This window comes from Neodiprion lecontei, chromosome 1, assembly GCF_021901455.1.
Source record: "Neodiprion lecontei isolate iyNeoLeco1 chromosome 1, iyNeoLeco1.1, whole genome shotgun sequence".
NCBI classification, from domain to species: Eukaryota; Metazoa; Arthropoda; class Insecta; order Hymenoptera; family Diprionidae; genus Neodiprion; species Neodiprion lecontei.
Genome location: NC_060260.1, coordinates 21,473,157 through 21,617,335, shown reverse-complemented (window position 1 = coordinate 21,617,335; position 144,179 = coordinate 21,473,157). Strand labels below are relative to the sequence as shown.

The 144,179-nt window shown below is 41.1% G+C and overlaps 4 protein-coding genes across 8 annotated transcripts in view; 2 read left to right on the top strand and 2 right to left on the bottom strand.

The window, feature by feature from the left end:
* Positions 1-1,135, bottom strand: part of LOC124296609 — a 5,854-nt gene extending 4,719 nt beyond the window's left edge. The window contains exon 1 of the mRNA XM_046746650.1: positions 1-1,135. This exon is cut by the window's left edge and continues 1,025 nt beyond it. Coding sequence (XP_046602606.1) covers positions 1-1,135 — 1,135 coding nt within the window.
* A 38,144-nt stretch (positions 1,136-39,279) lies between these two features.
* Positions 39,280-105,352, top strand: LOC107227447 (pheromone-binding protein-related protein 6). Of its 5 annotated transcripts, none has more exons than XM_046738689.1 (7): positions 39,280-39,388; positions 40,340-40,427; positions 47,117-47,212; positions 66,173-66,225; positions 74,526-74,682; positions 74,773-74,837; positions 104,520-105,352. In XM_046738689.1, exons 2-7 carry the CDS (start codon positions 40,367-40,369, stop codon positions 104,535-104,537), a joined length of 450 nt encoding a protein of 149 aa, XP_046594645.1. In that variant the 5' UTR covers positions 39,280-39,388; positions 40,340-40,366; the 3' UTR covers positions 104,538-105,352. The 5 variants fall into 5 exon arrangements, with proteins under 5 accessions (XP_046594645.1, XP_046594631.1, XP_046594628.1 ...); XM_046738675.1 differs by having other exon boundaries at positions 39,334-39,668; positions 74,526-74,670; XM_046738672.1 differs by having other exon boundaries at positions 39,334-39,668.
* An 8,647-nt stretch (positions 105,353-113,999) lies between these two features.
* LOC124296608 (secreted RxLR effector protein 161-like) lies at positions 114,000-114,317 on the bottom strand. The gene has a single exon (XM_046746649.1). The coding sequence runs from the start codon at positions 114,315-114,317 to the stop codon at positions 114,000-114,002; it is 318 nt and encodes a 105-aa protein (XP_046602605.1).
* Positions 114,318-139,567: 25,250 nt separating this feature from the next.
* Positions 139,568-141,331, top strand: LOC124296607 (cell wall protein DAN4-like). The gene has a single exon (XM_046746648.1). It carries the CDS (start codon positions 139,568-139,570, stop codon positions 141,329-141,331), a length of 1,764 nt encoding a protein of 587 aa, XP_046602604.1.
* Positions 141,332-144,179: the final 2,848 nt, after the last annotated feature.

The following is a 144,179-nucleotide window of genomic DNA, read 5'->3' as shown; positions in this document are numbered from 1 at the left end:
TTGAAATAAGAACACATAAATCCTCGATCAAGACCAATGCTTCATTGTACATCTCTGGTGTATAATCTATGTTTTGGCATTGATTTGTTTGTCTAATTCGGTGCAAGATGTCTTCTGTCATACAATTTTTATATTTTTCCCACAAAGTTTGTGCTTGCGAGGGATAACATGTCGTCAAAATAATTGCAAACAACTGACGAATGTTATTCGGTGTTGATGTCAACGCAGCATCAGCAAGCGTTAAGTCCCAATGGTTATCGTCTTCTAGCAATTGCAGTTCACGACATGCATCCTGGTATGTATTAAATACTCGACCATTAACTGTTCGTAAAAATTCAAAAGACGTTGGTCCGGGAACATTCACCAATAACAAACGTAAATAGAAGCACTCACGTTGCTTTGGATGTACCGTGTAAAGTCTCCCCAATGTCTTAGCTTTGAATATGCCTGTAATGGAAGGATGTGGTTTTCCTTGTTTCCGTGGCTCCCATTTTTTACTGGATTTGTTCCATGTGAAATAACGTGGAACATCACCATACACCAATGTCTTCGCGAATTGGCCAAAAACATCAGGTTTTTGACACAATGTAAAAAATTCAGTTAGAGTCGTTTTCGGAGCTTCGAACGCTCTTTGGAGAACATTTTCTTCAGTGAAGTATACACGTTGACCGTTTTCAAGATGTATTGCCAGATGTTGGACAGCAGGATCTCTTTCGTGGATGGGAAAGCTGAGAATATGCCAAATAGCTTCATTGCTGCTAATGTATCTGCCCATTTGGTATCGTGCTATTTCGTCATTTTTATTTATGTTTTGTACTTCAAATATGGCCAAATCACTGCCTTTGTTTACATATTTACAAATATACTTGATTGATTTAACAGAACTGCAAAGCTCAACATTGATATGAGCTTTGTAAGTTTTTGAAAGTAGTGGTGAGTATGGTACCACCCACTGATTATCAAACTCAACTTGATTTGGAAAGTTCGGCAGTCGCATTGTAAATGTATGGCCACCATTCTCAGTACTTCTGCGGCGATACATTGGATAACCATCAATATCCGTGATCGTGTCATTCGTATGCGGCTTTGGGAATTTTTTTTTACATTTTCCATTTTCCATGCACGGCGACGTCATGTTGAAAGCACCGCATGGCCCATGGATCATGTGTTATGTGACAATATCAAATAATTCTTGATCAATTAATGGGTCTGGAATTTCGGCTGAAATTATTTGATCGATTTCTTCAGGACGGATTCTATCTTTAAGCCAAACCAAAATGTGGGCATGAGGCAAACCTCGCTTTTGCCACTCTATCGTATACAGCCAACAACGTGTGATACCAAAAATTGAATATTTAACAATAAAATCAATTAAGGATTTCAATTTTTGTTTAAACACACGTGCAGTTAAATCATGACGATGAATGGCTTGTTGTCCTGGCAATAGTAAAGTTTGTATCTCTTCCCAATTCGGATTACATGTGAATGTAATAAATAAATCCGGTCGGCCGTAATGACGTACGTAAGTCATCGCATCTTGTATGTATTCCTGCATGTTCAGTGGACTGCCGATGTAGCTTGAAGGTAAAATGAAAGCATTACCGATGTCATTGGGATTTAAATTTCCATCGATGTTTCCAGCAACAGCATCTCGTAAGTGAATATATTCTTCCGATCGTAGTTTTGTCTGGTTGAATCGAAGGAATCGCAAGCGTTCGCTTTCGACCTTAGCATACATATCAACAATGTATTGATGGAACAGCTGACGATATCGAAGGATATAATTGTCTTGATGTTGTCTAACCATTATTCGGTGTGCGTAGTAGTTCATTGAGCTAACTTTATTATTTCTGTAATCACCTAAAAAAATAAAAAATAAAATGCAATACGAAATTAAAATCTATACATACAGTAAGAAAGTAAATAGATAATTGTCAAATTTACCGGTATTTGGATCATACTGTTTGATATTAAGGTGATATTCATCTTGTCCTTGCCAAAATATCAATGGATATTGTAGTGCGTCATATGAACGGTGTAGATCCGAAATCGTACTGACAGTGTTGTCTCGCCGTGTAATTTTTATAGATCTTTTGTCGACTGGATCACCAACCATGATAACAGCAACCTCATCAACAGTTGGAGCGTTGAATCTACCAGCATGTTCACCTAATGGTACTTTATCGGCTTTTATGACGATTTGATAATTGTCATTTTGCAGTCGTGGCGAAACTCTTTTGATCAATTGAATTAGTTGATTGTGATCTTCGAAAAAATTTTCCAATAATATCACAATTGCTCTTTCCTCTGCTTGTTCAATAAAATTATACAGGCACCGAGTCGTCACGCGCTCTTCACAATCGCCCATAAAATAAATTTGAAGAAATTTCGGATTGTTATCAGGCATTGGCATCAGTGATCCGATTTTATGGTACACCTGGCCTTGAATTTTGAATGTAGTTTCAAAATTACGTCCATCGGATGCACGATCGCAAATTTTAGTTGCCCCAAATGACGTCATTTGGAAGCAAGAATTAAATTTGCGTATCTTACGCAAAAATAATTTGGAATCATCTGAATTGCCAGTAAGAAGGGATAATAAAGGCTCCGGCGGAACGGGTAGAGGTGACAGCACAACTTTTCCTGATGCGCAGCACATGCCGGCTGCTTCATTCCGAAATTTCAATGCCTGACAATATTGACATACTTTATCCATTCCACCGATAGCAATTTTTGAATGCGCTGAGTAGTTAATATCTGGTGCATATTCAAAGGCAAGCCGAACGAATGATGCACGTGTTAATGAGCGGCTGATCCGTTGCCTTTGTCGATCTAGTACACGTACTGTAGCTATGTTTCGTTCTCGTGCCGCTCTTTTTCTCGTAATATTCTGTTGCAGACGTTCGTCACGCTGTTCTTGAGATTCTTGTGCACGACTTTCTGCAGTCCTGATTCTTTGAGCTGCATTTCTTGTTTCGATTTGTTCTAGTAATTGCTGAGCTCTTTCAACACATTTGCGTCGTGACCCTTTGCTGCTCGCGTTGTTGAGGTTAGATTTTTTCGGTGGCATTTGACTGAAAATAATAATTTAATCGTTTAAATATTAGAAAGAGGAACTGAAAAACATGTTATCATAGCACATTGAAATAATAAGTGCAAACGTAATTTTCAATGGAGGTTAAATAAAAATAATATAAAAATTTTTGTACAATTATTGAAAAAGTGTGGGAAGTTTTGTGCCATTTTGTCATTGATATATTAATTAACTTTTATAAAACTATGTGGTATTACTTACATGTATAAATTGAAATTATTGTTCCTGTGCTCCTACTGTGGCTATGTCTCGTTCTCCTGCTGCTCTTGTTCTTATGATATTCTCTTGAAGACGTTCGTTACACTGTTCTTGAGATTGTTGTGCATGACCTTCTGCTGTCCTGATTCTTTGAGTTGGATTTCTTGAGTCGATTTGTTCTGCCAACTGATGGGCTCTTTTAATACGTTTGCGTCGTGCCTCTAACACGTGGTAATTATGCTGTTAAAATGTAGCTTAAATGACACGTTCGTAGATTTACCATAGCAGCGCCATCTATTGATTACTTACTCAACCCAGTCGAAAGGTATCGACATCTGTTAGAATCATTTGGAGTTAACAGATAATTGTGACTGTCGAATAATAACAGACAAATAATTAGCAAAAAATTAAAATTGCGACTATAATTTGAGATTTAAACTATCCTATCTCTCAAGTTGGATCGAACTGCACATGGTGTGCGTATTGTATTACAATCGGTTAAGTGGTTTAGGAGTCCATTGAGGACAAACATCGTGACACGAGATTTATATATATTAAGATAAGATAATAAATGAAGAATACTTCCTATGCATAACCAATATATGTTGTTTCTTGAATATAATCTGTTTAATGTGATTCAGTACACCAGTTTCTTCATAAAAGAAATTTTTCACTCCAAAAAATTTAGAGCGTGATCTGTCAAATTGACAAAATTATTTCTCTGAACTTCTGGGATTGATAAAAGGTTTTTAAATTAACATATTTCTTCCAAATGTGTGCCTGTGATTTGCATAAAGTTTTCTATGAATTTATTTTTGCATCCCGTTCTGGGAAAAGTGGTCGGGATAAAGTGTGCATTTGCATCGCATAATATAGATTTTTTAATTTTTAATTTTTAATATATATTTTTATACTATAATACATAGAACTAAAAAAATACAAGAAAAATAGTTTAAAACATTTCTCTTTTCTTAGGAACTCACATTGGAATAAATTTTCATGAAACTTATAAATTAAATTGAAATTTTTCGAATTATTCATCAAAAACTGTTAAAATTAGTATGCATTGAAGTTTGACGATGAATATCTTTTAAACGCTTAACTTAATCGATAAATCATAGGACACCATTTTTGTAGAGCAGTTAATTTCCTACAAAACTATGAGTTGTGCAATTCATCAAAATTTTTTGTAAGCGAGTTGAAAAATTCATAAGCAAAACAGAAATTTCTCTTAAAATAATCAAACTTTAAGCTTTGATATCTTTTAAACGGTAAGGTTTACGAAAAAATTGTAGGAGACCTTTTTTGTAGAGCGTTCGATTTCCTACAAGAATATAAGGAGAGATATTCTTTAACGAACAGTTGTCAAAGAGATATGAATTTTTGTTTCTAATACTCAGGAAAAAATGCAAAATTGTGAAGCGGAGGACCTTGGTATCAAAATTAAGAGCTCATATTTGGAGAGAATTCTTTGGAGGTATCTAGCAACCGATTTTCAGAGTATAAAGTAAAAAAAAAAATGCTCATTTTTTTTGGCCCACCCTAATATACACGCCCATGAGGTAAGCGATAAAGAGTCATTTCACGTCAGACTTTCACGCGCACTAAACGCTCAGATTTTCAAATTTCATGAAAATTCGTAAATACATTAGTTTTATTGAAATCAAATTTCTATTTTATTTTTAGAATGTTAGCATCAACATTTTCTAAGTTACTCGGGCTCGAAAAATTGAGAAAAAAATAAAATGACAGAACTGTGTGGCACGTTGGTCTTCGAACGCTTGTATCTCTGAACCTATTTATTCCACAGGATTTGAACTAGATTTATTTTGAAGATCATGAATGTTCGTGTTCGAATTGGCCGCGTGGCAGCAGTTGCTGCGCGGAAGCGAGGTCTGCCGGAGGCGCGCGCCACGCTCTTGGCGTACGTTCACTTGGTTAGTGGGGGTATAGCGTGAGTTAGTTAGGATCGAGCGCTCGAATACGGGGGATGTGTTGTGAAGCTTTTCCTTCTACCAGTGTGTTTCGAGTACATCATCCTTTTCCGCGTTCGTTCGTGTGCGTCGATTTTCTTCTGTTCCGTGTAGTTTTAAGGTTCGCACGTGTCTAGGTTTGGTTTGTGAGTACGCGGTCTATCCTCCGGTGATCTGAGGTGTCCGTTCCCGGGGCGAACGTCGACGTGGCGACAAATCTGTTGCCCGAGCATTTCAGTGTTGGATGCTCGAGACGTCGGGACCGCTGTTTGCACGGCTGTGGGCCATCTCGGATGCTCCCCGTTACCCCGCTTCCACGTGACCGTCGGAAGTTGCGGCGTTTTGTTTATTTGTATACTTATTTGGTGAGCTAACTTAATATTATTTAATTATTATTCAATTTAGTTGATAAAGAACGTGCCAGCGAATTTCTTGCCCTGTATCCTGTTCATTTGATTTTTGTTTAATAAATATTTGATTTGCTTCGGCTTTTCCCTCTGTCTCGTGAGGGTTTTTATGCCGAAGCAAGCACCCTTTTTGTCTCTCGCGAAATTGTGGTTGTATTCATTCACCCTCTCACTCACTCATCCCATCCGATCAGCGTTAGAAGAGAACTCTTGATAAGCGATTAAACAACGACATTTACCTTCAAGACATGTAATGTAAATTTTAGTTCCCTGATGATAAAATGTGGTTATTTATCGCTAGGTATAAATAATTGAGTGGGATTTTCAGCATGATTCATACGAAGTGAAATTATTTTGAAAAATACCACCTGGTTTCGAGATTAATATCGAGCAAATCCTAAAAGTGTCATAATAGTTTAATTTTATTCGTAACAGCATAATTTTTACGTATCATTAAGAAGCAATAGAAACAAAAAAATAATATTTACCACGCCGTTATATTTAAGTAAAATTGATGAAAAGTTTTCAGTTCATAGAACAAGTATTACAGCGAATCAAGATCTAGAAGACATTGGTTTATTTTCAACTAATATAGCATCACTCAAAAATGAAGTGCAAAAGCGAATAGCGTAGAGTAGGGCCCCCTGTGTACGGGGCACCCTGTGTTCCACCGCCCATATCTTGTTTGCCTCTCGTGGCAGAATTTTGTACTATTAACTTATCATTCGTTGTCTAAAATCTGTCAAGTCAATCCTATTTTCATACAGTGAAAGGTTGACATCATGTAGAAAATCAACAAAATAGATTCAGGCCTTCCGAAAGTTGGCTTTTGTGCCTTGTATAATATGTCTTTTTATCCATTGCCGTGGAATTTTTGTGAAAATCTCCTCAAATATCATTAGCCATACATAAAGGTAATTGCGAGTACGAATAACATAACCTAAAAATGGTTCTTCTGTCAAATAATACCTAAAAACATTATCAACGAGCAGTGGGGTACATTGTGACAAAATCTTATGGAGCTCGTTGTGCCAATCCTGTGATGTAGTGTATAAATATGATTTTATTTCTCAGGTATTTGAGTTGATTGACACAAACCTAAATCTCAACAGACATGGTCTGAAATAGGAAGAAGAAATATGACCGAAAAGTCATCGACGCTGCTACGATGGAGGCTGGTGTTCGAAAAATTATCGAAAACGACTGGAGTGTCCGTTCCGCTGCAGCAGCATTGGGAATCAACAGAATGACTCTACAGTGATACGTCACTAAATACAAGAAACTCCCAACAGATGCACCCCAGGGCATGAAGTGCGCTCCAAATTTCCGGACCAGAATTGTTTTCTCAGAAGCTATCGAGCTAGAGTTGAGAAACTATTTGCTCACCTCATCAAATATGCATCATGGTTTGACTCGTAGACAAGTCATGGCCTTGGCATATTAATTAGCTATTAATTTAAATTTTCCAGAGTAATGGTATCGCAAAAAATCAGCGGGTGTAGATTGGTTTATCAATTTCAGGAAAAGATATCCAGATCTGTCACTCAGAAAATCAGAAGGGACCAGTCTAGCTCGGTCAGATAGTTTCAGTAGAAGTACAGTTAACCTGTTCTATGATAATTTAGAAGCAGCGTACAAGCAGCTGAGAAATGATCTGTCACCTGCTTTCATTTACAACCTAGACGAAACTGCATTAATAACAGTTCACAATCCACCGAATGTAATTGCACAGAAGGGTAAGAAACAGGTTAGTCAAATGACATCCAGTGAACGGGGAAATCTTGTCACAGCATGTTGTTTTATTGCTACGAATGGAAATTCAATCCGTTCATTTTTAATATTTCCAAAGAAAAATTTCAAATCGCATATGCTTCATGGTACTCCGCCAGGTTCTGAAGGAGCTGCGAATCAAAGTGGTCGGATGAACGGTGAAGTATTTATCGATGCTTGAAACATTTTCAAAAACATGCTCGAGCATCCGTAGACCACAAAGTCCTGCTGATTCTTGATAACCGTGATTCTCACATCACGATAAGTAGTTTGAGTTTTTGTAAGAACAATGGAATTATCCTGTTGTACCTACCGCCACATACTTCGAACAAGCTTCGACTCCTAAATCGTACGGTTTACATTCCAGTTATAGCAGATGCTAAGTTATCAGTTATTACCTATGAATCTATTGAAAATCCACAAGATTCACTGGAAGTTAAACTTGAAGCGAGAATTACGTCAAAGATTGAATGTAAGAGAACAACTATTTTGCCGCAAGATATTAAACCATTTCCGAAGGCCAAACCTCGGAAAGGAATCAAGAGAAAACGAAAGAGTAGCGTGATACTAACTGATACCCCTGTGAAAGATACCCTATGTAATGAAAAGAAAGCTGAAAAGATTAAAAAAGAATTGATATAAGAAAAGAAGCTGCAGAATAAGCCAAGCCAAGAGAGAATGTGCAAAAAACTCAAGTCAGATGATAATTTTCTCAAAGAAATTCCCGCTAAAAATTCAAAAGCCCAAGGAGTGAAGAAGAAATCTTTACTGAGCAAAGGCCAGGAGGCAAAAATTGTTAAAAAAAAGAGGCCGCATAAAAAAACAACGGGGTGCTGAAGATAAGGCACCACTTTTTTAATGTGATTAACAAACACTTGAGCCTGTCTGTTATTCTGTACCTGAGTACGTTTCAGACTGAAGTAATGAAAAATATTCATCATAGTAATAAGTTTGAAGTTGCAATAAGAATGAAAACAACCTTTACCTGAATAAGTTTAAGGTCAAATTGCAAATGAATGTGTACTTATCAGCATTAAGTTTGCGTACGAAATGACTATTTGTAACAAGCTAATAATTTTAAGTTCAAGAATAATAATATTAAGTGATAATAATATGTTGACGTTTGATTTACCACATGCAAGTCTCGGTTACCGTACTCCAAAATACTGTAATTGTTCACTATTTCGCGTATAATATGTAAGATGCTTAGAGTTGTGCAATGTGTGTTAAGTCTTAATGGAAAATATAATAGGTATAGTTGTACTAAGTGAACAAAAAAATGTCTGTAGAACTGCTACGCATTCAGTTCGTACACTGAACAAGATTCTACTTTTATATTATTTCAAGTGAAATATACCGTATGTCCATGAGGAAAGTGCGCACCTTATGTGCGTGCTTTAAGTCGTTCGAATTTTATTGCCTGACAGTTGCCGCCTGATTGAGCAACCAACGCGATATAAATCGCAACTGTCAGAAAATAGTCAGATCACACAGGTAGCGGTGACTTTTTGCGGACTGCCATTTCTATTCCCCACCATTTTGCGTACCTTACGTCTACTCCTCTTTACCTCAGATTCACTCCTATTCGAACGTTCGATACGATCAATTCTATTTCAACACTCAACAACCTTACGTATAACTTTTTTTACCGATATTGTTAACTTCACATACCGTTTAAACTATGCTTCAAATTCTTCAAATAATGTAGTTGTTGAGGGAGTGTTCTCATACTCGAATCTCCCGCGCCTGCGTGCGCAGGTCTCTGGGAGTGTACGCCATGTTTGGCAGACTGTGTGGAGAGTGAGAGGGCGTGAGAGTCACCGCGGCGAAAGCCGAGTTCAGTCGAGTACTTCCGGATGACGTGTAAGCAACGTGATATAATAAAGTATTCAAAGAGTTTTTAATTACATCTGTAGTCATCGGGTCTTTCATTACCCTCGAGAGATTTCCCAAACCTGACCTGCAAAAATAAAAATTAACAAAAGGTTATGGGCCCAGGCGTTTATCAGTAGGAGGAAACCTCGAGGTGTAATTTGGTGTCGAAGTGTCTCGTGCGTTCGACCGCGTGTTGGGAAAATCTCGTGTGTCGAGGTTCGGAAATCGGTTGGACACGCGAAAAAAAAGTTTTTTTAAACCGGGTACCGGGGTTTTTTCTTGTGAATACGAGTAATGTCGTTTTGGAAAAATGCCGGACGAGATATCGACGAGACACGTGGAGAAACTAAATGGGTCAAATTATCTCACGTGGAAGTTTGAGATGCATGCCCTGTTCAGAGCGTCGAGAGTGCATAAAGTAGTGGATGGTACGAGTGTTCGGGCAACTGATGCCACTGATGCCGTCAGGGAAGCGTGGGAAGAAAATGACGCGAAGGCGCGAGTAATCATTTCGACGACGCTTGAGAGGCCGCAGCTGGCATCTTTGCTCACGTGCAAGGCTGCCAAGGAAATATGGGATACCCTGTCGCAACAGTACGAGCAGAAGACCACGACGAGCCTAGTAACCCTGTTGGAGAAGTTTCATAATTATCGTATGGAAACTGGAGACACAGTGGTGCAACATGTGGCCAAGGCGAAAACCATGGCGATGCAGCTCAAGGACATCGGACAGGAAGTGACCAAGCCGATAATAATGACGAAGATTCTCGCAGGTTTGCTACCGAAGTACGGGTCGTTTAAAATGATGTGGCAAAACATGAATTTAGTACAGGAGAACCTGGAAAAATTCACTGATCGGCTCATTCAGGAGGAAGAGAGAGTCGCGAAAGAAAGTGATGCGGTCGAGGTGCTCGCGGCTGTGAAAAATGTGGCCGGGAAAGGCAAGGCGCAAAAATCTTCCGGGAAACCACGGGGGAAAAAGGATTTGAAGGACATACAGTGTTATAAGTGTCGTGAAAAAGGACACTACGCGCGTGACTGTCCTGAAAAAGACAAAAAAAACCAAAGTGGAAGAGGTGGGAACGCAAACGGAAGTGGTGCGCAAGGCTTTGTGCTGCTGGCTGCGTGCGACGAGTCGTCGCAGATTATACGGGAAGAGCGAGTCGGTATCTCAGCAGAGCAGGCGAAGCGCCTATTAGAGGTCGATAAAAGCGACGCCTGGCTTACCGACAGCGGGGATTCTCGGCACATCTCCATCCGGCGCGACTGGTTTGAGGATCTCCGCACGGACATTGGTGGCACTGTAGTGCTCGGGAACGACGGTGAGTGCGCGGTCAAGCGAGAGGGGAGCATCAGAGTCGAAGCCTTCGTCGACGGTCGGTGGAACAGCGGTCGCATCGAAGGCGTGCTGTACGTGCCACAAATAAAGAAGAATCTTCTTTCGGTCGGAGCCTGTACCGAAAAAGGGTTCAAGGTGAAGTTCGACAAGACTCTAGTGACAGTGTCGTGCGGCGAAACGGTAACCATGCTCGGGTGAAGCAAGACAACGCGATCTATCGAATGTTTATCCGTGCGGTGCGACCGAGAAAAACCTCGGAAGTGAACGTGACAGCTGTCGATCTTAGAGTTTGGCACGAACGTTTGGGACATGTTGGTGGTCGTGCACTGCTTGACCTGGTGCGAGGTGACCTCGTGGACGGGGTGAAGCTGAAGAACGGTGGACAATTTTTTTGTGAACCGTGTCAGCTGGGCAAGTCGCACCGGAAGCCGTTTCGGGATGGTCCGAGCACGCGAGTGACAGAACCGGGAGAGTTTGTACACACATACGTGTGTGGACCGGTGCAGGTGCAGTCCCAAGGAGGGGCGAGGTTCTATGTGACATTCATAGATGATGCTTCGAGTTTCTGTGTTGTGTACTTTATCAAGCACAAAGACGAGGTGCTCGAAAAGTTCAAGGAGTACGATCGGCTCGTCGAAACTAAGTTCGGACGGAGGCTGCAGACGGTGCGATCGGACAACGGCGGCGAGTATAAAAATCGGAAAATGGCTGAATATCTCTCCGCTCGAGCGATTTCCATGGAAAATACCGCACCGTACACTCCTGAACAGAACGGTAAGGCCGAGAGAGCGAATAGAACGATTTTCGAGAGCGCTCGCACGATGCTTCGAGCGAAGGATCGCCCCAAAACTCTGTGGGCGGAGGCTGTGAACACAGCGGTGTACGTCCTCAACCGGACCACGCACTCGAGCCGAAAAGGGGTCAGGACGGCATACGAGCTCTGGTCAGGCAAGAAGCCTGATTTGAGGCACGTAAGGATTTTCGGGTCTACAGCGTATGTTCACGTGCCGAAGCAGCTGAGAAGAAAACTCGACGACAAGTCATCGAAGCTGATTCTCGTCGGGTACCAGGATGAGTCAGCAAATCATCGGCTGTATGACCCAGTTAGGAAGACCATGTCAGTCTCAAGGGACGTCGTGTTTGACGAGAAGTCGAGCGATGGCTGCACGGGCGACGGCGCACCGGAAGAGGAACAGCTGGTCCTGCCTGGGGTCAATCGAGAGGCCGAAATTATCGAGATCGAGGACGGGTCGGACGGTGCGGTCGAATTGGAAGCTGGCGTTCTACCTAGCGGAGAAGAAGGTCGTCGAGAAGAGGCTGTGGAGCAAGAGGCAGCTGGAGCTCGTAGGCTCAGAAACCGAGATCAGTTGCGTCCGCCGAGGAGGTACCAACTCGAGGTTGATTTCGTGGAGTATGGGACACCTGAAACCTACCAGGAAGCGGTGAGTGGAGCGGATAGCTCAAAATGGGTCGAGGCAATCGAAAATGAGTTGCGGGCTCATCAGAGCAACGAGACGTGGTCAGTGGTCGAAAAGAAGCCAGGTGCGAAGCTCGTAGACTCGAAGTGGGTGTTCAAGTTACACCGAGGTGCGTCAGAAAACGAGCATCGTTTCAAAGCACGGCTAGTGGTAAGGGGATTTCTACAACACAGGGTGTCGACTACAACGAGACTTTCGCACCTGTTGTCCGGTACGATTCGCTTCGAGCGTTCTTGGCAAGAACGACGCAACAGGATTACGAACTGGTCCAATTCGATGTTTGTACTGCGTTCTTGTATGGAGAACTAGAAGAGGAGATACTCATGAAGATTCCAGAGGGCTTAGTCGTCGAGAGGACAGCAAGTGCGCGTGACGGTGTCGTGTGCAAGTTGAACAAGTCGCTTTACGGCTTAAAACAAATACCGAGGTGCTGGAATAAGAAATTCAGCAGTTTTCTAACGAAATTCAGTTTCTCGCAGAGTGACGCGGACCAGTGCATTTTCTCAGGGCGTGTCGATGGTGTAGATGTATATCTGGCGCTGTTTGTGGACGATGGCCTCGTGGCCTCGGAGTCGGTGAAAGTGCTGGAAACAATGTTAGAACATTTAAAGAGCGTGTTCGAAATAACCCTCGGAAACGCGTCGAGGTTCGTGGGACTGCAAATCGAGTGAAATCGGGAGAGAAAAGAGATGTTTGTTCATCAAACCGAGTATGTCAAAAAAATTCTCGGAAAATTCGGAATGACTGACGCGAAGTCAGTGTGTGTGCCGGCCGATCCATACACAGTGTTGTTTCCGGTAGAATGCGAGGAAGAGTGTGAGAGTGTGCCCTATCCTGAGGCTATTGGCTCGCTCATGTTCCTAGCGGTGGTGTCCTGTCCGGACATCGCATTCGCAGTAAACTCTGTGTCAAAGTTCCTAAATAAACATAGTCAGGCTCACTGGAGAGCCGTGAAGCGTATATTTGCTCATCTTGTAGGAGCCAAGAGTCTCGGTATTCGGTACAGCAGTAGTGGAAGCGAGCCGGGTCTAGTCGGGTTCTGTGACGCCGACTACGCGGGCGATGTCGTAACACGGCGATCTACAACAGGGTACGTGTTTAGTTTTGCAAACGGGCTGATAACGTGGTCCAGTCAGCGCCAGAAAATCGTAACGCTTAGCACCACGGAGTCGGAGTACGTGGCGGCTACAGCAGCGACGAGAGAGGCTGTCTGGCTACAAAAGTTGCTTAGTGATATTCGGACAAAATGTGATAAAACCACGGTAATTTGGGAGGACCATCAAAGTGCGATAAGACTGGCAAGGAATCCCGAGTTCCACAAGCGCACCAAACATATAGATATTGAGTATCACTATGTACGGGAAAAAGTAGCTAGTCGCGAAGTAGAAGTCAAGTATGTGCCAACAGAATACCAAAGAGCAGACATATTCACAAAAGCGTTACCTAAAGTTAGGTTCAGTAAACTCTGTGATATTCTAGGGCTAGTATGTTTCATCGAGTACTCAAACGGTGAGTGTGTTGAGTGAGTGTTCTCGTACTCGAATCTCCCGCGCCTGCGTGCGCAGGTCTCTGGGAGTGTACGCCATGTTTGGCAGACTGTGTGGAGAGTGAGAGGGCGTGAGAGTCACCGCGGCGGAAGCCGAGTTTAGTCGAGTACTTCCGGATGACGTGTAAACAACGTGATATAATAAAGTATTCAAAGAGTTTTCAATTACATCTGTAGTCATCGGGTCTTTTATTACCCTCGAAAGATTTCCCAAACCTGACCTGCAAAAATAAAATTTAACAAAAGTAGTTAATACCTCAAACAGCCAAACGGTTATTCAACCCTTATCCCAACTTCTGGTTGTCACCGGACGTTAAAGCGAAGTCGAACCAATTTATTTCTTACCGCTCGGCAATAAACGACGTCCGGACGTAACAACTGTGTAGTATTTTTTAGATAATCTTTAGGTACTGTAAAAAAATCCGATTTGTGATCTAAATATTGCTTTTTTGAGTCATATATGAAAATGTCCATAAAATAAACTGGAGCGAATTTCGAAAAACTATGCTTACTGCTACGTTCATTGACATCAAATCTTACTAATTGGCAGACCACTCAAATATCGATCAACAAAACCACTATTGATTAGTGTTATTAATTATAATCCATATTATATACTTCATTTGTTTTATTAATGCTTAAAATTTATATCTTTTGTGCTACATAATAATAATTTTTTTGTAATTATGTAATGGGTATAAACCCGTTCTTGATCAAATAAAATGATAGAGAAACAATAGGGTGTATGTGGAAAACGCGCTGGAAACCTAGAATTAGCATAGCGTCCCTTAGCGGCAGCAGCACAGCATCGGATTGCTGACTGCGTGATTGTGTGTGAGTGTCGCATTGCAAGAGTATACCCTTCGTGTTTTGTTGCCATTTTGTGCAAACTCTATGGTGTCAGATCTTGTCGGAGGCCATATAACAGTCCTATCTTCACCGACGGAATAATCTCATAATTATTCTTCGTTTATTGTTTATTCAAGTAAGCAAATGAATGTCTTGGGCTTGAATTTTGGTAGTGCATTGCGTTGCATTGTAAAATTCGGAAAAGTGGTTGATATTCTAAAAATGAACAGATTAAATCAGATAATTATTCGATTTTTTACTACGTGTTTTTGTTCGCAAAAGCGGGAGCGGGAAACTAGGTGAATGATCGACACTAATCCTCGTTAAAATAGATTGCTTTGTTGGCCAAGGTTCTCGCGCGTTTATCGCTGATACATAAGCAGCTATACCGATTTTAGGTATATCTGCTGTCAGCTCTCGGGAAAGACTGGCGCTCCTCTCGCCTCGGATTGTTTTACCCCGCATCGCTTGGATCTCCAGAATCGTGACGCTTCCAACCTTTATTCTGCCTAGGTATTTACGCTCGCCGTTGGACATGTGACATGATTTCGGGCGCAACAGTTACAATAAAACTCTCCAATAGCGGACACCTTCAGGGACGAAAATATTGTCCGTTACTGAGAATTGTCGCTCGGGAAAATACTTCTTTTGCTTACTCAAATGTACCGTGTATTACATTTGATTAACTCATGCATACAAATTTATGAAATAAGTAATCATTTCAGCAGGGTATGTAACACATTTAAACAAATCTAAAACACTGGATGAACTTAATAGTTACTGAAAACATTTAATGTAACTAACCCGAAAAAAAATCAAAAATTTCCAATGAAACAAATATAATGAAAACATTTAATTTACGGCAACCTGCAAAGCAACATTTTTTTATTATGTATTTTGGATCCAGGTAATAGAACGAAAAACGAAAGGAACTTTTTCTCTCTTTGTAATAAACAAGGTACTTTGAATAAACGCCATAGTATGTTCCGTTGCCTATCATTAAGGTACACAAATACCGGTAAGGCAGATCTAAGGAGTTATCGACAGGTGACTCGGTAGGTAGCATGTTTAAGGGGGTGCCCTGGTCGACTTCGACACTGACTTATATATCCCCAAATGTCAAAGTCCATGTACCTCAAACACGGAAAAAAGCTTAACATCCCCATTCCATACACATGTCTTAAGTCGTAATAAAAATACTCCAACTTATTTTCATCTAACGCTAAAATAAAGAAATTGTATGAATTCTACGAATTTACTATTGTGATTTCGTTAAATTTCCGGTATTTAATTATTTCTGCATCAAATTAAAATGTGTTCGAATATTTTTGTTCAAAATTGCGTATAGAATGTGGTTGTCAAAACCTTTTCCGCATTCGAGATACGTGGACTTCGATATTTGGAGATATATATATGTAAACACAGAAACTCACCAGGGTACCCCCATAAAGTCCTCGTGAGTGAGATGTACACAACTTGGCAACGTGGGCAGATAGATCCAGCTTACTTGGGAGGACTTTAAATGCACTACCTACCTATGAAATGGGTACAAGCTCACACACACGATCGTGCATGGTTCCAAGCAGCAATGCAAAAGTAGCTATGAGTCTGCGCTCAAGAAAGCTCAAAACGCTGTTAAAACAGCGGGTGGTAAATGTAAAATTCGAATACCGCGCGTTCTAACACTATATTCAAAACTTGGTGGTTTTCTACCATTTCTGATTCCTATTTTCGCCGAGCTTAGTGTTACAGGCACGTTAGCTGGCGGCACGTGTTGTGAGCGCAAAGGTTGTGAGCGATGTGAGAGTTGCTCAAGGAGAACTGAGAGAAAAAAAACGGCACAGCAAAATTATAAAAGCTATCGCGTTGGACAAAGGACTTCATTTGAAACCATATATAACAGGTCTTGGACTACACTTCCAAATAACTAAATGCGAAGCTACCACATCCACCGTTGACCGATTCGCATGTGTTAAAACACGTAAAAATCTTGAAGATTCCGTATTTCCACGGTGTTTTCATATACGAAAAAATGCCGATAAACGATCCATAAAAAAACGAGTCAGCTATAGCCAACCTTGGTGACAAAGAGTATCCAAGAACACACTGCGTTGCTTACAAGAAACGTGACAACAATGTCATTTACTTTGACAGTTTCGGCAACCTTAAACCACGCTCGAACCTCATAAAATACCTCGGCGTCGGTAGCGTTAAATACAATCATGAAAGGTACCAGGATTATGGAGTATTTGAATTCGGGCACTTGCATCTGAAATTTCTGAGCGATGAGCTGTATAAACATTACACATGATTTAACAATGCCAGTCTATCACTCGCAGTCATGGTTGATTCATTAACACTAACGATTTCAGGAACCTCTTCAATTTTCGAGGCGCAATATTTCCCACCGATTGAACTGGTTCGTGATGAAAGTTATACTCTTCGCTTGGTAGAATTGTTAACCTTTAATTCGATTCCCAACGTTCATGTCGGCTACAATAATATTTACGTGGCTGATGAAGTCTTCACCATACTTATCGGTAGCTTTGAGATCGAGGATATAGAGAAGTATCTTCAAAAAGTGCTACAAAACACAAATATTAGACTCAGCATCATGCCCAACAATAATACATTACGCAGCGAAATCACATTATAAACTTTGAAAAGAACGATTCTGTTGCTCAACTTTCGGAATTCAAACCACGTTTATGAGTTCAATGTAGCATTACAACGGGCGCCTACGTTAATGGGCATAAAGTGCACACTATTCACGAGTTTCTCCCAACCGTCTCACCAGGATATAAAATTGTGGAAGTGCCATCGTAGTTCATTTATCTTCCGATTACCGTCAGGATCATAGATCACGTTCGGCTTCGGTTAGTGGACCAAGACGGATACGTAGTTAATTTTCGTGGAGAAGCTATAACTGACAGACTACACATCAAATCCCAATAAAATATAGGTATTGTATATAACAGACAGTCAAACAGTAGGTATATCAGTAGGCGACGTGTCCCGATCCAGTCAGTCATCGATTGATTCTTGCACCGTTAACACCTTGGAACGTGGAGTTCCTGACAGCTCTGGGTCTGAAACTAACACCTTTTGGAAAAAAAATCCGATAAATACGACTCTGATTTTGCTGTTCTATTGTCTGCTGCGTACCATGAATGAAGAAATCTTAAACATTCAAATACCAGTCATCCTTAAGGAATCCATTGCGCATTGCAAGATTCACGCGTGCAAATCTTGCGCCTCGGCAACTTTCAACAGCGATTACATTCGTATCACCGAATATCAAGATCTATGTATATTACCCAGCAAAAGTTTGGTCGATATCGATGGATGACTCTTGAAAGCTGATGATACTGTGATTATGAACACACAACTCGTGAACAACGCTATCTGTCATTCATTCTAAGAAATTTTCTAAGAAATTAATGCTGTTGAGATTGAGAGGAAGGAAAATGTTGGCATGAAAATTCAATATCACGGAGGTGAAGCTATTTCCAAACTGACAATCTTACCCGTACGATAACCTGAACCTCAACATGAGTCGTCGTAATCTGTACGCACTCTTTTATGAGATGTATGCAAACTTCCAAGCTACCCACTATAACAAGACCCTGAGCCATTGCTGAGAAAAAGTGATTTTCTTTAGAATGCCTACTTCTTCGTTATTGAGTGTTTGAATCAGAACGAATCTCAAAAGTACGGTCCCGTCGACATCTGCGTCGAATTCGAAGCCAAAGCTAACTTGCCCGTGGAAACATCGGCGTACTGCTTGATTGTTTAAGATCGTATTGTCAAATACAACCCGTTCACAAATTTTTTATCAACAGTTCTCATCGCTTCTTTGATTCACGTTATTGGGAAGTACTCTTGATTTGAAAGAAGAACAGTTTCAAATCAACGCTGAAGTTTTCACTTCTGACTTTTATAATATCCTTACTAAATGCATTTGAAAATTTCGACCTTGGTGAGAGAAGAATATTACGCAGTTGATATTGCGTGAGATCTAACAAAAAGTTCTCAGAACTACTCATGGGCTCAAGAATGTCGCGTGGTTGATATCACGATGGTGAGAAAAAAAATGTAAGATAATTGATATTACACCGGTATCTGGGTAGACGAAAACAATTCCTGGAACTATTAATTGTGGAATGTCACGTAGTTGATATCACACCAGACTTTGGTCTCGTAAAGCAGTTCTTGGTATTATGATTCGTGGGGAAAAAATATCAGGTGATTCACATCACGATGATGGGAAAAGAATGCGAGACGGTTGATATCAAGACCAGCATCCGGGTGGGTTAAAATAAATTCTCAGAACTATTAATTGTGAAATATAGCGTGGGTGATATTACATCAGAAGCTGTCCAAGATTAACCAAAACATTCCTGAGATTGGCAGATTTATCACACGGGGAACAAAAGTGTTTGTGTCTCCCCTATACCTTGACCGTGGGTGTAGGGGATTATAGCGGGATCGTTGACAAAGCAGCTTGATTTGGACCTTTGATCGATAAAAATTTCAGTAGATTATTGGTACAACTGTGCAATTCAGACCTTCGGTTGATAACATTTCTGGTAATGTAGTATGGTTTTAACCATCGGTAGATCAAATTGTTAGTGAGGCAATATGATTCTGCCCTTCAGGTCGGTACAGCAGGAGTTGATCGCGGTGAAGTTATCGCGAAAAACGGTTTGAGTTTTGGTAAAATGTCGATAAGTATCGGTAATAGGAATCTCTGTCCAGAACCGGCCTTGTATTACTACTATGAATAGCCCACCTGCGAGGAACGTAGAATTGTAGATTGCAGAGATTATGGAAACGCTTGAATAATTTCATACATATCAACTTTATTATTGAGTATTAGTTAATCTTTAATTTTTTTCACATATTTTGTAAACTTCCGCAGAAGAAATGTACTTCAAAAATGTAATTAATGAATTTTTCATTGACTTTTCCCATATTTTAAATGTTGAAATTTTTTCACTTTCTTAGTCACAAATGAATATGGCTTTTCGAGAGAACATAGAAAGAGCATCATTTTTCCCTGATAGTCTAATATATTTTCCTCAAAATTGCGTTTCAAATTTGACAGTTGGTTAATTATAATAGAAAGGTTGAATTCTTGAGTGAAAAATTAGGATTTCGCTACTTTTTAGCATCTTTTGGCACTCAAATGAATTTTCACTACTTGAATTTGACTGAAACTGACTTTGCTATGCACCATTCATTTCCTCGTTAAAAAATGAAACGACCGATCTAGTTTCGAGTCTCATCATTAACTCATTATTAATTACTATTTCACAATAAAAAAATACAATATCTACGGCAAAAGATTTTCATCATATTTGATGATACTTCCGCTAAGGGGTTACATCCAGCTGGTGGTCGTAAACAGAGGAGTTTTCGTTAATTTTTTCTGAGAAAACGTAAGCATATTTTCAAGTATTACTTTTCACATCGAAGAGTATGGTTTCAAGTATCTTTCATAATATTTTTTATAGAAAAATATTCATAAATGTGGTAGACACAATGGTTTGTACAGTTCGCTGTTTGAAAAACGTCCGTCGCGGTCACCACTGTTACTCGCGAACCAATCATTTGAAATGAAAAAAGCTTGGGATTGATAATAATTGTTACAGTGGGTTGGCGAATGAAAGAATAACTTTAATTAAAGGCAGGGGTTAACGTCGCACTCAGTGCGGCGCGTGCTCATGAGAGAACCTTTGTTTGGTACTTGCTCTACGAAGCATACACAACGAGTAACGACTGTTAAGGTTATATTCTAAAGTGGTAAATGCAGTGGTTTGAGAATAGTGAATTTATTGAGTAGCTTTATTGGTAAACTTGGTACAAAAAGGCAATGTTGCGCATTCGGCACTGTTGAGCAGACTGACTTACGGTTAGCTCATCTCCACTTATTTACGCACTGCAGCGCCCCTGTTGCATCAGACTGCACGCTTGTAGCGGAGCGTGGTTAATACTCACTATACTTATGTCAAAGTTTTAATGTGATTTTACAAAATCCACAACAACGACTAAGCGAGTCCTTGGAGCGGCCGTTTACACACATCCTCACATTCATACATACATACATAGTTAATCGATATTGAATACTACACTTAATAAAAATCAATCAAATTTAGTTTTTGTATGAAATTATCTAATGCTTGATCGGAGGATTCAATGAAATATTGATTTTTGAAAAATAATCGCAGTCGAAAGTGGTCATGGAAATTTCGGTAAAAAAATGCTCCAGTTTCGTTGATACAAAAATAAACATTGCATGAAAAAAATATTTTCCTCGATCAAGCTCTGCCTTTTAATATGTAAAAAATGCTTGTAGAACTTTAAGTTGATCGGTGCAGTGACTTTTGAGATATCGTGGTCACTGGTCTTGAAAAAGTGATTTTGAGAAAAATCCGTTTGAAGTTTTCACGCGGTAGTATAAACGCGGTCGGGTTTATACGTAGATGAAATGCAATTTGACAAACATCCATGATAAATCATCGATGCCAGGCCCATATAATAAGACTTATGTAGAGCTAGAGCTTCCAGAATTCCAATTTACTGCTGTTTGCGAAGCATTCTTCCTTGTCACGTGTTTAATTCAGCACAATGCTTGGCCTCATTTTCTTCCCTTACGTACGCGTAAGAGTTTCGTATGCAGTATACCCCAATCGCGTGCAGTATCTCGAATAGGTAAACAGATCATGCAATGAAAAGATAGGCACTACACGGGCAGCTAGTTATAAGTTTCGTTGTTGTTTTACGTGAAATCACCTCTGCATCTTTCCAGTAAGCTATCACTACTAACTTCTTATTGTTAGTAAATTGTTTTGATTGCTTCTAGACGGAGAGCTGGTAACATTTTTTAGTAATAATTCATTCAAGGTCTATTTCTTGTGAGTATGTCAAATTTATATATTGGGGATGTTCTACCTCTTTCGCATACCGCTATCGGGGATAATTCTTACGAATGCCACTAATACATGTTTCCCTCAACATATTCACAAAAAATAGACCTCGAATAATCACTGAAAAATGTCAACAGCTCTCGGACTATTCCTGGAAATTGGAAGGTAGATCTTTATATTCACGGTTATACGAAGAGCCGAAGGCGAGCCCGGTAAAACGCAAGTCCTGCTCGACCTCTTTACGGCGCGAGCCGCGTATTCTATTTTTCGTTCCATTTGCCTGCAAATTCGGCATTACGCGTCTGTTTTCAGACCGGATAAGGTTTCTGAGCTGGCACTTAAAAACAAACCTTATCCGGTCTGAAAACAGACGCGTAATGCCGCATTTGCGGGCGAATGGAACGAAAAATATTTTACTACCTCAAATATGTAAGGCTTAGGGCGGTGAAAACAGTTATTTAAAAGCAATCAATCTCTATGATATTCTTCCCAATAATTTAAGGACGTTGCCTACTCCCGGTGGAACTGCTGCTTGCAGACGTTCACGCGATGCAAGTTTTCTCCGTCATTTATAAAGATATCGAACTTCTATTAGAAGCATTTTGAAGGAAAAGGAGCAATCTGTGTCGTGTATTTTTCCGAATTTCAATTTTTTTTTTCAGAGTCATTAAAAACAGCACTAAAAGTGAGCAAAGTTCCCGTTGCAATAAAACAAGAACGAATTTTTTTTTCACAATTCTACGAAATACACGACACAGATAGATCCTTCACCTTTGATTTAGGACTAAGAGCAATAAAATCGAACTCAAGAGTTGCGAGAAAACTTGCACGAGCTTGCTTGCTAGCGCCATCTCTGGCTTAAGCCGCCTGTCGTACGAACTAACGGCCGTAGCAGCAGTCTGCATTTAACACGTGCATACCCGTAATTCAAACCGCGAGCTGTGAGCGTTATTCGGTGTGTTCTTCGGGAATAAATATTAGTAAAGTATCTAAAACTCCGTGATAAGTGTTCATCAGTCATTTGCTATGACTAAGATAAGGAAAGTGTTACGAAAAAGCAAGAAAAAGGGCCAGGGTTGGACAAATTTGGCGGCTTATCAGTGGGAGAGGTTGAAGTAAATAGAATGGCATCAAGTTTGCTTAAATAGACTTGATTTTTTTCATTTTCAGACGGACTAACTACCATGCACGTTTTATTAATTCAGAACACCGTATTTTACTAACAATCTCTTCGAATTATTATTTACCGTCCCTTTCTCAATGTGTGTTTTGTCAACCTATTCTTCCGAAAATCATTTTTGTTCGCTATTTGATAGCTAGTAGTTCGACCGAACCGCGTGGAAGGTGTGGGTCGCTGAAGTCAAAGATGAGTTTGTTTTTATTTTTGTTTTTATTTTTACATCTTATTTATTTATTTACATATGTACAGTTAAAGTAAAGGTTGCTAAGTGATAATAGGGAAGGTTTTTGTCCTTTTGAATTGCGGTGGAGGCTGCAGCGAGGATGTCGGCCGTCGAGGGGGGTCGGTCTCAGTCCTTGGTGGTGGCGTGTACCGGCTCTCTGGAGAGCTTGGTGGTGTCGGGGGACGGCGGTTCTCAGTCGTCTTTACAGGAGACTCCCACTCACTGTCGGTCGTCTGGGTGGCAGTCGACACAAACGAGCGTTGCGGCTCGGGAAATGGGGAGACTGGAGCCGGGATGCGTCTGTGGTAGCTTGGTGAAGTCAGTCGAGCTCTCCGGACATCCCACAAGGAAAGTAACACGGCTGGAGGTCTGGTGAGAGGCCGTGACGGGATCTCCATAGGATGCAGTACCCAAGGAACTGGCGGGTTTGAAGCTGCTGTGTTTGTCAGTGGGCTGGCCGCAGCCAGTGTTGTATGTATGTTGAATGGTTAGTACAACACGTACAGTATGAGCCTTAGAGGGCGCACACACTGACTTAGGTGAATGGCTTCAGCCCTTGTAGCGTATTGACGCATCAACATTATCCTATCATTTATTATTAATAAACCTTACTTTTATTTACATAGTCTTGTTCATTTATTTATAAAGAACCTAAACATAACATGGCGCTGCGGCTAAAGTGAAAAAGTAGCATAAATTAGTGAATTAAAGAAGAAGAAAAGACTAAATAAAAGTACAGAGTGAATTGGTGAACGTCAACGTATAACAAAGAAACAAAGAAAAATGGCGCCTCCCGAACAGCCTCAACTGACAGTGACGGTGAATCAAGTAGAAGAAGGTATTACGGGCTTAAGACCCCCGGATAACCTACAAAACTTAACGGCAGAAGAATTTAAAAGATGGGAGAAAAGATTCGAGAGATACAGAAAAGCGTCAGGTGCACACAAGAAAAGTGAAGATGTGCAAGTGAATTTATTGCTACATTGCATGGGTGAAGCGTGTCAAGACATATTTGAAACACTTGTATTTACGAACGAAGCAGACAAAGATAAATATGATGAAGTGTTAAAAAAGTTCAGAGAATATTTTATACCAACGAAAAATGAAAGTGTCTGTGCACACATGTTTTTTACAAGAGATCCACAACCAGGTGAAACGTTTGACTCATACGTCACGGATCTGAAAAAATTAAGTTTAGATTGTGATTTTGGTAACATGAAAGATAGAATGATTAAAGATAGAATAGTAGCTGGGATACATGAAAAAAAATTAAAAGACAGACTATTGAGAGAAAGTGGATTAACGCTTCAAAAAACAATGCAAATATGTAAAGCGGCAGAATTAGCAAACGAACAAGTGAAGAAATTGAATCATAAAACGGAGATAGCTGCAATACAGACGGAGAGAACACAAGGCACGCGCGGGAGAGGAGCCGGGAGAGGAGCACACGGATCACGTGATCAACATCGAGAAGCTTCGAGAGGACAAGGACAGAGGCAGTCAACGAACAGATCGACGCAAGAAGAACAAAAGAAGACGTGTCAAAGGTGTGGATATCAACATCAGAGAAACAACTGCCCGGCGTATAACAAGATATGTAACGCGTGCAAGAAAAAAGGTCATTTCGGTAAGTTACGTAAAAATGTTAAAAAGGTACAAACGATAGCCAATGAGTATGATGATGTAACTAGTAATATAGGAGAATTACTTATACAAGTGATTAATGTTAACACTGTAGGAATCGTAAATAATGGTTGGTATGAGCAAGTGCATTTTGTTGAAAATGATAAAAGTATTAGGTGTAAACTTGACTCAGGCGCACAAAGTAATGTAATATCAATGCAAACATGTAAACAAATTGGAATTGATAATGTAGAAAAAAGTAACGTGCAGTTAATTAATTATGATGGCAAAGAAATTGATACAGTTGGCTTTATTCATAAAAAATGTAAGATTAATGGTAAAATAAGCTCTTTAAGATTTGAAGTAACTAAAGAAAATAATGCTTCTGTATTAGGTTTACCAAGTATTGATAAGCTAGGATTATTGAAAAGAGCAAAAAGTAAAGTTGAAAGCATTGAGGACAAAGAAAACTTACCTATAGTTAAAAAATTTAAAAATTTATTTGATGGTAAAGTTGGAAAAATTAAAGGTTATAAATACCAAATAAAATTAAAGAAAGATGCTGTAGGAAAAATTGAACCTTGTCGACATGTACCATTTAAATTAAAACCTAAGTTAAAAGAAAATTTAGATAAAATGGAAAATGAGAAAATAATAAGTAAAATTGATAAGCCAACAGAGTTTGTTAATTCTCTAGTAGTAACGACAAGATCAAATGCTGAAATAAGAACATGTTTAGATCCTCAACATTTAAATAAACAAATACAGAGAGAACACCTACAAATACCTACTGTAGAAGAGATAAACGCTAATAAACCTAAAGCTAAAATATTTACTACATTAGATGCGTATAAAGGTTTTTGGATGATAGAGCTCGAAGAAAAATCACGTGAATTAACCACGTTTAACACACCGTTTGGCAGATATATGTATAATAGATTACCGTTTGGATTATGTTCGGCTCCGGAAGTATTTTATAAAGTATTTTCTGAAATATTTAAAGGTATAGATGGTGTTGATATATATGGTGATGATATTATAATAAGAGCAGAAACAGAGGAAGAACATGATAAAATTTTAGAAAAAGTATGTGAGAGAGCTCAAGAACGCGGTGTTAAATTTAACTTAAGAAAATGTCAATTTAAGCAAAAGCAAGTTAAATATTTAGGACATACGAGTATATTATCTGAAGAAGGTGTTAGAGTAGACACTGAGAAAGTAAGAGCTATTGTTGAAATGAAAGACCCTTGTGATAAAAAAGAGTTAATGAGATTTTTAGGTATGATTAATTATGTTTCAAAATTTATACCTAATGTATCAGAAATAACAGCAAGCCTTAGAATGTTAACAAAAAAAGAAATACCGTTTGTATGGGGTAAAACACAACAAATTGCTTTTGAAACCTTAAAGAAAAAACTTTGTGAACCACCAGTTTTAGCATATTTTGATGTAAATGAGCCAATAACACTAAGTGTAGATGCTTCAAAACAAGGCTTAGGCGCAGTACTTTTACAAAAGAATAAACCAGTAGCGTACGGTTCACGAGCACTCACAGAAACCGAGCAGAACTATAGTCAAATAGAGAAAGAAGCTCTAGCAATATGGCATGGCTGTATAAAATTTCATCAATATTTGTGTGCTCAACAATTTACAGTAGAAACGGATCATAAACCGTTAGTATCTATTATTAATAAACCGCTAAACAAATGTCCAGCGCGTTTACAACGTATTATGTTAAGTCTACAGCCATATGATTTTAAATTAGTTTATAAGGCTGGTAAAGAGTTGTTAGTGGCTGATCACTTGAGTAGGTCATATTTAGATGAAAGTGAAGAATCAAGTCAAATTGATATAGAAGCTCACGTAGCTATGATAAATAGTAGTTATAATATAACAGATATGAAGTTAACAGAAATAAAAGAGAAAACAAAGAGTGATTTTGAGTTAATTGAAGTAATTAAATACATAAAAGAAGGTTGGCCAAATAACAAAAATGAAGTAAGCGAAAAAGCAAAATCGTTTTTCACATATAGAGATGAATTAAGTGTGTATAATGGAATTGTTTATAAGGCTAACAAAATTGTAATTCCATCAAAAATGCAGAGTGAAATGTTAGAAAAAATACATTATGCACACTTAGGTATAGAGAAATGTAAAATGCTAGCGAGAAAAACATTATTTTGGCCAATGATGTCTAAACAAATAGAAGACTTAATACAAAATTGCGACGTATGTAAGAGATATCAAAATAATAATGCAAAAGAGCCAATGATAAACAAAACTGTACCAAAGCTTCCATGGCAATCAGTGACTGTTGATATTTTTTATTTAGATGACAAACGATATTTACTAGTGGTTGATATGTACAGTAAGTTTGTAGAAATTGAGATGTTAAAAGATATGTATGCGGAAACGACAATTAATATGTTAAAAGTAATATTCGCACGTCATGGAATACCTGAAGAAATGTATTTGGACTCAGGTACTCAATTTACAGCACTGAAATGTAAAGAATTATGTAAGAGTTGGGGTATTAACCATAAAGTAACTAGTCCACAACACCATCAGGCTAATGGGCTAGCAGAAAGACATATTCAAACTGTAAAAAGAATATTAAAAAAAGTCAAAGAAGACGGTAGAGATCCTTGTATAGCGTTAATGCAAATGAGAAATACTCCAATAAATAATGAAGGCCAAACACCTGCGGAACTATTGTATAACAGAAAAGTAAGTAATTTTATACCAGAAGGAGAAAAAAGAAAAATAATTGACAAAGTTAATGAAAAAAGACATAAAGAATTAATTGCGAAACAAGCTAAACAAAAATTGTATTATGACAAAGGTTCTAAAAGTTTAAATCAATTAAAAGAGGGTGAAATTGTTAAAATAAGAGATGAAAACAAAAAGACACCTAACGAAAGTGCGATAGTTTTAGGACCTTCAGATGGAGAAAGATCATACATGATTAAAAAAGAGAATGGAGAAATGATGAGAAGGAATCGAAGAATGCTTATTCATGGCGGTAAATTCAATGAAGATAATAATAACTATGATAGTATAGAAGTAAATAGTGAAAACGGGTGTAATGAGCATTCTTTGAATCTGTCTCAACAAAATAATAATAGTTTAAGCGTGCAAGAGAGTTCATTGATCAATAATCAAAACCAAAGTAATGATAAATTAAGCCAAACTAGATCAGGACGCACGGTAAAAAGACCAGCGTACTTAAACGATTACCAAACATAATAATTATCAATCTTGTCTATTTTAAAAGAGGAAGAATGTTGTATGTATGTTGAATGGTTAGTACAACACGTACAGTATGAGCCTTAGAGGGCGCACACACTGACTTAGGAGAATGGCTTCAGCCCTTGTAGCGTATTGACGCATCAACATTATCCTATCATTTATTATTAATAAACCTTACTTTTATTTACATAGTCTTGTTCATTTATTTAGAAAGAACCTAAACATAACAGCCAGATAAACAGGATCCGTCATGCAATCTGTCTGCTGTCCGGTCTGTCTTATAACGTGTCGTCGTAGCGTCAGTCAAACGTCGTAGCGTCAGTCAAACGTCGGCGTAGCGTTGAGGCGTAAGTACGGCGCGGCGTGGCGTTGAAGCGTCAGCGTCGGTAGGGTTTGTCAGGAAGAGGTGAACCCGAAGTGTCCTGCCGATCGGTCTGATCGGTCGTGTCTTATTGCAGCCTCGGTTGGTCTTTGGCAGCGGGAGACCACGTTGGTTGATTACGCAACGCGCTCGGCTGCGTGGGTGGCGTGAGCGGCGCGCGTGACGTCACACTCTCTTCTGGATCGCGTGATTGGAAAGTGTGAAAGCCTGGTTGCCTCGCGTGGGTTGGAAGGCGCGCGACCAACGAGTTGCGTTCACAATGTTGTTGTGAACAATTTTCCATCTTTCGTCCACTCACGATTACAAACTTACCGATGACTTTTACCGCGCACTGATCTACCTAACTGACTATTTGATTGTGATATTTGACATCTACTTTCCAAGGTCAATGCAGAATACACCAATGAATTGAAAACATGACGGGCTATCGAAGACATTGTTGCAGCGTAACGTTCTGCCTTTTGCCAGCAATAGTAGACTCCAGACGTGCTCGACAACTTCCGATTCGCGACCCTCCTCAAATAATTGAAGCTAGAAATTCTGCGGTCAAATCAAAACACTCAACGACTAATTACCACCCGTAAGAAAAAGAAAACGACCACCGACAGTACTAACGAGTAACTATACAGACGTTTTTACATATGTCTTTATTTTTCCTTTCATTTATAACTATTTCACAATAATGTCACACACAGAAAACTATTCTTAATTCAAGAATATTCTATTTCTCGGATCAAGAGTATGCTAGTTTTTTAATAAAAATATCACATATTCCGGAATGAAGAATACTCAGCTCAGCATAACATGTATACGTGCCAACCTCTCTTTGGATAAACGTATCCTAATCTCATCAACCACGCGAAACTCATGCGGGCTTCCAGGTATATTCCTCGCACGGAGTGCAGAGTGGGGGGCCGTAGCACGCGAGGGGCATAGACTTAAGTCCCGCCCACTCTTTCCCTTGGCCGCCTAGCTTGAGTCGCGCGGGAAGCCAAAGTTCCCGCGCGAGCTCGGTAGGCAACGTCCTTAAAAACACTATCTAGGGTTAAATCTGAGAAAACTAAATTGAAAAAATGTTTTTTATCGAACAGTTGTTCACAAATCTCTAGTCTCGTATTGTATAAGAAATCTATATGGTTATCATTTCAAAATTTTATATATTTCTGTTATTAAATCGTATATGAGGGATTCTCCGTCAACTCGGCCACTTTTTTTGGACCATCTCAGATCTGCCCCATAATTGGTTATATCAAAGTACTACTAAAAGGTACTCTATGTGAAATTTTTCAGATTTTTCAATTCATTATTTGAGAAATTGCCGTTTTTTTTTTCAAATGAATATATCTCGGAAACTTGAAGTAACTGAAAAAAATGACTCCACATAAAAGTTCTAGTTTTTTGTTAGCTTTCAAGAAGAATTTTTGAAAAAAAAATTTACGTTCCGGTAACGCTGATTTTTTACCAAGAAAAGGAAGAAATTTTTTTTTTTATTCAAAAAGGACCCTTTTTTTGCTGCAAAAATTATAGAGTCTTCTAATATGTGTGACAATATCGCCAAAAAATCGCCAGAGTGCCACGGATCAAGGTTCTAGGGTTTTTCAAATTTATATCTTCAACAATGAAAAGGCCTCGTGATTAATGTTAATATTGATAATGCATATCCGCATTTCAATTATTAGACGGTCATTGACTGTCTTACGGGCTTCGCATCAGAAGCGTAAGATTCCAAAATGTAAACACACTTACAGACATTCTTACAGTTGTGCTCGAAGAGGAAGAACACTTTATATTCACAAGTCTACTCTTATCGTTCGCGAGTCAGCAGATTCTTCTGTAACTCGCGGCTAGCTTGCCTCCTACATCCCGCAAAACCGGGCAGATCCATCCCAGCGCTCAAGCAAGACACCTATCTCTCTAAACCAAGACCATACCTTTTTCCCTTGACCGACTCTGTTGCATTGACCACTAATAAACAATCATATACTTTAAATCGTTTACCTTCCCTTAATACCAATCCCTTTCTATTCCATTCATTTCCTGCATTGGGAGTAGTAGCACGCGAGTGCATAGTCGACGTGAACGGACCCTACAATAGCCAAATAACACCTTGGCTGGGCGTGAAGTAAGCTCCGATTACCGCTCATCGGAGCCTACGCAATCTACCCCGTAACAATATATTCATTTGAAAAAAACGGCAATTACTCAAATAATGAATTAAAAAATCTGAAAAAATTCACATAGAGTACCTTTTAGTAGTACTTTGATAAAACCAATTATGGGGCAGATTTGAGATGGTCGAAAAAAAAGTGGCCGAGTTGACGGAGAATCCCTCGTATTAGCTTTCTTAGGAATGTTTAAGATCAATAAAATTGAAGCAAGCTATGTTTTCTTAGCATATAATTTAGTTATAGCATCCCAATCCTACGTACAGGTATTTTTATATCTTTGCACGGTTTACTGGTATGTACTTTCTTTTGTAGTGTACTATATAAACAATGGGAATTAATAAATAACTAAATACCTCTGAAAAATATCGAATTTCACAGAAAAAATGCCGGCCCTCAAAAGAATAAGTCAAATGAGGAAGATTTCCGCTCGGCACTCCTGAAGTATGGGAGCTTGGAAAATAAGGGACACCCTGATATACAAAGATACTTGTATGCAAGGGAGTTTCCAAGGGGCGTGGGGAGGTAGGTTTTCTCCTCAAAGGTATGGTATAATCTTGTAATGCTGATACTCATTGTGAATAATAACTTAGAAATTGATGTTTCCCAAATGATAAAATTAGAAAATTCTCATTCGATACGATATAATTTGAACCGAAATAATTTCACTTAAGTTACATATTCAACGGTCCATATCACCTATGGAGACAATATGATCCATGACATAATTAATATCTAAGGCAAAACATTATTTGTACAACAAATGTAATAGTTCTCAAATTGAGAATTGATTTGTTGTGTTATACCGTATTGTTCAAAGTATAAGCCGACCCCACATATAAGACGAATCCCAATTCTGAGACAGTATTTCAGGGTATTTTTCTTAATTACCCGCACATAAGACGGGTAGACACGTAGCAGACGTGGACAATTTTGGCGGGTGCTGTCAACGATAAAAAACCTTGGCTTATATTCAGAAGAATACGGTTTACCGAATAATTGCAGGCAAGTACTCAAATTTCCTTGCAGAATGAAACCATCGTTGCGTCCATAAACTGAGATTTGACAACAACAAGAAATGCATTTCTAGTACGTATTTGTAGTAGGTATGTATCTTAAAACTAAATAACCTGTTAATCTTGTATCTAGACCGCGCCCAGGTATCTTTACATCAGTCTGGTAGCCGATATTGCATCCGACTGATGGTGAGTAGTCAGCTGTGTGGAAATTCATCAATCATTTGATATAATATCAATAGTATATAATATTATAAAATGATATAACGTAATGAATGTGAAATGAGAAGGACTTGAAAATAGTGGTGAAGTATGGCAAAACAAATGTTATAAAAATTCATTTTTCATAAAATTTTGTATTTATCTGTTTACCACACGTCCACTGTTGTATTTTGTGATCTTCCATAACGAGATTGATTCAAAATAACTGTAGACTTGAAATCCCCAAAACTTTAAGTGATAATTTAACTGTCAAAATGGAACGAATCCGTACATTTCAGTCTAGCGCTGACTAAAAAAATTTAAACATATTATTTCAAACTGATCTTAATATAATCGTAGCGAATTTATTCATAAAAATAAATGGGTAAATAAGTATAGAAAATGACGCGAAACCAAGAAGAATTCGTAGGTTACGATACTGACATTATCTTGTTTCCATGTCATTTTCGTTGAATTATTAACCTGAATCAAACAAAAAACATTCCCACCAATCATCTGCGCACTAGTTTTTCGGAGTGTGTTTCAAAGCATAAGGTAAGCAAATCTATGCAATGAATTATCCAGTTCTAAGGGGATATTCATCGTAGATAATCCCTTGGTCACCTAATGATATTTTGAGGCACCATCAGAGTGTATTTAGTGCTCTTTAATCCATGAACATGACCATCACTTCTAGACGTTAGGATTCAGCCTCAGCTCCACAGTCTTCTTACAATTTTTTGAGCTGCAAGTCTCGATTAAGACTCGATGACCCAAATTTCAGAGTTTCTTCCTTTTTTTTGAAGTTATTGTACAGGGTAGAGTTTTTCAATTTTTCTTTTATTAATTTTTTTGCATTTCTTTGCCAATATAAAAAATTTTTTCTAAGTAAGTTGTTTGTGTAAAAAAGACTCTGATTTTCGAGAAACTATTTTTTTTTTTTTGTTTATGCTTGTGAAACGCTCTCGAAATTGAGCTTGAAGTCGAAGAATCTGTTTTTTTGCCATTGCCCAATTCTGGAAATTTTTAAAAATATTTCGTTAAAAAAGTTGATAAAATTTTACGTAAGTTAAGTCATTTTCGAGATGGGTTGTCCATAAACACACGAGAAATTAATTAAAAATCAATACTTTGAAGAAAATTTTTGTTTCACTTTATGCATTCAATAATTATTTTTTTTCCTTCTTTTTCCTTTCTACTTTCTTTTCCGCTCGAGAACTGAAAAAAGGACACAAATTAAAGGAAATTTCAAACGTATGTCATATGTTTTATGTTATAAATGTAAAAAGTATGAGAATTAGAATAAAAAACTTTAGTTACTGAAGATAATAGGGGAGTAGACACTTTTCTGATTGGGATTAAACCTGCATTTAGTCCTTTTGAATGTTCTTGATTAAGAGACCCGATCATCTGTCCAAGGTCAGTTTCAGTTTTAAAGATTAGCTAGAAAATCCGCGCTACAAATGAGAACCAATGCTCAATTTCTCACACCAAATGATTTATTTCAATGAGCGAAGAAATCGTTGCGGAATATTCACTTCGAATTCGTTGAAAACATTGAATATTTAGAATTAAAAATAAAACTATCTTCAATAACTACAGTTTTTTAAACTAATTCTTATAATTTTTACATTATAACATAAAACATATGAAATAAGTTTGAAATTTCATTCAATTTCCGTTCTTTTTGTCATTTCTCGAGCGAAAAAGAGAGTGAATAGGGAAAAAGAAGGAAAAACAAAATTATTGAAAGCATAAAATGATTCGAAAATTTTCTTCCATTCTTTTTCAAGAATTCATTTCCCGTGTGTTTATGGAGAAGCTATCTCGAAAATGATGCATATTATGTAAAATATTTTCACCTTTTCGAAAAAATTTTTCTTTAATTTTTCAAAATTTGAGCAAAGTAAGAAAACAGTTTTTTCGACTGTCACGTTCTGGAAAGAACGTCGCGAGAAATTTTTAATTTACTGCGTATTTGTCGGCTCAAGCTAGATTCACAAACCTTGTGATGTCCAGGTCCACGAACTTCGACGATCTGCTCGTATAGATTTCTCGTTCAGCTTACCATGATCTAAAATTGTGTTGTGAGTCGTACCATCCATTACTATGCGTGATTGAAATAATTATTCGTACACAACACTTTAATTTAAATACACATTTATTAACAATCAGATGTTCTTGTAATCGATTTGGAAATTTGGTTTCGCAATGACGTTGTTCACTCATTTCGTTACACTAAAGTTCCGAGGTTCTGAATATAAGCGTTAAGTGATTAAGAATGATCTATACGGTTCAAAGCTTGCATTAGTTCTGTATTCTTTGATGTTCAATGTAGTTCTGATTATAATTCTCTGTTGCATCAGTTTGGTTTGAAAGGTGGGAGTCTTGGAAAGACTTGTGATTGCACTTTAGCTACGTCAGTGCAAGACGATTGGTATTGAAGAGGCCAATCGGTTCAGTACTGACAAGATAGTTAGTTGCAGAAATGCATTTTTGAGTTCCGAGTGATATTTTGTGAACTGCTTCTCTTTTCTTTTCTCACGTTCCCTGCGTTCGGTCAGTGAGGTTTATGAACCTGAGTTCTGTGAACATGGATTGTAGACCGCATGGTCTATACCTATAATATGGAAAGTCATAGTGTTGAGTGGGCTTGACGACAGGCGGCGCCACGTCTCACGGTGGAAGCGGGCGGGTGACGGTGAGAGACGCACTCGTGTCTGGCGGTGTCTGGCGCATAGCACAAGCACGTTGTACAAGCCAATTAATAACCCTTTCCTCACGTACCACTTCGATATCACAAGACATAGTATGTACCTTATTTGTTTGTTTTGTTTTCTTATCACGTGACACTTGCCAACTCAAAATTCACCGTCTGCCGGCTGCAATGGGTTTTTTTTATCGATAATTATCAGGAACCGTAGTTTTCTTTTCCTTTTCTTTTTTAGCTTTTCCTAGCGCAAATATTGCATGAAAATAGTGCTGTGATCAATCATTATACTCTTAATTTTTTCGAGCATCGTGGAAAGTACCTCGCCCACGCACATTATTGTCCCCAAAATCACGAATAGAGGAAAATAATAACAAGTACTCGAGTACATTAATTTTTTCCCAAATTTTGTAAATAACGGTGAAATTCCCAAATTCCACAATAAAAATGCAAAGCCCTACTGAAATTCGAATAAATTCGAGGAATTCAATTCTTCTTCAAATTGAAATCCGTGATCGATTTTTTAGCTGTAAGGTGTTTGACTTGACATGGAAGGACTCATATACCTATAAGTACGGAAAACGATTGTTTTGATCTCGAAAGTTCAAATTATTTGAAGAAGTTAGACATTTGTTTTTTATAATAATAAATATTTTCTCCAAATTTCATTTGCAATTATTTGAACCTTCAGCACCGAACAAATCCTTTCCCGTAAATTGGATCACATCACGAAAACCTATACATATCTTTCAATATTTGCAGAACAGTAATTTAAAAAAGAACCTTATACCTCGGTACATACCGTCATAATGCAAGTTCATTTTTTATTTTTTTTATACTCCATCATCGACACATTTTAGAAATTTTTGGGTTATTGTACAATTATCAAACGAATACAACTACATTTTTCAGAATATCAAATTGGTAGTCGATGGCAAAATATTCAACCAATGAAATTCTTGGCCAAATGATTATATATAAAAACAAATGATGTCATATCAGGTTAAAAGATATTTCATACCCTTTCCGATGCCTCCTTGTTTGTTTAATTATATTCTCTATTTTTGAAGATGTAGCCACCAGAAGGACAGTGCGTGCGCCTTATACGAAATCTGAAATTACATTCTAGAATTGAAAATATGGATACTAATTTTTTTCTCAAACAAATATCTCTTATTTTCGTTCGTAGAACACATGAATATAAATTTCGGGCAAATCAAAAATAGTAATGTATCAAGACTGTTTGGTTAGACATGAAATGACTCATTCAGAGAATATAAACTGTACAAAAACTGGCAGAGAATGCTAAAAATGACGTTCCTTTCTGAATTCGGACTACCACCACAAGTCGAAAGATATTTTTTTTCATATTATTAGATTTTATTTCCAAATTTTATATGCATCGATCAAGCCATTTTTTGTTTCTCTTAATGCGGATATATTGAATTGGATGTAGCAAAAGCTGTGAAAGTTTTATGGATTATCTCTGCCCAGTACTTGAGTTTTCGCTTAAATCTTATCCAAATTGAAGACGAGGGTGGAAAAAGACTGCAAGTACCTTTATTTTTACGAAAAAACATTTCTTTAAGAAAACATTAGCCTTTGCTCATACTTGATTTCTCAACAAATTTTTTTTATTTTAAATGGCACTTACAGCCTTTTGTTATTCGTCTTTGTAGGGTTTTTATTTAATACAATGTACCTTACAATCACACTTTGATCGAGCCAAAAACTGAATTTTGCAGTGGTAGGGTGATTAGCGAGATGATTGATGCCGATAATTATGGTTAACGATAACAAGAAATTAATAGATGCTTTATTGAAACAGAGAACAAACGAGGTACCGAATTTACACGATTGATTGATGAGGGTACAGAAGGCAAAAGAATGAAGCTAGCTACTTGATGCGTATGTTACGAGAGCGCAACGAAGACTGGGGTAAAGAAATAGTGCAGGCTCGCCCCCGAGTCGAGGCCAAGGGTCGCGTCGCGCCAAAAATGCCACATGTAGGGAAATTTCCGGCGCGGTCAAACCCTTAGCCCTCGGCTAGCGAGGCGAGGCCTGGACACTCGAAGGCTAGTTGGAAATGGAAATATTTTAACGGTTTTTTCGCCAGTGGCGGGTGTCCGCCACAGTCTTTTCAATTAATAGAGCGGTTTTCCAGAATTCAGGATCACATTTTCCGTATGCGCGTGCAAGTTGAAAAATACTAGAAAACGGTTATGAAAATGATGAAACGTGTTACCAAGTTGAAAGATTACACCACCTTGAGATTTCGATAAAACGATTGTTTTGGTTAGATTTATTATTTATACTTTTAGGAATATTTGAAGCCCTTAAACACGTGAAAATTCCAATTATTCCAATTGTATAATATATGATAATATTATATATCAATTATTCCAATTCCAAATGAGCGCGGTACAGAGTAAGGCTCGCATCTCAGGTAGCCTTGCGTTTTGCTCGAAATTACTTTTTTCAAACTAGTGAACAAAATATCTCGAGATCTACTCGATTTTGATGAAATTTATACTACGTATTCTTGATGATATTATTTAGGATGTAGTACAAGATTTTTGATTGGATGCGGCATTTATTTTTCAATAATTTTTAAATCTCGAAATTTTGGTAATAATCAAACCTTTTTTCCAACACCTGTCATTTCTACAAAAAATTTATTTAAATTTTCTTCCCATACTCTTACAGTTACCTTACCCCGTTGCACCCTTCCTCTCGTATATTTACTCTCAGGTCATCTTTCGTTCGGCTAACATTTAAATTCACTTCTCTCCCCTTTTTCTTCCTTCACATCTTCTCATTCTACTCTCCATATCTTTTAAAATAAGTCAATTATGTACTCAAACACCCAACTCCTCAATATACTTCTTTTCATTTTCCTTTATCCTTCGCACGTCCGCGTTGTTGGTGGGTTGCGAACGCAAAATATGCCGTAATAACATCATGGCTAGGTGAGAATGCGGTCATCGAAAGCCGCTCGTCGTGATCACAATCATCCACCTCGTAACAGATACGCTACACTTCAGCAATTATCTTTTTTTACGGGAAATTTTTTTTACTATTTTTCGATGATGCTTGACAGATGAAAAAATTCCACCATAGACAAAGATTTTCAAAAGAGGCTTCTACTATATGACTTATATCTCCGCTATTTGTCCATTTTTAGAGTTTCGTACCGCAAAAGGAAAAAAACGGAACCCTTATAAGATCACTTCGTTGTCTATCTGTCTATATGTCTGTCTTTCCGTCTGTCAAGACCCATTTTCTCAGAAACGGATAGAGGTATCAAGTTGAAATTGATATCAAATATTAAGACCTTCAATTCCTTGAAGATATAAGAAATTGAGACTTCTAAGTCATCGCAATCAAAAGATATGGTCATTTATGTCAAATATTTTGTTACTTGCAACCACACTCATCAAAACCTATAGAGTACTTCCCGTTAACGTAGAATCGTGAAAGGGTATAGCCAGATAACCATATAAAACCTGCCACCAGCGATTTTTAAAAATCCATACGGCTGACCTAACTTCGACCTTTCTGCGGTAAATTGCGTAAGTAGACAATATCAAAATTCATGAAGTTTTGGCAAAAAGGTAACTATTGGAGTATTATTCCATTCTTCTCAAAAAAAAAATTATTTTAGATAAAAACTGCGCAGACCATAAAAGATAAGTCTTCTCATGGGACAAAGTTTTTCTGAATAACACTTTTCTCTAAGATCAACGCTTATCAAAATAAAATTTAAAAAACTCTTTAAAATTCAGTTTTCGTGAATTTTGAGCTTGAAAATCAAAATTGCGGGTATTTTTACTGTCATATTCATGATTAGCGAGTCAAAATACATGAGTATACGAAATTACAAATTAACAAGTAAGTAGAAAATAATATTCGAAGAAAATATGAAAAAAAAATCCATCTTTTCTTTTTACTATGTTACACCAAATGGATGAAATTTTACCATCTAAAAAAAAGTAAGAAAAGAGTTTTCTGTGAAAAACTTGTGAGTGATACTCAAAAGGAACATATTTAAATAAAACGACTAAAACTTTTTTCACTAAAAAAAAAGAGATTTTTAGACACTTACAAAGAATTACGTTTCATCGTCTTTTATCGGTTATTCTTGCCAAAAAATGTGTTAAAAAATATTCAGTAGAATAGTTACAATAAAATAAATACTGAAAAATGCATTTTTTTTTGTTTTTTATTATGTTGTAAAGCTTTGGCTCTAAAAGCTGAAGTTTTCAGGATATTTTTTTATTCCATTAGAAACCGATCAGCCATATGGATTTTTATGACTGTACACTTTGGACAGAAGTAAGGTCTCACAACACAAGTAACGGAGAAAGCCCGAAAATAGTTCATTTATAATTATATCACATAAAAACATAGATAAATTTGTACAGAACACTCAGGGCGTGAGTTCTACTCGCACTTGTCCGCTTTTTTTTTATTGATTTTTTTTAATGATTTATTCATGAAACTATAATGTATTAGTGAAAAATATAAATTATTTAATGTATCAAATAGGCGTCGGAAAAAACAACTTATTTTAATACTTATTTTTCCGAGTGCCAAACTGGTATTATCCGTTAAAGAAACTTTTTTAATATATAAAAACTGCAAAACATCTGTCAAGTAATCTAAGATAATCACCTCGACCTCTCCTTACTGTAGTCACTCAAAACATTGAAAATAACGTCATCTTTCATCTTCCTTTAAGCTGTTGATCTTTTGTCCCAAAAGTTTTTTCTATAAAACCTATTTTGTCCGAGGAATTTGGGCATTCGACTTCAGATCTTATTCAAACGATTACTCCAACACTTTATTTTACAATGATTAAATATCATTCATATATGATCGAATCAGTTGGCGCTGATTATTCTCCATCCGAATTCATTGTTAGATTCGCTAGACATTTTCATTCAGATTTTTAGGGAAGCCAACAACACCAGAAGGAAAAAGATTCTAACCTGTATACTGTGACAAAATTTATTTCTTACCTACTCTTGTTCTGTCATTCCTGCATCTGCTCGCGATGTCTCGGCTTTGCCCGGGAGGCTAGGTCAGGGGGTTAGGTGTTGGCTGAGCCCATGCGTTCAACTGGATCGACGTTAGTCGCACCCTGCGCGACTGAGAGTACGGACCAATCGACCGCCCAAAGTTAGTGAGCTACATACATACGACACAAATTGTGTATCATAACAAGTTGAGACAGAAATATTTTCTTAGTAACTACTCGTTATTAGTAGTTGAAGACGAGGACGATTGTGACATCTATAATTTGTCATTCTACGGTGACCCTCGAGTTTTTAAAACTGTTTGAATTCTTTACATATAAATTCAATTTTGCTGACGTCATACAAATTACAAGATGAAGCATTTAACGATGGAAATGGTGACGGTGATTTTGCTTTCGGCAACGATTGCAGTTGATGCGGGGGTAAGCTCTTAAAGTCTTATACGATCCTTTTATTTGACATGTTAAAGACAATAGTATCCATTGTACGAAGGGGTAAATGGACCTTATATAATCCAAAGATGAGGGATGATTTTATCCGGTGTGTAAAGGCACTGAATGCGTTGCGCAGTTTTGAATTCTCTGTCATCATTTACTATAAGTTTCTAACATTTTTATTGTAGTTAGAATAGTTGCTACTTAGAATTTACTTTTTGCGAACAATTTCACAAAAAAAAATCACATCATATACAAACCAAGCGAATTTCAAGAATATGGAATTCTTAATATTTTTTTTGTATTACTTCTCTTTAAATTCATTTATGTTTGAATTCACGGTACAATTTATCCAACTGTATATTCAATTGGATAAATTATTTGTATTAAACAATCATGCGTATAAAATATTGATTATTTGTAGTAAAAACATTAAATAAAAACCCAGAGGGTTAAGTCTAATTTGTATCTAGATAGGTTGAATAGTAAAAATGTTTTATACCGTATTACATTGTGTTCTATCGCTAAATTTGCAATTCTTTTGATCCCGTAATTGTCATGCAAGCTAAATGCAAAAGTAAATCTGCGTCTGTGTCGAGGGAGGCACGCATACAGAGGCTAACGGAGGTTAATAAACATTATTAATCAATACTTTGCAGACGCGGCCGAGCTTTGTCTCTGATGACATGATAGCGAAGGCGTCTAGTGTCGTGAACGCTTGTCAAACACAGACAGGAGTGACTACCAGTACGTAATTTATCAATACTTGTATACTCAATTTGTTATAGATCGAGTAAGAACCTATATAGAATGTTACAGTGTGATCATTTAATATCACAATATACTTGCGTATTATGTTATTTCCTAAAAAGAATATGCAGATGAGTGATATAATATTTTAGTTGGATAGTTTTGATCAAATTTTACTAATGTTAAAAAGGTGCCGTAGTCGATTTTGACGTTAACGTATATATCTCCAAATGTCTATTGTCCACGTATCGCAAACGTGAAAATGGTTTGACATTCTGAATAAAAACGTTCCAACACATTTTCATTTGACGCCAAAATAAAAAAATGGCATTTTTTCTAGGAATATAATATTGCGATTTATTAGATCTATAGTGATAAGTATATACGGCAACGTCACAACTGACCAGAGCAATACATTAACTTAAATCACATCATATACTGGTAACATAAATACTGACATCAATTTTTTCGAAATATTTATTGAAATCACACTTTACGTAGTTATGCATAAAAAGCGTATTTGTTACTCTACAGCGAATGAATGTGGTAGTTTTGCTAGTTTATAATAATTTTTTCATTTTTTCCCCTCTTCATTAAATATTTGTAATACTTTTCTCATCTTCAGGTGTTGTATTTGAATATTTGATGAAGCTAAGATTGGGAAAAAAAAATATTATCCTGTAACATGTAAGTGTGTAAATGCTGTATTATGGCTTACTGAACTTCAGGAAATGGTGAAATTTCGGAGTAATTAGTTTTGGTAAAATGGATCGCATACAATAACGTGACGAATTTCATATGCATATTGTCTGGTGATGCAGGTCATTCTAAGCCGCATGCTATAATTGCCTTCGTTTTTGCACCTAGGGTCCGATTTGACAATTATTCACGTCACAGGTATTAATAATAATTACAGCTAAAGCACATTATCTACTACTAAGCAAGCGAAGTACGCCCTACTCATGTCAATTCACTATGTCAAACGTAAACGGCCAACTCTTTAGTTTCTGTATAGGGTATTCAAGCGACATAGTAGCATCGCGCGCCAAGTATTACACTTATGGGGCATTCCGGCTAATTTCAACCAGTTGAAGGAACTTATGCCATCATTTTTTTTTTCAATTTATTATGTCACAGCATTAGCAAAAAAAGGTTCTCCCGTGAATTTTAATTCTTTATTCGAAAAACTGCACAAATGTGATTTTATAAACAGTATCATTTACCTAAATCTTTAATTTTTCAAATATTCGTCACTAATGGATGTGAAATTCAAATGTCATGAACTTATTACAATAAAAATATCTATATTCGTTAGTAGTTTGCGGAGGAATGAGATGAAAAGCAATTTTCTCGCCTAATCAATCTTTCTAACTGTTCTCAATCAAAACTTTCTCAGGAATACCGTAACTGATTCGGATCCCATTTTGATACAAGATTCTGAATTAGAAAACAAAATTTTCCAGACCAAGACAAATTTACCTAGAGCTTTGGTTTTAGAACTATCAATTTTTTAAATTATCAATCAATCGGCACTTTTTTTAAAATTACAATTGCATGTTAACAAAGCGCCACCAATCTTATACACATAGGGGTTTAATAATTCATTGTCAATCATGGATAGTTTATCACAATTTATTCTTAATTACTAAGTTTTGGGAGTGAAAAAAAAAATTCAAAAACCATAGGTTAAGCGTTTTCATCCAAGTATTTAAGAGTGATGTAGTATATTTGTTAGTTAAGCGGCCTACATATGAGGTATTCCAGCTGAAACCGACCGACCTTCGGCCGTATCTGTTCATATTCAGTTCTTAATATGTTTCAAAATTCTATTAGCCCACAAGAAGTCTCCGATTTTTGTTTGTTTTTTTTAGTGTTTTTATCATTTTTTCTTTAAATAACCTTTAGTTTAAAAAGTGATATTTTCTAGGACGTAGCGCAAAATTGTAAGGTCTGAAAATAAAAATTGGCAGAATAACATGTACATATTTACCTAACTAGTATACCTTAAAATTTATCTGAGATGTAAACATAACCTCTGAATATGCACTGTGACGTGTACTTTTCCCGCACCTCGGCCACTCAGAGACGATGACCAAGAACTTACCGCGTGCACAATAATTTGGCGTCCACGATGTAACCTGGATCCATAAAACAATACAGCAAAATTTTGTTGGGCGCCTGGCGTGATAAACACACCTCGAAATCGTCAACGCGCTATGCGAAAATATGCTCGGTAGCTCAGTACCGCGGAGAGGGGAGGGGTAATTTTTGGGTAGAGAGAGAGAACGCGAGATATGCAACACCAACACGTTATTTTACCAAGCTGTGATAGAATCAAAATAATATATTTCCAGCCAACGATAATACAAAAGAAAAATAAAAAAATAATATTTCACCCGTCACTCTTCGCGATTCAAAATGCAAAACAATAGAAATAATAATTCACAATTCGCTCTTCGCAGTTCAAAATCAAATACTTAGATTTAACAAAAAAAAAAATAATAAAACAGAAAGAGAATAAAAAAATGACTAAGTCTATACGGCGTCTAATGCCTACGTGCGCTAGCCGCTGCCTTAACAATAAATAATAACTCAAAATCCGAAAACAGAATTTGACCCGACGCGCTAACCGCGACCGTCCTCTACTATTTACAGCGCTAATCACCGCTTAACAATAAACCACTAGACCAAAAAAAGTCGGTCCAAAATCATACTCGATGCGCTATCCGCTATCGTCCTCTACAAAATAAAGCGTTAATTGCCAGGCTTCTATGCTCATCCACAAGAGCAATAATCACAGCCAATCCTGATTCGATACGCTAATCGCATCTCTAGCTGTTCTTTTTAATTACGCCGGTACCCACGGTAATCGTATGGCTATTATCGAAACGCATCCGAACTCAATTCGTACTCGCAATTCCCGAAAAGTTCACAAACCGCCCCGCTAATCCGAGCGTCCACGCACGATGATACGCGACCTACACGAGAGGTGACACTTTTACCTAAGCTGACTCAACTTGAACCCATGCAGCGGAGTTTGGTTGCACTCAATTTGTAACAAAAGCGACTCTCCGCGTTATCGCTAGAACGGCCATCAACAAGGAGATCGGCAAACAAATTTCGAATGCTACTCTAACTCAACGAGAAACTGGCCAACCGTTGACCGGTGCGCCGATCTAAATTGCACTCGAAATGCGTTCGCAAGGAATTAATAGCGCTTACCGCTTCGCAGCCACACCAAGAAGTCGCCTACCCCGGTCTCGGCCATGACACACACAATTAATTAACTTTTTCTTTCTTGGCAAATTTTGACTACCGCGAACTGTCGCCAGGACTCAAATATCGAGCTCCGCTATAATCGGAGCCGCAATTCGAACATGCCTCGAACATAGGCGCTATCCGTCGTGAAAAACTCTCCTGCTCTCATTGGTGTTTTCTTTCCGGAATTCTTATAGCCTAACTTATCGCTATAGTTGGATCCCGCTATGGAGGGGTGCTGATTGGCTGTCCAGTCTCCGATATCCCGTAGTTTGAAAGTGGCGTGGTGACGACTTCGTGAGGTTGCGTGACGTCAGCGTGGTGAGGGGAGGCTACGGCTCGCCGGCCACCAACGGGAATCTCGTCCGCCTTGGGTTCCCTCGCGGCAGAGCTCTGCGTTGACGCTCTCTCCGTAGCCTCGTGAGAGGCCCTCCGTTCGTCGCGATCCGTCGCGACTGTGATCCGATAATGCTTTTCGAATTTGCCGCCGATCTCCTGTGTACGATGTCGCATTTACTCGAAACAAAAAAAAATAAACAAAAATCCTGAAAACGTCGTATTCGCTAGACCGAAAATGGTCCCCTCTCAGAGCCTCGGATGCGTGACCTTTGTCCTGGCGCTCTTTTTCGAAATGATTAGCGGTCTGATCCGCGGGATCCCTAATTTCGAGTTCCATCTAGGGTTCAGGGAGCGGTTTGAAACACGCATCCGAAATGTCACGTTACAGCACATCTTGCTCACCTTGTACCTTGTACCTCGGGAGTGTTACTATTTCCATTTACAATAAGCTGACTTTTTTATCTTTCAATTATGCTGCGTCGTCTTGTCCGAATAGATCAATAGGTAGTAACGCCAGTTGCTCAATCCATCATAGATTTTCAAATATTTTGAAAACGAGTTTATTATAATTATAATTAGTTTCTAAATAAATTATACTTGACAGTAGTATCTGATTTGATGACAGTTTTGTAGGTAATGTATGCATGTATGATTACCCCAGAATTACGTCAAGTTTATTTCTAAAAACAAAACGCGCGTATTTTAGTGGCCTAATACGCACGCGCCGTATTTACTTTGTATGGTAAATTTTTCCAGATACCTTGTACCTTTACCTTGGATACTTAGGTAGTCACAATAAGTGATAAGAATATTCCTTATGATCGACAAAGTGTAAACACTAATGCAAATTGCCGAATAGTGATTTCGATCATTTAACCTGAACACGTAACAAATTGATGACATATTTTAGCGACTAATGCAAACCGGGCTAGTACCACACGTTACAATGCATTCTAGTTTATATTTTCGTATGTATAAAAGACTTGAGAATGAATTTATACTGCTATTATAAACAGCAATATCGGCTCTTGAAAGTACCTTCTTACAATTAGATTGAAGCCCTGCGATTGTTCGTACTCAAGTGTTTGAATCTCGAAGTCGGAGAGAATGCGACATCAATTATATAAATAATTCGATTTACCTCATTTTTTCCTGAAATTTAGCCAAAATCTTTATGCCGGGTCGTTTCTTCTTCTTCAAAGACAGGTTCCTTCTGTTCTTAGCCATCGCGGGAATAAATACTGACTCGAAATAATAAAAAACACGGTAGAAAAACACAAGCAAAAATAAAAGCGCGGAACACTATCCACGTGCCGAGCGACGAGGATTCGAACGAGGGGAATCGTAGCGGGGGGTTTTAGTCTACTCTCCTTGCCTGTAATTCGCATGGTCGCCGGCTAACGCGGTCGTGGCGCTAGCAGGCGCCCGCCTTTTGCGCGAAAAATTTGCTCTTTTATGCTTCGTGATTTTCCTTCTCATTTCCTCATTTTTGAAGATAGTTAGGTTCTTAGGGAGTCATTTTGAAGATAAAGAATAGATCTGTGCCGCCTATTTCGCCGAATTTCGAAAAAATATTCACTGTCCGCTGTGTCTCACTTGAAAAATAACGTACTTTCAAATACGTTTTTCGCAAATCTGAAAGCGAAATCAAAAATTTGGCAGAACAGGCGACACAGATCTATTCTTTATCTTCAAAATGACCCCCTAAGAACCTAATTATCTTCAAAAATGAAGAAATGAGAAGGAAAATCGTGAGTCTCTGTTCGCGCGCAACTTCGAGGCATAGGCAACGCCCTTAAGAAAGATGAACAACGATGAAATCATGTTTCAAGCACTCAGAAATTGACCCATGTTTTTGACTAAAAAATCATATAATTAGAAGTACCGAAGTTTTCAAGAATGTTTTAGAACGACCAAGTGGATAGGATATATGTATAAGAGTTCTGGATTTGGTTCTAACTTCCGCCATCAGATGGCGCAACTCCAGGCATTACCGACAGTCGATAAGTTACCCCGCGAAAGTAAACCTTACTTACGGTAGTATTGCCGACAGAAGCGTCATCGTAAATGGCGCCACCTGCATTTTTGCTCGATTTTACCGTCTGGCAATTTGATAATGAGATTTTTGTGCTGGCAAATAAGCAAACATTTTTCAATTTTGCCGTCAGATGAGCAGACATTTCGAATTTTGGCCGTTAGATGGCGGACATTTTACTGACGGAAGTCTTATCAATAAGAGCATTACCATAAATGGTGCCGAAAGTCGCTGTTTTATCGATAAGGTCAGTTGTGCATTCAATATCAACCGCAAGATGGTGTTACCTCCAGTTTTAACGACAGCTGGTGTTACTGGTAGAAGTGTTGCCGCAGGTTTCGTCACATGTGGCGCCCCCCACTATCGATCAATCGATGTTCTGTCGGTCGACTCTGCTTTGTTTCCAATGTCTACCGCAAGATGGCTACTTTTTATTAGGTGGAGGTGGTCGTGGGTAGAACAGACCGTTTCAAAATAACAGTAGGATGCTTTGAATAGATGTTTTTATTTATCAACAATTTCATTCCGTTTTCATCTTATACGCAATAATAATAATAGATAATCTTATTTTTCATTGAACAAATAACCTCATATATATTTTCTATATTCGCGCAATAATAATTGAACATCTCATTCCAAAATTGACTCAAACTAATTTCTTTGCCGTGCCCCTAATAGGACCGTACTCGACAATACGAGCGTGCAAGATCATGCTACAGGCTGCAGTGTTTGCAAGAAATTTCACGCTCGCTTCAAATTCTAATCGAATATCCACCGATCCGGTTTTCAACGAATCATTCTGTTTCAAGCAGTCGATAACGATAAGAGGACCTTTGTTTATTAATTCACGCTTCGATAGCAAAAGTTCAGCGTCTTTGTTGCAGTAGACCATTCGAAACCAGACATACATATTATAGAGAATGGCGTACTGATTATTGGATATATCAAGATTCAAATTTCCATAGGGGTAAGACTGTGAGCAAAAGTTTTACATCTCTGATTCGGCAATGATCAAATTCGCTAGCATTTTCCTGTGGCTCGTTTCTCCTTGCAGTTTGGAATCCCAGAACGATATATCTCGGCTTCTCCAGCTGTGTCGATGTGTTGACTGCCCATACATGCCGCATCATTGACGGGAGCATCGGATACAGTAAGTTTCTCAAGAACGAACACTCATGGATATGGCCGAATCCTTGGCAATGGAGTTCAGTAGCTGGATTTTCGGTTTGTTGGTCAGTTTGATGTGGGGTAACAATCATTCGATTTTATTTAAGGTAATTTTGAAGTTTTCCGTATTTGCGGTCTGAATCACAGCATTAATATCGGTGTTGGAACGTGGAGAATCAACTAATGTTTAGCATTGACGACGACTCAACAACGTCAAAATTTCCAGCAGCATCGGTTCATTCGTTATCTGCACTCAAACAACCAGTATTCTCCAGACTATATTGCTGGCCCGGACTTAAGGATAAGTGACCCTTCATAACGCTGGTGATGCCAACATTTTTATTTCTACCAACCTTCACTCCAATTAACTCGTAACGAAATTCCTCAAACAACGAAAAACAGCCACATTGATCAATTTCGTAGCCACCTCCTCAGTCACACCATTATCTTTTGTAATTTTTCCATGAATGTGCAGAGAGCTTTTACCAAGCAGTAGACATAAGTCTTGATGTTGAACAACAATATGGATTTCATCGGTGTTCTGGAAGGTGGACGATGGAAACGGTTGATGGGTGTGAATATCAAAATGCGCAATCGATTCGCCGAATACCACGGGTTTCTGTATTCCTATTACTTCTTGCTTGATAACACGCACTGGATGCAGCGAATTTTTCTTTTCCCAAAATTTCCACGTGATCTAAGACCTAGACTCAGGAGATACCAAACGTTCAGAGGTGTCAACCTCGTTGGAGATGTAAGCTTCGTCAGAGGTGCTGGGCAACTGATGGTTTTGGCCATGATATCTCAGTTTTACAACTTTTCCTCGACTTTTTCATCTGAAACACGATACCCATTATTTGAGAGTTTTCACATATAAACGCAGTTATCATTTGTTCACGAAAATTAACCAACTTGTCGTCTTGATCGATTATTCTCAGCTGTATCAACTGTATGCCGATTGGTAGGTAAATGACGTTGGCAGGCACTCCAACAATCTTATATCCTGATGGAACGGTGGGGAAAAATTCATTAACCGTGTGAGCTCGACGCTCGTTTATGTACGCCCCTGTGGTTATGTTGCTCTCAACCCATGAAGTATTAACCTCCAGAATGGCCACCGGTAATTCAGATTCAGATTTATGAGTAACATCTCATCCTAGCTCAACCGCTTCAAATCCAGATAATCGACCGATGGAATCTTGGGGTTTAAAGTCTACTACATGACTGCACGTGAATTCTACTATCGAAATACACAACATGATGACCATTTTTTTTTGCTCGCAACCCAATATGTCCCTGGACCATTGTCATCATCAAGATTAATAATTCCAGATTCCTACATTTTTGGCCCAGATTTTGATAGACCATTCCGCATAAAAACGTTGCGAAAGGGTCAAATTTTCATATTTTTAGCATATTTGCGTAAATCAATGTCGGTCAGAGTTCGGCGTGGTAGCTTTGTTAATTTTTAGCATGTCGTAAATACATATCCATATCGCTGTGATAAGGGATCAGGTATAATCCCTTGCCTAGCGCAATCGCCTCCATTGTAGCATTATGCCGTTTGGTTTCGTTCAAGTGGTGTTTGTCGGCGCTAGCCTCGTTGACCGCTTTAGCTATACCCGTGGCACCACCCGCTGGAGCCCCAGTAGCGCTTAGACCGGCCAGAATAGGAACGAGGAGCGGCAGGAAGCGCGAGGCACATAAACATTCTTCCCTGCCCCTCACGCAGCCGCAGGGGGACCTGCTAAAGCCGAATCGACGGCTTCATGATCCGATTGCATAGAGGCCTTTGCAGCTCTGATGATAGATTTAAGATTTATTGTCCTCTTCCGCTGTTTACTCTTCCCAACCGTTGTGGATTTCTTCTTCGCACCCGCTCCAAGCTTCAACAGCTTCACCGCTAAGCCCATTCCGAGTTTTGATTGAGCTTTCATGGTGTTCGTGACTCCCCGGGCTACCGCTTTTTCACCCACACTAGCGTCCTTAGCCAAGACGCGATTCCACGCCTTCTCAACGAGCACTTTGTTGGCCAGATTTCTCTCTGCGATATCTTGATTCTTTGCGTATGCAATGTCGTGGTCTCTACATGCAGCATCCAGCGGATTCATACACGAATCACCACGAATCAACCTCTTGGTTAATTTCGATCCCGGTCCGCAATATTGATACCCAAGCACATGCAATTCAACCGGGAGATGATTGCTGATTTTAGTCAGCAAACCTCCACCGCGTCTCTTGCGTGTGCACGTCTTCACAGTCAAGCAACAACTAACGAGAGCTCTATAAAAGGATGAATTTGTATGCGGTCATTTTAGTTGTCGTTGTCACGTTAACCAAGCATAATGAGATTTCAAGATCAGACGGATAAACTATCTGTCGCGAATTTCGACAAAATGATTCAGCGTGGAAAGAGAAAGATGGAAAATCGTCACGGAAAATTGCTATCAAATACCGTAAGAGCAATTTGTTGCCGCCCATCCAATTGCGGTAATACTAACGCTCTCCTCTCACTCATCCCATGCTAATGGATTGTTATTCCGAAATGTCTACGTCTATTTAAAATCTCTCATCCAGTCAAGATATCAATTTTTGCAAAAGTTACTAGAACCCACGCAGGGTGTGGGTTATTTCCTGTTTGGCGAGAACGAGGAGGTTATAAAACCGGAAGATGCACACCCCAACTATGTTATGATTTTCGACGATGTGGCGTGTGAGTAGCAAGATAATATCAGAGCATACTTCAGCATGGACAGGTATCGCGACGTCGGTAGCTTTTATTTCAGTCAAACGTACTATTTCGGTAGAATGAAATAAATCTGAAACATATACTCGTATACAACGATCACTTGAAAACCGACATGACGTATTAACAATTTAAGGACTACCATTGTGACCAACAAGTCGCCAACATGGAGAGTGTCAAGATTCATAAGCATGGCGATACGTTGAGTGAAATATCGAAAGCAAGTGATGCCATACGTAGGAAGCACAAGATAATCAAGGTAGACAGATCCGACTGAGCAGGTTATGGAAGAGGTATTTAAGCCCTTAGTAACGCCATTGAAAGAATTAGTGGATACTTCGAAGCAGAAGCAGCAACAGCAGTATATTAAACAAGAAATTAAAACAAAATCACTGAATGTTACAATGAAAAAAGAAGAATAAAAGATGATGAGAGTACCGAGGATGACGATAAGGAGGACGAGGATATGGACGATGGAGATTTCATGAATGCGAATGATAAGACATTGAAATTCTGTGAAATTTCTACTACAAGCACGCCGGTGAAGAAAATAGTGGATTCCGTTGCGCCATGTTTGAAAATGTTCAGCACAAGCAAAAAAAAAAAGGATTTAGATACTAAATACGGCGTTTGAAAGTTGACAAACGGTATGATATCACTATATAATTTACCCCATTTTCATCTCACAATCACCCACCCATCCTAGCCTAAGACCTAGCCATAAGGAGAGCGAAGGTTTAAGAAAACAATGAATAATCAAAAAAGAAACTATTCAAGTATGCATAAGTACACCAACATTTTATTCAGGATGGACCTCATCCATAACACATACACAAACAAAACATATGATGGCCAATAAGAACAATGAATAAACAAGACTTCGCAAAAAAAAACGGTATGATGATTGGTGATTCGCGAATCAATTTCATCGATAATCTGATCAACGTGTAAACCCGATGTATCGATTGTCAATGATGCATACAAGAATAATTACATACAAATTGTAACGATGACAAATGCGTACCGAAAACGTTACCAAACTAATGGAACTCTTCGCGACTATAGAAATTTGGTATAGTATTTCATTGAAATTTAGTACAGAAATTTCATTGCACAACACGTCGGCTCGACGAAAAAATCGTGTAACGGCTTACCCGAATATAAGATTGTGCGAAAGGAGAGGCAAAAAGTGCATTATGTCTACTGGGATAATCCAAATGAAATTGTAGATCATCTCCGACTACTTATGGTGTCACAGACTGCAGACAATACCAGCCATTCCAACGAAATAGTCGCCATCATTGAAGAGTGGTGAGAAGCTGGAATCGTTGATTAGCAGCAGATCAATATAGAATCATATTGAGGCGAGTCATCGCATTTGATGCGAGCGCGTAGCGAGGGTACCCAGTGTGTACGAAGAAGGCCGAGTGTAGCCGAGCGCCTTCGAGTCTCGAGCGCGGCAAGCGATGTTCTAAAGAGAGTCAGTTGCAAGGAAATTGTCGATCATAGAGCACGCAGTGTATAATAAATAAAGATTTATATTATTACATTTCCAAAGACTAACATCAAAGGGTTATTATTCTCCCACGTCGTTCACCTCTCCTGTCCTAAAGCTACCTACGATCCCTAGCCTTAATAAATCATCATTCGTTCAGTGACCGTCCAGTGATGAGCATAGACATATTTGGGCGACAGTTGGAGCGTGGTGGATTCAAAAACCTCAGACGTATAATCTGTATGGTAAACGATTGTGTAACATAGCTGATCCACAACAGCCCAACGATGCTGTTCCCCTCAAAGTTCTCAATAGTTTAGACGAAAAGTATCACGGGAGAGTAACGCAAATCAGTGCGACCCTCAAACAGGTGCGTGTGCGTAACAGAAATAATTGGTCATCATCTCCCATTGCGATCATGCACTCAAGTCATCTAAGCTCATTCGGAAGCTTCATGCTAGAGTGACAGTACTGGAACAAACCAACGAGAAATCAGTTCTATTTGAAGAGCAGAAGCACCTGGAAGTAGGTTTGAATAATTGAGCAGTACAGAGCCAGACAAACAATGAAGAGCACAATAGCGGATGAAGTTCACAGACCCGCTCGACACAATTATCCGCGTCGGTTCGTAGACGTACGTGGACTGGATGAGACCTGGCAAGCTGATCTCGTTGACATGACCGCATAAAGTTCGCACAACAAGCGATACAAATACCTACTCACAATCATCGACATATTTTTCAAATATAGGTAAATTGTTTGCTCACCAATCATGAAAGATCTTTAATCCAAGAAAAGTGGAATGCTGGTGTGAACTCGCGAGAATGTCATTTTCTAGGTAATTATTACTTTCAAGCATTCGAAGATGAATTGTGTTAACGTTTACGCTATGCAAATTTTTACTCAAATAAATTGGCACAATGACGCGTTTTTGCGATTTTTCATGGTGTGAAAAAGTTTCAGATTCTACCCCGTATACATTAATTTGCAAATTATTTAATTTCTCTATTCTTTCTATATCTATATATGAGTTTGATACCTGTGCGGTCCAACTTGGAAATAAACTGATAATAACTATACGACTGTTTAGCGTTGTTCTCCACAGGGTGGAGAGCTGCAGCTATGGCCCAGACAAGGCATCTTTTGTCTTCGTTTTTCACATTGACCACAGCCTTCTTCCGCTGAATATCCTGAGACAGCTCAACGAATGTGAAAGCCCTGCAGCGAGAGGCTGATACCGGTTGATGTTTACGGTAGTATTGAGGATCTTGATCATGCTCCACCCTGTATCGCGCTGTTCAAGCGCGTGTAAGCCAACCGTCTATATCGCTCGAGGGGAGAATCTTTGCGTTGGAGGTAATGAAACTTTTTACTTCTTCAGCAATCATATCGTGCTTTGCGTTTTCAAATTTGCATGATAATGTGAGGTTAACCTTCACATTCCCCTCCTCGCGCAGTACCAGCCTAAAATGCTCAACGATGACCCGGTGCGCATCGTCCGGAAACGCCTCCAAATTCTTATGCCCAAAATTTGTAACAACGTCCGCTCGGATCCGGCCGCAGCCGCTGCCGCAACTGTTGCTAGATCTTCGTCACCCAGGATTGCATGAGTGTGATTGTGTGTTGAATCTGTAGTTTCACAACCACGTTCGTTCTGAGACGCATGCAAACATTTCGCAGCGATTGAAGATTTTTCTTTCCAACGTCAATCCAATGTTCGATAATATCGTCATTCTCTCGCTCAGGATGCAGCTCGCTCAGCAATTGTATACATTCTCCATCATCTTGACGAGATTCAAGTATGTTTTGACGGCCATGATTTTAACGTTGGTCTTTATATGTTTAGAACTTTTAACTTGCAAAACTATTGACTTGCACGTACCGTGTAAGACTGACGAGTCTGCATCAGATGCGTTGACCTAATATATGTGGATAGATCGTGCGAATCTAGGAGTGGGCGGTAAGGGTCCAAACTCTGTTCCACCTCATGACATGTCACATGTGATGACATGTCCCACGCTGATTAGGGTTGGGGGTGTGCATAAATTTGTAAACGTGTTTGCCATAAGTGTTTTTCATTCATTGTTGGAAGGTGGAACAGAGTTTGGACCCTTACCCCCCACTCCTAAATTTTTCTCATCAGAAAAATGGACTTAAAAAGCAGGTGGTGAGCGACGACTCTTGGGTCGAGTGATTCGTGTTTATGACGTTTAAGGAAAGGTCACACCCGCATTAATCTAGAGTCAACAACTCGGAGAATCTCGAACCCTCGAACATTTGCTACTAAGCCAATATTTACGATAGTTTATGGCACTTTACAGGAAACAAAGCAATGGCGGTTGTAAGGATGTAGCATCTGATGGGAAAAATAGCTTGTCGTGAAAAATTTTCTCGGCTCATACTGTTCCCACGCTGCATTTTGGTTGCATGCCATGTGATGTACCACCTCATCGATGATTGGCTGGTTGGTTTGCATATGGGGGAGGGTGGACGTAACGCCGTGTCTCCTTCCGTATAAATTCGGATAGCAGTTTGGAACTTCTCTCGCATTTGAAAAATTCCTCGTACAGGAACAGTGGTTGACGAAGTGACTAGTGAAAAGTGTTCATTTGAAAGCCCGAAGACTTCAAAGAGTTTACTTTTGTGAGTACTTTATTGAATATATATTATACTATATACTGTTACGATACTGCAAATGCTAATTTAAATCCTCGATGATTATCACATTCGATCAGCACACTATCAAAATTTTCCGACTTGTTCTAACTTTTCTGTATTCCCCATCGCTGTATCAATAAAAATTCGGGAAAAATTTTACAATCGTATTCAAAATATTAATGAATTGAAAAAAAGACCGTCAGACTCCCCGCCCCTTCACCTCCCGATTAATGAGGAAGAGGAGGAGGGGATCGATAGCGACGCTGATACGTTAACTATCGATCACGAACAACGTTTTCACCATAGGGACAACGACAGAGATGAGGTATTTATTACATTAGGATACAGTTATTATATATCGATCCTAAAATTGAAAATAATATGGCTCACGAGTATCACCTCGAATCATCATTGGCGGATGAGGAGGATGCTGAGAATAATGATGATGATGATGTTCATAACAGTGATCGAGATAATGAGGATTTTATGGATTACTTTGAAGAATAAAACTATAAAATTTACATTTATTCATCATGTATTTCACTGCAATTAAAATTTACAATATTTTTACATTTTCCCCCCAAATAAGTTTATATTATAAGAACTGATGAAATTTAGAAGGATATATGTATCATTCTATCAAATTATATTTTTTCTAGATATGTAAATAATTTCATTGAATACTTCATTTTTAATTCTATGTATAAGCTGGTATATAATTGTAATAAATTCTATTTTCTAGATAAGTGAATAATTTTATTCAATATTTCATTTTAATTCTACGTATAAGTCGCGATATAATTGTGATAAATTTTATTTTTTAGATAGATAAATAATTTTATTGAATATTCCATTTCAATTCTATGTACTGTGACGTGGATTTTTCCGCTCCTCGGTCACTCGGAGAAGATGACCGAGACCTTACCACGTGCACAGTAATTCGGCGTCCACAATGTCCCCTGAACCTGCAATAATACCGCGAAATTTGTTGGGCGCCTGGCGTGATCAACACGCCTCGAAATCGGTAATACGATATACCGTGACCATATGCTCGGTAGCTCAGTACCGTGGAGAGGGGAGGGGTAATTTTTGGGTAGAGAGAGATACGCCACACGTACGCCGACAAGTTATTTCACAAAGCAGCAATAAAATTAAACAATATATTTCAAAATAGCGATAATACAAAAAAAAAAATAAAAATAATAACAATACTGCGAAAGCTTGTCCTCGCGATCCCAAACGCAAACGCTTAGCTTACAAAAAAAAGGAACGAGCAACAAAATAATCAATCAAAAAAAAAAATGAAGGGATCCCGAAGACCTCTACGGCCTACGTGCGTTAGTCGCTATACTACTCGTGACCGCTAATTTACACACAAAAAGAAACTAAAAGCAAAATCGGACACGACGCGCTGCTCGCGATCGTCCTCTACAGAACGGCGCTAATCGCCAACTTAATACTAACGGATCATGCAAAAAAAAAAACTAAACGGAAACGAGGCTCGTCGCGTCACCCGCGACTGACCGACGCGGTCCGCGATCGGCAATAAATTAATCAAACGAAAAGGAGATGAAATTTCTTATGCCTACGGGCGCTAGTCGCCAACTTATTACTACCGAATTTTACCACAAACCAAACGGAAAGGAGGCTCGTCGCGGCACCCGCGACCCTTCTCTACGAAAGAATATTTTTCCTAGCGCGCACCCGAGCTCCACTTTCTCTGCGACGGCGGGACGCGGTCGCGAATTCGAATGCTCCCCGTGAGCCTGCTCGCGACCTACACGAGAACTGAGGCTGTATCGGATGGAGTAAAATGACCCCGTGTAACGGACTTCAGTTACACTCAAACTCGAGGCAATAATGTCTCGGCTCAACCCGTGACTCGACTCGATCTCCTCGATTCCCCGAAATTAACGCTACTTCCTTACGCGCAACTCAGGCTACGGTCACCAAGCAAATGTATCGACTGAAGAATCTCGAGTACAGTCGCTAACGCCAATCCTCACTGGCTATCCGTCCTCGGCAAGCCTTTACTAATGATCTCTCGAGATTCTCTCGTAAGAAGGTTAACAGCGCTTACCGCTCCACATCCACGCGATGAACTCGCCCACTCCCGCGTGATCTTTTCCCGACATCTCGCCTCGCAATCACTCTACTTCTTCGAAACCCTCAAAACAAAAGAACGCACGATCACTGTTTGCTATAGCCCTCGCTAACCGCCAGAACTAGAGTGATCTCGAGTGGTCGCAACGCCGATCTCGTCACGCTAATCCTTCGTGACGTCATCACCCTAAGAATGCGCAACAATCGATCGGTCATCGATTTTGGGGATTGCGCAACTTGCCGCGCACCTGTCGTCGCTACGCGGCGCAGAACTTAAGGCTAGATTGCGATGTCGTCTCCCGCGCAGCTCTACGGAGTCCTGCGGTTGGGCGGGGTGGTGCTCCCTCGTCGCTAGCTGGTCTCTCGCGGTTGCCTTGGTTGGGCGTAGGCGGGGTGAGCGGGGAGGCTGCGGCGCGCCGGCCGCCAGCGGGAATCGCGTCCGCCTTGGATTCCCGCGCTGCAGGGATCTGCGTTGCCTCCCCCTCCGCAGCCTCGGTGTCCTTCCCGCGAGATCTCCGTGGTTTCGCCTTGCCTCGAAAGATGTTAGGTGTCGGAGTTGGTCGTTGGAGGGCAGCCGGTGCACTCAAAAAAAAATAAAAAAAACAAAAGCCTGTAATATCTTGGTCGCAATGCGCTATTTCGTCCCTGTCGAAGCTCGGGTGCGTGACTCCAGTTCTGGCGCTCTCTAGGATCATTTCGCGACTCGGTTTTCGAAACCCTGATTCCGGGATCTCGCCCAGGGTTCAGGGAGTCTCTTGTAACGGGCAGGCCTAACCGAACTGCCACGTTACAGTACAAAGTAGAATATAATTGTAATAATTGTAATGAATTCTATTGGTATTTCTGTACATATTGCCGGCATTTTTTAGGCAGAGGATTGCAACTTACTAGAGAATTCGGTCCATCCGCTATATAACCATCAGGCCCTGGTGTATAATGCAGAAAGCATCTACGGCGACTAGCAATGTTGTCGTCCATTTTCATATTCTCGGGCAGTTTATCCTATACCCAGTGTTGGGCAAAATTGTAATAAAAAATTAACAATTACAAATCACTAAGGATAATTTTTAATGACATTGAATTTCATTAAAATTATTTTCAGTAATAATAATTGAATCGGAGTTCAGTGAAATTACTTTCGATAATTGTATTTGACTCAGAGTCCATCGAAATTATTTCCAGTAATTGTAATTGAATTGGATTTCATTAAAATTACATTGAGTAATTTGAATTTAATCAAAGTTTATCAAAATTACTTTCAGTGATTGGAATTTAATCAGAAATCATTTCAATTATCCTCAGTGATTGTAATTAAATCAGACATTATTAAAATTCTTTTGAGTAATTGTAAACCACACGATGTGGTCCAATTGAATTTTTTTCTCTAACGTTATTCCTGTGAAATAATAACAAATAGACAAATAAATCTACTCCGTTTTTGGAGTATTCAAATGATGTGATCGAAACGAGTCTTTTACAGTCAATATGTGAATGGGCTATGGTTACCAAAGTTTTTTGGGTAGCTGATCAAGGATTTCACATTACTTTGAAAAATTAATTTGTTTAAATAATTTGCTTGACCAGTCAATGTGAATATGTAAGCTCCATGAAGTTCCCGATGTTTTCGGAATTTGAAATTATGTTGAGAATTCGACATTACGTTTCCAAAGGTAATTTGTTTAAATAAATTATGAAAAACAATTGAAATTTGAAAAAAAACATAATCATTTCCATTAATTGTAATGGATAACAGAAAAATTACAATTGTTCCAAGTAATTGTAATTAGTAGCAAAAAAATTACAATTTTTTCAAGTAATTTTAATTGATAACAAAAAAATTACAATTATTTCGAGTAATTGTAGTTGATAATCATAAAATTACAATTGTTTATACTAACTGTAATTGGTAAATCAAAATTTATAATTATTTCCCGCAATTGTAATTAGTTACTAAATATTACAGTTATTCACAGTAATTGTAATTTACGGGTAATGAAATGACGAAAGTAATTTCTGCTGCCCAATTCTGCCTATACCTCATTGACTGTGTTTGATGCGAACGTGTAGGTGAATTTTTTTGGCACAAAAGCGATATCCTTGGATCTTATTGCTCTTAAACCGTCAAATACTATATACGGACGGAACGATTTCTCGGGAGAGCAGGTACACTCCTTCAAATACAAGCTCCTCGGCCACTGCACATTTTCAAAGGCATAGTGGTGTGCCAGGATGTACTCGGGATTGTCATCATACCAAATTGATCCGTCCCCAGCATGCTTCTAGATATTATCCGATGGGAAGTATCCATGATTTAAGTCATGCCAGGGTGTCGCTTCCATATGTTTCAATTTTTCCAGTGCAGGGCGTTTTATGTGCAAATCTTCCATATTAATAACCCTCCTTGTACAATCGAGAATCTCTGTCAGCCATGCTTTCTTCTCCTCTTCTTTGACGTATACCTAACATGCATTTCTTACCATTTTTTTCACAATCTTCGGTACATCCTCGTGAGATTTTTTGCCAGCATTCCATGGTATTCCTTGATGATTGTATGTTAACTAAGCATTAGGCGCTCTACATTCAAGTGGTAAATTAGCCAAATCACACGGTGGCTTGATAAAGACGTAGTCCAGGCCCGGTCCGTTCACGTCTACGACTGCGACTTCCTTGGGTACAAGCTTCTTGCTATGGCCGATGAAACATTGCACGTCTAGGATCATTGCCATATTAAAGAAGGATGTTGCGCTCGATTTTTCTCAAATACTGCTGGTAAAAGACTGACTATTCAGCCTCCCGCACACCTGCTTTTATCCCCTCGTGGATGAATTTCATAGATGTGGAGGGGGTGACATAGATTATTTATGCTACATAACTACATGAAAATTCAAACTTGTTGAATTCTCCACCATGGTATTTCAATTACGGACGATTTTCCCCAGCCATGTTACACATTTCGGCTAACTAATCAGAATCTTCTTGTAGAACCCTCGCAATTTTCGGTGGTAAGAAGACGTCGTATTCTACATCGATCGTCGCCAGAATGCGTACCCCAAATTTCGTTTTGATCAGTCTTAGCCCAGTAACGTCATACACCTCCCGAATTTCGAGTTCCGACATCTTCTTGATCGGCAGATTCTCCAGGTGGCTGATGTGGTTGACTTTCGTCAGATCCATCATGTTTTGATGAGCGGTTCTTCTTTGACAAGTAAGAACAGTTCATAACACGAAGAGACGGTGAGAGCAAAGTGACTATTGGAATAAGCTTACGTTTTAAGTACCACCCATCCCCACTACAATTTTCCACCGGACAAGTCTCAACATGCATTTTGTGGGAAGAATTCTTTATGAACCCACCCCGTATCTCAGACTGATTTATTGACAGTGCCATCTACCATATCACGGGAAATTTTTTTTTACAAACCCACTATTCCACAGGTCTCGACCTGCATTTCTTGGGAAAAATTTTTACGATCTCCTCAAAACATCCAACCGTTATTTTGAAATGTTCTATTTCACCCACTACCACCTCCACCAAGCAAAAAGTACCCATCTTGCACCGAACATTGTGAACAAAGCAGAATCGATCGATAGACCATCGATTGGTCGATAATGGGGGGCGCCACATGTAACAAGACTTGCAGAAACACTTCGACCAGTAACACAAACTGTCGGTAAGGCTGGAGGTTACACCATCTTGCGGAGGATGTTGGACGCACAACAGACCTGATTGATAAAACAGCGGATGGCGGCACTATCTATGTTAATGCTTTCATCGGTAACATTTCCATCGGTAAAATGTCTGCTCATCTGATGGCAAAAATTAAAAAATGCTCGTTCATCTGGTAACACAAAAATCTCATTATCGAACTGCCAGTCGATAAAATCGCGCGAAAATGCAGGTGGCGCCATCTATGGTAACGCTCCTGTCGGTAACACTATCGTATGTGGCGTAAATTGGAACCAAATCCAGATCTCTTGTGTCCTATCTACTCGACTAAAAATGGAAAATGATGAAGCCTTCAAATTTCTTGCTCCGGTCATCGACAAGCGCTGTTTTTTTTTTTAGTCAATCACTGTTTAAAAATACTTCCCATCCAAGTTCGATCTTAAAACTCACTTGTCCTTCAGAAAATCTGCAAAGAAATACGTTCACATTTTTAAAAAAATTTTAAAAACGTGCTTTCACCGTGAAAACCGCATTTAAAAGATACAATAGTTTAAAACAAATAGGCATTGGTGCTACAGCAAAATTTAAAAAAAGTCATATAAAAGTATGTTTCAATTCCTTTCAAACGAGCACAGTACCAAGTTTGTAGGACGAATAGAATTAAAGATATGTACATTTGAAAGTCAGCGCGTTTCCGTTTTATGCCCCTTTCCGACAAAATTCAACCTCGTCCAACTTTGAAACTAATAAAATGAAAAAAAATTTAAGTTGTTCAATGCATTCATTTGATGCATAGAATCTTTGAAAAAATCAGAAATGAACTGAAGACATGGAGTGAAATTTTTCATTTAATTTGGCCGATTTGACGTGGATTGACGCATATATCTCTTGGAGTCAGACATTATTTTTTTGAATCCACTTTCATAACAAGATAGTAATCTCTAGTATCTTCGATTGCTGATTACGAGTCTAAAATCAATTTTAAAAAATTCCAAATATCGGATGCAATTGGCGGATGAAAACCTCAATTTATTTGAAACCGGTCTAAAACCTATTCAGGAGTTTTCGGGGTCGCTAATCGGATTCGCTATATTTTCAAAATCTAATTTCGTTGGCGTCACAGAAATTATAAAATCATATGCAAAAAGCGAAATTCACAATAACAAAAAATTGGCGTTGCAGCTCAGGACTAGTGTGACTTCTATCACGGGTATACCTATATATTGAATCCGGATCCATATGTGCCGATGTTCGAGCAGCGCCGACTCGACCTGCTTTATCAATAAAGAACTGAACTTGTTACCGACTTATTTTCAGTTGGTGAGAATGAATACTGGCCGTTATTTCTTCCTGGTAATAAAGGGAGTCAGTCGGTTTATTCGCGCTCAAATCTAACATGAGAAAACAAAACATTAATGTATTGCCTGTCGTTGTTAGTGAAGTGTCTTCTTAAACATCGGCGGCAATTGAACAAATGTCGGATTTAAAGCAGAGTTTGTATCGACAGCAGAATGACGCGGTTGAAAAAAGAGGCCCTGAAAAGACCAATAATTTATGGCGGAAGCTGAAGGCAACGCCACTCGTGTTGTAGTATCTAAGCCTTCATCAGATTTAGGTACTACAACACGAGTGGAAATTAGAAGGATTGTAGGACTTATCAAAACTAAAAAATTGAAAATAACCCATTTCTTTGTAAAGGTCAGTAACATTATGAAAATATATCCAAAAAACAATACTTATACTGGTTTCTAACCTCGCATTTCTAATGAAATTCAGAACAGCTGCCGCATATCCAGTACGAAATCAACTGCAAAAATATCTTCTTCAAAAACATTTTTCAATATATTCTCATGATAGTTAAAACTCAATGTATTAAGATAATGAACACAACGATAGAAATTAAACACAGGGGTACAATGAACTCAAGTAATATTAATAAATGTATACAGAATAAAAAAGCATGCCTGTTTGGTTCTAATATTCTCAGGTTCCAATACGATACAAATTATATACGAAACAAGGATCGAGTTTTCTGATTAATCGATTAGCGTTTTAATTAATTTTAATTTCCATTCTTGAATATTGAAAGATGAAAATGCTACGTTCTCACCTCATATTTCTTTCCCACAATCTGATAGTCACTTCAGACCCTGCGCCCTCTCCTTATCTTCACCGTGTCAGTAGGTACACCTCTGAACTGCGACTAGCGAGTCTTCTATCTTCTCTAAACACTTCACTTTCATCCTAGCTTTCGCAGGAATCACGTAATTATATCTCTCCATGCCAATCCAAACCCTTCCCATAAGCCGCATCCTTCATACTGACCACTGTTATAATTCAATTACTCGGTCATCAATAAGAAACCGACTATACCATTTAAACCGTCTACCTCCCTTAAAACCGATCGGCTCCTTTGTCTATCATTTCCTGCATTGGGAGTAGTTGGACGTTAGTGCATAATCGGCATGTAGGAACCTTAAAATAGCCAAATAACAGACTGGGCGTAGAGTAGATTTTAATCACCACTCATCGAAGTCTACGCGGGTTACCCGTAACAAGAAGACGAAACAATTGTTTTTTCTTTTTTTTAAAGTTTTTAAAATTGAACGATCATGTCCATAAAAGTCATTTTTAACCTAAATTCATTAAATTGAAGTGAACGGAATACTTGAGAACTTGATTATATTCATTCTGAGATTTACCACAGCTAAATAATTGGTACTTAAAAAGAAAGAATAAATATATATATATATTACTCCAAAAAAGTTTAAAGTTAAATGCAAAAATATCTCATACAAAATTCTATATTATTGTATTTCAATAGTCAATTTTTAATATTTTTTTTTTTTATAATCTCGATATTTATTTTCTCTATAGTCTGACGATAGGTTTTTTTTATTTTTTGGTTGGTAAATTTTTTATAAATTATAAAACACCAATTTTTTTTCAAATTGGATACTAAAGTTTCAAATACTGTGATTTCTTTATTTTCAAAAAAAAATTCCCTCGGTCAGACTTTCCTCCGGCAGATTACTCCTGCATTATTTTACAATATTATTTTTTATTTTTGAATATTAGATCGCAATTTTTGGTGAAGTTATGATGTTGACAAGGAGGCGCCATGGTTTTCATCAGTAGTTCATGTAAACCCGTAAAAAAATGTTAATGTTAAAAAAAAAATTCTTTCCCATAGTTGAAAAGTTAATAAAAAATGTGAAATCAGCAATTTCACTTGTTTTCACTATATAACCTTTATAATAATTTTTCAAAATTACTCTGTTTTCAGCGCATACAGCGATATGTGAGCCCTTAAGAACCTACATAATCAATTGGAAAACCTCAACTTTGATATAAGTAAAATCGTTACTTATTTGAGGCTCATCCCAAAACGATTAATTACATCAGAAGGAAACACGTAAAAACTTTCCCCATCAAGTTGGTCAAAGCACAAACAAACGAGCATGCTTCTCACATGGATAAAGAATTCTGCGCTGCCTCCATCAAAGCGTTAGATTCATAAGATTCTTTAGTAAGTCTTATTTAAGTATTTTATTGTTCTTGTGATGACAAAGCAAGAATCCTCTTGAGGATTATTCTAGCTGACCATGATGAGGTGACGGCAGAATATCATGAATTAACATCATCTATACATGCTGGTATCGTGGTAAGGGAAAACGGGTTTGGAAATCCTGATTTCGTCACATGTTCAGGACCCACGATTATTAGGATCCGAAGTGGGAAGCATGACTCATCAAGTGCTTAAAGTTATGCAAAAGATCTCGACTATATTATCAGCTGACCAACTTTTGCTTCAATAGTTAAAACACACTCTGATGCCGTGAAACCTGTCATTGTTTTTTCCACTGGTGAAGATCCTGATGAAAACCCAAAATAAAAGAAAGTTATTTCATGCGTAATAAAACACTTCACAAAATACAACCTCCAATGTATTTAATAGAGTTGAAAGGAGAATGGCTCCCTTGAGTAATGAATTAGCAGGAGTAATCTTAGAGTATAAACATTATGAGTCTCATTTGAATGGGAATGGAAAAACTATAGATGACGAATTGTAGAAAAGAAATTTTAAATTTGCCCGGGAAACACTTTCTCACATTTGGACCGATTGATCTATTGATCAATCCCCAGTTAATTTTTCCTACGTTGCACCCCAAAAAAACAGAAATAATAATGACTACACTGTTAATCAGTTATGGTATTCAATACATGTTCGTTCCTCGTAATATCTGTTGCATTTAGTAAAATGTAATTCTAAGAATTGCTGTAGGGAATATCGAATCGGTAATCTACCTGAAATTTTCGTCAGTGGTTTCTTACCTCCACCAATGTTAGTTAACCAGTGTCCGAAAAAATATATTTCCTGCGTAAAAACTACTCACAAAGGTAGTAAATCTCTTCCCCTCTTTGTCGAAACCACAATAAAAATCAGAACCGCTGCTCCTGGAATCGTAAGGTGAGATTGGTATTCATTCGTTCATTTTTATATAGTTCACTCAATTATCAATCATATTCTTCCAACAGATACCTTACGACTTCTATTCTCCTTGTGAACATTCACAATTACATGTACGCATGTGTTCAGACCGTGATTTATATTTTGCTTCTGAAAGAGCTTTACGGGAATATTCTGTAGGACTGCATGGTAGAAAATATAACGCTGCATCAGTAAAAGATTCACAGACTTCTGGTGCTAGCATAAAACGACCAATGCGTGTGATAAATTACCGTAATAAGGAAGCTCTTTGTGTGCTGAGAGATCATGATAGACCCGAAGAGTCTGACTAGATAAATATAGAAGAATTGGACGAAATAATAGATTTAGATTATCTAGAACAGACTTGAAACTATTGGCAACAACTGAAAAAGAATAGAACCGGAACGATGAGCAGAATTATGGATCCTATTTCTTTAGGTTACCGAATTAAGCACATTTTATTCCAATGAGAAACTGTTCGTTTTAATCTGTTTATTCGTTTATATTCGATTTTATCTGTTCTTTCCTATTCCATCCTATCCGCGACAATGCCACCTCTAATAACTTATTCGTTTCAATTATTCATTTAGACTAGGGGATTCGGATGAATCGTATTCTTTGAATCGAATTGAAAATTGCAATCCCCTATTCTAAATGAATAATTGAATCGAATAAGCTCTGCGAGGTGGCATTGTCGCGGATAGGACGGGATCGGAAAGAACGGATAAAATCGAATATAAACGAATAAACAGATTAAAACGAACAGTTTTTCATTGGAATAGAACATGCTTAATTCGGTAACCTAAAGAAACGGGATCCACAATTCTGCTAATCGTTCCGTTTCTATTCTTTTTCAGTTGTTGGGTTACTCTACCAATTATAGAAGATGTGTGCTGAGAGATTATGATGGAATTGAACAGGCTGAATACGTAGATGTCGAAGAATTGGATGAAATAATTGATTAAGATGATCTTTTTTATTACGGTACTTTGTCACACGCATTGGTCCCATTTTGCTAGAACCAGAAGTCTGTGAATCTTCTACTGATGCAGCGTTATATTTTGTATATTCTATACGCATATAAATAGCTTGAATTTCCATTAGAAGATTTTCCAAAGAAATAGTTAAAGAATATAATAGAAAAAATATAATATTTATAGGAAGAAAATATACTGTTTTAATTAACTATGCTATGCTTAGATCTACGTAATTCCCGATAAAAAAAAATTAATTTTCTGTACGAACATTTCGAGCATTAGATAAAGTTTCCATAATGCATATTATGCTTCCTTTGATTATGTTCGTTTTAAAAAGTTTAGCGCCGACAAATTATATTACACACCTAAATAGGAATAGTAGGCGAGGCGGGGGGGGTCGTTAACTTTTACTTATATCATTTGAAGGGAGGCGGGATCTTTAAATCTAACAGTGGATGACGAAGGCGCTGGAGAGGGGGGGGGGGTCACAAACCCTAAGAATTCGATGACATAATCTCTGGACACCACCTTAGTCCTACATCAAATCTTGGGGTGTACCAAAACATTCTATTAACGCAGTGTCTAACGACATTTGAAATGTTTCGTACGTTAATTTTATTGAAAATCATTTCATACTATGGACTTGATTTGTAACACAAAACAGGAGTAAATTGTGTTTCACTTATAAACGTTCATAAGCGATTTTTTTTTTTTTTTATATGATTATTTGACAACTGCAATTGAAAAAATCTCATAACAAAAATGCCATAGCCCACATTCATCAAGATTAATTATATCATTTCAGCCGACATCGAAGCTGTAAGGAATGGACAGTGGCTGGAAGGCAGGCCTTTAATGGTAATCAACTTTTAATGATCGAATGTTGTACGAAATTGTACATCATTCTCCTCCTTGATATAATCAGTGTCTTCTTTTGACTCTGTAATGACTCTTCATAGAGATAATGTATGCGTATTTTATTTCTACATTTTGCCTTTTGGTGACAAAAATGAATTTCGTTCACAACGCTTCGTACAGTCCGCTCTCATAATAATACCGGTGATGGGGGAGTAGGGAGTATTTATCTTGGAACTCAGGTACCCCCACCACTGACGCGCGTTCACGCCGTCGAATTTATCGTCTCTCTCTCGTAATAGTGCCGCCGCACCGGGTAAACTGTGACTACTCGTGTATATTTATATTCGTTTTCCGTATCATATAAACATGGATTATTTCGATTTTCGAAATTCAATTTCTTTTCTAAACTTCGTTATTTAACGAAAACTTTTCACACGTATTCCCATTTATTCCACAAAATGTGTTAAAAATACACTTTGATATAGTAAAATCATCAAATGTATATGATCTCTATTTCTTTGAATAAAATCGATTATTATTTTAATGATAATAATCGAAATTTATAATGATATTATTACTATATTATGAATTTTGTGACGAAATAACATTATTAAAAAAATAATGACTATAATTTGAATTTAAAGCAGAGAATTATACGCTATTTCATTGAGCCAGCGTTTGGCACTATTGAGAGAGACGAATATAAGACCCGAAGTGAGCTCGTGGTGGAGGTTACGTTCGAGCGAGAATTAGGGGAATCGGCACTATTAAGAGTGGCACTATTACGAGAACGGACTGTATCTAACTCTGAGTATTTCAACCTTTTTCCTCAATCTCCATTTTTACGTCTAATGACAATTTTCGAACCTATGGTTGTAAGTAGTATTTCCTTTGGCCCTCTTTCTCCTTACAAGACCCAAGCTTCGCTTATCTCTTTTCACTTTCGTTCTCCCGAAGTCTTTCCCGAACCTTCTGGTATTGTCTTATCAGGTAATATATGAAGCATAAAGTCTGATGAAAAAAATAGTCATAGAAACAAAGTTAAAAATCACAAAAGTGATTAACTCCCAATTTCGAAAGTGAAACGTGAATTTAACTGGCAGGAAATAAGCTCTCTATAGGTAATCTGTTACCTGAGTTATTTGCAGAAACGCAAAATTTTTCGACCAGTAAATTCTAGAATACTTGAACCGTTTTGTGTAAAATCTAGTCCACTGATTTGGCTATGTTATACTTGCAATTAGTACTCATTAGATTTTGAACAAAATCGACCGAGCAGCTACGAGTGTCTTTCTTGGTAGAAACAAAATCTTCTCGTCGAAAATTGGTATTTCCCGCGAATAATGGGAGAACAGAAGGTCCCCAGACTGGTCTTTTAGGTCCATCAATTTTTCAACTTCTTTTATTTCTTCGCCCTATTTTTTCTTCTTGCACAATGCTTCTCGCACTTTCTTTTTCTTTATATAGTTTAAGCTTTATAGCTCTTTCAATACTTTTAATAATCATCTTTGACCATTTCCGTATATTGCTTTTCGTTTACTGGTTCTAGTCTATTTTACCTCAGATTAGTTTTTCTCTGTTACATTTTCTATAATACTCACAATGATAAGTGTGTTACGTTTTGACCCTACCATTTCGATGTGAAGTCAATTCGGCGCGAGGACCTTTGGGCGTCCGACGTTTTGGCGCGGGAACGTTTCGGCGTGAGGATATTTCAACGTCCAGACAATGTGACACTACGGTGTTGAATTGTCGTTCCGAAATGTGCCACAAAGTGCACACGTTTAGGGTTAAATTTCAGGCATCAACACCCACTAAATGTGACGTCCGCCGCAGCAGCATCCGCAGATGGATCTGAAAAAATTTTACCGGTGGCCAAACTTTTTCCACCCGACTTTGGAGGCCTAACTCTTTCTAACGCTGTAGTGATATCACGGCTCGCGTTAATTGGCTGTTCACTAGCTCCGTAACATATAATGTAACGTGAAATTTCGAAAGCACGCTACAAGAACCTTCCTGAACCTTAGACGGAACGCAAAATTATCATTTTCGCGAAATTAATTACGATAAATTTCGAAAAGAGCGCCAGAACAGTGGTGACGCATCCGAAGTTCCGTGAAGGGACAGTTCACGTGATATCGGATAAGATTTATTTCAGGCTTTTTATGTCTTTGTGTTTGTCGAGTTTCGGCGGCATCAAGCAAGGAGTTGCTGACGATTTCGAAGAAGTTACGGAGTAGCGGTGTGGCGCGAATTTCGAACAAAGGTTGTCGAGGTCGCAGCAAGAGAGCCAACATAGATCCCCGCAGCTATAGGGAGCCCAAGGCAGAAGAGAATCCCGCTAGTGGTCGACGAGCTGCAGCCTCTCCGCCTTTCCTCTCGCACGCTGCCCATCGCAAAATTCCGCGGTGTTCAGGTTCTGTCGGGTGCGCGTCAGATTGCGCAATAAGCAAAATTGATTTAAAATCGATTGTTATCAATTCCTGTAAGACACGACATCACGTAACAAGGGGTGAAAAGAGATCCGACGTTGAGGGAGATCGATAGATTTTGAGTCACTGTCGTCTTGGCGTTTCGTGCTGTAAGAAGTTTCGCTAGTTTCCAGTTTTGTTTTAACTTTTTTGCGCAATAGATGATTATTTCTGTTGGACCGAAAAAGCTACAGTCGCGTTGGAGCTTTTCTGTGTTGGCTATATTCGGAGGGTAGGTATTGCTTATTGCGATTGAATTTCGTATTTCAATAATTTAGCGGCTTGCTGAGTAACAGTTAGCCGTTTTGAATTACGATTACGGCAAGTGCTCGAAATTCGTTTGCTAATCTCTGCGCTTGATGACCGAAGCTTGAGCTGCCTGTTAGAGAATTGATTTGATTTCGTTTGCAAAAGATTACGACTAGAGTTATGATTTTGGTGAACCTCTGATTTGTTGTCAATTGCGTACACCCAAAATTCGGTTGTTCTGGGTCGAATCACGTCTGTACGTTGGGTAGGTCGTTTTTCGAATAGTGTCACGGATAGTCATGTGTGAGAGGTCGGAGTAGCGTCTGTGTTGTTTTGATATGACGGTTGATGTTACGAATTACGGATGAGTTTATGATTAAATTCACAGAATTACAAGTTTCGGATGAATTGCGTTTACAACTTGCTAGATTTACGTTATAATTTCTATTACGTTGTTGAATTTTGTTACGGTTGCGATTACGATTACTACAATTCGCTATAACGATTACGTTCAGCGTTATGGACTTTGTGATTACGGTTACGATTATGTTTTGAGAATACAAGTTATGGCTACGATTACGCTGTGTTTAAAGGAGTTACGAGTATGATTACGATTTGGTTGGGTTTCGGTTACGGGTTTAGTTGACTAATTTGTTACGATACGGAATTGCGATTACGATTACGTGCGGTTTTAGTAGAGTGTAAGAGTTACGGTTTAGTAGGATTACGAATTAAGAGGGCCACTCTCTATAGACACTTCAAAAAATGCATTTTTTTTTTGTATTGCCCAAGTTTATATTTTAAAACCTGTAGACTACGATGCAGTTAGTGATTTTGGTGAATTCTCAAAAATGACCTCTTGAGATCCTTTAAACTCCGATCGGCAACGAATCGAACGGCAAGAGAAGCGCAGCTTCATAGTGACAAGAGGTCCGTAAGTCACACAGGAAGAAGATGGATCGGCAAAATTAGTATTACGAGAAATATGAAGGACTGTTATATGGTTCTGAAATAGCTAACTAGTTGGTAAGTTACAGAATCAAACGTGCCGAAAGGTGCCCTTGCCGAAACTTTGAACGTGGTTATCTCTAAACTTTTTTTTTACATACGTTGAAAATTGGTGTACACGATTACTCAGAAACTATTTCACCAATGAAGCTCATATTTGGTAAACGCTTTTATGGTACTTATGCCCAATTGATAAGCCTAAGAACGATTAAAATTATCAAAATAAATATCTTTTTGGCTGGGTTAGAATTTGTAATTTTTTCCAACAAAATCAACTTTTTTGTTCTAGGGCCATCCCTTTAGTCAATTATCACTATCATTATCAAAAAGCCTTAAAACAAAAAAGTTTATTTCTGTATTATTTTATTTCTATAATATTTTATGTTATCTTTAGTTTACTTTGATTTGTATGATTTTTTTTTCATATGATTTCTGTAATTTGATGATCATTTTATGTGTAACTGAATCGTTATAGTTAAACTTCAACAAATCTGTTTCTTTTAGTTCGTTATCATTGCAGGTAGATCGATATCGGATAGAATTAACAGACGGCGTGCATTCATCTTGGGTAGTTGGACGGTAGTGCATAGCCGTGCCCAAAGTCTACACTTGGTGAAACGCAGCCTGACGGCTACAGCCCTGCTCTGCAGTTTAACTGTTGATTTAATTAATCAAGATTTATCAGCTTCGGCTTCTGTGTTCAAGTCTGACGAGAGAGGGACTCTGAATTTCTTGAGTCTGTAGTTGGAACGAAGCACTAGCCTTTGCCCGTGTCTTCGATCAGGTAGCAACGATCAAAAGCCCTTGTCTCCGGGAGGAAAGTATCGGCTGTATTGCCCTTGTCTATCTATAGGAGCGACGGTGGAAAATCCTTGTCTAGGATCAAGACAGCGCCGGTTATTCCCGAGCCAATGAAAGCCTTTAGACTAATCAGGGTGTTTTCCGGTCGACGAGACTGGTCCAACATTTAGCACACCAGAGGAAATCCTATTGATGTTTCTTATTGTTTTCCAATTACAGCACAAATTAGGCAAAGACATTCACAATAACGTAGTGTTCTCACAAGCCCAGGCGTCGAGAACAATCGCACATGTTACGATGTATTATAAATTTAATTATGACACCGTTGAATGAAAGAATCCATTGTCAGGTTTTATCCTGAGCCAACAGGGGTTTCTCTAAAACGTGCCAGCGCAGAAATAGCTTGCTTCAAAATGATAACTCCGAAACGTCCTGGTGTGAAAACGTTCTCTCGCCGAAAAGTCTTGCCACTAAAATGGTGTCACCGAGACAGCAGTGCCAAAACGGCCTGCCTCCAACAAGGATGTTCAGCTGTGCAGCCAGTCAGATAAGCGATATTTAGGGCCTCATATCGGAATAATTCAATAATTATTGAACAAATATGCATCATGTTTGTAACGAGATACACGATAATGATCTTGATGGTTAGGACTGCAGTTTGGCATGTCATCGAGAAATGAATAAATTAAAACACCAAAAAATGGCCATTTTTTCGCACCGCGAATACTTTGAGCGCTAGTACTATGAGATCGGGTACAGATAGAGCAAAAATGCCCAGAATTAATCTCGTAAAGAGCAAAATTAAAAAAAAAATAGTCACTAACGACACCTTTATGTCTTCAATAGTGTGGCTGCGAGAGCGGTCCGAAAAGAAAACCTCGAAAACGCTGGGATTTACGAAATCCCCGAAAATCAGCCTTAATTGTAAGATTCATTTTGAGTGTGTCAATGTTAATGAAAAAAATCATGAACATTTTTGTGTGATAGAACATATGAAAGAAAAGAGTTTTTTAATTTAGTGGAACAACTTTCTTAGTTTTTATGAAAAATTTGCGCGAGAGTTTTTTGATTTGTTTACTATCAAATAGTGGCGATCCATTTACATGTGAGCTAAACATCAGAAGATCGAATTTCTGAGGCATTTCTAAAATAAAAGTGATTGCAAACCATCGAGCGTGTTTTGATTATTAGATCAAAAGTTACAGCAGCTCTGCGGAAAAATGTTATACAAAAAAGGACAACAAATGGTCGGCTTATTTCGAAATCTTGAAATAAAAACTTTATGAGGTATCAAACCTCTTTTTCCGTATGTTTTATTGCACCGTAAATATTTGCGATTTTTTTCATCAACATTGACGGATTCAAATCAGTTTATCACCGAATACTGTTTTTCTCGAATAGTTCTCACGGCTAAACTGTTGAAAATAGGTAAGTGTCGTTACGGCCTGTCTTGTTTGAAAATTTTGTGTTCTACTAAACTGATTCTTCACATTTTTGTTCTACCTGTAGTTGTTCTGGTAGCGTTCGCGCTCATGATATCCGCAGTGTGAACAAATTGCCGTATTCGGTATTATTTTTTTTTTTTTGAAGGAGTGTAAATTCGAAAATTTGGTGATTTCGAAAAATTAACGACGGAGCCAGGAATCGAACCTGGCGTCTAGAGATGCTTGAACAGAGCCTTACTCCACTAGACCACCTAGCCGCCCTGACTCTGTTAATTTTTCGAAATCACCAAATTTTCAAAATACACTCCTTCAACAATAATCTTCTCGTAAAAAAATGATTTGCACATCCGCATATCATTAATTAGACGGCTTCGCTTGTCTCACGTGGCTTCCCATCAAGAAGCAAGGATTCAAAAGGGTAAAGACACCATCTGCGCATTAAAGTCCTGTATATACACAGTGCTTGAAGAGACGAAATTTTTTATACATAATTTTTTTTTCTTTAAACGTGCCAACCTATAGTACCAACAACTGCAATCTTTATCATGTACGTCGTTCTGAACATGATCCATATTCTTTCATGAACTACAGAATTATTTTAATTCAAACTGTTCATTTCCCTGGCCCGTAATTCGAATCTTTCGGCTCTCGCTTTTTTTATGAGACTTGTTTAGTAGTTTTTTTCAGATTTTCCGCCCATGTTTATTTCATATCCCCTCCTCCACACTTTTCTTTTCATTGGGGCTTGTATTATAACTTTATATACTTCCTTACACAGGGTACTTGTGTAGTCTATAATTATTGTACATTTTTGTCCAAGATACGTGGAATTTGTTCATTATCTTTCCAATTACCATTGAGAATATTCAAACCCCGTTCTTTAACTAGCCTTACCAAGAGATCCCCGTTACTGTAACTTACTTTATCTCTGGACACTTTTTGCTTTTCCTTGCATCAACTCTCCGTTGCAAGATCTTTCCTTTTATTTTTCCGGTCGGGTTAAAATCATCTTTTATAACTAGTATCTCTTTTTCAGTGTCATTTACTTTGACCTTACCCTCTTCCCGTACCATATTAGTTATATTACACGTAATTATACAGTAAATATTCTCCAGTCCCTTTCGCCAAGTCTGATTTTCTATTTGACTTATTAAGAGTTCTCACTTTTTTCTTTTTTATCAACCTATATCTGACTGTTTAACGTCTTTTCTATTGCATTTCCCTTTTTTCTCACGCCGATTAGCACTGATATTCATATAATCCGGGCAAATTTGTTTTATTGGTTATTCTGTTTACTTGTTCTAATGTGCTGTTTGTGTTATCCATCTTCCATCAAACCTGAATTTTACGTACTCACCGTAATAAGAATACGGTGTGTCTGATATCCATATTGAATGAAATATAATTTTGACGTAGTTTTCCGTTCCAACTTTTAGTCTTTTCTGCTACCCAAATAATTTTTGCCCCTACTCCTCTTTTCCCTGTATTTTATATCTTCTACATCGCTACCATCATTTCCACAAGAATATCTTTCCTTTTTTTAGTTGCCTTGATTCCAACGAGTCGTGATCGTCTTACAAAGAAATTATTTCGCTTCCTCTTTTCTCGTTAATTTTGAATTTTGAATTCATTTGCTCTAGCCCTTTTTCAAGATCCTGCATTCGTTGTATTTATATTTAACTGATGTATTTCTTCTTCAAATGCCCAATTTTCTATCCTAGCTTTCACACCCCTAGCCCCGTCATTTTCGATTTTTTTTTTCATGCTTCTGAATCTCACGACACTTTTTCCTTTTTACTTTCCTATTATTCTCCCTCTTTTTACCTCTTGTTTGGTCGCTATCTCATCATTTGTATTTTTCTTGCCTTAAGCAAAGTCATTCTATAATTATTTTTTTTATCCATTACGATTAATTTTAGTGGCTCCATTATTTTCTACTTCGTTATCCTTTAATGATTTGTCTTTTGTATTCCTACCAGCCTCAAATTTGCAATAATGGACTTTTCTTTGTCTTTGCGAACTCTTAGAAATTTACAATTAGTCCTTAACAGCGCTGCAGTTTTTTCTGTCATTTGAGAGTTTTGAATTTTTCAAAGCTTTTCTTCCAAACGTCTGGACAATTATTTCCTGCTTCTTATATTCTTTAGCGGCCCCATCGCGTATGAAAGTAATCCTATTTAATTTGATTAGTCACCACTGTCGCAAAAGAAGACACCACATAGTTGAGTCGAATTCATTAGATATATATGAAATGATTCTTGTTTAAACGCTCATGTCTCTCTTGAAAAAGAGTATTGAATCATGTAGATTCCAAATTTTTTTCCAGTGTTACATGTACTGCCTTTGGGAGCAGTTTGGCTTGGTGGATGACAAACGAGAACTCAGCTTGAACGGAATGCTAACTTTTTTCCAACGAATGCCAGCGTATCGGGCAGAAGTTCAAAGAGCTATCCGCGAGTGCAAGAGGATCGGTAAATACTTTGGTATCTTGGGTGTCGTTATTTCTCTGTTTTTCTTTTACAATTATCACAGCTCGGCAACTTGTTGAATTTTGTGTAAATAAATTGTTTCAGCCGGTGGTGACAATTGTCAGTATGCCTACACGTTCAACAAATGCTATGCGGAAAGATCTCCAAGGGTAAGTTTGAATCAATTTGAAGCAATTCAATGCAATTCATATCCCGGGAAAAAGCAATTACAGCGCAAATTATACAACTTTCGCGTTGTTCGTACGAGATAATGTGTAATGGTTACGGTTATGCCTGTGAAAATAGGTAACCGAACTTTTTTCAGTATTCGGGGTGCCATGGTAACCTACCACGTTGTTCATAGGGGATGAGTATGTTGTAGCTCCGTCACACATTCAACAAAGAGACGCTAAACTTATTCTAACTATTCGGGAATGACGTCAATATTTAAAATACGGGTGCACTACGTTTCGGCGCAGGACTTTTTGGTGCGGCCATATTGGTGCGAGGACATTTTGGTGCACGGCTTTTGGGTATGGCGGCGTTTCGGCGTAGAGATGTCTCGGCGCGAAGACATTTCAACGCGACGAACTTTTTTAGCGCGGAATCGTTTTGGCATGATATAATCAGAATTATATCGACGCTGAAGTAGGCCGCAGGATTCAGCCGTAAAATGCTTAAATCCAGACACGAATAGAGGCCTGGGGCCCCCGACCTAAAATTTTCAACTCTCACGTTCTAGCATACGTAAAGTAGTGTCAATACTCGAATAGATATAGAAATTGGTGAAAATATACGGAAGACATTTACGAGCTCCCGGGAAACAACGACTATTTAGCGGTCTTCGACTATTAGAAGTACTAAACACAGCTGTTCACAGGCATATTCTTGCGTTCTCTGATGAAACTTATACAAGTATTTTCGGGGTAAAAAAAAGTAACATTTCCGAATTTTTAACATTTTCTACAATTTTTCAAGTTATTTGCCACAACTCTTAACTTAGACAATTTCACTTTTTTGTCGATTCGAGAGAATTTACCATTTTTTTCGGGCTTGAAACTTCGCGTTCCCTGATGAAACTCGTACCGCTGTTACGCTCCAACGTACCTTCTTAGAATTTCTATTTCATTTAATACAAGCAAGCATATTTATCTAGCCACTTGAACGATATTTATCGCACAATATACTATTTTATTCTCGTATTCTTATAAGAACCAGTTCCACCCCTCTTAGTAAAGGTCATGTACAGTTCCGAATATTAGGGTTTATAAACGATCAGATTAGCCAGCACCAAGAACCAAACTGAGAAACCCTGATCTAGGTATAAGCGGCTCCACCTGAAAGTCTCTCTCTTAATAAGCCAAATTTTTCATCAATAATTAAGACAAACCGCCGATACTATATACACTAAATTAAAATAGGATACCTAGGATGTGTGGAAATAACAATGAGACATCTTTCGTTAATACTCTAATTATACAATTGTCAATAACGAGAAGCCTTAGAGCACACAAGTCGTGCTCCGGCGTAAGACTCGAACTGTGGATCACCACCAGGGAACAGTCTCAGTACTAGTGCAAGGAGAGTTCTGGGTCCAGATTTCTACTACCGACACTTAGCGATATCTTACCCAGACTCAAACCTATCTCCACGATGACGTCACCGCTATCGACTCTTGCTGTACCGACCCGAAGGCCAAAATTGCGCTGCTATACCAGCAATTTTATCTACCGAAGGTTAAAACCAAGCTGTCTTACGAACAATTTTATCAACCGAAGGTGAAAATCATGCTGGTTTACCAACAATATAATTCTCATCCCCTACCGATAATCGAAGTATAGAAGAGACGCAAATCCTTCTCTCTGGAACGTTCATCGTGCAATCAACCTGCCAATCTGAGAAATGTTCTACAATGAACTACACGACATTCTTGTCCTTGTCTTGATATTCTGTACCTTATGATTAGTTGTGAAAACTGTTGGCTTCGAAGTGATATCAAACACCCTACATTCCACGATTAATCGTTCCGTGAATTTTTTTCGTCAACCTGGATGCCGGTGTGATATCAAATACTTTAAATTATAGTTAGAACTGAAAATTTTGACGTCAGTCTGAAGCTGTTCTTCCTACATATGAAAAGTACTTCCCAACAACGTAATGTTAAAAAACGACTGGAACTTTTGATAAAGAATAGTGAAGAGGTGAAACATCTATTCAACTTCTGATTGAGTTTTAAATCTAAGAAATGTTGATGAGAGTGCTATTCTGAACATCAACGAGAAAATATGATGATTGTCAAGCTGCGTTTGAACGTCGCAATTGTAATGTAAACTATTCAATGAAGCCGGAGTGGGCTCAGTCGAGGACAGAGCGCGAGGTTGACTAGCAGCTGAGGTAGTATACAGTCAATAGGATGCAAGGTCGGAACACACACATTGACGCACACACAGACACACGCTTTGCCCTCTAAAAATGATTCTCACCATGGCAAACAATCATTCAAGTTTCAACTTGTTAAGCGCATATGAGAAGAAGAAAGCTAAAGGTGAAATCCGAGAAATGTTTAAAATTGATAAACATTGTAGAACCTGCGTACTAAATCTTGGGTAAGTCACCGTCAAACCGGAAATTTGAAAATAGATTAAATTTGGAACTCAAAGTATCCGGTTTCTGGAAAAAAAATTTGCGAAAGGCATCGGAGAAAAAACAAGAATTATCACAACGATCAGACTCTGCTGGCGACAAAATTGAAATGGCTTCAAAAAAGAAGTGAAAGTACGCGCAAGCAAAAAAGAAGCAATCGAGTAAACTGGAAATTGAAGTCTGCTTTTAATGAGAGAATTCGAACTGGATCCATTGTCCATTTAAAACACAAAGACGTGGAGAGTCTTCTAAACGAAGCAAACAAGACTATTGCTGTGACAAGACGGAAAAACGCTTCGCAAAGAGAAGCCTGAAAGTAATCGTTATCCACACTTGTAAATTTATGCAACGTAAGAAAAGATAATCACATGGTTAAAAAAATCAAATCAAGTTGACTATAGTCATTACACTTACGCGAACTATACCTATCTCGGAGCAACATAACCGCAATAAATGGCACTAAACAAGGTTGCATCGTAGTTGGGTCATGTCATATGAAGTGTTAATGAACGAAACTTTTTGTCAATAAAATAAACAATGAGTAAAATGCGTGTGATTGGCCGATACTATTTTAATGCTATTCACAACATAAAGAAAGCAAAAGCCAGAATGTTACGAAAACAGTCCAGACTCACCTAGCATATAAATATAAAGTAAAGCATATTGCATACTCTAATAACGTATACTTCTGTCACAAGTATATTTCTATTTGTCGATAGTAAAGTGAATTAATTTTTCTGATCAACACTTTATTTTCATTTGCCACATTATTTATTTTGTTCCACAGCCCACAGAGTATCACCAAAACAAGTAAATCCACATTACAACTAGCTCCTAATTTACGTGACACCGGTTGCATGTTACTCGTATTATAATAAATTTTACGATGGTCATGCATAAATTTGTGTGTTTCGTAATAAGAAACTTTTTTTTACAACAATCGTAAAAATGGATGAGTAGCAGTCGATATATTTATATTTTCCCGCTAGCCGGAAAACAGCGAATCCACACTGTTAATAGCGCCACCTTATTCCCCGAAAAGTGGGACAAATTTCTGTTAGTAAAGTATGGCGGAGATTTGTCTCCTTCTACTCCATATGTTGACAGTCGCTGCATCTTACTGCCCAAATTTGTTACCTATCGTTGAGAACCCTTCGGCAAAGGAACACGCAGGGTGCCTCCCGACCAAAATTTTTCGGCTGGAGAGTGACGGCATTACCGCAAGTCAGAGTCGTTTCCACCGGTCGCGTCGTATTGGCAGTGTACATCTGCCTACGATATGACCATGATCCTAACTGACAGGAATCTGGCATCGAGTCTCAAAGATACTCTCTACGGCGATAACAACCACTGGGATGGTAGTACTTGAAGATTGGTCTGGCGCCTAGCCGGGAGGTAGTGAAGTGCGCTCCTCGCGTATCCATGTATGCCGTCTCCACGGCATCCGGAAAAGCGGGCGGCTGGCTCCATCTGGAAAAGTGATCACTCATCTGTCGCAAGGATTTCACATCCCTAGCCCAGACGCATTCTGAGGCACAACAGGGGCAGCCACATCAGGCAGTCGGCAGATGAGGTCATCGGGAGAATAGTTCACAGTGATCAGAAGATGATGGTCTCTTAGTAGTAGGAATCATTATCGTCCTGGTACTGTGTTTGCTTGCACCGAAATGCGAAATACACAGTTTAAAAAAAAAGAATTAGTTTCTAGTAGTTTGTCGGCTAACTTGTATAGAGTTTGCTTGCAGTACTCGGCCAGGGACGCGTTTTCCGGCATTTCCCTGCAATTGTGTGCCGTTGTGCCGAGTCGTTCTAAAACACCACGTTACACATCGTATATACTTTCAAATTTTAAACTAATATTGCTGGTAAGATAATGTTTAAGTATGAAATCATCTTTCAGCAGGGAAAAAAGCGTCGTCTGAATTTAAATATGATGGTACGTCGGGAAAGCTCGACGCTGACATTTTGGAGCATTATGAAGTAAGAGATCAAAGATTGTAAAAAATTGTGTGTTGTGATGATTGAATGACATCTAAATACGCACGTTGAAAATCAGAATAACAACATGCGTTTGTTGTAGACAAGGCCCCTATCAGGACAAAAACATGACGCGAAGTACGATGCGAAATTTTTTCGATATTCTCCAAAAAGCAAAATTATCTCCTGCTTCTCTAAAACAAGTATTAATTTCCCGAGGAAAAGTAATAAAGCTTCAAAATGCAAAAGATTATTCTACATAAAAGTCAACGTGTTTTGAAAAATTTTCTACAGTAAATAAGAAATGTGTACTGTAACGTGGTATTTTATACTACGTCATATGGGCTATAATAAAGCACTCCTTTATCCAAAGAATAACGCGAAACACGACGAAAGCACATTTGAAGCCGATACTCCAAGAAACGACTAGATAATATTAAATGAGATTTATGTATTAAGCTAATACCTGTCTATTTTCTACCTTTTGTACCACACTACGAGAGCCACTATGAAGACCATCGCTTCGAGAGAACCGGATATTGCAACGTAGAGGTTACAGACTGGGTCAATAGCGTCATACGAGGAGTCAGTGAGCGCAGCATACCGCCGATCCGGCTCCAGATGAACACCTACCTAAATTGCGTACAAGGCCGTGCGTAGTGTACAACGAAGGCCTCCAATTATTTAGACTTCTCGACCAGAAGCCGCATCATCGAATAAAGCTAATACCGCTCAGCTGCATCGCCGATGGCGTACAAGACTATGCGTCAAAACCACAACGAAGCCTCCTGTGGACGACTCTTATGAGCCTGAAGCTGAACCGACCATACCGCCTACGATGCCGTCAACTGTTAAGGAAGAACGTGTTTGCCTGATGCATACGTTTTATCCAGGGCTGCGGCGCGAGGACAAACACAGAGTGGCGGACCACGTTGACCTAGAGAATGCAATATGGGGATACGGTACGAGGCCCTCGCCACCAGGACGTCTCGGTATCAGGGCCCTCATGCAAGAGTACGGAAGTGCAGCACCGAGAAATCGTCATCACGGAGAGTACAAGCATAGCAAGAAGTCGGCACAGGATCTATACTTTTTCGATATTGATACCGCAATATTGAGTACGATCGTTATGTCTTCAATTATCGTCGTCTATCAGCAAAATCTACTCACACATCGATACCACAATACCGTGAACCTTTCCCTCTCAGGCATAGCACGAAACAGCTGACTGTAACCCCTCCACATATCGCTCGACGGATCGATATTTTAATATAGGTATGTCAACGAAAGAGGCGAATACGAGTGAAGATGGACTATGTTAAGGCTAAGGATCGTAGGTGGTTTGAGGAAAGGAGAGGTAAACGACGCGGTAGAATAATAACCTTTGTTTAATCTTTGGAAACGTAATAATATTTCTTTATTAATTATACACTACGTGCTTTTCTGACGACAGTTTGCTTACAACTAACTCCCTCTAGTACCGCTAGTACGTCGCTTGCCTCGCTCGAGACTCGAAGGCGCTCGGCTACACTCGGCCCTCCTCGCACCGCGTTCGCATCAAATGCGATGACTGGCCTCAACAGACTACCGCCCGTTTTACCTGTTAACCCGTCTCACGTGACCCGCTGGCCCAATTAGCGATCATGCAAGATAAGGAGAGAATCACGTGACAGCACAGTAGCACCAGTAGACCCGACATACTCTTCGTTAATTCGCTAATATCACCTGCAGACGTGTTTCCGTTCAGTAGTTCTCTTACGCATTTATTAACTTGACTTTCTATGACCTATCGATATCTGTTTCTTCTATTTGTCCTCTACCTTCTTTTGTATTCACGTAAGTGAGATTTTTTTTGTTATTTTGCTAAGCCACGAAGTTACTTGTATCATATCTTGTCTATATGTTCTTTCTTTTCTCTCTTACCTTTTCTCGTAGTTTGCTCTGCGTGAGCCACGTGGGCTCGTATCTTTCCTTTTTCGTATCTAATACCGCAAGTAACTTCGCGACTAGTTAGCACTCACTTATTTAATTTTTGATGACTATTGCCTATTTTCTTGATCTCGTTTCATTTTAATTTATGAATTATCTGATATCGCTAAACAGCAGCGTTTTACTATTCCTTCGCTTACGTTTGATTAGAATATCTTTAATTACCTTGCTTTACTTGAATTTGATAATTCATTGTTTCTCTGTAGCGATTGGCAAATTAATTAGCTCATAAATTCTCACCATTTACCTTTGTCTCTTAATATGTTTTACTTATCTCTTCTGTATCTTCTATAATTTGATTATAACTTGCTTTCTTACCTAATATTTTTTGAGTAATTAATATCTTGAGCTTCCGGCGTGCGGAGTTTTATATTGCTACGCGGTATAACTCGTCGTTCTTTGACTTTGGAGTATTGCGCCGCTGTAAGATGTTACGTAGTTTGTTTGTAGTCCCTCTAGTTTATAATATATCGCGTTGGATTTTCTCTATTCTCTTTTCTCTCTTCTTAATACATTAAGAATATCTGTGTTTTCTTTTCTATTTCTTCTCGCTACTTCTTTTTGACCGTATGTATCGTAAACTAGACACTATGTATTTTCTTTATAATTTTTATCTTAATATCCATTTTCTGAATATTTCTTTATGTATCTTATTTCTGTAAATTGCTGCCCGAATTCCATTATTACTTTTTCCTTGTATTTCTTGCTTACTGTATTAATTCCAATATCTTTCTGTTTTACTTGCATATTACATTGACCATTTATCTGCATTGTAATGATACTATTCTTTCCCTATATTATTCTGCTTTCACTTGAAGTGTTAACGTTTACTTTGAGGATATTAGATTGTGCATTGCATGCTAGACTACATTATAATTGACTATTGTCAACCTTGCTGATGGTTGCTCCGAGTAATAGTATCGCGAATACATACACCTATCCCTCGCTTATCACACGATATCTGTCTCGCTAATTTATTAATTTTCACTTTTACCTTTTTCTCTGACTGTATTTACTTTCCTGACAGACTGAATTTTCTGGCTGTAGTTGAATTTCTTGAATTATTTAACTGTACCTAAATTTCTCTGAATTACTTGAGTGTAACTATTTTCACGCTTTTTATTAATACACTGTATATTATTACCATCTTACATTTCTTGTGTTTCATCTACTGGATACGACCCCTCCCCTCTACCATTGATGTTATTTTTTCTTTTCTTTTCTCTATCCTAAGTATCTAAAAACTGAAGCTACTGCGTCTGACGCTCAACGGCGCTATCTTTGTCTTTAAATATCTCTTCTACTCAGATCAGTATCTGCGCCGTACGGTACCAAAATTTCTGTCATCGAACTATCGTTAAATATCGTATCTGAGGAATCAATTCTGCGTCAGAGCATTTAAACCTCAAAAAAAACGATTATTCAACAAAGATGCCAAATAAAAACGAGGTTGGATTCATTTTATTTTTTCTTAGTCCGTTTCTGATTGCACGTTGATGGAAAACTATGCTGATTTGCCACTGATGCACCCTCTTTTATTAGTCCTCAAGTCTCATGCTTCGTGCGATCGTGTGATTGCAGCTAAGAAGCTCAAGCCTCAGCTCCGAGCAGTAGATATCGATACTGCTTTTTCGGACCGAAAGGATTACATTAACAAAAGGCACCCCTTGCAGATACACTGATATTGAAGTCAGATTTTGAAGAAGAATCCTTCACTGAGCCCGAGATCAGCGTGGATAACTGATGCTGCGCTGTATGTTCGACCTGGGCCGGGGATCAAACCGTGGTGCCTGCTGCCTTCTTCTGACTTGTAAAACTTAACCCAAGCCTTGCAATGACTCCTGCCTGCGACTGCCGCGAGATCCGTGCGCTCACTGATCCGCCCGGCATTCCCTAATGTTTACTATCTTAATACTCAGTCACTGCCTTTCCATATTAATTAATTTCGCGAGTTCTTTCGCCTAAATACATACTACGTGATTGATGTTTCCGAAATCTGGCTCAACAAACGAGTATTGAACGTACAGGTGATGTTGCCATCTTACAGGCTGCACAGGGTTGATCGTCGAGGGTGACATAGAGATGGCCTTACCTTCTTCGTACGCCAGGAGCTTTGTTTTGTAACGGTTGCTATATCCGGTGTTCTTCCAGTGGATGGATATCCTGAATACCAATCTGTTAGAAGCCAGCGCTGATGCTGGAATGAACATTTTCTTCGCGATCGTGTATTCCTAAAGTTGATATTCTCGCTGTATTTGAGAATGAACTTGTTCGGCAGCAATTTCGCTGCAAGTTCTCGGGTGTTCTCGATGACTTCAATGCAGGTTTGTCATCTACAGCTTACGACTCATTGTAAGTTCATCTCAGTGAATTTTTTGCGTCACAGGGTTATGATATCGTGTCAATGCAGCCTATTCCTCACACGGCTACTTCTGATACCTGGCTCGATATACGTGCTGTCAACAACACTAATCTCCTAGAGTCCTGGGGCAATCATCGCTGCCGTTTCTCATAGGGCATGATCTCATGTATACTGTTATAAGGTATGGTGTACTTAGGCAGGAGCTGCGCGTTATTCAATACCGACCGTAGGATCGTGCCAATTTCGATGCTACTTGTGCTGCCCTATCTACGTTTGACTTTTCGCAGCTTTCGTCGCTGCCTTCGGTCGATGAACGGATATCAGTCTTCTATAACCTCATGAAAGATGCACTGGATTGCGCCATGCCTGAACAAGAATTTACTGTGTAGCGTTCACCTGCGGCTTGGATATCGCTGGATATCAGACATCTAATGAAAAATCGCAACGCCTGCTATCGGTCCTTCAAGAGATCTCGCAGAGCAAAAGTTTTTGCTTAATATGTCATGTATCGTAGCGACATAACGCCAAGACTGCTTACATGAAACAGCGGAGCGGTTTAACACTTGTGGTGATACGCGATATTTTTAACGTGAGATGGAAAACCTTGCTTTTGCCAAGTGTGAAAGGCTACCGGCTGCTTTGCTCTCTGGAGTTTCGGTTGATAACCTTAATGAACACTTTGTATCTAGCTCTGTGACTTTCCGGTATAATGGTCCAGCGATTCAGAATCCTGCCAAAAGGCACATGCAATCCTTTACCTTCTAACCAATCACGATCAGACGTGTCAACAGTGCGTTGACATGGATTACTACTCAAGGATGTGGTCCCGATAACTTTCCGATACAGGCTTTTGAAAGATTTACTGATACCGCTGATTTTGTGTTTTCTCCCCCAGTGCCTCGCGCGGTATCGCATTTGGCTTTACGCAGATGACCTCGCGAGCTATCTCAGTTGCCGTCTAATGTGAATAAAGCGTTAGCCTTGGGTAACGCTGATATTGAGAGTATTTGGTTGTGGAATGCAAGGAACTGTCTTAGTCTTAATGTGGATGAAAATACAGCTATTGTTATTGACAGTTCTAAATATGTCACCGCGGTCTGTGATGTGCAGATTCCTCCGCTTTGTCTGAGGGATCATTCTATTATCTTTGTAACCAGTCTCAGATATCTTGGGGTTATAATAGATCGAACACTGTCATGGACCGAACACATTGCTGAAGTGTGTAAGCGCAAGGCGTCTACTCTATATCGATTGAGGATGACAACCTATTATGTGGATGTTCCGCTTAAAAAGCGCCTAGTTGTGTCCCTTGTTTTATCAATAACTGACTACTGTGCGGAAGTGTTCACTAACATTTCTGAGGTCCTGGATCGTAAAATTTTTGTAGCGTTAATCTATGAAGAGATGACAATAGATACTGGATCGTTGATGTGGGATCCGCGAATTATTGATGGATGGCTATAGCGAAGAAGCGGGATGATGATAACAATTGATTGTTAAGTAAAGATTCTTTATTTGAGAAAGATACACAGGTGATGCGATATGTATTGCGAGAAAAGAGAACGATAACTGACGCTTACAAGCGGAAATGCACATTGATGATATACAGATATGATTTCGCAACAGTGTAAAGAATAGGACATAGATACAGAGCAGATTTATTTTGAGTCCCGACACGGGCAAGCGGTTAGATTTGAAGTAGAGACGGACAGGTAAACATTGCAAGCGAGTGTGATAACATAGGTGAAGATGATTTCAAATACTTTTGTTTCAACTTATGCATCGCTACTTTACCGAAATGGTTTAACAATTGTGTGCGCTATGTTTCTCAACACATGCGGTTTGTGCACATTTCCGACTTTCAACGAAGGCTCGGGTGGCTCACCATGCGCGATTTCCTGCTATACATTCTTGGTTGTGTTTCCTATAAGGCCTTCCACGAAGAGCTTCCTGATCTAAGTGGATAGGATACGAGAGTTCTGGATCACAATGGTAGCGTATTGACAGAATCAGCCCTGATACCTACATTACCGACAGTCAGTATTATCCTCGAAGGGTAAGAATGCCTGCTTCACCGGCGGAGGTGTTACCGCCAAGAACCTTACCATAGATGGTAAGACCTGTATTTCCACTCGATTTTACCACCAGGGAGTTCGATAATGAGATTCTGTGCTGTCAATTGAGCAAACATTTTCAATTTTTATAGCCAGGTGGCAAAACAATTGACCGATGGAAGTGTTATCACCGATGGCATCCCAAGATTACATCGCAAGATAATGTTACCGCCCATCCTTAGCGGCAGTTGGTACCACAGATAGCGCCCTCTTTATCAATAATTCGTTGTTCTATCGATATTGATTGACTCTGCCTTGTTTCCAATATTCATCGCAAGACGGCTATTATTTTATTGGGTGGTGATGGTGGTAGTGGTGGGAGAAATATAATGAGTAAGAATTTCTTTTCTGCATGCACGATGTAAGGAGACTGTAGTGTGTAGATGTTATGTTCACCCTTTTTGAATCCTTTGCTTCCGATGAGAAGCCCATAAGACGGCAATGCCGTCTAGTAAATGAGATGCGGGTGTGCAAATCATTAATCTACGAGAGAATTTTTTGTTGAAAGATGTAAATTTGACAAACTGGTGAATTTGAAAAATTAACGACGGAGCCAGGAATCGAATATACATAACATCTACACACTACAGTCTCTTTACATCGTGCATGCAGAGAAGAAATTCTTACTCATACATAAATCGGGCACAGGAAAACAAATTTGAACTCACTGGTGATGAAAGAAATTAATGACAACAGAGTCAGGGCGGCTAGGTGGTCTAGTGAAGTAAGTCTCCGGTAAAGCTCTCTAGATACCAGGTTCGATTCCTGGCTCCGTCGTTAATTTTTCAAATTCACCAGTTTGTCAAATTTACATCTTTCAACGGAGAAATATAATGTTTGAAAATAAGGGTTGGATGCTTTAAATAGATACTTTTATTCATCAGCCCTTACATTCAGTTTTCGATTTATACGTAGTAATTATAATAGACCACTTATTCTAAATTGGACAAATAGCGCTGTACATATTTTTTATATCCGCACATTCCTAATTGAACATCTTGTTCCAAAATTGACTTACACTAATTTCTTCACCGTGCCACTAATCGGACTGTACTCGAGAATACGATTGTTCAACATCATGCAATAGGCTGATGTGTTTGAAGGAAATTTTATACTCGCTTCAAATTCCAATCAAATATCCACTGGTCCGGTTTTCAACTATTCATTCTCTTTGAGCAATTGATAATGAAGAGGGGCGTGTGGTTAATAAATTCGCTTTTCGACAGCAAAGATTCGGGTTCTTTATCGTAGTAGGATGTTTGAAACTTTACATATATATCGTAGAGAATGCCATATTGATTATTGTAAATATCTATATTTAAATTTCCATAGGGGGAACACCGGAGTTGAGAAAGAGTTTGACATGCCTTATTCTACGTTGATCAAATTCACTAGCATTTTCAATGCATCGTTTTTCTTCGCAGTATGGAATTCCATTATGACATATCTAGGCTTCTCTAGCTGCGTCAATATTTTGACCACCCAGCATGTCGAGGCGTTGACGGAAGCATCGGATAAACATACGTTTTCCAAGAACGAAAACTAATGGATATGGTGGGGACCTTGGCGATGTTGTTGAGTAGCTAAGTTCTTGACTTAACGGTTAGTTTGATGAAGGGCAACAGCCAATCGACTTTTTTTCAGGCTCATTTTAAACTTCTCGGTAGAGTTAGTCTGAATTACAGCAATTAAATCGATGTTAGTGCATGTGAGAATCAATTCATGTTTGGCGTTAACGAATACTCGACAATAATTCTCTGCAAATTCTAGTACATAATACAGCGGTAAAACAACATCAAAATTTCGAGCATCATCGGTCAAGTTGATATCGGCATCGCTTAACCAACCAGTGTTCTCCGAACCATGCTGCTATCTGGGGGTGAAGGATGAGTAGCCCATCATAACGCTGGTGGTGTCCACATTTTGATTCCGATCAATTTCCACACCGTTCAACTTGTAACGTATTTCCTTAAACATATGGCAAACAGCCATGTTGACCACTTTCGTAGCAGCTACCATCGAATAAGCGTCTTTCGTCACTTTCCCGTGAATGTATAGGGAGCTTTTCATCAGTAGCACGCACTTGTTCTGATTTTGAACAGAAATACGAATTTCATCGTTGTCCCCGAAGGTTGATGACGCAAACGGTTGACGAGCGTGAATCTCAGAGTGCGCAATCGATTCGTCGAATGTCACGGGTTTCTGTATTCTTATTATTTCTCCCATGGTAACATGCACAGGATACAGCGAATTTTTCTCTTCCCAAAATTTCCACGTAATCGAAGACGTAGCCTCTAAAAAAACCAAACGTTCAGAGGTGTCAGCGCCATCGGAGATGTAAGGTTTGTCAGAAATGCTAAGCGACTGATGATTTCTGGCTTTTATAAATTTTGCCCGACTTTTTCGCCTTAAACACAATCCCTATTATTTGAGAGATTTCATATGTAAACGGACAATTATCGTTTCTCAACGAAAATTAATCAACTCGTCATCTTGGTCAAATATTCTCAGCTGCATATGATGTATCCACTGTACGGCAATTGGGAGGTAAATGACGTTGACAGGCACTTCAACAATTTCATATACTGATGGTACGGTAGGGAAAAATTGATGAATCGTGTGAGCTCGACACTCGTTTATGTACGCCCGTGTGGTTATGTTGCACTCAATGCGTCATGTATTAACTTTTAGTATGGCTACCGTTGATTCAGATTTCTGAGTAACGTCTCATACTGGCTTAACCGATTTAAGTCTCAACAATCGGCCAATGGAATCCTCGGGTTTGGAGTCTACTACTTGATTGCACGTGATTTCACTGTTCAGCTCGTTTTTGTTGGCTCACAGACTGAGGTTGATGTCGGAGCGTAGCTCTTTATACAGAAAACTTTCAATATCCTCAATTTCATAGCTTCCCATAGGTATCGTGATGATTTCTCTACTGTTATCCGGTCGCTCCAGGTAAAATGTATTACACCCCTCTTAAATATTTGGTATTGAATTGAATGTCAGAAGCTCGAAGAATCCGAGAACAGTTTTTCTTCGACGATAACTCGATTGGGGAGAAATATTGTACCTCCAGCACAAAGGATATGCCCGATAGTGTCAACGTCAATGATTCCGTCGTGACTAATGCATGCGCATGTGGCATTATTCTTTTCATAGCTACCCGCTGAGAGATTTAAGACACAAGTGGCCACAAATTAGAGTATCATATTCCCGATACCCCTTCTGATTGTATTTTACGCTACCAACACCAAGATACTTCTTCCAATCCTTAGGTGGTTGCAAATCACCGATAATGTCGAAATACACAACATGTTTCATGGGGCGCGTCCTTTGTAACAAAAAAGAGACCGCGTATTTTTTAATTTGGACACAATTTCCAACTCTAGAAAACAAGGATCTAGGGGATAGGAATAAATGAAATAAACACGTATTTTTAGCCATCAGTTCTATGTTTTATTATGGCTCAGAGAGGAGAATCTTTGAGGTATGAACCTCAGAGAAAAAACCCCTCGCAAATGTTGAATTTACAACGTGTATAGGATATTTATTATATCAAATATATTTCGCACAATGAATTATTTAGGAGGTGAAATCTACGATTAGGAGACATTATATATATTGTGACGTGGATTTTTCCCGCTCCTCGGTCACTCGGAGAAAATGATCGAGAACTTACCGCGTGCACAATAAATCGGCGTCCACGATGTACCCTGGACCTGGAACAATATCGCGAAATTTGTTGGGCGCCTGGCGTGATCAACACGCCTCGAAATCGGTAATACGATATACCGCGACCATATACTCGGTAGCTCAGTACCGCGGAGAGGGGAGGGGTAATTTTTGGGTAGAGAGAGATACGTCACACGTACGCCGACAAGTTATTTCACAAAGCAATAATAAAATAACACAATATATTTCCAAATAGCGATAATACAGGAAAGAATACAATAAAAATAATATCAATACAGCGAAATTTTTTCCTCGCGATTCCAAACGCAAACGCTTAGCTTTAAAAAAAGGAAAGAGCAAACAAAACAATCAATAAAAAAAATGAATGGATCCAGAAGACCTCTACGGCCTACGTGCGCTAGTCGCTGTACTAATCATAACCGCTAATTTACACACAAAAAAAAACCAAAAACAAAATAGGACCCGACGCGCTGCCCGTGATCGTCCTCTACAGAATGGCGCTACTCGCCAACTTCATACTAAACCCCTTGACGGAAACGGAACCGAATTCTCGGCCGACGCTGTCCGCGATCGGCAATAAATCAATCAAACGAAAAAGAAATAAAATTTGCTTATGCCTACGGGCGCTGGTCGCCAACTTAATACTAACGGATTATACTAAAAACCAAACGAAAACGAGGCTCGTCGCGTCACCCGCGACTATCCTCTACAAAAGAATATTTTTACTAGCACGCACCCGAGCTCAACTTTCTCCGCGACGGCGGGACGCGGTCGCGAATTCGAATGCTCCCCGTTAGACTGCTCGCGACCTATACGAGAACTGAGGCTGTATCGGACTAAGTTGAAGTGACCCCGTGTAACGGAATTCGGTTACACTCAAACTCGAGGTAATAATGTCTCGGCTCAACCCGTGACTCGACTCGATCTCCTCGATCACCCGAAATTAACGCTACTTCCTTACGCGCAACTCAGGCTACGGTTACCAAGCAGATGTATCGGCTAAAGAATCTCGAGTACTGTCGCTAACGCCAATCCTCACTGGCTATCCGTCCTCGGCAAGCCTCTATTAATTATCTCTCGAGATTTTCTCGTAAGAAGGTTAACAGCGCTTACCGCTCCACATCCATGCCACGAATTGCCCCACTCCCTCATGAACATGTCCGTCCATCCTTCCTCGAAAACTCCATCTTCAACCACGCAACAAAAAAACAAAACTTCACGGGCTTGCTCGCGACACACGTTATATCTAGTCGTTCGCCAGAACTCGAGTGCTCTCGGATGGTCGCAACGCCGATCTCGTCACACTAATCCTTTGTGACGTCATCACCCTAAGAATGCGCAACACTCGATCTGTCATCGATTTTGGGGATTGCGCAACTTGCCGCGCACCTGTCGTCACTACGCAGCGCAGAACTTAAGGCTAGATCGCGATGTCGTCTCCCGCGCAGCTCTACGGAGTCCTGGGGTTGGGCGGGGTGGTGCTCCCTCGTCGCTAGCTGATCTCTCGCGGTTGCCTCGGTTGGGCGTAGGCGGGGTGAGCGGGGAGGCTGCGGCGCGCCGGCCGCCAGCGGGAATCGCGTCCGCCTTGGATTCCCGCGCTGCAGGGATCTGCGTTGTCTCCCCCTCCGCAGCCTCGGTGTCCTTCCCGCGAGATCTCCGCGGTTTCGCCTTGCCTCGAAAGATCTTCGGCGTCGGAGTTGGTCGCTGGAGGGTAGCCGGTGCACTCAAAAAAAAATAAAAAAAACAAAAGCCTGTAAAATCTTGGTCGTAATGCATTATTTCGTCCCTGTTGAAGCTCGGGTGCGTGACTCCAGTTCTGGCGCTCTCTAGGATTATTTCGCGACTCGATTTTCGAAACCCTGATTCCTGGATCCCGCCCAGGGTTCAGGGAGTCTCTTGTAACGGGCAGGCCTAACCGAACTGCCAAGTTACAACTCCCCCCCCTAGACGGAACGTGGGGTGCCAGAGCGCCAGCGCTGCATCCCGCGAGCCGAACTTCGCGAGGTGACCGCAAGCTCGAAGTAACCACACGCTATTGCACGGTACTCACCGAGAACCCCCTCCCAAGAGAAAGATAAAACAACAAAAAAAAACAAAAAAAAAAAACTTTGCTCTTCCGTATGGCTAGACGCCCACTCGCATGCCCTCCGGGATTCTTCGCGAGCTCAACTGGTCCCCTTCCTTACGCCAAGGTTGTCTAGGGGAGCCCTCTACTTCGCCATCGGACCTGAAATTTTTCTCAAAGCCCGCCACCTGGGGTCTAGGAAAGAAAGCGGACGCCATTTATATTCGATAAATCAATCTTTATTATAATCTTAAAAAGTAAAAAAAAAGTTTTGTGTGGCCTAGCCGCGTCGTCCCGGCCGGTCGCGGACGCTATAATCCGCCGCCGCAATTGTTCCGCCTCGTCGACGGACTCCTCCTCGCTCCTCGCAACCGGGGGGCGGGGGGGGGGGGGGTGCCGGGGCGTCTTCCCTCGCGATGGTGAATGGGGGTGGGATTTCCCTCGCCATTAAGGGGGGGATCTGGTGGGCGACTGCCCTCGCGACGGTAGGGATTGCTGGCGGGCCTGCCGGTGGTCAGCGGGAGGGTCCCCTGCTCGGTCCGCTTGGCTGGTCGCGGCACTGCGGGCAGGTTGACTTGGTGTAGCCCGGCCAGCCGCATCGCCAGCAGAAAACCCCCAACTCCCGCTCGCAATCATGGTAGTTGTGGAACCGCCACCAGCAGTTCCAGCAACCTCCGTCCGGCAGCCACCGACGCCAGCCTGCAGGTGCCGGGTGTTGTTGGCCCCAACCAGCGGACCCGAGGGGGCGCGGAATCCTCGCCCAGCTTAAAAGGTCTCGGACCGCCCGCACGTCATCGTCGGTTCTCGCGACTCCACCTCCATCTATGGGGAAGAGTCAGTCAGGATCGTGGCTATTGCCTGTCACTTCTTTCCTCTCCCCGAGAAGCCTGTTTCCCCCTCACTGTTCCTCCCCGTTCCTAGGCGCAATTGCCTAAGACTCCACGTACCGCTTTAAATCCTTGATGTGGTGCCTACCGAGACCCCGTCCTTCGCTATTCTCTAATTCGTACACGACGGGCGAGATTACCCTCGCCATGCGAAACGGACCGGCGAATTTGGGGGCTAACTTTGCCGCTACCTGTTGGGCGGCTGACGACAGAACTCGGTTTCGCTTCCACACCCTATCCCCAACTGCGAAACGGATATCCCGATGCCCTTGGTTATAATACCGCGCCTGTCGCTCGTGGGCGTCTTCGAGGTGTTTGGTCACTACGTCACGCAATTCACCTAACTTCGCCATTCGGTCCCCCCATACTTCGGCATGGGGAACGGGGATTTCCGCGGGACCTTCCACGAGCCGTCGCAACTGCGTCCGGGGTTTGGGATCGTGACCCAAATTTAGGAATGCGGGACTGACTCTCAGTGAGCTATGCACGGCGGTATTGTACGCAAATCGGAACTCGTGAAGGTGTGCATCCCAGTCCCGATGATCGGCCTCGATGTACGCTACGATCATCGTCTTTATTACGCGATTCACCCTTTCCACGGGATTGGCTTGCGCGTGATACGGTGGTACCTTGGGGCGGGTAATATTGTACGCGATGCATAGCTCGTCGACGGCCTTATTCGCGAATTCCGTGCCGTTTTATCCGTCAGGAGCACCTCCGGGGTACCCCATCGGGACAGCACGAGATCTTGCAGTGCGGCAAGAATATTCTTCGCGTTTGATTTTCGCAAGGGCGCTAACTCCACCCATCGGGTAAACAGATCTTCGAAAACTGAAGGGTACTCGAAACCGGCCCGACTTCTGGGAAATGGACCCATGACGTCCGCCGCAACTACGGTCCAGGGCGTGTCGACGACCCGTCGACCCATAAGGCCCGCCGGTGACGCCTGTTGCACCTTGCACTCTTGGCAGCGCTCGCAAGCCCGGACCATCAAAACGATATCGCGATACATTACGGGCCAGTAGTAGTCAGCTTTCGCTCGCGCGTAGGTTTTTTCGACGCCAAAATGCCCTGCCTGGGGGTCTTCGTGGACTTCTGTGAAAATCCGCGACCGCTGCTCCCTCGGGAGCACTAATTTCCACGGCGCCAAGTCCGCTAGTATTGGTTCGACTAAGGGGTCCGCCCGCAGATGATATAGCCGCCCCTCGACTATTGACCAAGTCCGGAACTTGTGCGGGTAGTCCAGGACGTCCTGGACGCGGTGTTGGTACCAGGGATCGATGACGACTTCCCAGGCGGCCTTACGCTCCGTCCCTGGTCTGTCGTTTCCAGCGACGTCAAGGGCGGCCAGCGTTTCCGTCCCCTCGTCTTCGCCTTCGTACATCCGCGATAAGGCATCCGGCACATGGTGCATTGCTCCTTTTCGATGTTTAATTGCGCAATCGTACTCCACCAAATCGAGCGCCCACCTAGCTAACCGACCCGTCGGATTCCGCAATTCCCGCAACCATTTTAGACTCGCGTGGTCGGTTATCACTGTGAAGTGATATCCTTCCAAGTACGCTCTAAACTTTTTGACAGCCCAAATCACCGCGAGGCATTCCTGTTCGGTGGTGGTATACTTACGTTCCGCGTCCGACATGGTCCGACTCGCGTACGCGATCACAGGCTCAATTCCGCCAATAGTCTGTGTCAAGACGGCACTAATACCAAAGCTACTCGCGTCGGTCTGCACGACGAACTCATGCTCAAAGTTGGGACACGTTAGAACCGGAGCCGACGTCAACGCGGCTTTTATGCGTTTGAACGCCGTTTCCTGTTCGCTACCCCAGCCCCATCTCTTATCTTTCCGCAACAACCGGGTGAGGGGTTCCGCTACACTCGCGAACTCGGGGATGAATTTCCGATACCACGAAGCCATACCCAAAAATCGCCTCAATTGCCGCAGGTTTTTCGGCGCGGCATATTCTAGAATCGGTTCCACCTTGTCGGCATCGACCTGTAGGCCGTCCTGGTTCACCTTGAACCCTAGATACCAAACTTCGCTACGACAGAACTCGCACTTTTCCGGGTTGATGGTAAGCCCAGCCAACACTATCCGTTCGATAACGCGAGATAGCCATTTTAAGTGCGAACGAAAATCGGTGGTCACTACAATAATATCGTCGAGATACGCGAAGGCATGCGGCTCCATCTCTGGAGTAATTAATTTGTCAATTAACCGCTGGAAGGTAGCTGGGGCTCCGGTAAGCCCGTATGGTATTCGCACGAACTGGAATAATCCGCGACCTGGGACCGTGAACGCCGTTATTTCGCGACTCTCGCGTGTCAAGGGAATCTGGTGGTAAGCCTGACTCAAGTCTATAGTCGAGATGTATTTGGCCGACCGCAATTTATCCAATATGCCGTTCATAAACGGTATCGGGTACGCATCCTTCTTTGAAACGCTATTTACTTTCCTGAAGTCCAAGCAGAACCGATATTTCCCGTTTGGCTTCTTGACCATCACGATTGGCGTCGACCACGAACTTTGGGAGGGTTCGATTACTCCATCCGCGAGCATGCGATCTACCTCCTCGTTAATAGCCTCCTGCACTTTCGGAGATACGAGGTTGTACCGCTGCTTGATAGGTGCGCTTCCCTGCACGTCTATTTCGTGCTCCGCGAGATGGGTGAGGCCCAAGTCTCCCGAGACTTTCGGTAGTTCCTACGCTAAGAACTCTTGTAATTCGCGATTCTCGCTATCCGCTAGCTCTACGATGCCGCTACAACCTGACACATCGGTAATTTGGATCTGCCGACCCTCCTCAAATTTTCCCTCGTGTTCCGGAACATCCGCAATCCTCCATGATTCGCGCGCGCCGTCAATCGAAAAGCCAAATTTTCGTACAAAATCCATACCGAGGACGCAATCTCCAACTAAGGTGGGGATAATCCGCAACGAAAACTCATGCGCGACACCCAGCAACGTTATCAGAAGCTCTACCTCTCCGGTTATTGCTTCTACCGATCCATTCGCCAATACGACACTCGAACAGCTGGGTTATTTTATCTGTCGTCCGTACTCTAACGCGATCTGGTGTCCGACCGTACCGAGAAATGTTCGCGATGAGCCGGTGTCTAACAACGCACTGACCCATGTGCCCCCGATACACACCCGCAAAAACCAGCGTTGACCGAACTCCATGGTCTGCATCGGAAAGCACGTCGCGATTTCCCCCTCGACGCCACGCAATGCCGTGGTGTCTTCCACTCGGGGCGCCGCGCCGATACGTAGCGAGGCTGCCCTCCCTGGTTTCCCGAACACCGCGGACAATCCGTCGAATAGACGTCGTCGTACCCGCAATGGTAGCAAAAGATTCGCAAGGGGTCCGGACAGCTGTTGAATCGGTGACCGGGGCGATGACAATTCATACATAATTTCTCGTCCCACACCTTGTCGCCACGAAATTGTACGGCCCGGGGCACGCGCGTGGCCGGCTGGTTAACCGAGGGGGCCGCTCCCCTCCTTGGTCCTCGCGCGGGTCGCTTCGGCGAGGTCGGCCTCGTTGGAGCCGGGCTTCCGCCACTTGGGCTGTGCGCCGCTCGATTTACCCCTCTGGGCCGCCACCGCCATCGCCTTCAACAATTTCTCCTCGAGCCCTTTCACCTGGGCCGCGAGCAGCTTCTCTATCGTCTGCGCTACGGTTGGCTCGATCCCTGCTTCGGTAATTGCGGCTAATCCAGGTTCGCCTCGAGCCGCCGCGGTTTTGGTCTGGCACGCTAACTCACTAATAAAGGACTCTTTCGGCGTGGGCGGGGGGGGGTATTCGCGAGATAACGCGAGGTTTCGTTCCCGCTCCGTGGCGAGATAGATCAATTCGCTCCACGTACGAATTTCCCTTCGACGGAGGACTTCGCGAATTTCGGGACGCAGGTTCTTAAAGGCCAAGTCTAGTTGCTGTTCCATAGTGTACGGACGCGGCATCCGTCTCAACAACCCTCGAACGCAGGAAAGATATTCCGTCACTGACTCTACTGGTCCCTGAGTTCGCGACCTAGCTTGATCCTCCACGCGACTTCCGACTGTCCCGTCCCCGAACCACAAACGTAATGCCGCGCGAAACTCGTCGTACGTGACCCAGCTATCTCGTTCGCAACGCAACCATTCCAAGGCCACGCCCGAGAAGATCATCGTGAGCGAACTCAACACTTCGTTTTCACTCAATTCGGACAGACTTCGCCATTCCTCCAATCGCGTCAGGAAATCCTCGACACTCGGCTCGCCAATTCCCGAGAACTTGAGGTTCCAACCTCGCAAGGCCCTCGGGATGTCACGAATCGTCTCCCGGGTACGCGATTCCGTAATTGGATCCCGGGCCCAAGCTGGCAGGGCAGCGGTCGCCATGTCGCGAGGAATTGTTGCAGGGTCGGCCGGTAGCGACCGGGACTCGACCCGCGGAGCTGACGTCCCTGCGATCAGTCGGGTGGAATCCACTAGGGGCTGTTCATGCCCCTGTCGCTGCCCTTGGATTGGGGAGGCCTCTCCCCAGTGCTCCTGGGCTCCGCTCGCCATCGAAAACGGCATCGAGTGGAAGGGTATCCGCGTCGGAACTTGATACGCGGTCGGTCGCGAGGCGCTACCATACACCGCCGAGGTGGTGACAGCCGCCGAGGCGACGGCTACGCTCACCACCACGTCGTCGCTACCGTGGTTAGCCGGGTCGCGATGGTGATATTCACGGGTTCTAACAATCGCGAATCGCTAGCCCTTCGGGGCTGTTCACGCACTGGTTCTGCAGCGGTCGCTAATTCGGCCAACCCCGCGAAGACATCCTCGTCCTCGGGTTCCCAAGTGACTGTCAGATCCCCGCGCGCACGCAAGAGGTGTCGCACGTAACGGTCGCGACGTACCAGCAAATTAGCGGTGGAATTCACCCTCGCGGTGGCTAATGCTAACTCGAGCTCATCGCTCGTCATGTCGTACAACCACGCGCCAACGGTTACCTCTGCCATGTTGATTTTGCCCGCAAAAACGAAGAGCAGTGATGACCGTAAAAGCATGCAAAACCAAACTATTCTAACCGAAAGACAAAAGCCGTAAGTAGAGTCTGAGCGCAAGCAATAGTACCCAGCATGGACACTTCCGCGAAACTAGTTCAATTAATTCGCTATTATCCACAAGCCCCAACAGAACGTGAGAGAGATGTTTCCTCGTATTGGTGTAATCACCTCTATTACCTTAGCGATATCAGAATTGCGAATAAAAGCGCCAACAAAAGAAATACCGTAAACAAAATAAAACAGAACAAAAAAAACAAAAGACGGGCTGGAAGAAAAAACAATATGATGTCGCACCAGCAACACAACAAACAAAAAAAAAAATGTCAACCGCGATGCTGAAATCCATCTTTGAAACACAAAAAAAAATATTTCGAAACCGCAGAAAACAAAAGAAAAACAAAAAGAAAGCAGAAATCCAAAAGCAATAACAAAAGAAAATAAAAATGACACAAGCAAGAGATTGGCGATAAAAGCAGGCGATCTTATCCCTATTATTAGAAAGGTAGGGTGCGAATATACGTGGTGTACTTTTTTGTCACCCGGTATATTCGTCAACTCGTAGCCTGAGTCGTAAATCGCAAGTTTCGGTGTTATTCGCCACCCTTTGTATACACTTTTATCCTCGCACTACGTATTCAAAATTGTCTCGCTGTACTCCAAACGTCACACGCTTAACCGAAGTGTCTCGCGACCTCTCTCTCCCGTAATCTCCGACCGCTGTTGTTTTCGTTCCGCGAGCGCTATTCGTTTGCTAAGTCGAAATTTCCGAAACGCGCAATGCTATTATCTTTCTCGGAAATTTACAGCGGAAATTTCGCGAAGACCCCACGTTGGGCGCCGATTTGTGACGTGGATTTTTCCCGCTCCTCGGTCACCCGGAGAAAATGACCGAGAACTTACCGCGTGCACAATAAATCGGCGTCCACGATGTACCCTGGACCTGAAACAATATCGCGAAATTTGTTGGGCGCCTGGCGTGATCAACACGCCTCGAAATCGGTAATACGATATACCGCGACCATATACTCGGTAGCTCAGTACCGCGGAGAGGGGAGGGATAGTTTTTGGAGAGAGAGAGAGAGACACTCGAAATACACACGCTATTTAATAAAAGAAGTAAAATAAAATCTTAGATTTCCCAATAGCGGTGATACAAAACAAAAAAAAAATATAATCCAAAAGTCGCTCATCGCGAGTCAAAAAATAAACAGAAAATTACACGTAACCTACTCTATTTCTTACTCTAATGAACTCGCGGCTCCCTAACTAAAATGTCACTCAACGATCACAAAATCTTCATACGCAATTTTCAATTTGCAAATTCGCCATTTGTTCTCCATGGCGATTATTGCTCGAAACCAAAACTAAAACTGATTATTCGACGGTGCGCCGTCGGGCTACCGAACAGACGGCGTCCTGAATCTCGCCCGAGATCTCACCCGACTCGGAGCTCCGACGCTACCGCGAGCTGCCCTAACTCTAAACGTGACAACATAACTTAACCTAAAGCTTATTTCCTACTTATCTCGACTACACGAATCCGCAAACGTTACTATATTTCAAACGCAACCAAAACTCAATACTCAAACTTCTCGTCTCAACTGCTGCTCAACGCAACGGCAATTTCGACTATACATCACCTCAACTCGACTAAACACTATCTTAAATAAACGGCAACTTAACTAAGCGCAAGCACCACTAAATTTAACTTAAACTAAACACAAACTCAAGGTAACACAACTCAATTTACATTATCTTAACTAACGGGTACGGAACTCAATGCAGGCGCAACTAAACGTAACCTAAACTATACGCTACCGCAACGCATCCGAAATCAAACCTTTTCAGAATCCTCCAAAACGTTATCCGCTAATCCGAGCACTCCAAGTCGGCACTTCCCGACCTACTCGAGAGGTAACACTGAAAAACCCGATAACGCGGCTCGACCCGGTACAGCGGGATTCGGCTATACTTAATTTCAAAAACGAAAGAGACTCAACTAAAACCCGTGCCTCTACTCCACTTTCTCAAGAACTCGAAATTTACTTTACTCTAACACGCGTACTCAGGGTACGGTCATCAAGCAAAAGAATCGGCAAAAGAATTTCGAGTACTTTTCTACAACGCAAATCCAAAACGGCGATCCGTTACTCGGCAAGCCTTTTCCTAATTATGCTCGAAATTCAATCGCGGGGATAGAAGCAGCGCTTACCTTCTACATCCTTGCAACCCCCTTTCCATTCCCCTCGCGATTTTTGGGCGACTCCGTTACTTCGCGAAACTCCCCCAAAACGTGACTACTTATCACGACCGCCAGAACTAGAGTGGTTTCAAAAACCTACGACCTGCCGCAACACGGATCTCGATACGCCATCCCATACGTGACGTCATACCCACAAGAGTACGCAATAATCGATCCGTCATCGATTTCGTCGATCGCGCAACTCGACGCGCACCTTCAATAGCATCGCTGCGCAGAACTTAAAGCTAGATTGCAATCTCGTCCTCCGCGCAGCTTCATGACGTCTTGGCGGTGAGCGTGGTGCTCCCTCGTCGCTAGTCGGTCCGTCGCAAGTTCGCCAGTCAATTGTTGGAGGAGAGAAGGGGGAGAGGCTGCGGCGCGCCGGCCGCCAGCGGGAATTGCGTCCACCTTAGATTCCCGCGATGCGGGGATCTGCGTCGGCTCCCCCTCCGCAGCCTCGACATCCTTCCTTCGCAATTGTCGCTAGTCCGCCACTTCGCAATTTCCTCGAATTTGATGTCGACTGCTTGCCTGATGCCGTTGTAGCTCGAAAAATAAAAAAAAACAAAAAACCTGAAATATCTTACGCTATTCGCTAAGGTGTCCCCTCTCGTAGTTTCGGATGCGTGACTCTATCCCTGCGCTCCTTTGCAAACACTTCGCGACTCAATTTCGGAAATTCCTAAATTTCGGTTCCGCCCAGGGTTCAAAGAGCCCCTTGTAACGGGCATTAAAAATGCCACGTTACAGTCTATACAAAATCCCTCATCCGGCCAAAGTATCAATTTTTGCAGAAGTTATTAGAACCCGCATGGGGTGTGGGCTATTTCCCGTTTGGCGAGAACGAGGAGGTTGTAAAACCGGAAGATATACACCCGGCCTCTGTCATAATTTTCGACGATGTGGTGTGTGAGAAGCAAGATAATATCAGAGCATGGTTCAGCATGGGCAAGCATCACGACGTCGATAGTTTTTATCTCAGTCAAACCTGCGTGCGTATTCCAAAACACCTGGTACGCGACAATGCAAACTTATTAGTACTATTTCGGCAGGGTGAAACGAATCTGAAACATACCTACAACGATCATGTGAACACCGTCGTGACGTATCAACAATTTAAAGACTTATACTCGACATGCTGGAATGATGGCAAGTATAGTTTTGTCGTAATTGACAAGGATAGCGAAATCAACGGAAAAAGATACAGGAAGAGGTTCTGCCTTATGAGCATAAACTAATGCAAACTGGCACAGTTTTATTGTGACAATCAAGCCGCCAACATGGAGAATGCCAAGATTCGTAAGCATAGCGATACGTTGAGCGAAATATCGGAAGCAAGCGATGTCATACGTCGGAAACATAAGATGATCAAGTTGGACAAAGATACGACGAGACGCACAGTGGCTTTTACCTTGACTAAAAGACTTACATCCTTAACTAAGTTTCGTATATTTCACCCGTCATTAACACCCGAATGAATTCTGCTTGTGCGAAATCGTGTGTTCATCATTTGTTGGTGTTTACCAACGTTTGTCCAGCATTTGATAATCCACCGATTATCTGTAAAGATTAGAAAAAAAATTCCTCAAAACAAAATGCGTATAAGTAAAAGGACTGTAGTTGGGCACTAGTCCCGGGAGTTAGCCCAATCCTAGCGCATTTAAGTTACGGCAGCTGCGCATTTAACTGTAAATTGCATTGAAATTCAATTTCGTGTACGGGCAATCAATCATTTGTTGGTCGTTTGTGAGTGTTTCATAACACAATTCCGATGTTTGATAATCAAGCGGTTATTCGTGAAAAATAAAACAGTTGTATGTACATAGGAATTGAACCCGAGGGTTCGTCCAGTCTTTGCGAATTTTACTTATGACGGTTCCTCATTAACAGTGGATTTCAATGAAGTTCAATTTCCTGTACGGGCAATCGTTTGTTGATCATTTATAGGTGTTCGATAGTAAGGTTTTGACGTTTGATAGTCAACGGTTTATTCGTAAGAATTGAAATAATCGTAGTTAGCCAGTATTCTTAGGCGTTAGTCCAGACCTAGCGTATCTAACCGTAAGCAGCTCCTCATTTAACTGTAAATTGCAATGCAAGTCAATTTCCCGTACTGGCTATCGTTTATTGGTCGTTTTTAGATGTTTAATAGTAAGTTCCTGACGTTTAATAGTCAATGGTTCACAATAGGTCTGAAGTATTTTTACATGACGAAAAAGTACACCAAAATTTTTGTTGCAAAAATTATATTTTTTGCAGCAAAACCAGTCGACATTTCGCATTTCAGCTTATTCCCTCGAGCCGTCTTTGTTCCCTATAACCGTCATTCTGAGAGTGATGTGTACGTAACAAAACGCCATAAAATACATCACATTAACTAAGAAAATATGAAACATTGAAAAAATGAAAAACTCAAACAAATGGAAGAAAGTTTATTGTGATTACATGTACATAAAATTATATTGCTGCAATGCACGAAGCGATCTGTTCGCATAATCTGGATACTCTTTGGGGACCTTATAATTTTCGTGAAATCAGCGCGATGACGCCACGAAACATATTATATATAATGTCATGAGCAAATTCGAAAAAGGGATCTTGATTTAGGAATCCCTATTACACCTAACGTGCAGCAATTACAAGGTTCCTTAAGAGCATCTAGATTACACTGGTCTGCAAAAGAAAACTTTTTATTATGTGTAATTATCATAAATTTGATGCTGTTGAATCTAAATATAATAATAAAAAGTATGGACCACGTTTACATTTCATGTAATATTTTTTTTAATAAAACGCTAATTTTGCTAACAAATTATAACCAAACACTAATGATAGCAACATTACTTGTAAAAAAATTGTAAAGTTAAAACGTTTAAACATTAAAATCGGCAGAAAATCTATCTACTAGTATAATTCTAAGTATTTTGCATTTTTCTTGCTTTTCGTACTGCGCGACATGAACTCACAACAAGAACTGCGCAGGGGCATGCATTGGTGTGAAAACAACGTTGAGTGATATGTTTTTTTCTTTTTCTATCAGTTCGAACTGGTTTTGAATATACAGATACTATTGAAATAAATTGAAGTAACGAAGAAATAAGTAATTAAATGCAAACACAAAACACGACAAATCCTGAATTTTTAACGATAAGAGAAAATATCACATCATGTAATATATACGTGACGGCAGAAAATGGAAAGCAGATGTAGATTCAGCACATTAACCTTCATTTGTTTCAGTTTTTCATTTTTTCAATGTTTCATATTGTCTTACTAAATATGAAGTATTTTACGGCGTTTCTTTACGTATGCATCACTCTCGGAGTAACAATTCACTTTTTTTGTTACAAAATACATACTTTTTGGAATATCATGGTTATACTAATAAATGAATACTTACATATGCGTAACTACTACTATATATACTGTGGCGAAAATACTTTTTCTACACCCTGTCCACAGACGGACGGCAAATGTCCGAATGTGTCCAGGGGCACAAACGGGACGATTTCTCGTGCACCGGCGATCAACGGCTCGCCGGCACGAAGCTTTTTCTCACCTGCCTCTTCCTGTTGAGCTCCAGGTCGGATTAGAATTTTCTTTCCTAGCTCCGAACCAAACTAGGATAGCTTACCTTGCTAGCTGCAATCGGTGGGCCCGAGGGCCGTGCGGTTAGGAATGGAGCACGGCTACCGAGCGAGGTTCTGGTGGATAATCTCAAGGGCGGCGGGCGCGAGGAGGAGCAGAAGGAATTAGATAAACTGAACGCCGGAAACGTTACGGTTATCAACTGGTTTATTACTTTTTTTTTACATGTTTGCTGCGAGCTCTGTAGGGGGGTCCGACCTTCGTTTCTTCCCTTGCTGGCGCACACTCATACTATTGTCCACACACTCGACTGTTCACCACTTCGAATTGGCCCGACTGGCTGTCTGACGTCACGGCCCGTCGGCAAAAGGCTCAGCGGTCGTCTCCCCCACCTCGGCCCCCTTGTCTTCGGGGGTTCGCGGACTCGGTCTTACTTTGTTTTCGCACCTTTGCGTTACAATTCTTACATATACATATACGAACATGTATATGCATTGTATACATACATTTGAAATTTTTTGACCTTAAAATATGAAGAAATATCTGATAGGTGGTAATTCACCTATTGCGTGGAATGTCGTATTACGTGAAATGGCTAATGTTCTGTTTCTGTATAAAACTTATATTTAGTTTTAATATCTAACTTGTGCACCAAGCACGTATTTGCAATATGAAATTTTCATTCCAAAATTTCAAAGACAGTGTATGTCTGGTCCATACTAGGAATTTTCAGATACAACTCGCCACTCAAGGTTAGCAGATTGAGATCCCTAGCTACATTCTCAAAACGGAGCAATTCAAAATGTAGTTTTACTTACGGACCTGCTAACGTTGAGTGGCGAATTTCGCCAAAACCTCTGGATGTATCGAAGATTTTCAGAAAGGATGCGCAAAGTTTTGGCATACAGTGTAGTCGTACACCTTGATAAATAATTAATGACAATTTGGTACACATACGTGTAATACGGTACAAAAAAATATTTCAGTTGACATAAGAGTAACTTGGTACACAAAAGGTGATTGATAAACTAATTTTAGCGCATACACAGTATACATTGAGTGAATTATGAATTTTAGGGTATCATTTCATTTGTACTTGGGATCAAGTTACTCGTGTACCAAAACTACGCAGGGTGTTAAATATATTTTTACAGCACGTTTCCTGTGTATAAAATGTGTGTAATAGGTATATCATAAGTGCAATATATGTATTCATTGGAATAAACTGTAATTTTTTTTGTTCTAGACATATTACCTTTTCTGAGATGGCATCGGTAAATTGAAGAGACTGCGCATGAAATGAAGTTCGCCGAATCCTATTGAGATTGATGTTTTAATATACATATAAAATTATTAAAAACTTATGATAAGAATGTTGTAACAAATTTGAAACTATTAATATGATCGATGTACTAAGTAGAACATTTTACAGGAGAGCACCTGATTTTATTTCTGTGTAAGGCCACTCAGCACTATGCATTGCAAACTTCGGATCTCCGAGTATTATGGAAGTCAGAGTAGTTTAAACAGTATAGAGTTTGCTCAGTAATAATTTTTGAAGCAAGTAACGTCTACGTAGAAAATAGAAAGAACTATTTTAGTGTTCTGTCACCCTTGTTCTCTACTGGTTACTGCCCCGTGTTACTGTGTAACTCGATGAGCAGATTTTTTGGACTTTATCGAGTAACCATACCCTAAGAGTCACATTTCTTGCCGCTTCAGCAGCCCAAGTGGGCTAAGTGTTCATCGTCAATTTTTCCTTCGCAGTGTTCGTCGGTAAGCAAAGACGTTGCTGTGGTGTCCGGTTGATAATATGAGATTCTCCATCTTTTCGGTACACATGAAAAAAAGGGCAGAACATACCCATGTAAAGATGGCGCGCAACTTTCGAAATTTTACAGTCATGTGGTACAAAATAATAACTCCTTAATTGACTCAATTGTTCCGTTATTACTATTGATGTCTCGTTTATTGTTTTCGAGAAAGATTAGTTAAAACTGAATATCCTTTTTTAGAAGTCGAATAGCGTCATATTTGTAAGTATAGGTTTAAAACTTCAAAATAAATTATAAAAAGATATTATGTTATAGAATGTGAAAATTGTAAATATTCCTTTTATTTTTATTTCTATAAATTTCGAGCAATAGCCGAAAAACATGTTATATATTCATTTATTCATCCATTCAATTACTCACTCACAAAGTACATAAATTATCGATCAACAGATGAAACAGATTAAAATTGTAGATATAAATCATCTTTCTTTCATTAAAATTGTTTCTCCAACTTTTCTTTATTTCTTTTTAAATATCCTCTTTTTCTTCATTCATTTCAAATAGTCTTTCACTTTAATTCATATTTGTTTCATTGAAGCTTTGTCGTTTTAATGTCTTGAATTATCTTGTTAACAATTATTCACTTATCTTTTAGTACCAGCAGAGCAGACGAATCGGTGTTATCAACGACGCTGACAGGTTGGTTGAAGCGTTTATACATATAATTATACTGTTGAAGATACCTCATACAGTTGATGTTTTATAAATCTCTGATTTGATTATGTGAAACGTAATATTGAGATGAGTAAATTATTTCATTTGTTATCGAAGTTGAATTCTTCAGGAATAAAAAGACAATAAAAGACACATATTAGGAAAAGTAATTTTACACGTAGTGCTACGAGGATGATTTTGCAGGGAGTTCATTTCCGAGAAGAAAGGTTAACATTTACGAAAGCGAATACCACGTAATGTACAAGTAGGATCGATATCAACGGAGTACTTCTTTCGGTTTGAGACGGGGATATTTAAATTTTTGCACATTGAAACTTGTATAGTCGAAGCTTCTTCATAGGCGAAGTTGCCTCGTAGTTTTGAATTGAACCTTTTTTATTAGTGTAAAGGATAGAGGTTGAGGTTTTCTTGAATAAAAAACTCTCGCGTTTGAGCCATCGAATTATGAATGTTTATTGGCTCTTGTGGGAAAAGCCTTGCGGCATAAAAACCCACGAAGTATGAACGTGTATTTGTGAACGTATAAAAGCATGTGTCGCACACGTGAATGTGTCGATTGTGTATATGAATGTGTATATGCCGGTTACAGCCCGTTTGGCTCATGCCACCGCGATCTCGAGTGCGTTTCGTATTGCGATTTTTGTTTTATTCGATTCGATCGAATTTCGTATGATTTGCGTTTGCCTTACTCCGAGGAGCGAACGTGTATGAGAGTATGATTGGTGTTGGTAGTACACCAAGAGCGCTCGGGCTCGTTGTATGATGAAAGGGTGCAAGACCCTTGGTATGCGTGTATGGGCACTCGGTCCCGTGTAGAATGAGAGACACTCGGGCCGTACTCATCTACCTTACTCCGTAGAGCGAACGTATACGAGAGTATATTTGGGCCTCTCGTCTTTTGGCCGTGGTACGAGAGAACGCACGGCGTCACTCACGATCGTCACTAGACGGACGACTTAACTGGACTGTTTTAAAAAATGCGTGATGCGCGCTCGCCTCCTCATCTACGCGAGATTTGGCATCCCTGCGGAGACGAATCGTTCGAGCGCGGCTCGCACGGAGATCGCAATGACACGGGCACAAAACGACGCTCAGGCACTGAACAAAACTTATATTTCGACGGAACGAATGATGTACCGATTTCTTATAATTGCTCAGCAATTTATACTAAAGAGGTAGATATATTTAGCAGCTTCAAAAAATCTAAAATTTATTTATTCCATAAAATGTTAGTGTAACATCTCAGGAATGTAAATTCCAAAGCCCATAAATAAATGTGAAGTCTTTCTAATATTAAAAGCTAATAGCCCGACGCATTAACAATAGCGCACCACCGCTATCTTTCATCGTATTGACAAGTAGGTATGTATCACGGGTATGTATATTAGTGGGATGATTTCGTGGTATCGAAATTGCCACGGGAACGGAAAAACAACATCGAAGTTGGGCAATATATGTTTTTAAGCTAGTATGTTTGGCCTTGCTTACGAGCATACTTCACATCGTTCAGTTGTTGGTAGCAACTGTCAGTGTAGCCGTGTGATTTCGTTTGCTCGAAACTCCATTTTAAAAACTGGTGTGACACATAGCTAAAAAAAATAATATACTGATATTGATGAAACTTGGTGTACATTTTTCTAACTTTATTATCTGAAATATGAACCTTAACATTTGTGAGATTAGTTGAAAAAAAGTATTATTTTATTGGAAAATAAGGCCATTTTTGTCAGAATAATTCAACACTCTTATTTCAAAGCGTAACATTTTATTAATTTTCAAGATTTCTCACTTTTTATAGATTAATATTCTGCATTTCAATGTTATTGAAAGAAAAATCTTTGTTTATTTAGTTTTAGATTAATCTAGCCAACACCATACGTCACGCCATCCTGATGACGTTCTCCGTAACCCGAATAGAAAACCGTACCATTGCTCCACCATTTTCAAAGATAAAATAAAAAAAATAAAATGTAATAGCCAAAAATAGCAATAAAAATTACCCAAAGGTTAAAAAACTTTGAAGAAATGTTCCCAGTCAAAAAAAGCATGAATATCAACGATTTTTTCCACATCTAAATATTTGGAAACAGTACGGAAAAATCAAACCAGCACTTTTCTTGGTCAAGTCATACCGAATTCGATATGATATTACGAGTTACGGGCCTATATTCGGCCAAATGGATGATTACTCCTGATTTCTCCATGATCGCTTGTAGTTGATATACGTATTTTGTTAGTCACCCGATCATGAATTTTAAGGATAATCGAAACAACTGAGAAGTATAGCTCGTTTCCCGACAGAACAGCGGCAAATTTGAACCCATGCCTTGACACAACAGATTATGATCCGATCAAACTGATAATTGTTCCTAATTGTTTCTTGATTGCTAAATCTTTCCTGGATTGCTCCTAAAGGCACTACTAGTTTTATTAATTACTCGTATTCTAGTTTTGAAAAGATTTAAAAAAAAAACTGAACATCTAATTCCTAGGTAGTGTCATGAAAATTTAAACAGCGCATTACGTAAAAGCGGATGGGAATTTATCAACTCCTAAAACTTCAATAAACTACTGCTTCGATGTTCCTAATTATTCACTTGTAATTTTAATAATTCCGTCACGACTGTTCAGAAGAGAGTCAAAAATGTGTTGGAGAAGCAGTCAATGGTGGTAGCTTGTTGTCTGTTAACCAGTACCGAACAGAGGAAAATGTTTTAGAGGTGAATCGATGCCAAATAATTGCTCCTCTACTCCTCTATCCATACTTTTGATTGCACCTCGGTGATTTTTCAGAGTACAGAAATATATGGTTGATATTTGCGTCCGAGTATTGATCACCGTACACCAGTGGCCGGCGAAGACGGCCAGAGTTGCAAGCGATCACACGAGACTGTGAAATTCTACGCCCGAACTGCGAACATTATTTTTTGACACTGTGGGTATAAAATTTGATTATATTGTCTACAGTAATGTAGTCCCCCTGTCCAAAGATCTTCGAAAAACCGACTTTTAACAACCCACTATGCGTCGCGGTGGAGTCCAGGGATGAAGCCCCTGGTAGGGGTGCAGGGGGCGAAGCCCTCGCCAGAGGGTCGAGTGGAGCTGAGCCTCTCTCAATGTAAAATGTATTAGTTCAAGTTTTTTTCATATCTTTTTTTATTTACTATACATATGTATTATGTATGTATAAAATGCGAACATTAATTATGAAACTGAAGAAATATGTGTAAAAAAGTTAATAAATAGTATTAATAATCAAAATACTATTCATATTGTACACAGAAACTCAATCACTTTTTACGCTCAGATGACGTTGTCTCGACCAATCGTCACGTATAACCTACGCAGTACTCACCGGTAAGATGTTCCGTTTTTCTGAGAAAGCATTCAGGTGGGGAGGGTGATAAGAAATCAAGATGCTATATTTGTGAAGTTTGTCACTTATCTTTTATACTATTGCGTTCAAAAAAACTATTTTTGATGTTTTTCATTTTACGCATACGTTGCACACGAAATTGTATTTACGTCTGTAAACCGAGGCGAAGAGTCGACTTTAACGCAGACATGTGTCAAAAAGTCTATTTGATTGAGCGACTATTAGTTGGCCGATAAATAATTTTTCCCACCAAACTCCTTAGTGTTCAGGTTTGATTTTCTTTATAACAAAAGAGTTCTTAATGGAAATGATTAGTTATAAATACATACGTAGAAAACGTAAGATTTGCCCTCGAATGTCAATGCGTCATTCATTATGTCGAAGTTACTTTGGTACACGATATTCTCTTTTGTGTAGCATAGTTGATCCATGTCAATCCTTTTTGTACCACAAGCTCAAAGAATACCATTCTATTTTTTAAAGCCAGTGCAAAAAAATTCACTATGACATTCGCGCAGGAGGAACCTCGGTCAGCTAGCTCAAACAAACGGCTCGAGGGTCGTGTGATCGTGACTGGTGCACGGCTACTGAACCAAGTCACGTTGATAATCTCAAGAATGAGCTTTAAGAGCGGATCAGGGGACGAAATAAAAGTGTGACCCGAAGGTATAATTGATGTTCAATAAAAAGAATTGTTTATTGTCTTGATCATTGGTTGATCAATCAAAATCCTATTTATTACTGCGTTCGCCCGCTCGCGTTCACTCACACACTTACACTGATTTGGCCCGCGGACTTGGTGACACATCTTTTGTATTGTAATGGGTCGAAATAAAATCGCTCGTTACACCTCTTACATCCACCACGTTTATTTCTCGTTTTCTTTAAACAGGTAACAACTGCACACACCAAATTCGCTTGCGTTTCATAACGCCATCGTACATACACATATACACACAGAATAACCTGATCTGAGAGAGCGTTACAAGTTCTGCGTGCGATTATGCGCAGCACTCGATCATCTCGCTGTTTGTTCAGGTGTACCAATCTTGAAAATTATACTCCCCAGGTACGGCCTTATACTCTCCAACATCTTTATTCTTGAGATGTTATGAACTGACTAACTACCTGTGATTCGGCAGAAGACAATTAAGGTTGCATGCATGCCCTCCTTACCCGCTATTCTCCTCACGTGTGGGGGTACACGGTCCCGATATTCTTTAAATCGCTCTTTACGTTACAACTTATTTGAATGTACATTGTCATTTTTGTGTTTTCTAAGTTGCAAAGTGATTGTTTGTTCGTAGTTTCCGCTTTGATGTACTTGGCGTAAGGTTTGTGCACCAGAAGTGCTTTTCGGAGATTTCACTACTTTTTGTATTGAGGATGAGGACTTACCGTTGACACTTTAGCGCGATTCTCCAATTACCGTGAACAACTAAACTATAATAAAATCATGTACGTTGGGCGCCTGACGCTTTAGCGTTCAATTTCAAACAACAATACGAATCAATACGAAACAATACAAAAAATAACTACAGAACCTGTTGTACGGATGGCTAGGCTCAGGTACTCAGACTATGGTGGCGTGACGATATTCAAGGCAGCTAACGATAATTAAATAATTAAAGAAATAAGGGATAAACTCAAGTCAGGGAAAATTAACAGGTCAATCAGTCGTATATTATCGATTAGGTTTACAGATTCAAGTCAGTCAAGTTAGATGGCAACGATAGCGGTAGTTAATAAATCAGACAATAATAGTTCACGGAAATTTCTACAGAATAGAATTAAGCGGTAGCTTTGAAACAAGAGACGATAGTTAACAGAGAAAACTGAGCATAGGTCGGAAGAAGCGATATAATGTAAGAATTTACTTAAAACTACACGTCAGTGGGCGACGTGATTTTACCCAATTGCCAAAGAATGACGCTACGCGAATTAATATTCTATGTTAGTTTAAAGCGAGAGTGAGAACTTTATTGCAAATCGATAGATGGCAAAAATGACAATAGTTCGGTAGATAATAACGAAAGAATAATACAGACGTTACCATAGATGTTAACTAATAAGAAAGATTGCAATTCATTAACAATTTACGAAATCGGTTGCTTAGACAAGAGAATAGCAAGGACTGTAAAGTACCAGAGACAATTTACGAGAGGGTTATTCGTAGACGATAGAATTAATGATTTACAATATTCAGGAATTCGTAAAATTACACAAAGAAATCATAAAATATAGCTTCCGAGAGAATACAAAATGATGACAGAGTGAGAAATTCAGAGAATGGTTTGTAATATAAATACACTAAATACCCCTTATTATATTAAAGTCAGAGATATCACGCAGAACTTAAATTAACAAAGCAATACGGTACTGCAAAAAAATACAAAGAATAGAATAGCAAGTAAAAACGATACAGAATTGCCAATAGCAATAGGAACAGTACGGTAGTATTTAGCGGCTAAATCTACGCTCGGGTATACTCCAAGGAACTCGATTTACGATACAATAGGCACAATATAAATAAAAGATCACAGGCACTATAAAGCATAAATAGAAATAATAATACACTTCTCGCAAAAATTAAGGGAACAACAAAATTTTCGAAATTTTTTGGTGATTTTCAACAGGCTGTATTTCAGTGAAAAATGGTCGTACAAGAAATAAAAAAACAAAACTTTTGAAGCTTGAAGACTCTAGTTTTTGAATTTTTTGGTTAAAAATTTTTCGAAGCACTATTAGCCATGCAGTCCTTGGATAAAGCACGAAGAAAAAATTTTCAAAATTTTTTACATTTTTTTTTTCGCTCTACGGGCATGGAAAAATTTTTCCGAGCTGAACCAATGCATAGGTCGCATAGCCTGTTTATTCAGCTTCAAGATGCTTTTTTTTAAACCTCGATACGACCATTTGTCTTCGAGATATCGAATTTTGAATGCCAAAGGATCCTTTTTCACTCAACTGCCGATATCTCCAGAACTACTGGTCGCCTAGCGAGCCGAAGGGCAGTTTCTTTTTCTGCAGAAAATTTCCTACAAAAATCTGTCATGGTTGATGTCAAAAAAAATTTTTTTCCACCTGTAGCGTTAACGTGAAAAAAGAGCAAAAAAATGCCATTTTGCCTTTTTTTGGATAATCGACTGTATCTTCGTCAACATTGAGGGGAAAGCTTAGGTTAGAAGAAAATTTTACAGCCTAATGTACCCCAAAGGTCCCCCTAAATCGGTAGATCGATCGGTTCAGCGGTTTTCCTGGACCGATTGTTTGAAATTTTGAAAAAATTGGGAGAACAAGGTTCCTTGAGAAACAAAAGCCTTGTTCCCTTAATTTTTTCAAAATCGGTCCAGGAAAACCGCTGAACCGATCGATCTACCGATTTAGAGGGACCTTCGGGGTACATTAGGCTGTAAAATTTTCTTCCAACCTAAGCTTTCCCCCCAATATTGACGAAGATACAGTCGATTATCCAAAAATTTCTTAAGAAACAAAAACCTTGTTCCCTCAATTTTTTCAAAATTTCAATCAATTGGTCCAGGAAAACCGCTGAATCGATTGATCTACCGATTTAGGGGGACCTTTGGGGTACATTAGGCTGTAAAATTTTCTTCTAACCTAAGCGTTCCCCCCAATATTGACGAAGATACAGTCGATTATCCAAAAAAAGGCAAAATGGCATTTCTTGCTCTTTTTTCACGTTAACGCTACAGGTGGAAAAAATTTTTTTTTGACATCAACCATGACAGATTTTTGTAGGAAATTTTCTGCAGAAAAAGAAATTGCCCTTCGGCTCGCTAGGCGACCAGTAGTTCTGGAGATATCGGCAGTTGAGTGAAAAAGGATCCTTTGGCATTCAAAATTCGATATCTCGAAGACAAATGGTCGTATCGAGGTTTAAAAAAAAGCATCTTGAAGCTGAATAAACAGGCTATGCGACCTATGCATTGGTTTAGCTCGGAAAAATTTTTCCATGCCCGTAGAGCGAAAAAAAAATGTAAAAAATTTTGAAAATTTTTTCTTCCTGCTTTATCCAAGGATTGCATGGCTAATAGTGCTTCGAAAAATTTTTAACCAAAAAATTCAAAAACTAGAGTCTTCAAGCTTCAAAAGCTTTGTTTTTTTATTTCTTGTACGACCATTTTTCACTGAAATACAGCCTCTTGAAAATCACCAAAAAATTTCGAAAATTTTGTTGTTCCCTTAATTTTTGCGAGAAGTGTACGATAAGCACTACTAGCACAGAAAATTAATGAGAAAGCGAAGCATGGATAGCCTAAGATACGATAGAAATTTACAGATAATCAGAGAAATTCACAAATACGAAAGAGTGTTGAGATTCGGATCAGTATTCTTATTAGGAATACTTGTGATGTAATTACAACCTGAGAACTAAAAGACGGGACACGCGGAGACACAGCTTTTATAACAACGCGTATTTTATTCAAGAGAGAGAGCAGAGTGGCCTACTGCCTAATACAAAATATAACTATACTCAATCTGGTTACAAGCCTTATAGTAAGTCGTTCTCAATATTCCAACATCCCCAATAGAACATATAATACTGTATTATTGTAACCCCATATGTTGATTACAAAAGTTTTGTTTGCTGCTAAACAATGGTTTCGTTAAGATATCGGCTGTCATTTTTTCAGTACCAATATGTTCTATCTTAATATATTTTTGAGAAACTTTTTGGCGAATAAAATGGTGTCAAACATCTGTATGCTTTGTTCTAGCATGATAACCATCCGTCTGTACTAGACCAATTGCACTTTTGTTATCACAATAAATTATAATTTTTTTTGGTTTGGCTATTTAGCCGTAGTTCTTCTTTGAATTACTTCAGCCATATCGCTTCTTGAGTCGCTGAACTGAGCGCCATATACTCTGCTTCCGTGGTAGATAACGCAACTGTAGCTTGTCTTTTACAATTCCATGATATTGCTCCACCTTGTAATATAAACACGTACCCGATGCAAGATCGTCTTTCGTCAATGTCGCTGGCCCAATCAGCGTCACAATACCCAATAACCTCTCCAATTTCTTCAGCTGAGAATTCCAATCTCATCTTGGATGTTCCTTTTAAATACCGGAAAGTCCTTTTAACTGTAGACCAATGAGTCTTTCCTGGATTGTCGTTAAACTTGCTCACCATGTTGATTACATAGACGAGATCTGGCCTTGTTCCTTGAGTTACGTATAGAATGCTTCCAATAGCTTCCTGATACGGTACTTGACTCGTTTCTTAGGCTTCGTCCTCATTCTTCGGTGTCATGTACTTTGTCAGTTTTTGGTTCTGATCGATTGGTGTAACTGCAGATTTGTAGTCAGCCATGTTAAACTTCTTCAAAATTTCCACGATGTATTTCTCTTGATCCAAGTAAATTTTTCCGTATCGACGATCACGTGTGATTCGCAGTCTCACACAATGATGCGCCTCTCCCATTTCTTTCATCTTGAAGCTTTTCTTCAACTTCTTCTTCAGCTTTTCTTTGCCAACTTGATCATTCGTGAAGATCAACATATCATCGACATATACTGCCAAAAGCAACATCTTTTTGTTCGATGTTTTATGATAGATACAAAGGTCTACTTTGGATCTCTGCATAGCAGGATTCTTTAAGTCTGCATCTAGTTTAATGTTTCACTGCCGGCTCGCTTGCTTCAAACCATATATGGCCTTGTTCAAGCGCTATATTTTATTTTCATTGTAGAATTCCTTGGGTGGTACCATGTATACTTCCTCGTGAAGATCTCCTTGCAAGAATGCGGTGACAGCATCCATTTGGTCAATTTCCAGGTCGAATCTCGCTGCCAGGCCATCAGATATCTAATTGAACTGTACCTGATGACACGTGAGAACGTTTCTTTATAGTCTATACCCCTTTGCTGAGCACATCCCTCAATCACTAGACGTGCCTTGTATTGAAGAATATTACCTTTGTCATCTGTCTTCGTCTTGAATATCCAATTGCTGTTAATAGGTTTTCTATTCGGCGGTAAGTCTATGAGTTCCCAAGTATCATTTTCGATCAACGACTGATACTCTTCTTGCATGGCCTATTCCAGGATTTTCCAGGACCGTTGTGACCACTCAAAGCTTCTTCTGCTATCGAAGGATCAGCTGCTTCACTTGTTTGTGCCAGGTATAGTACATAGTCATCCATTCGGGGAGGCTTTCGCTGTCGTCGTGATCTTCTCAAATCCCCACCGATATTGGGTGACGTTGTTTCGCTTGAAATTAAATCTCTTTCCATAACCTCTTTTGCCGTAGAGTCTTCTAGTGTTAACGTGTCTTCTTGAGGATCTTCTGTCGTCGATGCTGTGTCACAATTGGACTCAGACCGCACTTCATCTTCTTCGCTATTTTCACCGTCGTCTTCTGAGTCAGAATCTACAGAGTCCGAAGAATCGAAGTCAAGTGATACTGGAGTAAATTGATTTTCTTCAACGGATGTCGTCCCAGCTTTCTCTAAGTCCTCTATGAAGATGACATCTTGACTCTTATAGAGTTTGTTTGAATTTGGTCAAATTAATCGATAACCTTTAGTCTCTTCATAGCACCCGATACAAATCATTTCCTCTGATTTAGCATCCCATTTACGACGTTTTTGTTTCGGTATGTAAACCATAGCATTGCAACCAAAGACCCTCAAATGGCTCAAATCCGGCTTGTTCCCTGACCATACCTCTCCTGGAGTTTTTTATAAACACTTGAGTCCTCTACTTGGCGACCGATTGATCATATACACTGCTGACGAGACTGCTTCTGCCCAGAAATCAGTTGTTAGTCGAGGCTGCTCGAAGCATAATTCACGCAAAAGACATGGACGTGAAACTGTGGGCAGAAGCCGTCCACACAACCGTGTACGTAATTAATCGTACGGGCACAAGTAGTATTCAAGGAAAGACGCCCCTCGAGCTGTTGTTCGGTGAACCAGCAAAGAGACAAGAATACAAGGTTTTTGGCACCGAAGTCTGGACGCATATACCGAAGCAAAAGCGTACCCAGTGGAACGCAAAAGCCAAAAAAGGATTATTTGTCGGATACAATGACTGTTCTAAAGGATATCGCATCTGGTTTCCTTCTGAAGCAAAACTCGAGATCCTCCGCGATGTCAAGGTTTTGTCTGAAGGTCATCACGAAGAAAAGGAAGACAAAAACGTGGAAATTCATGTAGCGTTCCTTCAAGACAACGAGGAAACAAACGATGAAGAAGAGAAAGAACGACACGATCAGTCCGACGAGGACGAAAATCAGGATGAAGAACCTCCGGATCAACCTAACGAAGAGGTAGATCTACATCAGAACAGAGTCGAACAACCTGAACCACCAGCTCGCAGGTTGCGAGATCGAGGCTTTTAAACTAAATATCGAAGATTTTCTCATCGCGGAAAGTCAAGAGCCTACAACCTACGAGGAAGCAATCAAAAGTCCAGAACACGACGCTTGGAGAGACGCCATGGGTGCTGAAATGGAATCTCTGTACGAGAACAAAACTTGGCAGCTCGTGCAACCTCCTCCAAATGCAAAAATACTACCTAATCGTTGGGTATATCGTTATAAGCCAGATATAAGCAATCACACGGGACGATACAAGGCGAGACTAGTTGCAAAAGGTTTCTCGCGACGACAAGGAATAGATTACGAGGAAATTTTCAGCCCTGTGGTAAGATTTGCATCAATCCGAGCAATTTTGGCTATAGCCGCTACGAGAAAACGGAACATCAGCAATTCGACGTCAAGACCGCGTTCCTGAATGGGGATCTCACAGAGGAAATATTCATGGCACAGCCTGAGGGTTTTGAGGATGGCACAAAGAAAGTCTGTCGACTCAGAAAAGCTCTATACGGACTCAAACAGGCAGCAAGATGCTGGAATGAGAAATTCGTAAACTGTTTAAAAAAGTTTAATTTGATAGCAACGTCGGAAGACCCGTGCGTATTTTCTTCACATGACAATAACGAACCTTCGATTTTGGCCATTTATGTAGATGACGGTCTAATTGCTTCAACTAGTGAAAGTAAAATTACAAGTCTTTTACAGCATCTGGTGGCGAAGTTCCAAATAACAGTCTCACCATTGGGGGTGTTTCTGGGCATGGAAATAAAGCATCTCGACGACGCGAGGCTCGATCTTCATGAACCAAGCATCGTACGCCCACAAAATTCTCGAGCGGTTCCGTATGACCGAAGCAAATTCAGTATCCATCCCGGCTGATCAGCACACTGATTTTAGTCTCCAAGACTCGAGTTTGGACGAAGAAGACGCAAAGGTTCCCTACAAGGAAGCCGTGGGAAGTCTACTCTTCTTGGCAACGGTAACAAGAGCAGATATAGCTTATTCCGTCAACGCCGTAAGTCAATACGCCGTGTCTCCAAAAAGGGTTCATTGGAACGCGATAAAAAGAATTTTGAAATATGTTGAGGGTAAATCGACCCGTGGAATTTTGTTTTCTAGTCAATGTAAGAATTTAAGATTGAATGTTTATAGCGACGTGGATTTTGCTAGTGACAAGAAAACGAGAAAATCGACTACCGAGTTTGTAATTAAAGTCGCGAACGCGCCAATAGTGTGGGGGTCATTAAAAAAAAATCGGTAGCAGTAGTATAACAAGGCCGGTTCTACTCACAGATTCCTGTTACCGACACTTACCGACATTCTCCCCGGACTCAAACCCTTTTCCGCGATGACGTCACAGTCCGCCGTACCGACTTGAGGTCAAAAATGTGCAACCTTACCGACAGTTGTATCGGTCGAAGGTCAAAATCGTGCTCTTTTACCGACAATCTTACCAACCGAAGGTCAAAGTCTCTATGTAGTGCTCGCCTGCCAACGGCAGAGGGCGCAGCGGGGAGCGTAAACTTTTTTACCGACCTGGATGTCGGTTACCGTCCCGCATTCTTTTCCCACGATAGGACTGCTGATGTGTAACATCAACCACTCCAAATTATTTTCCCACGATAGGACTGCTGATGTGTAACATCAACCATCCTACATTCTTTTTCCACGTTATCAACCACACGACATTCCAAAATTAATGATTCTGAGAATTGTGTTTTACCAACTCGGATGTCGATACGTTATCATCGACGTGATATTCTTCCACCTCAAATTCTTTTCCCACGGTAGGACTGCTGTAATGTCAACCACCTCACATGCTGTTCCCACGTGATCAACCACGGGGCATTCCAAAATGAATGGTTCTGAGAATTGTTTCGTTCACTTTCATGATATTAATCATGTGATATTCTTTACCCCGACCAAATTTCGAATGCAAGTGGGGAGCGGCATTATAAAACGTAGAACCGAAAACTTCAACATCAGTCCGAAGCCGTTCTTCCTGCAAATAAAAAGTGTTCTCCAATAACGCGAAATCACATTGAAGAAACTCAACATCTACAGCAAATTAGAACACAACTAAATCACCTCGCAAGAGATTTTGAACGAACACGAATTAACAGTAACAATCATGGACTTCTCAAAACTGAACGAAATCGCGCGGCTGGAGACGTTTCTGCCGTTGAAAAACTTTCGGACCTTGAAGCCTACTTCGAATACAGAGTTAGCGGTGTTCGTCGAGTAAAGACGAAATTTGGTGATAAAATCGTTCTGGATTTGGAGGACTCTGTCACGATTTTTCTACCGAACCGGTTGACCAAAGCCCTCCAAGAAGATGATGATTTCTTCCAGAAGGTGACGACAGCCAGTAAGGAGATACGGTTGCATCTACGCTATCTTGGTGAACCGTACGGTCAAGTTGAATTCATATACGTATATGTGTTTGAAAAAATGATCTCGACCTTGTAGTATACGTGTTGTTGTAGGATCTTGGAAATGTAGGTCATTAATTTAACAACAAGTTTTAGTTGTCAACATTTCGAATCTGATTGGAGTCATCCTCAGGGCAATTTAATACATCTATTGAAAACATCTGATTGTAATACATTGTTGGTACCGTCGGAACAACATTGTGATATATGATAAGAAATTAGAATAATAATAAAATTAACCAAACTGTGTATATAGAAACAAAGGAACACTAACCTTATATAAAGTAGTCAAATGTTACAAACGGTGAGAAGTAATTCGATAAAATAATAACACAGTTAAGATGTTTATTGTCACTTTTATCTCACTTTCTTTATCTTCTGTCTCCATATTTTATTGATGGTCAAAAGATGGTCTGGTCAAAAGGCAAATACTCCGTCAAAGATCGTTACTGAAAGGAGTTGGAGACAGTGGGTGGGTGGAATATAAACCCTTTACTTGTGGAGAATGAGAGAGCATGAGAAGAAGAGAGTAAACAAATATGTATATAAACATGTAAGATATGTGGGAGGTCGTTCAAATCCCGTGAATAAGAAGGTCGTTCGAATACCTTGTTGATGATTAAAAACAAACGATCAAATTTTTCGAATATAATAACACTCTGTTATAAAAACATTGACGAAAGAGACGCATCAGATTCACATCATCCCAGATCGTTCAAAATCGGAACAATAATTAATTTAGTTGATAGGAGTACAAGATTAGCTAGCAGCTGTTATCACGATAAAAATCTCAAATTAATCAGAGATGTCTTAATTAAGAATCATTATCCGTCGGGCCTTTTACATAGAATCATCAACCAAAGGTACAAAAAATCTGTGAACAAGACAACAATAACTCCTTAAACCCAACAAATAAAGAAAACTTGATCTTTATTTCTATTCCATATGTTGAAGGTTTGTTTGAATCACTAAACAGAACATTTAAAAAATACAACGTACAATTTGTAGGAAAAAATGTTAATGACTTAAGCTTGTTTTTTGATACAGGAAAAGATAAATTACCACTGGAAAAACAATCAAACTCAGTATATAAAATCTGTTGCAAGGACTGCAATAAGCTGTACATTGGACAAACTAGTCGTTACTTAAATGTAAGAATCAATGAACACAAAAACAACTTCAAAGATTCAGACGACCATTATACGACTTTAACAAAACATGCAATATCCTTAAACCACCATTTTGACTTTGATAATGCTAAGATATTACATAAAGAACCTCGATATTATAATAGACTAATGTTAGAAATGTGTAACATCGCCAATCACTCCAATGCAGTCAATCATAGACAAGACATCGAAAATTTAAGCGAAATTTATATCAAAGTAATCAAGGATATGAAGGCGTAGGCAGTTCAACGACCTCTTCATCGTATAGTTGAGAACGACCTTCTCACTTATCTCACATTTTTCATACCTCTGTTCTTATCTATGTTCAATCAGCACAAGAAACGGATTATTTTATTGACCCATTGTCCTTCAACTCTCTTGCGTCAATGTTTTTATAACAGAGTGTTATTATATTCGAAAAATTTGATTGTTTGTTTTTAATCATCAACAAGGTATTCGAACGACCTTCTTATTCTCGGGATTTGAACGACCTCCCACATATCTCACATGTTTATATACATATTTGTTCATTCTCTTCTTCTCATCCTCTCTCATTCTCCACAAGTAAAGGGTTTATATTCCACCCACCCACTGTCTCCAACTCCTTTCAGTAACGATCTTTGACAGAGTATTTGCCTTTTGACCAGACCATCTTTTAACCATCAATAAAATATGGAGACAGAAGATAAAGAAAGTAAGAAAAAAGTGACAATAAACATCCTAACTGTGTTATTATTTTATCGAACTACTTCTCACCGATTGTAACATTTGACTAGTTTATATAAGGTTAGTGTTCCTTTGTTTCTATATACACAGTTTGGTTAATTTTATTATTATTCTAATTTCTTATCATATATCATAATGTTGTTCCGACGATACCAGCAATGTATTACAATCAGATGTTTTCAATAGATGCATTAAATTGTCCTGAGGATGACTCCAATCAGAGTCGAAACGTTGACAACTAAAACTTGTTGTTAAATTATTGACCTACATTTCCAATATCCTACAACAACTCATATACGTTGTGACGTGGTATTTCGTGCTCCGTCACTTTGTTTAATTATCGCATTCCCCTAGGTGCAGATATCGCTAAAAATAACGAAAGCACGTCTGAGGCCAATACTCCAAAAATGAACGACTAATTATCTTTAAGTTGAATTCTCTTTACTAAGCTTATTGTATGCTATTTTTTAATTCTGTAACGCTCTACGAGAACCATCTGCGAGACCTTCGCGTCAAGATACCAGGACACTGCCTGACAGGGGTCACGTACCAGCTCAACATCGACCACCACCGACTACAGACGAACGAATACCGCTGAAACCACTCCCGATGGATGCCTATCTAGTTGTCGAACAGGGCCGTGCGTGATGCACAAACAGTACCTCCGACTATTTAAGACTTATCGGCCAGGAGCCGAACCACGAACGAATGCTTCTACCGCTCGGATGCATCGTCAGGCGGCGTACCGGGCTGTGCGTCAAAAACACAACAAAGCCTCCCGTCGACGATACTTATCAGGCTGGAGCTGAACCGACCCTAACATCTACTAAGTCGTTGTCTATCAAATAGAGGACGGTTTTCTCTTCACGAACCGTCCTATCGAAGGACTGCGGCGTGGAATAGGCTAATGATATGCTGACCACGTGGATCTGGTGGATCTAGTGTGAGGATCCGGGTTGAGGGCCATCACCACCAGATCGTTCCGGCATGAGGGCTTCAATGAGCGAGGGCCGAGATGCAGCGCCGACGAAATAGCTACAACGGGGAGTACCAGTAAAGCAAGGAGTGAGTTACAGTCGGTCGCAAGTCCAGGAGACCGGTGACGTAACATTGCCGCACACCTCAATATCGCAACACATGAGCAGTACGACCTCCCCTCTCACCAACGATACCGCACAGCTGAAGGAAAACATCTCTGACCACCTTCCGACGTCCCGATACCTCGATACCTGTCGTCGAGGGAGAAGAAAAACAAGCGGCGAGGGATTATCGCCGCCTATCCGTAGACCAGACCTACGCGACCTGCTGGTCCAATTAGAATACCGCAAATTTGAGGAAGAATCACGTGACAGCAGCTCGACGAAAATCAGGATCATCGCTCATCTCGTCACTCTACGTTCAGTTTTTGACTAACCAAGACGTGCTATCGTAATATTCAGTGCCATTATCGCTATCTACCGATTTAGTTCTCGCTATTATACCGCATTCGCTAGTACCTGCTATACCTTCTTTTACGTAAGTGAGGTTCCTTTTCTATTTTTGAAGCCACGAGATTACTTGCAATATATCGTACCTTTGCCTTTATCTCTTTCTCTCTCTATCTTGCAGTTGGTCTGCTTGAGCCAATTGGGCTCGTACATTTTCTCTCTTTATCTTGCAGTTGGTCTGCTTGAGCCACCTGGGCTCGTACCTTATTCTCTCTTATCTCATATCTTGTCCCTTTCTCTGTCTGATTGCAAGTAACTTCGCGACTGGTTGACTATTACTTACGCATTGTAGTGACTATCGCTTTATTTTATTATCTTTCTCTTCTGGAATATTCGAATGTCTAATATCGCTGTCTAGCAGCGCGTTCCGTTGAAGGATCAATTTTTATCTTAGCTATTGAGCATTGCTATTTTGTTATATTTTCTCTGATTAGTTATATCTGTCTCTTTACCTATTACCGTTGATTATCGTATCTTAGTGAGTGTACCGCGGGAGCGATCTTACATCGCTGCGCGGTCCCGCTCGTCGTTCATTTGACATTGGAGTATTGTGCCGTATCGCATAACATCTTTTTCATTATTTTCTTCGCTAATATCGCTGATCGTAGTTGTCCGTAGTCTATTTGGTTTGCCGTACGTTGCATATTAATTATCTTGAATGTTGTTTGCCTTATCTTGAATTACCTTTTATCGTACCGAATATTATCTCTTTTTCTCTCGCACTTACCGCAAACTAGAGACTACGTATTATCTGTTATTCTCTATATTTTATGCTAATTTTCTACTTGACCTGTTGCTTGAATTTACCTTGTAATTCATAATTCCCTGTCTGCCTATTTCTGATCATTCTGGTAATGTGATAACTATTACAATTGTTGTATTTCGCATGTGTTTATAATCGCTTCTCATATTTTATGGTTTATTTGCTTAATGCTTAATTTAAGTACAGTATATCTTTTTCTGTTCTGCCTATTTATCATAAAACCGTGTTAATCATTACCTTGAATCATAGTATCGCGCGCTTGCGCATATTTCCCGCTTATTCGGAAAACGTTCCGTTATTTGTTAAATCTCTCGCTTACCTTTCCTCTGGCTGTAAATATTGTTAATTACCGCATTTATCGTAATTGTATCTCAATCTCTTCAGCTACTTGCTTGTCATTAGACTTATCGCTTCTTACTCAATATATTTGATACTATTCCTGCTTCACCTGTTTTTTATTTTATCTATTGGATTCGACCGCGCCCCTCTACCATTATCTTGTCTATCTGAGCAAACTGTGCAAAACCGTCGTAGAACCTGACCTTACCTTTATCTATTACCTTTACCTTTACCTTTATCTTTTTCTCTAATTACCTATTTTTGACGCATGTGCGTCTGGCGCCCAACAATCGTATCTTTCTCTCTTATTACCTCTCTCTCTATCTAATTATTTAGGTTAGTGACTGCGTCGTAGGGTAACCAATTATCGCGTTTCTATCGTTTTACCCTCAATAACAAAAATTGGTTACAAAATGGCGCCCAACGTGGGGCCACGCCAATAAAGAGGGAGTATCTTATTCAGTGGTGAAAGCAAATTTTTGTTGTTGTAACGTGGCAGTTCGGTTAGGCCTGCCCGTTACAAGAGACTCCCCGAACCCTGGGCGAGATCCCGGAATCAGGGTTTAGAAAATCGAGTCGCGGAATAATCTTAGAGAGCGCCAGAACTGGAGTCACGCACCCGAGCTTCGACAGGGACGAAATAGCGCATTGCGACCGAGATATTTCAGGCTTTGTTTTTTTTTTATTTTTTTTTGAGTGTACCGGCTACCCTACAGCGACCGACTCCGACGCTGAACATCTTTCGAGGCAAGGCGAAACCACGGAGATCTCGCGTGAAGGACACCGAGGCTGCGGAGGGGGAGGCAACGCAGATCCCTGCAGCGCGTGAATCCGAGGCGGACGCGATTCCCGCTGGCGGCCGGCGCGCCGCAGCCTCCCCGCTCACCCCGCCTACGCCCAACCAAGGCAACCGCGAAGTACCAGCTAGCGACGAGGGAGCACCACCCCGCCCAACCCCAGGACTACGTAGAGCTGCGCGGGAGACGACATCGCGATCTAGCCTTAAGTTCTGCGCCGCGTAGAGACGACAGGTGCGCGGCAAGTTGCGCAATCCCCAAAATCGATGACCGATCAATTGTTGCGCATTCTTAGGGTGATGACGTCACGAAAAATTAGCGCGACGAGATCGGCGTTGCGACCATCCGAGATCACTCTAGTTCTGGCGATTGAGTAAGATAGTTGCGTGATTTCGAGGTCGAGTTAGAGCTCATTTTGTGTCAGTGAAAGAAACTGTTCCGTTGCGAGGACGATGTCTGGGAACCGTCACGAGGGTGTGGGTGCATTCGTGCATAGGATGTGGAGCGGTAAGCGCTGCTGATATTCTTGCAATCGAATTTCGAGAGTAATTGAGTAAAGGCTTATCAGATAAAGGATAGCCGTTTTGGAATTTGCGTGTCGAAAAATACTCGAAATTCGTTTGCCGATTCTTTTGCTTGGTGACCGTAGCCTGAGTGCGCGTAAGGGAGTAGCGTTAATTTCGGGGAATCCAGGAAATCGAGTCGAGTCACGGGTTGAGCCGAGACATTATTGCCTCGAGTTTGAGTGTAACCGAAGTCCGTTACACGGGGTCATTTTACTTCGTCCGGTACACCCTCCATTCTCGTGTAGGTCGCGAGCAGTCTCACGGGGAGCATTCGAATTCGCGACTGCGTCCCGCCGTTGCAGAGAAAGTGAAGCTCGGGTGCGCGCTGATAAAAATATGCGTTCCTAGAGGAGGGTCGTGGGTGTCGCAACGAGCCTCGCCTCAGTTTAGTTTTTTTTTGTTTTGCATAATCAGTTAGTATTAAGTTGGCGATCAGCGCCATTTTGTAAAGGACGTTCGCGAGCAGCGCATCGAGTCCGATTTTGTTTTTGGTTTTTGCGAGATAAGGTATTATTAAGACGGCGACTAGCGCACGTAGGCCGTAGAGGTCTCCTAGATCTATTCACCTTTTTTTTTTAACTTGGTTTGTTTCTCCCTTTCTTATTTCGTTTGGATTAAATTTAAAATTGTATTTGGAATCGCGAAGGACGACTTGCGCAGTCGTATTATTATTATTTTTGATGTTTATTTTTATTTTTTTTGTTTTTGTAATATCGCTGACGACAAATATACCAGTGTAATTTTATAGTAATTTGGCCACATCACGCGTTGGCTTACTTGTGTTGCAATTCTCTCTACCCAAAAATTACCCCTCCCCTCTCCGCGGTACTGAGCTACCGAGCATATGGTCGCGGTATATCGTATTACCGATTTCGAAGCGTGTTGACCACGCCAGCAGTGCAGCCAGATCGTGGGTAGAAGTTACCACCTCTCCGACTCTCTACCCACAGCGCACACAATCACAACTAGTGTGTCCGTGAACAGGCGGTGCCGACGCTACTCGAAAATAGTCGAGAGCGGCCGAAGATCGCTTCTCCTCACGCGTTAATATTCTCCCGTCGACCGGCCAGCATGTGTACTAACACATCTAAGCTGAGCACGTGCGTGAGTAGCCAAGCCAAAAGCGAGGCTTGGAAAAAAATGAAACTAGCGCGAAGCCTGAGAAACTCGCATATGACGTCACGCGACGATTTTTTTTTTATGTTTTCAGGTTTTTTGCAGCAAAATAATTTATAATTAAATAATTTTAAGCATGAATATTAATAATTAATAATTATTATTATGGTAATTAAAAAGCCTTAAGCGCAACTTAAATATAAGATTACTTGATAATGTCTAAACTAGTCCCGATGGACGAGTGGTTAAATTTTTGGCTTACATGGCATGGCACGGCATGGCATGACATGTAAGCTAAAAATTTAACCACTCGTCCATCGGGACTAGTTGAGACATTATCAAGTAATCTTATATTTAAGTTGCGCTTAAGGCTTTTTAATTACCATAATAATAATTATTAATTATTAATATTCATGCCGTGCCATGCCGTGCCATGCCATGTAAGCCAAAAATTTAACCACTCGTCCATCGGGACTAGTTTAGACATTATCAAGTAATCTTATATTTAAGTTGCGCTTAAGGCTTTTTAATTACCATAATAATAATTATTAATTATTAATATTCATGCTTAAAATTATTTAATTATAAATCATTTTGCTGCAAAATACCTGAAAACATGAAAAAAAATACGTCGCGTGACGTCATATGCGAGTTTTTCAGGCTTCGCGCTAGTTTCATTTTTTTCCAAGCCTCGCTTTTGGCTTGGCTACTCACGCACGTGCTCAGCTTAGATGGGTTAGTACACATGCTGGCCGGTCGACGGGAGAATATTAACGCGTGAGGAGAAGCGATCTTCGGCCGCTCTCGACTATTTTCGAGTAGCGTCGGCACCGCCTGTTCACGGACACACTAGTTGTGATTGTGTGCGCTGTGGGTAGAGAGTCGGAGAGAGGGTAACTTCTACCCACGATCTGGCTGCACTGCACGCCAGGCGCCCAACAAATTTCGCGATATTGTTGCAGGTCCAGGGTACATCGTGGACGCCAAATTATTGTGCACGCGGTAAGTTCTCGGTCATTTTCTCCGAGTGACCGAGGTGCAGAAAAATCCACGTCACAACTGTCAAAGCACCAGAGAAAAGTAAGAGACCGAACACGAACCCCAGAAACCCCAAAAATTGACAAAATTGCGAGGAACTCAGACAATTGAGCAACATATTTAAATTAATTGATTACCGCAACCGAGATTGGATATAAACCGAAGTTTGAAAATTAGAATTCCATATTGCGACCGAATACAGCATAGATATCGCTAAATTAAAATATCGAAAATTCGAAACTGTTTAAATATCGCACGGCTTAACCGCCATCAATAACGCAAATCTGAAAACTATTTAAATATCGCACGGCTTAACCGCCATCAATAACGCAAATCCGAAAACTATCTAAATATCGCACGGCTTAACCGCCATCCATAACGCAAATTCGAAAAATATTTAAATATCGCACAACATAACTGCCATAACTATCGCGAACATAAAAACCCTTGGATACCGCACAGATTAACCGACGTACCTCTCGAATAATAACAATAGAAAAACTCAGGGATAATACGATACGACCTAAACATCCTGACCTTATAAACTGCTCAGTCTAGTGTATGGCAGGGGTGATCCCTTGTTGTAATCAAACTTGTTATCGATTCGCTAGATCGCTGTGTTTTGGTTTCTTCAGCGAGGTTACCATATTAACCTTCTTGCGCGACAAAATTTATTGTGAAACCTTTGGCTTGGGTAGGATAATATAATTTTCCGTTCTTTATATCGCAGTTTCCGGCTTTACAGGGTCACGCTAGTTAACCGATTCAATAATCCGTCAATACCGCAATTTCTTTCTCTTCGGGTCACCTATCGCTAGTAAATACTTCTTATGTCAATACACACGTCCGCCAAGGCGTGGGTAGACTCCTTGACCGACGCCGAATTAAACACCGAATTAGAAGGACACTCGTTGTCAATAGCAGGTATATTACCAGTCCGTCGTCAGCGGCTGACGAATTACTGTAAACAACACGGCCTAAGCATGGACGACCCTCCTGCTCTCGACGACGTTTATATAGCTACACCGACAGACGACAGCGATAACATGGCGTTACCTACACAGACGCAACCGATCAACCCCGCGTCTTATATCGACGACGAAATTCGTGACGTAACGCGACCGTCGAACCGTAACCCCGATACGTCAGCGACCGGCGCGATCCGGAAACAGCCACCGGAACCGCAACCTAGCCGAATTAGCCCGCGAAATATACCGCCAGAATTCCTTCCCGGCAGTAACGCACCGGCTAAGCCGGCGCCCGTTCCGCAACCGCCTTTAAGATCACGGGAGTATCACCCGGCGAATCCGCAACCATTTGACTACCGCACAGGGAATTCTCCACCTTATGAATATCGCGACGCACCGCCGCTGCGGAGACCTGCCTTCCGCAACCAGGGTTTCGAGGACAGCCAATATAACTTCCCGCGACGGAGCGTGAATAGCACCTTAGCATCACCGTCTAGACCGACAGCGTTAGCAGCGTACGAAGTTATGAGGAAATGGAATCTCTAGTTTTCGGGAACGCGTAACGAGGACGCCGAAGCACTTCTCGCACGTATAGACGAGGGTCGATCGCTCATTAACATTCGCGACGAGGATATTTTAAATAGCATCTCCTTCTTTTTGTCAGGTGTCGCAATTTATTGGTTCCGCAACAAACGCGAAACGTGGCATTCTTTCGCAGAATTTGAAGCCGCGTGGCGTCGTAGATTTGTCAATCCGGAATTGCAGTTCGCATTGAGAGAGGAAATTCGTAGACGAACCCAGGGCGAATTCGAGTCAGTCGCCGATTATTTGACATATATGAGGGCGTATTTCGACAGATTGAGGCCCGCGTGGTCGGAAGAGGAACAGTTAGATTACGCATACCGCAACTTATTACCGCGATTACAGGTTTCAATTCGACGAGACGAATTACAGAACCTTGATCAATTAGAAGACATTGCGAGTCGGATAGAAATCAGCTTCCGCGTAGCAAATAATTATCAAGCACCGCCAACCCCGGAACGATCGGTACTACCCGAATTAGCTTACCGCGGGCAAAGAAACCCAAGGCCTTCTCGCAATAATTTCGCAGCACTTAACTTTTTCGAGGAAGGCCCGGAACCCGAGACGGAACTAGCCAACGCGACCCAATTCGCTCAATCAACACCTAATCGTGGCACACAGGGTAACCGACCCAACGGTTGAAGTGCACAACCGCGTGCTAAGACACCTCGATTCAATAGTCGAAACGATACCAGTGCGCCAACCACTCCTACTGCTACCACGGCTCAGACGGATACCGCGAGCATGGCGAATAACTCTCCTGAGTTCGCCGGTAACCCCTTTCTGCCGAGCCCGAAAGGTACGCTGATCTGTTACAGGTGTAGAAAACCCGGTCACCGATATGCGAATTGTCCCGAACCCGCGACCGGTCTATACTGTTTCCGATGTGGCAAAGTCGGATATACTAAGGTAACGTGCCCGAATCGGTGTGCGGGAAACCAGTGATGGAGCCGCACGAACGGGGAACCGCGGAAACCCCTCCGTCACCCGAATCGTTAGATTTTTGTAATCCGATCCAAGCGCCCGCTAGAATTCCGCTATTGTTTCTCAACTTCGAAATTTTATCGCAACCAGTCGCCGCACTATTTGATTGTGGCTCTTCTCGCACCTTTCTTGGCCCAGAGGCTATATCGCTAGTTACCGCCTTAAAGCTTCCAATTTTACCGTCCCGCTTAGGTCCGGTCAAGATGGCCGCCGGACAGGAGGCACAGATTACCGGTGAAGTGGACTTACCGGTCATGCTACGAGGGGTGTACCATAATATTCCCGCTCGTCTAGTGCCCAGTCTTAGCTTCTCTTGTATCATTGGGTTAGACTTCATTCGGATATTTGGGATCGTAGTGAATTTTGCCGCATTGATCTGGCGTTTCCAGGATGACCCTAAACGTATTTACACATTCGATAATGATCCACGCGTAGCTTCCAACCCGTTGTGCAATGGTTTAGTCACCTTATCGGAACAGCAAACTCTCAAATTAGCAGCCTTTATGAAGTCCGAAATACCGCCTATGCCTGAACACATTGGAGTAACCGAGCTCACTTCTCATCGAATTGACGTAGGGAACGCTCTCGCGATCCGCCAGAGATCTTACCGCGTATCGCCTAAAATACAGGAGGCTATAGACGAAGAGGTAGGCAAAATGCTAGCAGCCGGCATCATCGAACCATCTCATAGCGCATGGGCTAGCCCCATAGTAATGGTAAAGAAGCCAAATGGTTCTTATCGCTTCTGCATAGATTTCCGTAAAGTCAATCAGGTATCCAAGAAAGACGCGTACCCTCTGCCTAGAATGGACAGTATCCTAGACAAGCTCCGTTCAGCTCGCTATATCTCGACCATCGACCTTAGCCAGGCGTATTATCAAATTCCGCTTACCGAAGACAACCGTGAAATTACCGCATTCATAGTCCCCGGGAAAGGATTATTTCATTTCACTGGGATGCCTTTTGGCCTAACCGGAGCGCCAGCCACGTTTCAGAGGCTATTAGATAAATTAATAGGGCCGGATATGGATCCACATGCGTTTGCGTACCTGGATGATATAATAATAGCTACTAAAACTTTTGACGAGCACCTTCACTGGCTCAAACATGTCTTACACGTCATTCATTCCGCTGGATTAACCGTCAACCCTGAAAAGAGTAAGTTTTGTCGCTCGGAGGTCAAGTACCTCGGCTTTCTCGTAAATGAACACGGCTTACAAATAGACCCGGATAAAGTCTCGCCTGTAGTTAACTATCCAGTACCGACTAACGTCAAATTAGTCCGACGCTTTCTAGGAATGGCACCTTGGTATCGTCGCTTTATTCCCAAGTTTGCTTCAATTACCGAACCGTTAACTAGGCTCTTAAAGAAATCTCAGGACTGGATTTGGGACCTGGAACAAAATACCGCATTCGATGAAATTCGAACCCATTTAACTACCGCACCAACCTTAGCCTACCCGAATTTTGAAGTACCTTTTGTCTTACACACGGTTGCTAGTAATGTCGGAATCGGGGCAGTATTAACCCAGACTCAAGACGGCGCGGAGCGTGTTATCGCGTATGCCAGTCGAACCCTATGGAACGCCGAAAGAAGATATTCAGTGACCGAACTGGAATGTCTCGCCGTGTTATGGGCCATACAGAAATATCGCGCTTACATTGAGGGCTACCATTTTACCGTCATTACCGATCATAGTAGTCTAAGGTGGCTCCATAATCTCGAAAACCCCACGGGAAGGTTGGCCCGTTGGGCTCTCGAGCTACTTAGTTATGATTTCGAAATCATCCACCGTAAAGGTGCGCTAAACGTAGTTCCTGACGCACTATCCCGCATCTCCGAAGTAGCCGCCGTTATAATACCGTCGGATGACCCCTGGTACGATCGTCGTAGAGCCGAAGTAATATCGCAACCTAAGAAATTTCCGCGTTGGAAAATAGATGGGGACAAGTTGTATTTTTATCGCGAAGATCCAATAATCGGTACCCTAGTTCAGGATCTAGATGCTTGGAAACTAGTCCTACCCGCAAATCTTCATTCTCGCGCCTTGCAGGAAGCACATAGTGACCCCCAAGCCGGTCACCTAGGTGTCGACAAGTCTTATCGCAGATTAGCTCTCGCATACTATTGGCCTAACATGTATCACGACGTGGTCCAACACCTTAAGCGTTGTGACGCCTGTCAGAGAAGCAAGGTTGACCAACGGGCCCCAGCAGGTTTAATGGGACGTAGGGTCATCGAACAACCGTGGACAGTAGTCGCCGCCGACATAATGGGTCCATTCCCTCCCAGTCACATGGGCTACGCCTATCTCTTTGTCTTCCAGGACCTGTTTACGAAATGGGTCGAAATTTGCCCTTTGCGCAAGGCTACCGGTCGTAATATTAGTGACGCCTTCACCGATTTAATCGCATCACGCTGGGGCACCCCCCAAGTACTACTGACGGACAATGGCACCGAATTCGTAAACAAATCCATAAAAGAACTTGCCGATACCTACCACGTAACCCACGCAACGACGCCACCATATCACCCTCAAGCAAATCCCGTAGAACGAGTCAACCGCGTGTTAAAAACCATGATTATCGCTTTCCTCGAGCAAGAACACCGTGAGTGGGACCTACACCTCCCCGACTTTCGTTTCGCTTACAATACCGCATATCATACTTCCGCCCAAACGAGTCCAGCGTTCTTAAATCTCGGTCGGACACCAGTTCCAATAAACTCCCTTCGGCGAATAGCCAGCGGCGACGCACAAGTGGAAAGACAGAGTCCCGAGCTCTGGAAGGAGCGTATGGAACGCCTCCAACTGTTACGGGAATGGGTCGCCGAAAACCAGGCTAACGCGTTTGAACGACAAGCCAGTTATTACAATCGCCGTCACCGAGCCCAGCCGTACTCCGTGGGAGAACTAGTATTGAAACGCCAACATACTCTTTCTTCGGCTGCTCAAAATTACAGCGCCAAACTGGCTCAGAAATTCCATGGACCATATCGCATTACCAGAACCATCTCCCCTTTAGTCGTTGAACTCAGCGACGTAGTTAGTAACAAGGTGATTGGGAAAACCCATATTGGGCATTTAAAGGCATATCGTAACAATTAGACTTGACTTTCGCAGATACCGCAAAATTTTTCGCAAAAATTTCTTTACCGCAACAACCCATACCGCAACCTACCCGAACATGAGCGACTCCAGCGGGATGGAGGGGAAATCGATCGGGAGTTCGAGGAACCTCAGTTCCCCGAGGCGGACGCTGGAGAACCCAGGGGCTGGGCCAGGCTGGCTCGCCACCAGCCGCTGCTACAGCAGCTAAGACGTCAGCATCCCACCTTCTGGTTAGACCTGACGACCGCCGCCCTGGAGGTTCAGGAAGACCGAGCGGAGAGATACCGGGCCCTACGACAGGCGGCTATCGTCCACCCACACCCGGACGACAGTACCAGGGGTACTCAGGCTGGGAACGGTCTCGGGCGGCACGAGGTCGCGACCCAGTCGGAGCACCCGGCCATCCGGTGCGAGACGCGGTCAGCAGGTACCCGGACCCGCGAGACCAGGAGGGTCACCGTTACCGACCAGCCGCCGACAACGGGGGTGAAACGGGCCTCCACCCCACCCGAGCACCGCAACTCCCGGGAGAGAACCGCGCCCCGGGCGGTAAATACCAACCCCCGGCCAGCACCAACCGCCATCTCACCGGTGAGGCCGAGGTACCCGCGACCGGTGGTCGGCGGCAGATCCCCGTACGGCTCGTGCTGGATCTGCCAGCAATACGGCCACCGGGTATCGGCGTGCGAGGACAGGGTGCCCGAAGACCGGGCATGCTATAAGTGCGGAATCTACGGGTACTTGCACCCGGAGTGCCACCCGCCACCCGAAGCGCCCAGTAGGCAACGGGGCACATCCCCACCGCCACCGGGGGAGCCGGACGTATATTGGACCCGGCGCGGCGGCGGCCCCGTCCACCGCGACTTTCGTCTATTTTAAAGCCATTTTTTTTTCTTCCTTTACCGCAAACCTTTTTTTTTTCTTCTCGCAAAAACCCATAGCTAAGGCTACGTTTTTTTTTTCTCTTCTTCTCTCGCAAACGTTTTTTTTATCGCTAATATTCGTTTCTTCTGTTCTACCGCAATTTTTTTATTACCGCAATTTTTCTTTATTACCGCAATTTTATTATTATCGCATATTTTTTTTATTATTATTATTACCGCAATTTCATTATTATCGCATATTTTTTTTTATTATTATTATTACCGCAATTTTTCTTCATTACCGCAATTTTATTATTACCGCATATTTTTTTTTATTATTACCGCAAATTTTTTTTTTACCGCAAAAGTGTTCTTTTTCTTTTTTTCTATGCCGCTAGGCTTTTACAAATAAACCATCTTATTACCGCTACACAATTATTTTCTCGTTGCTATAGTAACAGTGACCCACCTTATCACATGTACCCAATCACTCACGGTGCGCCCACGAGCCACTCCTGAATTCTGTCATATTCACCGATACAGAATCAATTAACCCCCCACTCTCGCAAATCGGTTACAAAATAACGTCCAACAATTAAAACCCCGCTCGACCTTAACATCATGACTTCTTCAAAATTGAAGGAAGTAAAAACTAAAGAAACCCGCTCTCGGTAAGATAAACGCCTAAATTCTACCGCGTCATCGTCGCGATGTCTAGTCACTTAACGCAGTAACAACTTGAGGTCAAAACTCCTTTTTGTCGCAATTATCTTAAAAATAACGGTTACAAATTTTTTTTTTGGTCGCTTTATCCAGAATAACACCTTACATGAGGCCAATATTTCAATATCGCTCTATACCGCATAAATTGTCTAAACTCCTCTGCAACAACACCCTTCAACCAAGCAATCAAATCAACCACCTTTCTACCTTCTCGCAAAAATTTAGCTCATCCCTTCGCTTCTTTCACTCACAACCGATCAGGTCAATAGTAGAACTTGGAAAACTATGTTTCGCCAAGAGTCAGCAAGCCGTACTTCAAAGTCTCTCAACTAAGTCAAGTATCGTACGGATTTTCAATTTCAATCCGATCTATCGCAACTATCTCTAACATTTCCAACGGTCATCTAGTCACATGCAAAAGTAAGTAGTCAACATAATGGTTTCCGAATGGCAAAGGACTGTCACGAGCGCCGCATATTTACTCAAGACTATATTACCGATTATATCAATTATTATTATCTCTAGAAACAAGGAAGCATAGTTTTAGTTAGTCTATATAGAATATTTTATTATAACCAGTTCGTGGAGTAACCAAGCGCAATGGCGTAGTTGGACGGCCAGCAACGTCAGCGTCTTCGCGCCCGCCAGATCCCGGGTGTAATCAACACCGGGATGAGGCGAGCGCGAAATCACGCGCTTCGAGGATGACTGTCGCGAGGCGAGCCTTTGTCCGGAATTGTGTATTTAGCGAAAACGCCGAATTGTAAATTCAGCGAAAACTCGCTCGCCGCCCGACGTTCTAAGGGGTGTCGGACGAGCGAGCGAAGGCAGTCCCGTCTCGAGACCGTCTGAATAACGACATCAAGGGAACCCGGCTCCTTCGAAGCGACCACGTATAGAGATATAAATCCTTTTTCCAAAACCGAGGATTAGAGCGTAATTGTCTAATCTACCCACGGCCGTAAAAGGTTACTCACGTCGCGGTGTCAGTCTTACGAAGCGAAAATAAGTGCAAGCATTAAGCCACGAACTCCTTAGAGAAGTGTAGTGATAAGCGTATGTGAGTGTTACTATTGAGTATAATCGTGTGAGAGCGTGAGCCATTCGGACTGTAACCACCGAAAAGTGAGTAGTTGAATGAGTGGAAACAACTAGATTAAGAACATATTGTAAGCTTCCTTGTTTCGAACCTTCTCTGCTTTTTAGTTTTTGAGCTATTAAACATTTTGACTTTGCTTTCCATCAAAACATTGGTACGATAAATTAAAATCTTCCAAACCTATTCCCAGGGAACGCCCTGTAGAGGACGTTCACCTCCCAACCCACCTAAAAAATAAATATAAACCTCTGTAAGAACTCAGAGGGTTGAAGCCGTCGCGTGCGAGACCGCTCCGCACGTGATAGACTGAACTGATGTCAGAAGTGGGATGAGAGGTGATTTTCCTTGGGAATTGGAATCGAGGATTCAATTTTTTTAGTTGGAATTCAAAACCACAAAAATTTTTCGAATTTTTCTTATTTTTAACAAACGAGGGAGTCAAACTATACGTAATAGAATCGCTTATCCTTTCGATATCCTTCCCTACCCCCGGACTTACCAACATGCCAAATCACGCTCAGGCCAGAGACGCCGCCGATATGACGGCCGACCTGGTCGCCAGTGTCTCCACTATGGTGGAAAATTTGACTATTCAAAATAATTTCGCGAATATTCCCGAATTTGACGGGAAGAACATGCCGTTACGGGATTTTTTGCAAGACATCCAAAACGCGTCCATGTTCGTGCCAGCCGCGGCAGAATCGCAGAACCTCGGCGCAGTAATATCGCGATTACGCGGGGACGCGCGAAACTGCATCTACGGCGAGAAGATCGAGAGCATGGCCGGGTTGGTGAAACTGTTGAAGAATCAACTCGCCCGCGGACATACCTACGATTACTATGCAGAGGCGCTGTCGACGGTCCGAATGAAACGCGATCAAACCGTCGGGAAATTTTACGACAAAGTCCGAATTTTGCTAAGCGGGGGAAGAAGCGCGTTCAGGTCATATTTTGGCGTCGATCCGCCAGAATTGAACCGGGACCCGCTACATCGAATCGCGCTAGGTTCGTTCATAAGAGGGTTGCCTACCCATATTGGAGCCGCGGTAGATTTGCGAGAGCCGGAAAGTCTCGAAGCAGCTTTCCAAATAGCCGAAAAGCTAGCGCTTCGAAGCAGCCAATGGAAAGGAATTGATTCGAGCCAGGACGAATCGGCGCGTGTTCTTTACGCTCGCTATAACTCCCGAACTCCGTCGCCGACGGCTTGGGAAGGTAAACCGACGTCTGCTTATCGAAGCCAGTCACCACAACCGGCTACCGGATTTTTTTTTAAACCCGCGCAAACGTCTGATAACCGCGAGGCTGCCACGGGAAAATCATATTCTAGTCCGTTAACACTGTGACGTTGCACCTAGAGTGCAAGTCACAACAAACCCCAAACCCGCGGGGAAGAGCCGAACGGGTGAGCCCTGTCCCGTCGGGAAAGACCCGAACATCACCGAAGCCCCCCCGACGCTCGGCAGAGCCGAGCGCCAGATTCAGTACGACAGCACCCTACCTGCAGGATAGACGTGACCAGAGAAAGAACGAGGAAGAGAGAGAAAGAACGAGGAAGAGAGAGATAGAACGAGAGAGAAAGAGAGAGAGAACGACGAGACCGGGAACACAGACGCCCCACTCAACACCGTTACACACACACGCCAACGACACCAGGTCAGCCTGCATTATACCGCCGATCTGCTCCTCCCCTCGCAATACCGACCCTTTCTACCTCACACTCCACGTCACGCTACACCACCCCATCCCCTCGCAATCCCAACCCTCCCGACTTCACACTCCCCGGCACCTCACCCACTCTTCCCCCCCCCCCCCCCCCCCCCGCGCGCGTACCTGTAAGTTAGTATTAAGAAACGCTAAGGGCTGAGGCGTGATCAGCCCCCGTTCGAGTCTACAACCCTTTGTATTTTTCTTAGTTTAAGTCGGCCCCTTTTGCTCAAATATACACATCAAGTTTTACCAATTATATCCGCCCCGTCTCTAATTGTCTCCCCCCCCCCATATTATTCGTGCGGACTCAAAACCCGTCACAACACCTTACGGATATACATATTGCTGTAAACAAAACAGGGGTTGCCCGTGCTGCCCGTTAATGCAACGGTCACCTCCGGGACGTTCCCCGCAAAGGGAGCCTTTAAACTGTCCCGGGGCTCGCCGGGCAAATTCCCCTGCGAGCCCGACCGGAGTGAGCGAGTCGAGTCGACCCCGAGAACACCAACAGTTAGTGAGGTTCCTGGAGAACGATGTCTCGTTCTCTGGACCCCCACCGACCAGGAGAGCCCAGTAGTCGAACTAAGTGCTCCCGAACTTCGTGACAGGAAGGGAAAATTCTTTCTTGACACGGGTTCATCAGCCAGCTTAATTAAACAAAATGCCCTCGATCCAGACTTAATTGTAAACACTGACGATAAAATATGGGTAACAGGATTAGAGGAATCGGATATTCCGACACTCGGCTCAGTTGTCCTCCACATCTCTGAAAAACCAGCCAAGTTTTATGTGTTACGAAACCTGCCACTGAGAAGCGACGCGTTAATCGGTAAACCTTATTTTTTCGCGGAAAAAGCCGAAATTTCATTCCACCATGATACTCTAGTTACCTCAAGCGATCCCATCCGACCTAAGCCTTTCATAGGCCTACCTCCTTCCGACGCAGAACCTACAAAGCGCGTGTTAGCGGCGAAAATCGCTTCAGAGAAACAAAGTTATAAACTGCGCGCGCGTACGAGTGAGCAAATAAGCATCCCTTTAAAGAACGCGAATCTGAAGGAGGGATACTCACCGCGAATCGAGACTCAACCGGGTGTGTTTATCGGAGAGAGTATCGTTACTCCTGCGGGAGGATCGTGCTACGTCTTAGCAATAAACACGCTGTTCGACGACATCGAATTAGAAATCGAGCCTCAGGAACTCGAAGATTTCGAGCACTATCGGGAGGACGGCTATTGGAGCGGCGAAAGCTCCGACGGTAGCGGTGTAGAGACTACTCCGCCGACGGATCGAGTAGAAGCCAGAATTAAATTATTGCGATTAGATAGGCTCAATGAGGTAGAGCGCGCACAATTTATAAATCTCATCGAGGAATACCCTCACATGTATAAGCTACCAGGCGATAGATTGCGATGCACGGATCAAGTTCGCCATCGGATCCCGACGGTGGACGAGCTCCCGGTAAACGCGAAACAATACAGATTTCCTGTGGTGTATCGGTCGGAACTGGAACGGCAAGTTGAGAAAAAGCTAAGCGAGGGAATAATTGTTCATTCACGCTCCCCGTATAACTCGCCGGTCTGGATAGTTCCTAAAAAACCCGATTCTCAAGGGAATCCGCGGATGCGCATGGTCATTGATTTCCGTAAATTGAACGAGAAGACGATTTCCGACGCGACCCCCTCCCGAATATGATAGAAATACTCGAACAGCTGGGAAAAGCTATGTACTTTTCGACATTCGATTTAGGGAGCGGTTTCCAGCAGATCCCGATGGATCGGAGAGACGGTCCAAAGACAGCGTTTTCCACAATAAACGGGCACTACGAGTACGCTCGCATGCCCGAAGGCCTCAAAAACGCGCCCGCGACCTTTCAGCGCCTGGTGGATCGGGTGCTGATTGGGTTGCAGGGGACAGAACTGTTCGTGTATCTCAACGATATTGTAGTATTTGCGGAAACTCTCGAGGAGCATAAGATTAAAATCCGTCGTCTTATGCAACGTCTGGAGGAAGCTAATCTCGTCCTCGAACCAGACAAATGCGAGTTCTTGCGTAGCGAAGTCGCGTATCTCGGGCATATCGTTAGCCGCGACGGGTTGCGAATGGACCCGAAGAAGCTAGAGGCAGTGCGTAAATTCCCGCACCCGAAGACGCAGAAAAACGTGCGGCAATTTCTGGGACTCGCCGGTTATTACCGCCGATTTATTCCGGATTTCGCCGCCAGATCCAAGCCCTTATCAGACTTGCTCAAAAAGGGAAAACCATTCGTATGGGAGCGAGAGCAGAAAAACAGCTTTCGCAAGCTTCGCAAGGCCCTCTGTCGCGAACCAATCTTACAATATCCCGATCTATCCAAACATTTTATCTTGACGACCGGTGCCTCGGAATTTGCACTCGGAGCAGTGTTGTCGCAAATTCACGATGGCCACGATCTACCGGTCGCTTACCACTCTAGAATCATCACTAACGCTGAAAAGAATTACGGAACTACGGAACAAGAGTGTCTGGCCATAATCGATTCAATTGAACATTTCTCCACATATCTGTATGGAAGAAAATTTAAGCTCGTAAGCGATCACGAGCCTCTCAAATAGATGCGTTCTACGCTAAACCCAGGCAAGAGGCTCAACCGATGGAAAATTACATTATGTAAATACGATTACGAATTCCAACATAAGCCAGGGCGTGAAAATGTAAATGCCGATGCACTCTCCCGTAATCCCGTAAACCCAAAGAAAAGCTCGTCTTCAAGTGATTCGGACGTAGAGACGAACGTCCCTCAGCAAGCTCAAGTTTTGCCTTTATCTTCAAAACCTTTCGGTACTCGTAAAGACCCGACGTCCAGCACAGAAGTGTCGACACCTGAGACATCAGCTGGCCCGTCCAAGGCCGACGCATCAATCGTAGCGGCGCGCACACGTTCGCGTCTACGCAGCGTGCCTACGGTGCCAACAGTACCTGAAAGAGGAGAGGGGAGCTCGGAGAGCTCAGGCCCGGTGGCGAGACGCACACGCGGGAAGGTCGTTACAAGACCCGCGAGGCGCCCGCCTCCCGCCGACGCGAAACCCTCCGGATCCGAATCCGAGAGCTCAGGGCCACCCATACAGCGCTTACACCGCAGTATGTTGCCCTCACTGTTACTCCCTCCGAAAAGGCCAAAGTCTCCACCCCCCGTAGAGGTCAAGCCCCTCGGAGGTTCCCAAGAACCGGCGTTCTCATCGGAATCCGCAAGCGCGACGTCTGACCAGAGGTCTGCTGCAATCACGGTTGCGTTCACCACCCCCAGCAACGATTCTGATGGAAGCACGGAGGAATCGGAAGCAGATAGCATGAAGACGGTAACGGCAACTCTCGAAGATTCAATTAACAAATTCAACGAATCATTAAGGCGTTTGGAAGAGCGACATCACACCAAATCCTCCCGCAATCCCAAAAAAGGGCCTGATAAAACAGAATTTGACTGGCCTAATCATCTGTCGGAGGAGGATGAGGTGGAAGAGGAGGCTCGGCAGATTCTCCAAGAACAAGACCCTTTCGATGACATCGCCGGAGATGCCGAGCTTGCCAGCCGCTTAAAAGCGTTAGAAAATAGGTTCATGTCACCATCGGACCAGGAATTAGTACGGCGGCTGAGTGCGAGGGAGAAGACATCATCACGCACGGTAGAAGAAGGAACGGAGGCGGACGACGAGAGCGATGAGCCACCAGCTGATAGAGAGAGTATGCCGCGAGTGAGTGCGAGAGTGAGACCCAAGACAAGTATGGCCGCGGGACTCGAGCGCGAACCCGACACCTTACAGCCCACTCGGACCTCTGTACTGCCCGCTCCCCGCCACACGGTGAGATGGTCATTGCCCAGCAACGATGCGGCCCCGGCTGCAAAATCTACAACGTACCGACCACGTGCGTCACCACGTGCTCCACTTCCCGAAAATTCCAGCGGGAATAAAAGCAAATTCATAACCTTTCCCGATGATCCCATCATAATAGGATCAAAGGACACGAATTCGTCCTTGATCACGTCGTCTTCACTGGACTCGTCCAGTGAAGAGGAACCTGAGCGAGAAAAATATATAGCAAAAACAAGTACGATAATAGGCTCGCGAGAATGCCTAACGTATAAACCGGATAATTTAGCTCATTTCATCTCTGCGGATGGAGAACTATCAACCTCAGTAGGAAAACTACTCGCCGACCTAGGTAGGGTAGATGGACAAACAATTAAAGACCGGAACTTATCAATCGGACAAATAGCGGTGACTCCATATGGGTCCAATAAAATTTATAGTATTGTTATTAAAAAGCGGTACTACGACGAAACCGACGCCGAGCACATATTCAAGGGACTCAAAAATTAAATTCGCCCTTCAACAAGCGGCCGTGAAGTCGGTTCGTATTTCACGCTCGGGAGATTATACGGACGAATTACCGCACACGAAATTGCTCGACTGGTTGAACAGGATACTCGGTAAAACTAACATAGTCACCACGATATGCTACGGTACAATTCGACGGCCACCGGATGAACAACACTCGCAAATAATTGAAGAATTCCACGCGAGTCTTGTCAAAGGCCATCGAGGGGTAACCAAAACCTATCGCAAAATCCGAGAACGTTTTTATTGGCCTTCGCTGAGAAACGAAGTGCGAAATTATATCCGTCGTTGCAAAGGCTGTCAGGAACGTAAATTGGTTCGAGCTAAGACGCGCGAGCCGATGCTCATTACTGATACGCCGGCTGACGTTTTTGATAAGGTATCACTCGATACGGTGGGTCCGTTGCCGACAACACCACATGGCAATAAACACATACTAACCATGCAAGACCACCTATCGAAGTATTGTTTAGCAGAACCGATACCCGATTTAAAAGCGACTACGATCGCCGAGGCTATGGCGAGGCGATTAATTGCGCAATTTGGAGCTCCGCGAGCGATCCTTACTGATCGCGGAGCAGCCTTCACCGGAAATCTATTACGCGAAATGTCCAAAATCTATCATATAAAACAAGTAACGACTTCCGGCTATCGACCACAAACGAACGGAGCGCTCGAACGAAGTCACATACTGTTAGCGGAATACATAAAGCAGTATGCAGGTACGTACGACGATTGGGACCGTTTGTTGCCTTACGCGGAATTATCGTATAACACTAGCGTGCACGAGGCGACAAATTTCACCCCTTACGAAATCGTGTACGGGAGGCTGCCTCGGCTAGCGAGTCAGTTCCCCGTGGACGATAAATTATCAACGTATAATTCGTATATTATCGAGTTAATAAAACGCCTCTCCGAAATACGCGAAATGGCCGGTGAAAATCAGAATCGCGCGAAAGAAATAACCAAAAAATATTACGACAAGAAAGTTCGTCCTTTCCCAGGTAAAGTGAGCGACCTTGCCTATGTCCTTAAGGAACCTCGTAAGGGTAAGTTCGACTCCCAATATCATGGCCACTATAAAATTGTCCAGGTAACTGACCATAGCACTGTAATACTGGAAGCAGAAAATGGGAAAAGGATAAGGAAGCATGTCGACAAGGTAAAACTGGCAGTGGTATAAGCCGCTAGCCAGTTTACTGAAGTTGCACCATAAAAAAATATATCGTAAAGTACAGATGAGCTACGCAGTAATTGCCGTAAGCGAAAGCAAACATGTGTGTGAGAGTGCGCAAGTATGAGTGTGAGAGTATACAAATAAAGCGTGTGTAAACATGTTGTCTGCATGTGTTCGCAGAAGAGTGCGGGAGTGAGAAAGCGAGACGCATAAACAACCAGTGTAGGAGTGCGAGTCACCGACCACCAATTCGAACGACGATGTGCGTGTGGGTGCTTCTAGCTTCGACGGCCCTGGCCGCCGGAGAGCTTCGTAGCAACAACGCATATCACGTAACACCAACGGAAGATCAACCAGGAATTTACTACGAGAGGGTGGCCCCCCTCCGCCTGCAACACGTGGACTGGAGAGTCACCGTGTTTATGGATATAGACGCTTTCACTACGGATTCACCCCCTGCTGAGAGGCAGTTAAACGAAGCATTCAAGGCATGCTGCCGGGTCACGACCAGGGAGGCCTGCCGTGAAATGACGAACTTGGACTACCTTCAAGGACTCAGGCAGCGCGCTAAAGAAATGGCAGATAACCTTGAAGCCATTTCTCACAATTCCAGACTTAGCGCACCAATTAAGCCATTAAGAATCCGAACTATGAAGAAGCGATCGGTGCCGCTAGGTTTCATTGGGTCGCTTAGCAAATCGCTATTCGGCACAATGAATGAAGAAGATGCAACGTATATCAGCGCACAGATCGATCGATTGTTTAATGATCAATCCAATTTAACTCAAATAATCAGTAAAGAAATTCACGTGACCCACTCGAGATTCCAGGAACTACATCGAGAACATCTGATGGAACTAGACATGGTTGATAAGCTGCATGCACGAATCAATCAACTCTCCAACCAGACGAGTATGATGATGCGCCGTAATGTCTTAGCGAACTTCGCGTACCAGGTGGAAGCAAAGGTCAAGCAATATATTGAGACAAGCGAGAAGTATTTGCTCGCGATATCAATGGCTAGAGAAGGACGTTACGATCCTAGCATGTTAACAGCGACTCAGCTAACCGCCATCACGAAGGAAATACAGACTCGGGCACCCGATTTTGAATTCCCCCTCGCGACCGAATACCTACGAGGAGAATCGTTATCCCGCGTTGTTAATACGGATATTGTGTTTCACTCGGGCAGGATCCTTATCGTGGTTCATATCCCCCTGCTCGAGCGAGCGGCTTATCACCTTTACCGCATGCACGCGTGGCCAGCCTCACAACGCGGAACGCTACTGAACGGATCAGCTCATATTCAACCGTCGACGCCGTACATAGTTGTGTCGGCGGACCGCCGCACATACTTTATGGCAGACTCCGTATATATTAATGAATGCATCAGTGTGGAGCGCCGTTACATTTACTCGTTGGAGACCCCTCTGAAGGAGGTATCGACATCGCGGCAATGCGAGGTAATGATGCTAATAAACCCCTCAATCGACGCGTACAGGCACTGCGATGTGAGGATTCAAACGACGGACGACTCGTTCTGGAAGCATCTACCCTCCCAGGGTGGATGGCTCTATTCACTGCATGCACCGGAACATCTCCATATACTCTGTCCGGCAAGGATGGAAATCTCACCACGTTGGAAGGTGCCGG

Excerpts from the sequence above, each read along its gene's own strand:
- LOC107227447 (XM_046738672.1), top strand. The coding sequence starts at position 39,600 with ATGAAGCATTTAACGATGGAAATGGTGACGGTGATTTTGCTTTCGGCA. Across the intron at positions 39,669-40,339 it reads CGATTGCAGTTGATGCGGGG|ACGCGGCCGAGCTTTGTCTC; the intron begins GTAAGCTCTTAA and ends AATACTTTGCAG. Across the intron at positions 74,683-74,772 it reads GAGGATCGGTAAATACTTTG|CCGGTGGTGACAATTGTCAG; the intron begins GTATCTTGGGTG and ends AAATTGTTTCAG.
- LOC124296608 (XM_046746649.1), bottom strand. The coding sequence starts at position 114,317 with ATGGTGAGCAAGTTTAACGACAATCCAGGAAAGACTCATTGGTCTACA.
- LOC124296607 (XM_046746648.1), top strand. The coding sequence starts at position 139,568 with ATGCGTTCTACGCTAAACCCAGGCAAGAGGCTCAACCGATGGAAAATT.